This window comes from Miniopterus natalensis, chromosome 1 (genome assembly GCF_054644295.1).
Source record: "Miniopterus natalensis isolate mMinNat1 chromosome 1, mMinNat1.hap1, whole genome shotgun sequence".
Taxonomy (NCBI): domain Eukaryota; kingdom Metazoa; phylum Chordata; class Mammalia; order Chiroptera; family Miniopteridae; genus Miniopterus; species Miniopterus natalensis.
This window is the reverse complement of record NC_142081.1, coordinates 24,792,211-24,936,389: the sequence shown is the minus strand read 5'-3', so window position 1 is coordinate 24,936,389 and position 144,179 is coordinate 24,792,211. Positions and strand designations below refer to the sequence as shown.

At 42.0% G+C, this 144,179-nt stretch overlaps 1 protein-coding gene and 1 pseudogene across 2 annotated transcripts; one reads left to right on the top strand and one right to left on the bottom strand.

Annotated features, from left to right (window-relative positions):
- Positions 1-47,888: 47,888 nt before the first annotated feature.
- DCAF5 (DDB1 and CUL4 associated factor 5) lies at positions 47,889-139,438 on the bottom strand. Of its 2 annotated transcripts, none has more exons than XM_016223817.2 (9): positions 139,203-139,438; positions 115,881-116,024; positions 112,992-113,028; positions 111,998-112,137; positions 109,833-109,962; positions 91,344-91,557; positions 73,379-73,445; positions 57,131-57,258; positions 47,889-51,036 (listed from the first exon to the last, which is right to left on the bottom strand). In XM_016223817.2, exons 1-9 carry the CDS (start codon positions 139,414-139,416, stop codon positions 49,273-49,275), a joined length of 2,838 nt encoding a protein of 945 aa, XP_016079303.2. In that variant the 5' UTR covers positions 139,417-139,438; the 3' UTR covers positions 47,889-49,272. The 2 variants fall into 2 exon arrangements, with proteins under 2 accessions (XP_016079303.2, XP_016079304.2); XM_016223818.2 differs by having other exon boundaries at positions 111,998-112,134.
- LOC107545645 (splicing regulator RBM11 pseudogene) lies at positions 61,378-62,106 on the top strand (annotated as a pseudogene).
- Positions 139,439-144,179: the final 4,741 nt, after the last annotated feature.

Below are 144,179 nucleotides of genomic sequence, written 5' to 3'. Positions count from 1 at the left end.
TTTTGTGCTCAGGATTCCTGTATCACCATGTGCCAGAGATTGACTCAATTCTCCTACCACATTCTCTATTTGAACCACTTCATCAGGGCACCATTTAACGTTCATTGGGTGCGAACACACTGTAATACATTAAGTTCCCCTCTGCTATTTTCTCATTAGTGCTCAACAATTAAAATTTAAAAAAAAATTTTTTTTTTAAATAGTTTACTGATTTTTTTTCAGAGAGAGAGAGGAAGGGAGAGAAGAGAGCGAAACATCTATGTGAGAGGGCAATATTGATCAGCCACCTCCTGAATGCCACCCACCGGGGATAGAACCTGCAACTGGGGCATGTTCCCTAGTGCATGGGACAATGCCCAACCAATTGAGCCACACCGGCCAGGGCTAAAAACACATTTTTTGTTTGTTTTTAATCATTTTGCCAACAGGATCTTTCTCTCAAGTTTCCATGTCTTTATAGCAGGAGGATTGCCTTCATCCACACACTCCACAGAATGGCTGTGAACATTCATCCATTCATCCAGTCATTAGTGATTGAGTACCTGCTATGTGTCAGACACTGTTCTGGACACAAAGAGTGTAGCAGTGACAGGATGGACGAAAATCTCTGCTCTGTGGAGCTTGCATTCCAATGGGAGAGGTTTATAATAAATAAATGATGAAAACAATATGACAATGTTTAGGAAAAAACAAAGCAGGGAAAGGGAATAGAGAGTATATGGGGACTCAATATGTGGGTTTTCCAACGCTACATGCAATTCTCTGACACCAGCGGGGTGTTCAACAATTCAGTTTAATTCAAACACTATCTATCTGGAGATAGCATCAGGTTCACAGGTGAAGGGCTCAGTCTTATAGGACTTCACATGCCAATTGCAATGCAAGTCTAGGTTGTTACCAGTGCTTCTAACTGACCTACTATAGGGTTTGGTTAATTTGCTAGAGCAGCTCAGAGAACCATTTTACTTACTAGATTATGGGTTTATTATAAAAGGATACCATTCAGGAATAGATGAACAGATGGAACAAATGCATAGGGCAAAGCCACCACTGACTGCGGTGGAATCTCCACATGTTCACCAACCTGGAGGCTCTCCCAACCTTGTCCTTTTGGTTTTTTACAGAGGCTTCATTACATAGAAATGACTGATTAAATTGTTGGCCATTGGCAATAGATTTAACCTCCAGCCCCTCTCCCCTGGGGTGGGGGGGGGGCACTGTAAGTTCTGACCCTCCAGTCACACGGTTGGCTCCCCTGCCCCCATCCTCAGGTGCTTTCCAAGTCACCCCATTAGCATAAACTCAAGTGGGACTGAAAGGCATTTGATTTGTTAAGAATATCAAGGTACCTTTATTGCTCTTATCATTTAGGACATTTCAAGGGTTTTAGGAGCTCGGTGCCAGAAATGGAGACAAAGACCAAACATATTTCTTATTATGAATCATAATAGCGCAGGGAGAAGTAGAGGGCGGTTACATGTTTTTAAAATGAGGTGTTCAGGAAAGCCTTCATTGAGAAGGTAACATTTAAGACCTAAATAGCTGAAGAAGCAGAAGCATTAAAGGACCAGCTAGGAGGTCAGGTGGCTAGTGTGGAATAATTCACATGAGACACACAGAAAAATACAATACAAACATGGGTTTAATAGATATCTGCTGTTTCACTGCCCAGCAACCATTTTCCCTCCTGGCAACTGTACCTCTAGGGTTTTCCTCTGGGAGGCACCTCCCCTGCCCAGTCCCAGTGCAGAGCAGACGGAGGTGACTCCACCCCTAACCACCAGGGCTGGGCTGATGATGGGCCTGGCCAATCAGAGCACAACAATTGGTTTAGGACTAGGTATGGGACCCAGTCCGAATGAATGACACACAAGGAGACTCTTGCTGGCACTCCTGGGAGAGAGGCACACAGTCTTTTCCCCTGGAGATCCCAGCAGTTAAGGATGGTATGATATGAGCCTGGGGCTTTCAGGAGCTGCCACACGGAATCTGCTAAAAAACAAAACAACAGTGCAGAGGAAGACAGATCTAAGAGGTAAAGAGAAACCAAGTTCTGGTAACATCTGACCTTGATCCCTTGCATCAGGCTGTGCCACTTCTGGACTTCTCTGTTACGTGCACAAATTAATTTCTCCTCCCCCCCCCTTTTTGGGGCTTAAACTGGTATATTAGTTATTTATTACTACATAATAACTTTACTGCAAAACTTAGTGTTAGATGGGCCAGGTACAGAAACTTGGGTACAGAAGCTCACCAGGGCAGGAAGCCCCAGACGCCTAGCAAGGGGAGAAACTGGGAAAACAAGAACGTTGCCCCCAGGGTAACCCATCCTCCCCTAGCATATGCTGGTCTCCTGGTTTGGACCCCCTGAGCGAGTTTCCTCCCTAATAACATCTAGGTCTCAGTTGTGTTTCAGCTCCAGGCCCAGAAAAGCAGCAAGACCAGACAAGTGGCACAGTGGCTGCCTCAGGACCAGCTGCATTGACTAATGCCCTCCTGCCCTGGCACCAACTAATCAGTGGAGACCATGACCCTGAAAGAGCAAACCTGGAAAGCTGATGCATATTCTATTGAGACCCTCCCCTAAGATTCCCATGTGCAAGAAAGAGAAATATGCCTTCTCCATCCCTCTTCTTCCCTCCGAGGGGACCCCACGAGACTTGCAACCAGGGGAGCAATGGGCAGTGGCAGCTCATCCCAGGCTTACCCCTTAAACCTGTCTCCAAGGCCCCTTCTCTCTCTCTGACTCCTCAGTGAGCCAGAGCAGCCCAGCCTGGGCTCTCCTGTTGCTTCTTCTCTGCTCTTCCTTGTTCACGGTCCCAAGTATATTTTTGCTGCCATCATGGACCTAATACTCTTTGACTCAGTGCTGTGTAGTTCTTCCCTTTGGACATCCCCACCCCACCCCCTTTCCTTAAATAAATTCAATTTTTCTTTATTCACAGTCTGAGATGGCTATTTAGCCTGCCTGAGCACCACCCACCTTAACCTTTCACTTAGTGGCTGGAAAAAACCCAACTTTACTATCTCATAGTTTCTGTAGGTCAGGGATTTAGGAGTGACCTAAACTAAATGGTTTTGGCTCAGGGCTCTCATAGGATTTTAGTCTAGAGACAAGCAAGGATTCTGAAGCCCTGACTGGCCTGGAAAATGTGCTTTCATGATGGCTCACCCACGTGGGGGTAGGCAGGAGGCCTCAGTTCCTTACCACATGAGCTTTCCGAAGGCTGATTGAGTGTCCTCACAACTGTGGGTGAAAAGGGCCCACATACTAAACAAACGTGCTCAGGAGAGGCCTGTGTGGCAGCCTTACAAAACCAGAGACCTAAAGTAACCACATAAGATTATCTGAAAGTAACACTTTTTAACTGAAAGAAGTTTATGGCAGGTAGTCATGTCCTAGGCTAGAATCTTCCCTGACAAAGGTCAACTTGCACCTTAATTGAGCCTGTCTATTGTCTTTTGGCATCTATGATAATATTCCTTTGGAATGTCAGGGTAACTTCCCTTTTTCTGGGCCCCTCAGCACACAACCAGTGCACCAAGACAAAGACCTTTCATTGTTATTGTTATTAATTGTTGATTGTTAACTATCCTGTACCCGCTTATTAAAAGAAGCCTGTGTCTATCATTTTACTTTTTATGCAATCCCAGAGGTTTCCCCAATTTATTTTCTCCCACCTCCCTAATCTGTCACCAATGGATTTCATGTAACCCACTTACGTCTTCTCTTTCTATTGTAATGTATAAAATAAGATGCAAAACTGCCATTCCCTGGAGCATTTTCTCAGTTCGGTGAGATTTTGCTTCCGGGCAATTGTCGTCAGTTTGACTCAAATAAACTCATAAAAATTCTCTACAGGTTTGAATGTTTCTTATGTTGACACAACATGGCAGCTGACTTCCCCGAGAATAAGCCATCCCAGAGAACAAGTGAGGAGGGCCTGGCGTTTGACCTCGTCTCTGCGGTGCACGTTGTCACTTACACTTTATTGGTCAGAAGTGAGTCCCTAATGCCTGGCCAGCAAGGCCCAGCGGTTGAGCATTGACCTAGGGTCCAGGAGACCGAGGCTCCATCCCCAGCAGGGGGCCTGCAGGAGGCAGCTGATCAACGGCTCATCATTGATGTCTCTCTCTCTCTCTCTCTCCCCCTTCCTCTCTCTAAAATCAATAAAGATATATTTAAAAAAAAGAAGTGAGTTACTAAGTACACCCTACACTCAAAGGGAGGGAAATCAGGCTCCACTACTCAAAGGGAGGAGGGTAAAAGAATTTGTGAACGTATTTTAAAGATACCACATGTAGTTTGAGTTTGTTTTCCTGTCACTTGCAATCAATAGAATCCTGATAGATATTCAGGAATTTATCACTATTGTTTATTGCTGTTATTACATGGCTTTTGGCAAAACAAACAAAACACCAGCAGTCACAAAAGTGCTAACAAAGCGTATCTTATCAACGCCAATTTGACCCTGTCTTACCTAAGCTTAAAAGTCTCCAATGGCCCTCACTGTCCAAAAGTCTGAATTTCTTTACATCGGGCACAGGGCCCATCACAGCTATTCCCAGGGTCCTCTCTAGCACTTTCCTACAAAACGTGGCTTCAGAATCCCCAGGCTGCTTGCTGGTCTCTGAATATGCACATTTCCACATGTCCATGGTGTTCTAACCTCTCCCTGTAGAGTTCTGCGCATCTCTCAAAACCCAATTCAAACGCCATCTCCTCTGTGAAAATTTCTCTGACTTCACTCCAAAAATGATACTACTTTATTGACGCCTACTGAGCATTAGGCACTTCATATTTATTATGTCCAATCCATAAATCCATAACCCTGAATGCATGAGCTCTTTATATTGTTGCATTTTACAAATAAGAAGATTCAGGCTCCTCTAGAGAGGTTCAGGAACGTGCCTACAGTCATCCAGCTGGTAAGTGTCAGAGCAAATTTTGGCACCCCCTCCCCCCGTTAGTCAGTTATTCCCTCCTCTGCTCCTACACCACCCCGTTTATACACACTGAATGGTTATTGATGAATCTGGCTCCCCTGAGAGACCAAGAACGTCTTGGGGCCCTATCTTGTATAGCCGCCTTCCATGGAGCCCTCACTATACGTGGTAGGCACCAGGATTAATGTTGCCCATTTTCCAGACGAAATAAGGTTCAGAGGGACTGAATGACTGAGGTGTGACTCCATACTCCATGCCCTTATCCTGCATGAGATACGGTAAGTGCTCAAATGCATTTGTTGGAAGGCATGAGTAAAGTGAATGTGAACTGGGGGGGCCCACAGGCTCCCCACCCCCCACCAGCTTCAGCTGGGGACTATGAGGCTGCTGTTTACCTGACTTGGGCCTGGTAGGGCCTGCAGACCACATGGAGTAGAAATACTCCTACTGGAAGCCAAGGGCCCCAGCTTCTGGTCTTGGTTCAGCCTTAATCTAACTGGCTGATTGTGGGAGTTGTACCTCTCAGGGCCTCCTTTTCTCCTTTCTTTTTTTTTAAAATTGATATTTATGTATTTATTTATTTTTAGAGAGAAAGGGGAGGGGAGAGAGAAACATCAGTTTGCTGTTCCACTTATTCACGCATTCATTGGTTGATTCTTGTATGTGCTCTGACCAGGAACTGAACCCGCAGCCTTGGCATGTGGAGGCCGTATGCCCACCAACTGAGCTGCCCGGCCAGGGCAGGGCCTCCTTTTCTAATGTAGCATGAAGAGATAGAGGTATTAAGGTTTCACCAAGCAATGCCAGGTGGGATGTGATGCGACTCCAGACAGAAAGGAGCAGCCCAGATGCCAGGGGCTATAGCAGGCCAGGGTCCAGGGCCCCTCTACAACTGGCACACCACTGCTCTGGGGGCTAAGGTGGGCCTCTGCCCTGATCTGGGTGAGTGCCCACTCTGTGGCCTGCCACAGCCTCTTGGGCTCCACCCAGATCCTGCATCATAGAAGCCGAGATGAGCTTTCTCTCCAAGTGCATTACCTCGCATGTGTTCAAGTTCAATGTTAGCTGCCACCCTTGCCTGGGACCCAGAGAAGATGAGCTCCATCTGGAGTCTCTCGGCTTCCACCGCCTCAGCCAGCTGAGCCGTGTTTGGATCAACAACAAATTTCATCAACTCATTTCCGCCTCCAGCCCTTACTAAAAGCATTAGGCAACAGCAGCCCTGGGGTTGACCTTTGCAGCATCCATTGTCATGGCTGTTATTACAGACACAAGTAATACCCAGGATGATAATTTATGGTTAAATGGTTCTTTAACCAGAGGGTGAGAGGACTCCGGGGCCATTACCTCACGGGCCTCCTGGCACACTCCCACAGGCCTTTTCTTCAAGTCCCTCTTCCACACTCCTGCCTCTGGAAAGCCCTCCTCCACGTTCCCTCTAATTCCATGTTGGCACAGCTTAGGGCCATGTGCCCAGGTCCTGGCCTTGAGGGGAAGCCTCATGGGGGACATTGTTCAGGTTTCAAAGATCTTCTTGTCTCCCACTTTAACCCTGAGCGAGTTCCTTCATTGACCTGTTCCTCTATGTGCCCAGAAGAAGCAGGATTGCTTATTTATTTTTATTGATGAGAGAGAGAGAGAGAGCGAGAGAGAGAGACATCTCTTATTAATGTATTTGTTGGTTGATTCTTGTATGTGCCCTGACCGGGGATCGGGCCCACAACCTTGGCATATCTGGATGACTCTCTAACCAACTGAGCTACCCAGCTAGGTCAAGAAAAAGAATTATTAACAGTAACTGTGTTGAAGTGTTTTCAAATACTAAGGATGGAAAAAAAAAACTAGATAAATATAATCTTGTAGTTGGTACATGGCTTGCTGCGCTCGTTGGTGCCCCTGCGCGCGGCTGGCTGGAGGCAGAGCTATCTGCAAGTACAAGCTGTTCTTGCAGAACTATCACCATAACGCACCTATAAACCTGGTGGTTGGGTCATTGGTTTCTTTCTTGTTTTCTTTCCTCTCCTTTGTTCTTCCTTTCGTTCCTCCATCTAAAAGTCAGAATGCATTTGTTGTCATACCAAAACTACCCGGCCTAACTAAGCCAAGAAGAAGCTAGCCTATTCCATCTCCAAAACATTTTAGACTCAGCAGGTCGAAATCTGTAGGCCAAACACCTGAATTGTTTTGGAAATAAACCTACAGGCAGCAGGAGATTATCTGGAGTGAGAAAGGAATGTACGAAGAGGAGGGGAAAGAAATGGAGATCAGAGCCCTGGTTTGGGCAAGGGCTGCAGGCTCAATGCTCTGCCAGGGGTGCATGCGGGGTGCATGCGGGAGGCAACCAGTCGACGTGTCTCTCTCTGTCTCTCCCCCTCCCTTCCACTCTCTCTAGGAGATCAATGGAAAAAATATCCTCAGGATTAACAAAAGAAGAAGAAGGGAAAAAAGAAATGGAGACGAGGAAGACTGTCTCCAGGAAATATATATAGCCTTCTCTCCCAAACAATCGTGTGTCTTGACAACCAAATGGAAGATGTGGGTTCTGAAATATTTGCAACAGTTGAAACGGGAAGTGACTGCGGAACCAGGAAAGGCCAGCGCAGGTGTCTAACTCCCCCTTGAATATCGTTTGCCCAACTCCCTGCAAAAGAACCAGGGAAGAATCACAGATCCTAGATAGGCATGTGGCGGTCCCAGTGGGGAAGGGGGTGGAGATGGAGCTTCCACCTGGACAAGGTGAGCTGCAGAATGCACTAAGGCCTGGGAAGAATGGAGGGAAGGAGAGCAGAGCTAGACAGAGCAAGATCCAGACAGCTCTGACAGAGAGGGCAGGGCAGTGGACACCTAAATGGGTGGTGGTGGCTCTGACTCTGAAACATTTTATCCATCTGTAAAATGAGGATAGTAACAATATCTCTGAGGCAAGGTGTATCAGTCAGGGTCCACCAGAGAAACAGAACCAATAGGATATAAAGAGATTTATTATGAGGAATTGACTCATGTGATTATGGAGACGAGCAAGTCCCAAGATCTGCAGAGTAAGTTGGTAAACTGAAGAACCAATGGTGTGGTCTAATCTGAGTCTGAAGATCTGAGAATCAGGAGAGTTGATGGTGTAGTTCCAGCCCAAAGGCCAGCAGGCTCCAGGCCCAGGAAGAGCCAATGTTTCAGTTCAGTTCAAGCCCAAATACAGGGAAAAAGCCAGCCTCCCAGTTCGAAGGCGATTTGGCAGGAAGAATGATCTCTTACTTAGAGGAGGGTCAGCCTCTTTGTTCTACTCAGTCCTTCAACTGATTGGATGAGGCCCACCCACATTAAAGAGCACACTCTGCTTCACTCAGTCTACTGATTTAAATGTTAATCTTGTCCAAAAACACCCTCACAGAAACCCCTAGAATAATGTTTGACAAAATAGCTAGACACTTGTGGCCCAGTCAATTTGACCCATAAAATTATCCCACAAAGCTATTTTGAGGATGTACCAAATGAATTTGAATGTGTGGAACCAATTCATTTGTATTGAAGTATATAGACGGTGGTCAGCTGAGCTTTCACTGTACCTGTCCCTGGTTCTTGCCCTGAAATTCCCTCCTGTTGCTTCTAAAGTCAAGTATGTCCTTGAGCTGAGGGAAGGTGGTGGGGACAGCCACAGAAGAAAAGGTAAGGGAAGTAGCAGCTAGATGAATGTTTCTGTTAGTAAAAAAAAGCTAACAGAGAGCCAGGACCAGAGCATCTGGGGGAACTTTAGGGTTAAGAAAAAAGACAACTAGAAAGACTAAAATACAGGGCTATGGAGAGGACTCGGGCCAAGACTGGCCATTTGGGGGGCTCTCCCCTGAGGAGCCACAGTGGCAGCAAGCCCTGCCTTGGTTCCTCGAGGACTGTTATTCCTACCAGTCTCAGTGCCAGGTCAGGGGGCCAGCCCGCCCTTGTGTCCCAGCTAAAGGTTATGGGTGTGACGCTTACACACACATAATCCCTGTGAGGCTAGATGAGTGTGGGGCTTACGTCATGGTCCCAGAAGAATGTGCTCTTTAACAATAGAAGTGAGAGTCAAGAGAATGTTCACAAACATGGCCTCTCCTGGTCTGGACCCGACTCCATGTCACCAGGGCCACGTCCTTGTGTGGAGGCTAAGCAGAGCCAGCTCTCAGGAGTCCTGAGCATTTCTACAGCCAGTTTTCCAGCATTCCAGACAGTACATCCCACGCAGGTACCTTTTGTCACAAGGGATCCAACGGTGCTGGGGGAGGTGAGCAACACCTTCAGAACTGGGCGGACTGCAGAGGCCATCGAACTATATCCCCCATCCCTGCTGGGACCCACACTCAGGGAACCCCACTGGGGTCAGAAGGGTGGGTGTGTCTAGAGGAAGTGAAGGGCAGGTGGATGGGGGCTCGAAGCCCAGCTCTGGGATATGGTCCCTGTGACACCTTGGGCTAGTTACCCAGCCTCTCCAGGTTTGAATTCTCTCCTGAACTCAATGCTGGCTGGAGTTGCTTGCTGAACTTCAAAAAACATCCATGCCTGGGCCCAAAGCCAGACTTCTAAAATTAGACTCTTTAGGTGTAAAACCTGAGAATTGGTGAGTTAGAAATGTCCCAGGTGATTCTAAGGTGCATGCCCATCTTTCCTAATCTGCTGGCCACCATATAATGAAACTCATTAGGATGGGGTGGGGTGGGGAAAGGGGTAGCAATGGGGCCAATTCCATGTGGCTCCACTTTGAATTGTGGAGCCACAGGAGCAAGTTGCAAGGAGGCAGGCTTGGATTTGGGACTAGGAAGCAAATTCTAGCCATGCCTGCAATACCTCTCCTGGAATTGCCTTCATGACCAGCCTGTAAACCGCACAAGATGATCAGTCTTGTGTAAATTTATACTGAACACTCCTAATACTGCCAAGCTGGATGAATTACCTAGTTTAGAAGACTTTGCTCAAAATAGCTTTTGGCTGCTTCCAAAAATCAAATCCACTCCCAAGAGTTATTGCATTGCCTCTTACTGCACGTTCCTCGGCCTCTCTGTGCACCCTGGCTCCCTCCCTAAGCCAGATGCGAGGGTCACCCACATGCCCCACTGTGGTGAGATTTCAGTGACATAGGAAGTAAAGATTCCTGATTTTCCTGGTCGAACCTGAATGAAGGTGAACCCTCTCACACCATCAGTCAGGACCTGATAGGACAACATTCACTCCAAGTTCTGGAGTCATTCTAACCTTGGAGTAGAGAGCTTTGGGCCAGGGTCCAACTCTCAGCTTTATCTCTCAGGTGTGACAAGACTTGCTCTCTCTGAACCTCAATTTCCTAATCTATTAATAGGGCTATGAGAGTCAGATGGGAAATACCAATAAAGCTCTTAGCACAGAGCCTAACATCTGGCAAATGCTCCATAAATGTTGATACCTGGTTATTATGATCACCCTTGAGGTAAATCTATAGCCTACCCAGGGGACTGCTTGGAAGGAGACCGTCTGGTGGATGTGTACGTCTGGAATGCGTGTTATGCAAGCGGTCCCACCACCGTGTTTACAGCTCACCTATAAGTTTGTTGAGTTCCATTCAAGACCCAGGTCCTTGGCTCAGGAGCTCCACTCCCGCAGAGCATGTCTGGGCATGAGAACAGAAGCCAAGGCAAGTGTTTGCTTTGGAACGAAGAAGGGACACGGAGGGATTTCTGGAGGCGCTCGCCAAGGCAGAGAATGGAGTCATCTGTTTCTCATAAGATGGAGTGCTGGGAGTGGAATCCACTTTCCTGAACTGTCTGGGGCAGTTCGTTGCTAGCCTGGCCACAGCTTCTGTGGGTCAGGAGAGGGACTGCAGTAAGACCAGGGCCACCACAACCAGGCCTAGACTTTGAAAATAGACTTGAATATCTTTTGAATCTTCAAAGGTTAGTCTAAAAGCATTTCTAAGCCCCTCTCTGCTCCTGTACAACTGGAGGAATGTTTGAGGGTGAGGGGTGGGGGCAGGGGAGGGTGTGGCTGTCAATGGGGAAGGTGTCCAAGGTGTCCAGGTGAGCAATCCTGAGTCACTGGATCTCGAAAATTCTGATATAGCTCTGTTTAAATTTCTCTCTTTTTTAAAATCCTTACCCAAGGATATCTTTTCCATTGCTTTTCAGAGAGAGTGGAAGAGAGAGAGAGAAAAAGAAACAACAATGTGAAAGAGACACATCAGTTGGTTGCCTCCTGCACCCACCCTGACCAGGGAGGGGGACTGAGCCTGCAACCCAGGACTATAACCTTGACTGGAATCAAACCCAAGACCCTTCAGTCTGCTGGCTGACACTCTAACCACTGAGCCAAACTGGCTAGGGCCCTGATTTAAATTCCTAAGGGCTCTTTAATCTGTTCTGTCCCTCAGGCTGGGATTCAAGAAATTGCTTTCCTGATGCAGCTGAAAGTATCAGCCTGGTTGCAAAGCCCCCCACGCAGAGCTGAGCCTGGACAAACCCAGCCATCCCTACAAGGCCACGGTGCTTTTCCATGGGGGTTTGTTTCTCCCTATTGAGCTCTCGTGTTCATGTGTTGCTTCTAACACCACCACCATTTCATTAAAGTTAAAATAAAATAAAATAAAATAAAATAAAATAAAATAAAATAAAATAAAATAAAATAAAATAAAATAAAATAAAATAAAATAAAATAAAATAAAATAAAATAAAATATAAAATAAAATAATATAATAAAATTAAATTAAATTAAATTAAATTAAATTAAAAAAAGGCCCTCACAGCTGAGTTTTGTTTTTAGTTTATGTTTTTATCTTCTAAATGTTGTTGTTATTAGAGTCAAGGCATGGACTAAGCGAGGTTCAGAGGCCCTACTGAATGCTGAGATTCCCAAAAGTCTTTTTGTGCTGCTTGGCGCTAAGAGGACAGTTCATGGCAAATGAGGCAGGAAGGCTACCCCTCACCCAAACATTCAGTCCCCCACCCTCCCTTGGTGGCAGTGGTGCAGGGAAGTGGAGTTGCCACAGCTTGTTGCAGATGGAAGGTGAACACCAGATGCTGTCAGTGCCACATCTCTCAACAGCTCCAAATTACTGCCCCAGGATTTACATGGAAAGAACTGGGAAGTGTGGAGAGACAGAACCCATAATTCCTGCTGCTTAATGAGGTCTGTGTGTCTGCTTCCATGAGGAGGAACTACTGACCTCATTGCTGTGCCCCTGGGGTCCATGGGAAAGGCTGGTCAGGTGTCCTGTCCGCCTTTGCCAAGAATGACCATCTTGCCAGGGGAGGGCAAGAATCAAACATTCAGTGAGCTCATTCCATGAGCCAACACTGAGCTAAGAGCTTGACTGCGTTCTCTCATTAAGTCTTCACTGCGGCTATGTGAACAGGTACTGTCCTCCCCGGGAGGGGAAACGGAGACGCAGGTGGAGCACTGGCCAGGACAGGCTACACTGCCTCGCAGCAACAAACAGCCCAAGGAGCTCAGTGGTTTTATGGAATTAGAGTGTATTTCCGCAAAGCCTCACCAGTGTCAAAGTTCTTAAATGTACATTGGTTCACCAAATCCCTAAAACACCATCAAGAAGCAAGCAGGGCAAATTTCATAGCCCCATTTCTTGAACCCCACAGCTCAAGAAAGTGAAATCAGGAAGGTGAGCAGACTTGACATACTTAGAGCTAGTCGCTGAAATACCCACACTCAAACCTAGTGCTTCTGAATCTAATTTGAAGCTCTTCCCAACACGTCCAACTCCCTGTCATTTTAGTCTCTGGAAAGAACAGCCTTTCCCCCAAATTACCTCCTCTCCTCTACCTGCTCATTTACGCCTCAGATCCCATCCTCAGGACATCGTGGCTTCTCTTGACCCTCCTCTGGGGGAGGCCATCATTAGTGTGTACAAAACAGTTAAAGTGTCACAGTGTGAGGCCCTGGCCAGCTAGCTCAGTTGGCTAGAGCATAGTCCCTATACGCCAAGGTTGCAGGTTCAATCCCAGTCAGGGCACATACATGAAACAACCAAGGAATGTATAAATAAGTGGAACAACAAATCAATGTTTCTCTCTCTCTAAAAAAAATTAAAAAATAAAAATAAAAAATAAGTGTCGCACCCAGCTGGCGTGGCTCAGTGGTCGATCACTGACCTATGATCCAGGAGATCAAGGTTCAATTCCTGGTCAGGGCGCATGCCCTGGTTGCAGGCTCGATCCCTGGGGGGGGGGGGGGGCATGCAGGAGGCAGCCGATCAATGACTCTCTCCCTTCCTTTCTCTGAAATCAATAAAAATATATACTTAAAATAAATAAGATAAAATAAATCCTAGAGGATTTTATTTTAAAAAAAGTAAGTGTCACATTGTATAGCCTTAGGTTTAAGAACATCTGTGACAGAATTTAAAGAATAGAGAGATCAGGGTGACTGTCAGGGTCCAGGAAGGCTGCACTGAGAAGCCACTGACCTTGGTAAATGTGGGAATTCATTCCAGATGAAAATTCCTTCCTAATTCTCTTTTTCCTCTGTTCTATTCTATTGCATTTTAAAATAATGTGCAGTGCCTTCCCATTTACTATTTTATTTAATTTCCTGAACAATTCTATTAGTGAATTGAGGGGTTGGTCACATCTTTTTCTCATTTTGACCCAAAACTGAAACCTACAGAGGAAGAAGTGACTTTGCCAACATCAGAGCAAACCAGAGCCTGAACCCCAATAAAGAAGCAAAAATGTTAAAGAGTAATAATAATTATCAATCCTTGTGCATATGTGGTTAAACTGTCACATTTAGAGCTACCTGTTGGTGTATAAATACATTTTATAAAAATTAGGTTTTTAGTATGAAATATTTCATATATGCAATGGCATTTATATAACACATATATAATATTTAGAATAATAAAACGCTATATCTACCACCCTGCTTATTACCAATGTTTTAAAACATGAAGTCACTTTAAATTATAAAAATGATACATATACTCCTGGTACAAAATTCAAATCATGCAGAAGATGGAAACTTTAAAGTCCCTTTTCCCTTCCTGTCGACCTCTGAATTCCACCCCCCAGGGATAATGACTGTTAACAATTGGATACATGATGTTATATATATTCATTTTGGAAAACAATCCAGCAATATATATCAAGAGTCATAACTATGTTTCTAAGTTTTGGTCCTATCACCCCACTGTAGGAATTTATCCCAGGAAAAGACCTCCTAGGTTTCCTTCCCTTCTTAGAGAGGGTCAAGCTCATTACCACACATATCTTTCCCCTTGCTGTTTCCTCTGTCTAGAATCCTGCTCCCCTAGATTTGCTCATGGTTGAAAGCCCATTTAAGTCTCAGTTCACATTGTCACCACCTCTGAGAGGTTGCCCATGGTCACACATCTAGACTTGCTCCCTCTCCCCACAAACCATCGGCACACAGTAGGAATGCAGATCTTGGTTGAGGGGATACATGTACACTCGTGAAACTACCACCTGATCTATGAGGGAAGGATGTTATTTGACTCACCTTGGAACCCAGGCAGCTACTTCTGAAAAGAAACCGTTCTTACTGGCTTTACAGACTCTAAGAAAAGTCTGTGGGAGGTCTGGCCAGCCTGGGGCTGTCCTGCCTGTCACTTCTTCCAGCTGAATGGCTGCCTTTCAGATGTAGATGCTGCATATGGGCAGCCTGACCTCCCTCTAAACCCTTTTCATTCTTGGCTTCTAAAACAAAGAAGAGGTAAAGAAAATCCTTGTGTGAGAGTCTCTGTCAAAATAACACCTAGGCCCTAGTTAATTAGGATGAATAATTTAATACTTTCAAGTCAGACAATGGAAACATTAAGAGTTTCCACCAAAACATAAAGTTGGCCAAGTGGGCGGGGTCTCCAGAAGTCTCCAGAACATTGAGGGCTGGAGGGACTTATTATAAAGCCTAGGGTCAGAGAGAAGGTGGGAGAAAGGGAAACCCAGACCCTTTCCCAGCTCCCAAACACATGCTAGGCTGTGTAGGCTGAGTAACTCTAACTTTTTCCTTATAGAAAAATAAAACATTTCTATAGAGGAGTCAAAACAAAAATTAAAACCTCACATAATCCTATCATCCAGAAAGACAATATTTTTGTAGTGTTTCCTTGTAGTCTTTTTTTTCTTAGCATACTTAAAAAGTTAAAAGGTGATTATATTAATAAAAGTTTTAAAATGTGATTATATTATACATTGCCTTATAAACTGTTTTTTTCACTTAATAATATATTGTGAATATTTTCCCATGCCACTAAACACTACTTAACGCTGTCATTTTTAAAGGCTGTGTAGTATACCATTATATTGTAAAATCCACCCAATGCCCTGTCATTCGACATTTAGGTGGTTCTCAATTTTTTAAAATGTTTTTATTGATTTTAGAGAGAGAGGAAGGGAGAGGGAGAAAGAGAGAAATATGGATGAGAGAAACATAGATCAGCTGCCTCCGGCACACCCCCTACTGGGGACTGAACCCACAACCCAGGCATGTGCCCTGACTGGGAATCGAGCTGGCGACCTCTCTGTGCATGGGGCAACGCTCAACCAATTGAACCACACCAGCCAGGGCTGTGGCTCCCAATTTTTATAAGCAGCTTGTCAATGAGTGTTTCTGAAATGCATCTATGATTAGCATCTCAGAACTAATTCCAGGAAGTGGAATTTCTGTGTTAAAGGGTGTGTAAAATTCTAGGGGTTTTTCCATGCACTGCTGTAGGCAACACATTCATTATTTTGAAGAGCGTTAATAAATGTGGTCTGCTATCTTATTTCTTGGTCTCGTCACCTATATTTTTACTGAGTGTAGTGACACTGAGCCAGGAACAATACACAAAGTTTACATTCAGATGGGACTTTCTGCCTTCTGCGGGTAAAAAAGGGGGCCACAGATTGAACTGACAAGCTCAGGGGAGGCCTGCCTGGGGGCCCTACAAACTTAGAGGCCGAAAGCAACCACATAGGATGGTCTGAACATAAAAAGTCCTGATGAAGAGCGGGTCACGTCCTAGGCCTGTAGCTTCCTTGTCAAAGGTCAGTCTTTACCTTAAGTGAAACTGTCTATTGTCTATTCAAATCTAAGATAACATACCCTTGGAATGTCAGAGTAATAATCCCCTTTTCCAGACCCCTCAGGGCACGACCGCACCAGAGCAGGAGACCACAGAACCCCTCACAGTTATTTCGTTCCCTGCATACCATCTCCATGTGCTGTAAATGCTAATTATGAACTATCCTGCACCCACCAATGTAAAAGAAGTATGTGTCTCTGTTTTACTTTTTATCCAATCTCAGAGATTTCCCCAAAGATTGCTTCCTTTTGCCCCCTAATCTATCACCGATGGATTTTATGCACCCCACCTTATGTCTCCTCCTTTGACTCTAATGTATAAAATAAGCTGCAGAACTGCCATTCTCCAGAGCATTTTCTCAATCCATTGAGATGTTGTTTCCCGGCAATTGTCAGTTTTGCTAAAATCAACTCATAAAAATTCTCTACAGGTTTGGACATTTCTGACATTCAGAGGAGCTTGTATTTTAAAAGAAAACCTTTTGATTTTTGATCAGAACAAACATAAAATAAATTAAACAGAAAAACTCAGTTGATTAAATTAAAAACAGAAAATCAAAGGAAGAACTTACCCCCAATACATTTAATTAAATAAATAAATAAAGGAAGACCTTGATCTTTCCTGTTCTCTCTCATTAAATAATTAGTTAACTAATTATCTAATTAGTTAACTAATTATCTAATTAGTTGTGCTAGGTTTGCCACATGTGCATTTGTATTTCACGTGTGCCTTTTATGGCTGGCTACCCAGTGGCCCTTTCCAAACCCCTTCTCCATTTATTTCTTCCTATTGTGGACAATGAAAAAGACAAACATTCACCTTTCCAGACTCCCTAGCAGCTAAGAGTGACCTGTTGAGAACCAAGGGGACATTTGTTGTTGGGATCCAGGAAAGTTTTTTCCTTGCTTGACAGAAGAAGGGAAGTCTCACACACAAACGCGCACACACACGCACACCCTTTCTCTCTCACACCTTGGCCCTCTGCCCCATTCCCAGCCTTAGAATCTTGTCACGTGGGTGGATGGTTCCAGGAGCTGAGGCAGTCATCTTATAATCATGAAGCAACAAGCCTAAGGATTTAAAAACCCTCTAATAACGGTTAGTCCTCAGTTACATCATGAGGCTGCTGTGCCTACCCTGGAGCTGCACTGGAATCTAACTCCCAAAATAAATATCTTTATGGTTTACGTTAGTGATTCTCAAAGTTAGTGGTTAAGTTAGCGTATTAGAATCACCTGGGAATTTTGTTACACGAAGGCTGATTCAGTAGGTCTGAGATTCTGTACTTTTAGCAAGATCCCAGCCGGTCTTGCCTCTGCCGGTTCAGGGACCACACTTGGAGCGGCAGGCATCACTGTTACATTGGCCCGAGGCCTCCTAACTGGCGCGTCCTCTCTGGATGCAAAGGCCACCTCATTACTTCACAGTGCAGTACAGGGAGGCCTCTGGGAGCAATGACGGCAGGATCCCTCCCTGCCAGGGGTCCATTAGCGATTCTGTGCCACCGGCCCCAGCTGGTGGGTTCCTAAGTTAATGCGTCATCCAGTGATAAGTCCCGTCCTGGTCCCGAGGCCCGAGTGTTTGCGGATGTCCTGCCCTGTGCTCGCCACCCCAGCCAGGCCAGTTTCGGACCCACCCAGGCAGACTCAGCCCGAAGTAAAAGGCGCTCTAACTAGACTCGCCCTTCCTTTTGGGGCCTTCCTCCGCCAGCCTTCCCCTCAGCTATACTGTTGGCTGCTAACAGGGGAGAGGCTCTTTAGGTAGCAGCTTTCTCTTTGGTTGCCCAAAGTCAGGTTTCCAAAAACAGTGATGGTGAAATTTCAGGCCAGAGAGAAAGGACACTGGCAGGAGCCCTCTGTTGCCTTCAGACGTATCTACATAGTTATATTGCTTTTCTCTTTCCTTCCAATCTCAGAGAAGACGTGCGGCCTCCGACCCACACAAGGTGCCCCGTGTCCCTGCTCTGCAGCTCTGAAGCCTCTCAGCAAGTTCACCAGCGACCGTAGGATCTCCCTCCTCCCCGCAGGTCCCGCCGGCTCGGCTCCTGTGGCCCCGCTTCTCTGTTCCCTCAGGTCTCCACAGCCCTAGGGGCAACTAGGTCAGGTCCTTGGACTAGGAGCTGGAGCTCCAGGAGCCCTCTCAGCCTGAAAGCCACCTCCTCCCCCTCTTCCCTCCCCCACGCCCTCTCCCTCCTGGGTTGAGTTTCCCTGGAGGATGGTGTGAGTCCCTGCACCAATCCTTTCAGCCCAGGCTGAGAAGTTAGAAAAGCTTTTTTTTTTTTTAAATCCTCACCTGAGGATATGTTTCCATTGATTTGAGAGAGAGAGAGAGAGAGGGAGGGAGGGAGAGAGACAGAAACATCAATGTGAGAGAGAAACATGGATTGGTTGCCTCCCTTAACTGGGGATCGAACCTGCCACCTGGGTAAGTGCCCTGACTAGGAATCAAACCCTCCACCCTTTGGTGCATGGAGGAAGCTCCAACCAACTGAGCCACACAGGCCAGAGAAGCATTCTCAAAGGAATGTAGCTCCTCGTCTTCCAGGAAGCCTCCCAGCCCCCACCTTCCCTGGCCCCTGGAATGAGCCCTCACTCAGGGAAGGTGCCCCTCCTCTCCCTCGGGCCTCACGCCTCCACCGCCTGGGCCTGGCTAGGTGCACCCAGTTGCTGGGCCTGCTTGCATCTCACCGGTTTCCTCCAAGTAGCAGAAGTTCCTACACCTTCTTGTACAAATAAAATAATTTTTGAAAGAAAAAGAAAAAAAAGAAACCCCTCAGGAAGGGGTTAAAAGTATAGACTCCCTGGGCCCATTCCCAGGGTCTGATTCATCTGGTTTGGGGCCTATGCCTGGAATCTGATTTTAAACAAACACTCTGGGCTTCTAACACAAAAGACCCTCAAGTGGCACTGAAAGAAATGCTGGTGCCTGGGCCTCAGCCCCGGGGATGCTGATTTGGCTGGTCTGGGTATGGGGGGTCCTCTTCCCCCGCCCCTCCCATCCCCCACAGACCCTCCTGTGCAGCCTGGGCTGGAACCGCTGACTTACCGGGGCTCAGTCCCGAGAGCACTCATTGGAATGGAGCGGCTGGGTTAACCTGGGCATCGCTCTGGGAGGGGCGAGTCACTCAGCTGCCAGCCGGGAACAATTCAGCCTGGCAGGTGTTCCTGAAGGAGCCCCGTGCCAGGCCCTTGCTGGTTGCTTGGAAATACAAAGCCATGAGGTCCCTCAGAGTTTCCATTCGCCTTGGAAAGCCAGGGCTCAGGAAGCGCTCCAGCCACGTGGAGTTCTGGTGCTGAAGTGCAGGATAAGGGGAGGAAGTGGCTGTCATGAGGGGTGTCTACCTTGTGCCAGGCCAGCTCTGTTGGTTCAATCTTTCCTGCAAACCTGCCAGGAGGATGTGTTATGGGTGAGGAAGTGAGGTCCACAGAGGAGTAGGGCCTTAAACCCAGGTGTGTCTTGACTACTATCCTACCCCCCCTCCAAAGATGTGTGGAAATAGGGCCCAGGTGGTCACCCAGGCGGTTGGCCCCTGAGGGCTGGGAGACCTTGAACGCTTGCTGCCCAGGTTAAGATCCCTCCAGCCCCAACCCCTCTGCCCCTGAGTCCTCCATTTCCATGTGCCCCAGTTACAAATCTTGGACTTTGAGTCTGAGCTCTTGCCTCAGGCTTCTCCAGCCCTTTTCTTAATCCTAGGGACAGTCAAGCCAGGTGACTTTTACAGCCAATGACCTTAGTAGACTTGGGGCTTGGTATCCAGGGAGCCCTTGGTGCTTAGTCTTGGCTGCATGCTGGAATCAGCCTTTAAAAATGCCCCTTAGCCCTGGCCTGGTAGCTCGGTTGGTTAGAGTTGTCCCTATATGCCAAGGTTGCGGGTTTGATCCCAAGGTCAGGACACATACAAGGAGCAACCAAAATATATAAGTAAGTGGAACAACTATTTGATCTTTCTCTCTCTGAAATCAATTAAAAGTTATAAAAAACAAAATGAAAATAAATTAAAATGCCCCATTAACTTAAAACTCTCTCTTTCCCTTCCACTTTCCTCTCTCAGTAGGACCCAAGCATCAGTATTTTTTTTAAGGTACCCAGGAGATTCCAACAAGCGGCCAACATTGGGAACCGGTGCTCCAAGCTCATTCCTCATGCATAGGAGAGGCTGTCCTCTGAGGGCTCAAGCCTGGGCTTGGGGGTCAAACAAGTTTGACCAACTCTTAACCTACTAGCTACATGACCTTGGGCAAGTTACTTAACATCCCTCTGACCCACTTCCCTCATTTGTAAAGTGGGTGATGGTACCAATCTCACAATTAGGTTTTGAAGAATAGCATTAAGTTAAATAGGGTGCCTGATACACAATGGGCATTTAATATGTATTATGATTTACAGTCCACAGCTCAAACTTCCCCTAATTGGTTGAGTAAACCTAACATGTCAAGGAGATGTTAACATGCACATACCCACCCACTCACACATCACATGTTAAATTTTGTTTCCTGAGGCTACATAAATCCTATTGTAAGCCTTCTTAGTTTCCCTGTTGCCTCTCACCATTGCCTACTAGTTTCTGGGGATTGTAATGTTTAGGAGGTTGTCCCTGGCCGCCATATATTTTTTTTATTTTAATTTTAATTTATTTAATTAATTCATTTTTAAAATCCTCATCCAAGAATATTTTTTCCATTGTTTTTCAGAGATATTAAAAGGGAGAGATTGAGAGAGAGAGAGAGAGAGAAAGAAACATCTACGTGAGAGAGACACATTGATTGGTTCCCTCCTGCATGCACCCTGACTGAGGCCAAGGATGGGATCAAGCCTGTAACCAAGGTACATAACCCTCAGCCGGAATCAAATCCGGACCCTTCAATCCACAGGCTGACGCTCTAACCACTCAGCCAAACTGGCCAGGGCTATTTTCTTTTCATGTGTTGATTTTCGAGAGAGAGAGAGGAAGAGAGAGAGAGAGAAACATCGATTTGTTGTTCCACTTATTTATGCATTCATTGGTTGCTTCTTGTATGTGCCCTGACTGGAGGTCGAATCTGCAACCTTGGCGTATCAGGACAATGTTCTAACCAACTGAACTACTTGGTCAGGGCCTGGCTGCCATCTTAAAAGCCTCTCTGTGTCCTCCTGGAGTCCAGCTTACAAGGCACTGCTGCTGATGGTGGGTCCCATCAAGTAGGACTTTTTCATTTCAAGTCTTCAAATCCTTGGGTTAGGAATGGGGCCAGGGGCTCCAGTGCATTCACCCAAGAAAAGCTGCACAGCCTGATTAAAATATTACCTTGCTCTGGGCTAAAATGATCTCTCCTCATATTGATTGGAAGCCTTGGCAAGTGAATGCCTTGGATTAATTAAAATGCACAAATAAATCAATGACAGCTTATTGAATGCATTTTTTCTCAAGAGAACCTCTCAAGTGTGAGATTTCTAGAGAAAAATCCTGGCAATACAAGGGATCACTGGTAATGGCATGATCATGGGCCCCTAGACAGAGCAGGGTCAATCAGAGGTGAGGGGTGGGACAACTTTCAGCTGATTCATATTCAGGCCTTGGGGTTCAGGTTAAAACTAAGATGCTGCGGCTGACCTTTGTGCTCTGAGTGTCAGGAGGCCAAACTCACAGAACTTGTCTGCCATCCTAGGCCAGGACTAATCTCTGGGGTGAGGGGTGGGAGCTGAATTGCAGGGAAACCTGTATGGTTGAACCTTTGCCTTAATAGACATGATTATTATAATAGATATCGTCTTTGAGTTCCCATCATATACCAAACATTTAACATACTTTCTCTTGCTAAGTTCTTCCAATAGCCCTATGAATTAGGTACTAATGTCCTAATTATATTCATTAACTCATTCAAAAATATTTATTGAGCTCCCACCATATACTCAGTCCTTTTTGGAAGCAAAGCCAACACAGTACAGTCCCTGTCTCATAGAGTTTATTGCTAGGGGGGAGACTACTATTCCTTAGATAATACACAGACCAATGTATCAGAACATTTTTGGCAACATGACAGATTAAGCTATTTCAGACAACCCTCTCTTGCTACCATATATAAATCCTGCATAAAACATAAGAAATATATACAGCTGAGCTCAAAAGAAAGGAAAATTCCCACATTCCAGAGAAAGCACAAGAACTCAAAGCCAGAATAAGTGAATCAGTTGATTTACAGGGTTTTGACTAGATAAAGGCTCTAAAACCTGGAACCTAGAGTTTGAAGATCCTTGAAACAATACGAGGCAGCCTCAGGCTGTTTGAGGCAGGAGAGCTGGAATTTGTCCCTTTGAATTTATTCCTTTAAGGCTTTAAGCCTTAAAGAGAACTCTAATCAGGGAAAAAGGCTGCAAAAATTCTGCCAACCAGGATTGCAGAAGGAGCAAAGATGAGTTCCCAATCAAAAATTACAAACCGCACAGGGAAATAAACTACCATAAGAGATAATCAGTAAATACAAAAACAAAAACAAAAAATACAGAAGACTTGCCCTAGCTGGTTAGAGCATCGGCCTGCGGACTGAAGGGTCCCGTGTTTGATTCTGGTCAAGGGCACGTACCTCAGTTGCAGACTAGGCCCCTTAGGGGCGCATGTGGGAGGCAACCAATCTATGTGTCTCTCTCGATGTTTCTCTCTCTCTCTCTCCCTCTTCCTTCCACTCTCTCTGAAAACCAATGGAAAAAATATCCTCTGGTGAGGATTTCAAAACAAAAATAAACAAACAAAACAGAAGAATTAACCTCCTAGGAAGTGAAAATAATAGAAAAATCTAAAAACATAAAATAAACATTTTTAAGTGATTATAAAGAATCTTTTAAAAGAAAGAAAATAACCATAGAGAATAGGATAATATTAAAAGTAGATGGAAAACAAGCCAAATAGAAGTTCTATGAATAAAAAATACAGTTTTAATACATTATTTATTAAAATTGATAAGTTGAACAGCAGAATAAGACACAGCTAAAGAGACATTTAGTAAATTGGGTGATACCTCTGGAGAAAATCACTCTGCACAGTGAGAAAAAGGAGAGAAGAAACATACGGAAGCCACCATGGCTAAGAGAAGAGGAAACATTGACAAAATCTAGTACGCCTTAGCTGGCATATCCAGAAGGATAGACAGAGAATGGCGGAGAAGCAGTATTTGAAGAGTTAATGGCTGAGAATTAATCAAAATGGAAGAAAAATCTAAATCTTCAGGTTGAATAAGCACCCAGAATCCTGAGAAGAATAAATAACACAAATTCACACCTTAAGCACACGGTGGAAAATCTGGAGAACAGCAAAGCTAAGCAGACACTATTAGAAAGTGTCAGAGTTCTATGCTGAGGAGGTAAACAGCCCTAGAAAAGCAGGTAAGTAGGGAGTGGAAGAGGGAAAGGAGTGCTGATCTTCTCTAGAGGTCAGGGAAGTGTGATGGTTAATTTTATGTGTCCACTTGGCTAGGCTATGGTACCCGATTATTTGGCCAAACACTAGTCCAGGTGTTCTTGGGTGTGATTAACACTTACAATCACTAGATTTTAAGCAAAGCAGATGACCCTCCATAATGTGGGTGGATCTCGTCCAACCAGTTGGAGGCCTTAAGAACCAAGGCTGAGGTTTGAGAAGAAGGAATCCTGCCTCAAAACTGCAACATAGAGTTTCCAACATGCTGCCCTGTGGATTTTGGACTCAAGATGGGACATGAAATCTTACCCGAATTTCCAGTCTGTCAGCCTGCCCTCTGAATTTTGAACTTGCCAGTCCCCACAATGAAGTAAGCCAATTCCTTGAAAATCTCTCTCTCTCTCATAGATTATAGATCTGGATATAGATATGGATACAGTTTCTCTAGAAAACCCTGACTAATACAGAAATATTCCTCAGGCAGATAAGGCCTTAGAATGAGGTCTGACGGTTAAGAAAGCCTTGACTTATGTTAAATTACGCAGAGAGGGGGGAAGGGGGGACAGGGAGAATTTTGCAGAGAGAAGGGATGGCTCAGGTCCAGGCCAGATCACAAGACTTGAAAGGATTTGGGCTTTTTCCTAGGAGCAGCAGGAAGCCTGTGGAGGGTCTTAAGTGGGAAATATCCATAGTTACAGAGCCAGACGTGCCAGGGCTGGGGTCTTAACCCTGTCTCCTGGCCCCCGAGTCCATGCTCTTTCCACAGAACCACCTAAACCAGTTGGGAGTGTTTGCTGTTACTCATCTGTCCAGCATATATTCTGCCCTTCTTTTGAAAGCAGCACCCAGATTTCATTTCTAGGGGCACTCTCCCTCCTTGTGGCAGTCTTGGTGGGGTTGTCCTTCCAGCTCCCTCCCTCAGGACTGAGTTCAGAGGGGAGTGACCCAAAGATGGAAACCAGGCAGGAGCCCCTTGCCAAGGCCAGGGCCCAGTACTCATCCCCAGGACCTGCATTGAGAGGTTGTGAAATGCCTATTTGGATAGGCTTCTTGTTTTTCTTTATTTCATATTAAAATAGCCCTAACTCTTAACCCTCTAGAGAAAATCTGTTCATTAAAGTGAGTGAATCACTAAGTGAGAGGAAGGCAGGTCCCTATGCAGCCTCTGTGCCCTTCCAATAGCCATGGGCCCTGAGCTGGCCGTGACCCTGCATGCTGCAGGTTATAACACTCTCTTTAGCCCCAAGAGTTGATGGATGGATTTGCCACTGTGGGACCTAAAGGAGACCGTGGGGGCCTGGCTGAGTTCCAGAGCTGGCCTGAGTGCCCTGTGCGCACAATGCGGCTGCCCTGGTCTCCACACGGTGACATGTGACGTGGGTCCCAGGCCCTCAGAGCACACTGCAGTCTCAGGTTGGAGCCGGATTCCTGAGAGAATGTTGCTTAGGAAAGCAGGGTAGGAGCTGCTGGGGTGCAGGCAGGGACCAGACAGGAATATCTTCAGTCTCTAGGACTGCCTGGCACTGAAGGGCTCGGTCAAATAATGCAAGGGGGTCGGGGACAGAGAGAGGAACGTCCTCATTTTCTTCTCTGAGGAGAGAGAAAACTCAGGGATCCTTTCGCACATGCAGCCAGAATGTGCCAGAATTATTTAAATACTGAAACAATTTCAGCCTGGTTGGTAAGTAGCCACAGTCCTGAGCCCTGCCAAGGGCCATCCCTGCCCTTCCCCAGAGACCCTGGTGGGTCTCCAGGATCCTGCCCAGCCCCTGAAGCTGGAGTCGGTTCTGTGTGGTCAGTGCCTTGAGTGCCAGTGGATGTGTGGAGCACCACCCCGCTCATGGGCTTTCTGTACCCAAGATGCCAGCTGCTTCCTCGCTGAGGGGTTTGGCATGGGAATGGGCAAAAGACCCACTTAGTTAAGGCCACAGGGGCTGAGCTGTATATGATAACAGCCACAGCAAAATCAGGTGGCTCCTGGCATTCCTGTGTTCTCATGTCCAGGAAATGGCTGGCACAGGCTTTTGGGAGGAGTGCTCCCTGTGCTATAGTGGAGAAACCCTAGACCTCAGAGTTAGAAGACTGGGTCCTACTCTGGTTCTGAATATCTGGCTGTGTGACCTTGAGCAATTACCGAACCTCTCTGGGCTCCTGAAAATATCCCTTGCATAAGGTTGCCAGGGGAATGAATATATTGAAAACTTGGGAGCTTAGTCCCTTGTTTCAAGGTCTTGTGCTAAATCCAGACCTGTAAATATAGCAGCAGATGATCTGCCCCCGCCTGCTGGCTCCTGCTGTTCCCAGAAGTACTCCCAGTCCCTGGCGATGGTTACCAGGATGCTGGCTGTAACCAGGTGCTCCTGTGGCCAAGGAGAGACTCCCCGCCTCCTCAGAGGGCTGTGGACAAGTGAGCAGGGAAGTGACTGGAGGGGCTGCTGGTCCACATGCCTTTTCTCTGCCCCATCTGGTTCCTGGTGAGTGGGGCTCATTGCTGGGGGGCAGGGGGAGGCAGTCACCCCCCACTAGGACTCCTCATGTGGACAGTCTTGTCTTCCTCCAGCCTCACCCCACCCCGGCATTCATGCACACTACACACTCAGGAACATATACACTTACACTCATTCTGACACACACTCACATATTCGTTCACACGCACACCTACACTCACCTACTAGGCAGCCACACTTACACACACACCTCACATACATATTCATACACATTCACACACTCACATGCTCACACTCACACACACACGCACAACGACACACACACACCATTAGTCACACATACATATGCTCACGCACATGCTTACACATATTCCCAAGAACACGTAAAAAGTGCAGTACGTGAAATAATTTTAGGTGAGTCACCCATTTTAAAATATTTTAATAGGGATTTATTTTAATATGTAATGAAGATCAATGACAAACATGTCAAACGAGGGATCTCACAGCAGGGACTGTTTAGGACAGAGATAAAGGAGGTGGGACAGGGTTAAGTAAAAGGGGGTGAGTTGCTTAAAAGGGAATGTTGAGTGAATTGTGGCAGGAGCTGTGTGAATGGTCCCTGGAGGCCTCTCTCTGGAGAGACTTGGTGGCCATGGGAGTGGCGGGCTGGGGGCTCTGCACAGAGTGTGTGGGGAGTGTTGGCACCTTGAGGTGCAGCTGTGGAGGGAGATTCTGGGGCCCTCCTAACAGGAGAGGGAAATTTACCCTTTTTTTTTCTTTCTTTTTTCCTTTTAATCCTTACCCAAGGATATGTTTTTGGTTTTGTTTTTGTTTTAAAATTGATTTTTAGAGAGAGAGGAAGAAAGAGCAAGAGAAACGTTGACCCTGCACGTGCTCCGACACACCAAGGTATGTGCCCTGACTGGAAGTTGAACCTGCAGCCTTTTGGTGTACGGGATGGCATCCCAAGAACAGAGCCACCCTGCCAGGGTATATCCATTTTTTTTCTTTTATGATTATTGCTTTCTGTGCCCTGTCTTAAAAAAATTTTTGCCTACTCTAAGCTCATGAAGGTAGTGTTCCATGTTCTTTCAGAAGCTTTAGAGTTTTAGCTTTTTTTTTAAAAAAAAATTATCTTTATTGTTGAAAGTATTATAGATATCCCCCCATTGATCCTTCCACCCCAAATCTGCCCCCGCCCCCCCCCCACTATTGTCTGTGTCCATGGGTTACGCATATAAGTTCTTTGATTAATCTCTCCCACCCACTCCCCCACCCTCACCTTCCCTCTGAGATTCATTAGTCTGTTCCATGCCTCTTTGTCTCTGGATCTGATTTGTTCCTCAGTCTATTTTGTTCATTAGATTCCACATATGAGGGAGATCATGCAAAACCGAATCAGGAAGAATCAGAAAATCTGAATAGGCCAATAACAGCTGATGAAATCAAAGCAGTAATAAAAAAGCTCCCAGCAAACAAAAGCCCTGGTCCGGATGGCTTCACAGGGGAGCTTTCTAATTCTTTAAGTTGTAGGGTTAGATAGTTACTAAAAATTTTTCTTGCTTTTTGAGGTAGGCCTGCAGTGCTATGAACTTCCCTCTTAGGACTGCTTTCGCTGTCCCATAGATTTTGGATGGCTGTGTGTTCATTTTCATTTGTTTCCAGGAAGTTTTTGATTTCTTTCTTGATCTTATTTGTAACCTGTTCATTGTTTAATAACATGCTATTTAGCCTCCATGTGTTTGAATGAGTGTTTTTACTGTAGTTGATTTCTAATTTCATGCCCTTGTGACCTGAGATGCTTGATGGGATTTCAATCTTCTTGAACTTGTAGAGACTGGTTTTGCATCCTAACATGTGGTCTATCTTTGCGAATGACCCATGTGCACTTAGAGTTTTAGCTTTTATGTAGAGGTTTGTGATACATTTGAACTACTTTTTATGTACAGTATGAGACAGGGTCTAGGTTCTTTTTTTCTATATAAGTAACTTGTTGTTCTAGTACAATTTGTTGATATAACTTCCTTTACCCATTGAATTGCTTTGATGTGTTTGTCAAAATCAATTGACTGCATTTTGTGTGGATCTGTTTCTGGACTCTACTGTTCCACTGATGTATTTGTTAACCTTTGCCAATACCACACTGTCTTGATGATCAGTTTTATCATAAGTCTTCAAATCAGGTAGTTTAAGTTCTATATTTTTTTTCTTCCTTTTCAAAGTTATTTTGGCTATTATAGGTCTTTTGCATTTCTATATAAATTTAGAATCAGCTTGTCCTGATAGATTGCATTGAATCTACTGCACTAAATTTGAGGAACATTAACAAATCTGCAATATTCTTTCATTCCAGGACCATGTATTTCACTCTATTTAGTTCTTTAATTTCTCTCAGCAATGTGCTACTGTTTCTAGTGTATAGGTATTACACATCTTTAATTTAAATTATTCCTAGGTATTTTATGTTACATATATGTAATTAACATTATATATATATAAAATCTTTCCCTACTCTAAGCTTATGAAGATAGTTTCCCATGTTCTCTTGGGAGACTACCCATGTCTTGGTGGGAATATTAGCTATGTGACTTTTTTTTTTTTTTTAATTTTCTTTTTTTTTTTTTTGACAGCCTTGTTGAAACAAGGCCACCAAAAATTAGGTTGCCTCCCCAAAAAAAACGGGAGAGAGAGAGAAGATGCTATGTGACTTTTCTATGTTGATAATAAAATGTGTCAATTTTGGGGAGATTCAATAAAACAATACTTTCCAAATGACTAAGGCACAAAGTTACAAAATCATGCATAGGTTAAATATCCACTTAAAGTACAAGATAGCCCTGGCTGGGCAGCTCAGTTGGTTAGAGCATTATCCAGATATACCAGGGTTTCGTGTTTGATCCCTGGTCAGAGCACATACAACAAGCAACCAATGAACCCTGGCCAATGTGGCTCAGTTGGTTGGGTATCATCCTATACACCAAAAGGTTGCTGGTTTGATTCCTGGTCAGGGCACATGCCCAGGTTGCAGGCTCAGTCCCCAGTGGGGGGCACACAGAAGGCAGTGGATTGATGTTTTGTTTTCATATCGATGTTTCTCTTTCTCTCTTCCTTCCTCTCTCTCTAAAAAAAAAAAAAAAATCAACAACAACAAAAAAGAATCAACTAATGCATGCATAAATAAGTGGAACAACAAATTGATGTTTCTCTCTCTCCCACTTCCTTCCTCTGTCCTTTCCTTTCTCAAAAAAAAAAAAAAAAAGACCTGCAGATTTTAATGTTACAAAATATGAAAAGATTATTGAATGGTTTCAGATTTCACATTGCAGTTGACCTTTAAGAAACTACTGCTTGTTGCGCTAGCCGGTTTGGCTCAGTGGTTAAAGCGTTGGCCCTCGGACTGAAGGGTCCTGGTTCAATTCTGACCAAGGGCACATGTCGGACCTCAATTGCCGGCTCGATCCCCGGCCCGGGTCAAGGCTTGAGTGGTAGGCAACCAATCGATGTGTCTCTCTCACATCAATGTTTCAGTCTTTCTCTCTCCATTCCACTCTCTCTGAAAACCAATGGAAAAAATATCCTTGGGGGAAGATTAAAAAAGAAGAAGCTACTGCTTGTTGGTTTTTGGTGTAGTGTCAAAGAATATTCCCAATAATTCTAAAAGGCTGCTAAAATACTCTTCCCCTTTCCAGCTACACATCTGTGTGAGGTTGGATTGTCTTCATATCCTTCAACCAAAAGTATGTATCTCAACAGAATGAATGTAGACTACAAGAATATAGCTTTTTTCTATTAAAAATATTTGCAAAAATGTGAAAGAACATCATAGTTCTCAGAAAATATTTTTGTTTTGTAAACTGCAAATAACTTTTAAAGTTTAAAATAACTATGATAACATGTAATGGGTTTGCTATTATTTTTATTTTATTTTTTTAATTTATCTTTATTGTTGAGAGTATTACAGGTGTCCCATTTTCCCCCCCAATTGACCCCCTCCACCTCGCTCCCACCCCCTCCCCAGGCCTTCACCCTGTTATTGACTGTGTCCATGGGTTATGCATATACGCATATAACTTCTTTGGTTAATCTGTCCCCACCCTCCACCCCCTTCCCTCTTTCCTTTGAAATATGATTGTTGCATGCGTCAGTGTCTGTGGATCTATTTAGTTTGTCAGGTTTTTTTGTTCATTAGCTTCTTCTTAAACATTCAACGTTTCCTGTAGTGCTGGTCTGGTGGTGATGAACTCCTTTAGCTTTTTCTTATCTGTGAAGCTCTTTATCTGACCTTCAGTTCTAAATGATAGCTTTGCTGGGTAGAGCAATCTTGGTTGTAGTTCCATGTTTTTATCACTTTGAATATTTCTTGCCACTCCCTTCTGGCCTGCAAAGTTTCTGTTGAGAAATCAGCTGACAGTCATGTGGCTGCTCCCTTGTAGGTAACTAACTGCTTTTCTCTTGCTTCTTTTAAGATTTTCCCTTTGTCTTTAACCTTTGGCACTTAAATTATGATATGTCTTGCTGTGGGCCTCTTTGAGTTCCTCTTCTTTGGGACCCTTTGTGCTTCCTGGACTTCTAAGTCTACCTCTTTTCCCAGGTAGGGGAAGTCTTCTGTAATTATTTTTTCAAATAGGTTTTAATTTATTGCTCTCTTTCTTCTCCTTCTGGCACCCCAATAATACGAATGTTGGGCCTCTTGAAGTTGTCCCAGAGGCTCCTTATACTATCTTCATATTTCTGGATTCTTTTTTCTTTTTGCTCTTCTGGTTAGGTGTTTTTTGTTTCCTCATGTTCCAAATTGCTGATTTGATTCTCAGCATCCTCTACTCTACTGTTGATTCCCTGTAAATTATTCATTTCAGTTCATGTAGCCTTCATTTCAAATTGGTACTTCATTATGTCATCGATTTTCTCAGTTGTTTTCATAATACTCTTACTAATATGCTTGAGCATCCTTATAAACAAAATTCTGAACTCTATATCTATTAGCTTCCTTGGATCTATTTCATTTAGTTCCTCTTCTAGAGATTTCTTCTGTTCTTTCCTTTGTGACATGTTTCTTTGCCTCCACATTTTGGCTGCTTCCAGGTGTTTGTTTCTATGTATTAGGTGGAGCAGCTATGTCTCCTGGAATTGGTAGAGTGGCTTTGTGTAGTAGGTGTCCTTTAGGGTCTAGTGACTCAGCCTCCCCAGTCACTTGATCTGGGCCTTCTAGGTGCTCCCCTGTGTGGGATGTGTGCACTGTCCTGTTGTAGTTGAGCCTTGGTTGCTGTTGGCATCACTGGGAGGAACTGACCCCTAGGCCAATCAGCTGTGAGGACCATCTGCAGCTACAGCCAAAGAGCTGCTGTGCTGGAGACACCCCTATGGAGCAGAATTTACTTCAGTGGAGCTTTGGTGTTCACCAAGTGCGCCCCTTGAGTGTGTCACTCGTGGATGTGGTAGGGTTGTAATCCAGCGTGGTCAAGTCTGACCCCCAGGTGCACTGTCTCTGGGGCTCCTGGGAGGTGCAAAGTCAGCCTGTGCCAGTGCCTTGCCCAGGGCCACCCAGCATGAGCTACACAGCAAACTGTAGTTGGCTGCTACTTGTGCTGGGCTTGGCAGTGTCCAGGAGAGGCCAAGCTATGAGCCAATGCAGGCTGCCACTACTGCCAGGCCTGGGGCCACTTATCAAGCCGTATGGGGCCCGCTGCTGCTCGTTTGAGAGATTTTAGGAAAGTCCTAAGCATGAGGCTCAAGAGGCCACTTGCATAGAAAAGCCCCTGGAAATGGCCTGGATGAGCTGCAGGTGGGGAGGGGCGGGGCCTCAGGGAATCACGGGGCGGGGCCACAGGTGAGAGTCAGGCGCTGGCGATTCAAATATGGCACCTGCCTGCCGGCTGTGTGCAGGGAGAACTCATCAAAGGAGCAGTGGCCTCTGCCAGCCCTTCTGCCTGGGAGAAAGCTGCCCTCCACCTCTCGCCCAATTTCAGGCAGGTTAGTTCCTCCCCAAATGTCTCAGGTTCCTTTCAAACTGCTGCCCGGCGCTGGGCTCAGAGGGAGTGCTCCTGAGTCCATGCGCGGGCCCTTTAAGAGGAAAGCCTGGGGTTCCCGAAGCCTCCAGGACCCTCAGCGACAGTCCCCGCTGTTTTTCACAGCCCGGAGATGTGGGGACTTGTCTTCCTGGCCCTGGAACCCTGGGCTGGGGGCCTGCTGTGGGGCTGGGACCCCTTCCTTCTCTGGGAAACCTCCACCACCGAGATGCCCTCCCGGGTTTACCCTGAGGCACTGGGTGTGGGCCCGAAGTGCTTCTCCGATTCAGCCCCGATCCGACCGCGTCTCCACCCCTCCTACCGGTCTCGGTGCTTCTTCAGTTCTCTGGTTGTGGGGCTTCTGTTCAGCCAGATTTCAGGAGGCTCTGAGTGATGGTTGTTCTGTATTTTAGTTGTAATTTTGATGTGGTTGCAGGAGGCGGTGGCCACAGCTGTTACCTACGTCGCCATCTTGATTCCTCCTAAAAGCTATTATTTTTAAAGGAATAAATGTTTTAATTTCTTAGTTTTAATTTTTAACATGGTAAATATATGGAGAATAAATATATAATCTGCATAAATAAAAGTTCTTTGTGGTCTTAGTTGTTCAGACAGAGTGTAAAGGGGTCTTGAGCCCTGGCCAGTGTGGCTCAGTTGGTTGAAGCATGGTCCCGTGTACCCCAGAGGGTGGCAGGTGTGATTCCTGGTCAGGGCACATCCCCAGTTTGCAAGTTTGATCCCCGGTCGGGGCCTGAGTGGGAGGCAACCAATCAGTGTTTCTCTCTCACATGGATGTTTCTCTCTCTCTCCCTCCCTTCCTCTAAGATCAATTTTTTTAAAAAAGAAACTAAAAAAAGGGGGGATCTTGAGACCAAAAGGTTTGAGAACTGCTGCGTTAGAGGTAAAGTTATTAACCAAAGTCTGTGGATACATAATAGTATACATGAACATGTATACTATTAACTATTCAAGCAAACACATTGTGGTTTTTTATAAATGAGGTTAAATAACTTCCTCAAGGTCACAAAGTCTGTGGATGAGTAAACTGAGGTTTAGAGGCCAAATTATCTGTGCAGGCTTTACTCACTCTACCACATGGGCTGCCTTGCAACAGGCCGGCTAACAAAGCATAGGCCTCCCGCAGCACAGAGAGATCTAGGAGAGTCTGCAGGCCTCAAAGAGACAGCAAGCACATCTGAGAGATCTGCACAAGGAACCAGGGAAAGTTTCTTTTTTTTTCTTTTCTTTAAACTATAAGAGAAAGTTTATTTAGAAAGTCACAGGTAGGAGAAGTGAGTCTTAGAAGAAATGGGCTCAGGAAACAAGTTACAGAGACTAAAGAAAGGGCCCTTGGAACTCAGGGGAGAGGAGGAGAGAGGGAGAGAGGGAGAGAGGGAGAGAGGGGGAGAGAGAGAGAGAGAGAGAGAGAGGGAGGGAGGGAGGCAGGCAGGCAGGCAGGCAGGCAGGCGTGCCTTGAGAGATGAAAGAGGAAGGTGAGGGGAAGATGTACTCCAGAAGAGAGTACCCTGGGGAAAGAAGGGGGCTGAAAAAGGCGCAGGTGTGCTCCATAGATAGTCACAGGGTCCTCCCCCTGAGGGCTCCTATCTGGAAGCCTTAGGGGAGAATCCCAATAGAACAAGCACCAGCTTTCCAGGTGTGCCCCTCCTGGTCTCCACTGATTGGTTGTCGCTAGCGGTCATTAGTCAATGCAGTTGGTCCTGATGTCAGCCACGGTATCACCCCACTGTGGCTGAGTACTGGAGACACCTGGGCTGGGGTTTGAAAGACAGGTAAGATTTCCCCCCCCCAAATATATTTTTATTGATTTCAGAGAGAGCAAGGGAGAGGGAGATAGATAGAAATATCGAGTCATTGATTGGCCGCCTCCTGCACACCCCCTGCTGAGGATCGAGCCTACAGTCTGGGCATGTGCCTTGACCCAGAATTGAACCTGGATCTCTTGGATCATAGGTCGATGCTTAACCACTGAGCATCGCTGGCCAGGCGACAGGTAGGATTTTGACAATCAAAAAATTATGGGAGACATCATGAATCTTTTGTTTCATCTCAACAAAATCCAGACCTGGAATCAATGATGACAGCCTGATGGGCTTTGGTTATTTAAAGGTGTGACGTGTCCCGTCCAGTCTGAAAGTTTGAGTCATATCCCTGGCTTATATAAACTGGCTCCTTCCATTTGTGTAGGCTCCACATCTTACTAAAGAAAGTACTTCCGCACCTGTTATTTAATTTGGTCTGCATAAAAGCTTTGGGTGGGAGGCTAGGTAAGTGTCATTGTTCGCATTTTACAGATCAGGAAACTGAGGCTCCAAAAGATTAAATAAACTGATCACTGTAGTTAAGTCCAGTGTAGTCACAGATGACTTACGAGACGGGTGGGAGGATGATTATTTGAATATTATACATGAACATGTATACTATTAACCAAGCAAACACATTGTGGTTTTTTTATAAATGAGGTTAAATAACTTCCTCAAGGTCACAGAGCTAGTAAGTGGTGAATCTGGGATTCCAGCTCTAATCATTGGGTCCCAGAACCACATCTTAACAATGATGCTTTCTGACCTTCTAGAATATGCTATTTTCCTGCCTTAAAAAATGTGAAGCATGGACATAAATGGAAACTTTTTATCATTATTAAGAATAGCACTGGATATGTGCCTACCATTTGGATGAAGTAATACATGGAAAGTTACTTGTCACTTCCCTGGGTGGCAGTGACCCCGCACCCTAGCTGGCGGCCCAGTAGCTTCCTTGATGTGTCCTGGGACAGAGCATGTTTCACATGATACTTTATATATTCATTCATGTATTTGTTGTCTGTCTTTCTCCATGGGGCAGGGATCCTCAGAGAACAAGCAGGTGATCCTAGTTCTATGTGCTGAGCAATCTGGCAAGGCGCCTTACACCCCCCGAAACTCCGTGTGTACCCTAGGATTCCTGGGGAGGGAGTCCAAGGGGAGGGCCAGATGGCCAGGCACAGGTGGCTCAGGCTCTGGGAAAATTCTTGAGCAGAGAGTGAGTCAAACTTCTCATCCCACACAGTGAAATGGAGACTAGGTTGCATGTCCTTTATTTAAGTCTCACAGCTGCCAACGTAGATTATACTATCGCCATTTCCCAGATGAGGAGGCCCCAGCTCAGAGCTTAGATAACTTGTCAGAGGCCACACAGCTAATAGGTGGCAAAGCTGCTTCTCTCCAGGGCCGTGTCTTCCTTTTCACCCTGCTACACACCCTCCAGGATGCTTAGCAGGCTGAGCTTTAGAACGGGGTTCACAGCCATTGGTGGCTGTTACAGTGATGGAGTGGGTGTCCCACGTGTCTATGGGTAGGAGAGGAGACTTGGGTCAGATCCTGCTTTACACTCAGACACCATTTGCCCCAGAGACACTGCTACTCTGAGGATTACACAAGAGCTGACCAAAGGCCCCAAGCCCAAGGGCAAGTCCATTCAAATGGAGGGAGAGTCCTGTGACAAAGGGGATCATTAGCCAAAGGCTTAACTTGGAGCACCTGTGGACTCACAAGGGCTACAGCATTCCTGGTGAGTCTTCAGATATAAAGCTGGTGCTATGTCTGACACACAGTAGGTGCTCAATCTCTGGTTTCTATTATTATAATGAAGACTTAATTTCCTTCTGTAGAAATTGAATTATAAGTTGGATGTCCTTCTGGGCTGAGACCCGGAGAGCTCTCCAGGGCCAGGGCTGTGGAAACCAGATGAAATTTGTTCCTAATGGGGGTTCTGTGGAAGCTCAGCAAATAGTTCTATCAAATTAGCAGGCCCAACAGACACAAGGCAGCACATTTCTTCCTGAGCCTGGGCCCTGCCATCCCTTGTCCCTTGACAATCAGATTACCAGGAGGGCAGGGCCAGGGAGGAAACTGAACTAACACAATTACCAGCCCCAGCTTGTCCCTCTCAGCCTGGGAACAGGGTAGGGAGGAGGGGAAGCAGAGGGGAGTCCGAGCCTCTCTCAGGAAGTTAGGCATCCAAGAAAGTGGACAGGATGAGCCCATCCCTGCTGCAGGGCCCCGTCTCCACCGTCCCATCTTGGGAGTAGTTGTCTCATCTCTGTGCTGTTCCCACAGAGCACCAATAACAGAGGCCTCTGTCCTCCGTGAAGATCAGTGTGGTAATTCTTTTTATAGCCATGATGCCATCCAGCCTCAGCTTGACACTCCCTAGTGATGGGGTGTTTATTACCTATCAAGGCCTTCTATTTCAGTATCGATTCAAAACCAGCCAGCTGTAGACTTAGAGTGCTGAACACACAATACAATATACAGATGATGATTATAGAATTGTACATCTGAAACCTATATCATTTTACTAACCAATATCACCTAAATAAATTCAATTAAAAAAACAAAACAGATAACCAGCTAACTATAGCCAAGACCACTAATATCTGGTCTTAGATTTGCCACAAACTAGACGTAGAACCTTGGGAGGTCTTTGGCCCCACTTTCATCTGTAAATGAGATTTGTGGCCCTGTGATAGGCATTGTGTTCTCAGTGTCCTTCCACCCTCTCCCATTGTTGTGTTTTTCCAGGTGGACTCTGATCTATCAAAGTGCATCAGCCCGACACCATGCCTCTTGCCATTTAGCCTCAGGAGTCATTGTGGGCTTCACCCTGACCATGGTGGTCCAGGCAGAGCCACCCCTTCAGACTTTTCTTCAGTGACTGCAGGAAGCCACTCTTGGTCTATCCCCAGATGGGAACAAGGCAGTGTGTTGCTCTGATTATGATGGAGGAAGCCAGCCTGAGACAAAGCAGACACACATGGAGGCAGAGCTGAGAGAACTGCAGGGGAAGAGGCAGAACCCTGGTGAATCGTCAGGCCATTCTACCACAGGATGTTTGTTATGTCGGGAGCCAATCAACTACCATCACTGTTCATGCAGTTTGAGCTGCATTTTCTGTCGCTTACCACCACCAGTCTCCTAATGGGGAGAGGCTTCTCTCAGGCTTAAAAGTGCTGGAATTTCTAATAGGGAATTGGCTTCTCTGTCATTTCCACCCAGTGACTGTAGTCCTACCACTGCACATATCCACTCGTTTCCACAGGAAGGAAGAATAGGAATCTCCTGGAAGATTCCTGTCATCTCCCACCTCGGTCAATAAGCTAGGAGGGATAGGAGTCTTTCTAGGCCATACAGCAGAACCCACCCACAGAAAATGATGCAGAGGAGGAGGGGGAGAGGAGAGGCGGAGGAGGAAGTCCCAATAATTCAGCTCGGTGACCAAGCCACTGCAATCCCTTTTTCTGCTGCTGCCACTTTAAGTTGGGTTTCCGTCACTTGCACCTGATACCTGACTCAAGACCATTCCATTCATCTTTGTTTCCCAGCACCCAACACTGTGTCTAGCACATAACAGACTCTCAATTAAGATTATGACTTTACTTCCCATGATCTCCTACTAATTTTGCCAAATTCAAGATTGTATTAGTATATTTGGTTTTCTGTTTGGAGGAACAGCTTCAGTTTGGGGCGGGGAGGCAGATTCAGCAAACATCTACCAAGCACTGGCTATGTGTTAGGTACAGGGCTAGGCGTTTTCACATGAACCACTTCATTCACTATCCCAAATTGCTGTGGTTAACTTTATGCCCACTTCTCAGAGAGAGAGAAACTGAAGCTCAGAAAAGTTAAGCAACATTTTAAAGCCACATAGCTAACACTGGCAAAGCCAGGAAGGAAAGACGTGTCTTAAAGTCACGCTGTTGACTCGTAATAAACTTATGGTTAGTTGACAGAACACCCACGGCCCTGAATGTCCTTTCCAACTTCCACGATGAGAAAGCCCTCTGAAGCAGTGGGGCTGTGAGCTCCGCGGGCCCCGAGGAAGTGGGCTGCCTGCAGCCCATTAGTTCTGTCCTGGAGTCAGCTTTGAGTCAGGTCCAGGGAGCCTTTGTTCAGTGCTGGGTTTTCCAGCAGGAAGGGCTGAGGCAGCTGTGCACCACTCAAGGGCAGTGGCCCATGGGCAGGGTTAAGGTGGGTGAAGTTCACCCAGTTCCCACATGAAACCAGAAGTACAAAGCAGAAGGACCAGGGGGCAACCGCGTGAGCAAATGCTCCCCTTCTGTTTTTCTTTTTAAACATGTTTGAGATATAATTTGCACACCGTGAAACTCATTTAAAGTGTGAAACAATGGTTTTTAGTCTATTTTGAGTTACACAACCTACAATCTAAGTTTAGATTTTCTGATACGCTAAGGTTGTGAGTTTGATCCCTGGTAAGAGCACATAAGAGAATTAACCAATGAATGTAAATAAGTGGGACAGCAAATCTCTCTTCCTCTCTCTAAAATCAATTTTTAAAAAAGAACATTTTCACCACCAAAACAGAAACCCTATACTCATTAGTAGCTACTACTCCCTCCCCACTGCCCCACTCCAGCCCCAGGAAACCTTAATCTTTCTGTTTCTTTAGATTCGCCTACTGCAGACATTTCATATAAATGGAATCATACAATATGTGGTCCTTTGTGACTGGCTTCTTTCACTTAGCGTAGTGTTTCCAAAGGTCATCCATGGGGTAGCATGAATCAGTACTTCACTCCTGTTCATGGCCAAACAATCCTACAGATGGATCACACTTTATCCATTCATCAGCTGACGGACACTTGGACCGGTTCTACTTTCTGGATGTCACGAATGCTGCCGCCGTGAACATGTGCACACGTTTCTGTGCGGTCCCCTCCTCTCTGGCTTTCTTTCTTTGCTCATCTCCATTCCCCACTCTCATTTTCCTCCCCACGTAGGAGACGGTTCCCAGGTGTGTAATGCGTATCTTTTGTTTTATGTTTATGATAAACGTGTAGTCCTCTCCTGGGAGTGTGCTTTTAATTTACGTTCGTGGTACTGTGACCACTCCTACTGTCCTGTCCTTTCCTCGTTCAGCACTGCCTTTAGGGTGCTCCTACGTGGCCCTGAGTAGTGCCTTATTCTTTAGTGCCCTGTGGCCCTGGGGTGGGGGTGGGCTGCTACCACATTTTTGCACATCCGTTCCCACAGAAACAAATGTTTTACTGCCCCCGCTTCCCTGACACCGTCCACAAACCCAGGGCGGACATCCTGGTCTGTGCCCCCCACGACCTGGTGAGTGTTGGGAGCCAGGAGTGGACGGCTGGGACACAGAATATGCACGTACTTACTGAGAAGTGCCGGGTTGTGAGTGGCCTCCTGATGGCAGGCAACGAGGAGGGGACAGAATTGTTTTCATCCATTTTTCTTACACAGAAACAACAGTCAATACACGCACTCACCTCGGGACACCTGTACTGAGATGCACTTATTTGCCCAGGGAAGGAAAAAGGCAGACGTATCTTTTTGGTTCATGTCTTACATCACCTCGCTAAGTTTCTAGAACACTGGCTCCATTTAAACATTCTGGTCTCACAAAGTGAAATTGTTCTTAATCCCTCATGGATTAAAACTTTGAAGGAAAACTACTGTTCCCCCAAAGTTCCTTTTGTGCAAAGATCTGTGACCCTGTCATTTCTGTGTTTCGTAACTGGAGAAAAGGTGCTGGGTGGGGGAGGTAACTAGCTCCTAGAACCCTCCCCAGCACCCAGGAGCACCAAGGAACCAGAAGGAAAGGGAGGAGTCAAATGATCAGCTGGGAATTTTTACCTCTGATTTTCAGCGACTTTCTAGAGAGAGAGAGGTTAAAATCCTATGGACAGTGAAGCCTGAGAAATGTCTTCCCCTGGGGAAGGTCTATATTTTGGGCCAATTGACCATCTCAGCAAAGCTCGGGATGGTTGTATCAGTGCGGGTTGTAGAGGAGGGTTCATTTGAGAGAACTCCCTCCAGGGTTACCCTGCATCCCCACACCCAAGGGTCCCTCTTCACACAATAGACGGGCACCATCAGAACTCTTTTGCAGAGAATCGATTTGTTCATAATGTGAATCCCTTTGTCCTCATTTTGGTTTGTTCTAAGTTTGGATTTCTCATAACTGGCTTTTCTTAAAGCGAAGGCCATACTCCTGCTGGACAGTCCCAGCAAGGCCCTGGATAGGCAGCTGGGAGGGGACAAGTGGCTGTGAGTGCCCAGTGCTCCCTCTGCGCATTGCCACCACTTTCCCCTCACTACTTTCCGGTTTTCAATTCTAGCTCCATGGAGCAGCTTCTGTGTCTTGCTCTATTCGGGTAGTATTCAGGACAAAAAGAGAACCCAGCATTTCACAACACGGAGCTTCATTTCCAGTGCCGCTTTCTCACAAATGCTGAGAGGGAGCAGATCAGGAGGAAGAGATGACATCTCTGGAGAAGTCATCAGGACTCTCTGCTGCCATTTGTCCTCATCGTGGACATGGGTCATTGGCCCTAAAAGAAGACAGGACTATGACGACAATAACAGCAGCTCTCTTTATCCAATGCCTATGGCCTGCTGGACGTTGTGCTGGTGCTTTATACATGTATATATTTTACTAAATCACACGGGAGCGTCGCAAGGTAAGCCTCATCTTGACTTTGTGGGTGAAGAAATTCAGGTTCCAAAGCCAGTCCAGGGACACAACGCAGAGATTTACCTGTCTCTCTGGGCTCTTCAGGTGACATTCTTTCTACAACCCCAGGCTACCCTGGGCCCCACTTTCCAGGCCTCATCTCCCCCTGACTCACTACTTCTCCTATTCTAGGGCCACTGGGCTCTGACTCAGAGCATGAGGGGAAGGAGGTTTCTTGCCACCAGGAGGGGACACAGGGCTCAGGAGACAGTTTAGAGTTGGAATAATCTTGTTAGTTCCCTCTCTGCTGGGACAGGGGTAGCAGCAGTAGCAGAAATGCCCAGAAGTGGGCAGGAAGGGGCAAAGGGGTGTGTGGCCATGAGAGGCTGCTTCTCAGTCTCGCACTCCCATCCCACTGGCCCTCCCAGAGCAGGGCCCACAGTGTGCGCTCAGAGGTGGGTGACTGAACAGCAGCACAGCCTGGGAAACTGGGCAGCTGAACTTCTCCTAGGTGTTGAAGCCCCATTGTGGACAAAGTCCCCGTGATTGTGGGCTCAGCAGGTGTCATGAATGTTTTCCCCCCATCTCTGACTTTGCAACAACCTGGGCTCCCAAGCCTGGCTGGTTATGGGGCCAGTGGGTTGGTCGGAAGAGGGGAAAGGAGGGAAGACTGGGGAGGACAACGTGCAGCGGTCTGGGGAGAATCCCCAGTGCACTTGGCATGGGGGGCAGGGAGAGAACAGAGGAGAACCATGGGGCTCAAATGCCCCCTTTCTGTAAGGAGCACTCCACGTGATGGAGCTTACAGCTGTGCAGGCCGTGCTCCCACAGCTCTGTGAGGTGCCATTCAAGTGGACCACAGCGCCAGGCACTCCACAGGCTGCAGAAGCACAGGAGTCCTGCCCTCGGTGCCTACAGGTCATCTTAGAGAGGCTCCATTATTCTAGATTTTGAAGGTAGGAACCCTGGAGCTTGAGCACTGTCCGGGAATTGAAAAGGTCATCTACTATTGTGAGGTCAGCTATTCCTGGCAAGGGCCTGGCCAGAGGTCTCCTTCCTGGCTGTCCAGGCCTTGTCCCTGGCCCTACAGACACCCAGGGCTGAAGGGGCAGAGTCCTTAATCTACCACTGCATCAACATCACAAGAGCCAACCCCAATTAAACACAAAGTCTAAATGATTTCGTTGGACATAACAGCTAATCCTCTTGAAGACACGGCTTGGCCTCTCAGGCCTGGCTGTTCCAATAGTTCCAGTCTATCTTGTAAGTTTGACTTCTTTCTGAAGGAGACCCCAGAGGCAGGCTCACCAATGGTCCTCTACCTTTCTGGGTTCCCATCCTCCTAGATTGCTCTTATGTCCAGTGCACCAAGTTCAGGATCAGCCCCACCAACCCTCCTCTTCCCTCCCTTCTGAATGAAACTCAAGAACTCACTTTTCCCTGAATTCTTCATTTCACACGTTAACCTGAAGAATGAAGAGGTAAACACAGTAAAGATGTTTAGCAGGCAGAGGGTCCAAACCCTACCCTCAGGGATACAAGTACACCTGCCCATCTTAGGAGGAAGTGAGGTTGCCGACTGCACCCCAAATTAGGAGAGGAGAGGAGAGCAAGTCGGTGGGCCAGATTTAGCTGGTGACTGGACTCAACTGGCCTCATGAGGACAGAGCACCCTGATTCAGTAGCAGTCCAAGGCTGGGACATCCTCACCGGTCTCTCCACAGAAGGACAAGCTGGTGCAGGTGTAGGATTTGGACTCTGGCCTGAGCAGAAGGACAAATTTGCCTTTGTGCCAACCCTTGCCCCTATAGTTACCTAGGCCTGGAATGAGACAGTCTCCACCAGCTGCTCTACCTACTGGGGCTGGGCCCAAGGCTGTCATGCTGGCACTGACCAGCCTTCCCCAGCAAGGCTGAACTTGGCAGCTCTTGCCCACGAATTCCAACCCCGGCAGCTGCTCGAGGAACAAAGTGCCGGGAGTTTCCTCTGGGCAGGGAAGTTGAAAACTGAGATCATGATAAAGGGATCTGAGCTGCAAGCTGCTTCTCACAGCTGGTTTAGGAAGATCTTACTTACCAGGACCTGATAGCCAAGAAGAGCTCAGAGCGATCTGAACCAGTTTTCTGGGCCTGCAACTGGGCCAATTCCACTTAAAACTTGTTTCTTCCTCTTCTGGTCCTTGGGTGCTTACAACTTGAAAGGTCTTCCATTGTTGAGCCCCTGCCTTCCTAAAACCTAAGGAAGGAACACCAGCTCCCGCCCTCTGGTCCCTTTTATCTTTTTCTTATTTCCCAATGTGCTGATTGCTCCTCTCTGAAAGTCATCAGAGGGATTTATTGACACCTCGTGGTGCTGAAATATCAGGATAGCACTAAGCAACCCAGGAGTGGTCAGAGCTGCTGAAAGGTGCCGGGACAAGTCACATGTTAGTCTGTCTGTAGGACCCTTGCGTTGATTTTCTGAGGGTGGTCCAAGCTCAGTTGGCCCTGGGTTTCCTTTGCATAAAGCTTTTTCCTTCCCATCCAGCCTCCTTACAGGTCATTTTCAATCGTTTGCCACAGCTGCATAGTGTAAGCAGAAGCGCACTGGAGTTACACTGGGTGGGGGTGGGGAGATCAAGGTAAGCATTAAAGAACCACATCAAGGAACCGCAAGATGTGGGGAGAGCACTAGCCTCAGAAGCCAGGTCCAGCCACTATCTGGCCTTGGGCTCTCAGTCTCCAAAATGAGGGGGCTGGGCTGCATGATGTAGCTACCCCCCCCCCCTCAGGATAAGGTCAAAATGCTAATTTAGGCCTGAACATATGACCTCCCAGTCTCCCCTACCCTTGCTCTGGCTTCTCTTCTGGCCCATGAGTTTTATTTGAAAAGCTTGTTCTCCCGAGTATAATTCCATTGCCTCTTTTCCATCAGCAATTCAAAACCTTCCACTCTCATATTTCTCTGCCTGCCCTCTCCCAGTGCCACGAATGGGCTCTTGGATCTCTATTCCAGATCTGTCCTGAGGGTTTAGTGGGACGGGACTGAACTCTGACCCTTTTTCCCCTTGGCCGAGGCCGATGTTGCAAAGTATTTAATACACGTACACACACAAAACAATCCTGCATGGAAAACTCTGGTCAAAACTTTTCTTTGGCACAAACACAGAGCATTTCCATGGCTTGCAACTCTCCCGATTCTCTAGGGCTGGCCCAAGGCCAGATGGGGGAATTTCAGCTCAGAAGGCAGAGGTTTGCTGTCCCAGCTCCTGAGGTCTGGGTCATCTCCAGCACCACCATATTAAGACTTCAGTTTACTCTGCCACTCCTCCCCGACCCACTGCAGATTTGCTGCCTAAGCAAGGATCTGCGAGGCCTCTGTCAACCAGGCCTGGCTTTTTGTCTTAAATCTCCCAGCTCTCAGAGTCTTTAAATAGTTGGCTTCCCAAGTTGGAGGTGGTGTCCAAGACTCCAAACTCAGCTTTAGTCAAGTCCACTATAATGGGGATGATTTACTTTTTTCCTGTGGTTTCAGATTAAGGTCTGCTAATAAACAGTAAATTCTTTCTCTGAAGAACTTACTTTCTATATTCCTTGGCAGATCCCATCCAAAAAAGCCTTCTATGCGGTGTGCATGTTGCTATCAACAAGCAATGAGACCAGAGGAGAGGATATGCTCATGAAGCAAACACTAGTGCTTCCTATAGAGAAGGCCCTGGTCTAAGCTCACTTGGTCCTCTAACAACATGCCAAGACAGGCATTCTTTCCCCATTTTATAGATGAACTTGAGGCTCTAAGCAGTTGTACACTTGCCAGAGATCTTGGCTCACTCACTGGTTTTGGTAAGCACTATGGAAATATCTTGAGAATTCATCTAGCCCATGGAATGGAAAAGATTTCAGAATTGAGAATTTGAGTAATTTGCAAAAGGGTCACATAGCTGCCTCATTGAAGAACCAGTATAGAATCCACTTATTTTGCTAATACAATGCCATTTCTATCCCACTCGCAGGACTCTCTTAGGAGAAAGAGAAAAGAGGTTAGGCTTAATGATTTAAGGTAGGGTCTTGGACAGATTAGAAATGTTAGAAAACATTGACTCTGAGACATGGAGAAAATAAGTAAAAGAGGTGGTAGGGGTAGGCCCCAGGTAGTCACTAACCTGTCTGGGAATTCAAGTTGGGAGATGTTTCCCTATGAAAGCCTGTGCCAAGTACCAACCAGCACACACTCACCTGTTTTAGGTATATATTTGTCATTATTGTGTGGAATTTATGCATTCAAGAAAAGAGAATTTCTCCAAGCCAACCCTGCATTTTTACTGATATCCATTTTTTTTTTCTTTCAATTAAGGATTTTACTTGGGGATATTGGAGTCTTAATGACCAAGTATTTCAGATACTGGTTCATATCATGTTTTATGCTAGTTCTGTGGATCTGGAAAGCTGTTGAACCCACCTCACACTTAATTTCTTCCATTTTAGTGTCTTCCTAGTCCCCTTCTCTCCAAGCTTCCCTAGACCACAAGAACGTCTCTCTTGTCTAAGGATCCTGGGTTGGCACCCACATATCTTAGTGTCTTACTGACTTTCTCTGGTGTTGGTGGGGTTACTAACAAAGCCAGATAGAGGAAGACTTGTAAGCTAGCATCCTGTACTTCAGCTGGAATATTCCATTAGCTCATGGCTTTGGGCTCCAGAAAGAAGCCATTTCCCAACTTCAGTAACTTGAAATGATATCCCATTTCCTTAGGTGACTGTCTTACAGATAAGCACTGCAGGACCCTTACACACAGCTGGAGTAAAACTTGTTGAGTGAAGGAAATTGAGCAACTCCTCCTGCTTGTTCCTGGCCATGTGAGTGCTGGACCCAGTGCCGTTTATCTTTGTCTCTAAGCCTCCATTTCAGAAGCATCTTACCACCTTTGTACTAAGAGTAAAATGCAATCAGGGTGCAGATGGCTCAGATTTTCTTTTCATACACTTTTCTTCTGTTGCATGTGGAAAGCATTGTTCTTTAAAGAAATTCAAAATCACTTCCACGCCACTTGAATTCATGCTATTTTTTTTTTTTTTTTTAGGTAAGTGAAAGCAAAAGTTTATTGAAGGAGAGACAAAAGCTCCAGCCGCAGACAAAGGGGTCCCGAATAGGTAGCCCAAATTCATGCTATTTCATTCCCGGATGAGTACTCAAGGACAAATGAGCACTGAGACTGAAATATCCCTTCTTAGAGAAACACACACCTTGTCCAAAGCCATTATCCTGCTGCCGTGGGCAGGCTGGACTCACCAAGCCTTACTTCACCTTAGTGCTTCAACCCTGGCACAGTGTCTTGCTCAGGTCATAAGGGAAGGACAGTCTTTCTTTGAAAGGTCTATTTTCCTCACAAGTCTTGGCCAGCAAGAATTTTTCAGTTAACTGAAGGAGGCAGCTTTAGACACAAGATATGTAAGGTTTTTTGTTTTTTCTTTTAAGAAAAAAAGTTTGCAGCACATGCCTGTGACAAGGCAGGAAAAACAATCTGATATTTGGAAACATCAGAAAACAATTTCTTTGGGGGCTTTTTGTAATGTTGCTTCACTGCCTCACGCCCTCAGTCCCAACTAATAAAAGGGTCAATTCCAGGACCTCACTCTCCTGAGTCCACCTAAGCCTGGTAAAGGAGACCAAGCAAATAGACCACCTATCCTATTTTGTTGTCCAGATGTGACCTTTGTCCCAATACCTAGAAGTGACAATGACTACTGACCATTGACTAATTTTTCTTCTGGTCTTCAGTGTAGCTTTGAATCAAGTTTCCAATGAGGCAAGAATTAAAACAGGAAAGAGCCCAGCCGGGTGTGGCTCAGCGGTTGAGCATCGACCTAGGATCCACGAAATCGAGGTTCGATTCCCAGTCGGGGCACATGCCCGGGTTGAGGGCTCTATTTCCAATGACTCTCTCATCATTGGTGTTTCTCTCTCTCTCTCCCTCTCCTAAATCAATTAAGATATATAAAACAACAACAACAACAACAAAAAGGAAAGAAATGAAGGAGGAGGGGTGTCTAAGAAACCAAGTTTTTCCTGGAAGAGAAGAGGAAGCCATGAGAAGTGGATAATAGGTTTATTTGCATATACACGGAGAAGAGTTAGCCTTGCTGGGAGAGGTGGGCTTGTGAGGAGGTAAGGCTTCAGCAGAGGAAGGCACCTGACAAACAAGGGACTCTGGCTTAGGAAATCAAGCACAGTAGCAACCTTCGTTTGCCCCAAGCCAACTACTCATTTAACTCATTTACCTGCTGTCCTACAGACACAGGAATCACAAAACCAGGTGTAATATCAAGTAGAGAGATACGGTTTTACATATCTGGACCAGCCACTTAAAATTTTAGGTACAGAATGCAGAAAAACATGAGGCACTTTTGAACAGCTCTTAATCTAATCAGTGTCATGGTCCTGCTAGTAAAAAGACCTCTCATAGAAGAATCTGGGGATTAAATGTGCCTCCAAAGTCGGAGCCTCAATTCTATAAGGATTTAGGCAAAGGGACTCTGGAAGTGGTTCCTGCAGGTTTCCAGGACCGCAATCACAGAGGAAATTTCTGGAAATGGAGGGGAACGGCCACAGAGACAAGCATTTCTCAGCCTGCTCCTGTGGGTATCCTGCAGGGCCTATCTTTTGGCCAGTTGACCCTAGGATGCTGGGAAGAGTCTCTTCCAAGGATGAAAGGAGTCCTTATTAAAAAGGGATCTTTCTTGGATACTAAAGTTGAGCCAGAATAAACTGACTTCTCTTTTGAGTATTCAAATGAGATTAAGGCTTTTTAACATGAAAAAAACAAGTTCTGCATTTGGGAACAGTAACTACCAGTGGCTAGTTCGCAAGGGAACTTGAACTACTTCCTTAGTCTCCAGGAAGATACGTGGATTATCCTTAGAGAAGTCAGAAAAGGATGCCTACTGATTAAATGAAACAAAAAGATTAGTTATGCTGACTAGGAAGGGGAAGAGAAACACACACTGAATGATTGTATCTTTTTTGTATATAAAGGATTAAAAAATTCCAATTTAATAAATTTTGGAAAAGCAAATGTAAAATGACTTGGGTTTATAAAACCAGAATTTACAATTATCTGTGAATAGTCAAAGACAAATCATAAAACCACTTTGATTACAATTCCAAAGTAATTCTAATGGTTACAGAATCACTTTTATTCTCCCAGTGAGATTACAGTTGTTAAATTGTAGGCATCCCCACTGCTACTCACACTCCTTCATCTCCTTCTCCTAAGACAGTGTTTTCACACCCACGTCACGTCACACACACCAGGCACATCTTTCCTTTCAAGGTTAGCAAGATGGTATGTCCTTTTAGCTTAGACAACAACCTTCTTTTATAAATAACCCCTCTCCCCTCAGTGCCTAACTTCATCTGTCTTCATCCTCCAGAGGCTGTCTCCCCTTGGTCCCAGGCCCAGCAGCACAGGCACCCCTCTAAAAGGATCAGTGGGGCCGCACTAGGCACACCCTGGCTCCTGTCTACACCAGTGCCAGCTGGGCTCCTAGTTATCTAGCACCTTTGTGCCCAACAAAGTTAAAGTGTTTTCCTTGCACTCTTCCTCATTTCTTGCCACTATTCTCCTGCCTTTTCATAAAATCTATGACAGCAAGATACCTGGTCATTCCTAGTCCTTCTGTCTTGCATAACCCTTCACTGATAACCAAGTGACTGTAACTACCATTCAATGCTGAAAATCTCTTGGTCTTTTACCTGCTCAATCGTCATCTACCTCAATGAAAAGGAGTCTCTTCTAGGAGCCAGGAGTCTTAAAACAGTAACTCCTCTCTCCACATGCTCTGCCTCCTAACAGACCTACTCAGTAAGAATCTGTTACTTCAAGATGTCCACTGCTTTGCAAGATCTAGTCAGAACACTACAGCCTCTGTCAACTGCAAGCCTGAGGGAAGATGCCAGGCCCATCAATTCTCACCAATCGTTTTGGGTTGAATTAAATTAATATAGTACCACACTCTGCTCTTTACTACACTTCTTAACACATATATAACATCCACTTTAGTAGTCTGAGCACAAAGCTCTTGAGAGCTGTCTTTCCCCCTTCTTTCAATATGCCTAGACGCCACCCCATAGGGCCAAGGAAGCGCCTGCAGGCCTTCTGAGTGTCTTTTAGAACTAAGCATCTAACTGGTTAAAGTGTTACCCACAACTAGTTATATTTTATGGCCTCCATACAGACAGTATGTGTTGCAGCATCACTCAATTTGCAATCAGTGAAAATTTTCAGGGATCTATGTTCTCTTGAATCTGCTCTTAAGTGCTAACTTCTCATTAGCATTAAAAATGCTCCACTTTTAGTATGTCTATGTTAAATGCTCAATGTAGAAGTGCTACTGAGAGAAAACATGGAAGATTTCTTTAAGAAAGGAACCATGCTTTCCTTTCCAGCACAGCCAACCAGCTGAAGGCCTGTTTCCATTCTCCTCCCATCTTTCAGCATAAATCCACTACTCACTGCCTACACAACCTGATTTAGCAGGTACTCATCGTTAAGACCAGAACACCTATGGCATGTAAACAAGGTGAGATAGCAACAAACACAGATCCATAGATCCTTTTCTGATGGAGAACTGAAGGAAAAGTCTGAAACAATGAGCTCACGTGTGCCAGTGCACACACACAGGGACAAGTCAAATGTCTCAACAAGGGTTTACTTTAACAGAATCTGCACAGGTACACTATGCTCAAGTTTTACTAGAAAGGAGTCACTTGGATTTTCCCCCCCTTTCTTAACACAGCACAAGCCAATGGCCAACTAAACATCAGACCCATTGTTGAATAGAAGGGAGCAGCATCAGACACAAAATTCAGGCCCTGGTTTTATGTGCCTTTAATACTTTTTTTCCTTTCCTCTGTGTTCACTAAGCAGGGTTAAAATTCTTTTTGTATAGCTCCTTTTTGTAGCTTTTTGTTTTCCCTTTGCATTTATCATGTTTTTAGTTTCTTCTCTGAGGAAGAATTCTCTGAATCTGTATCTTCCAATTCGACCCGGTGCCTTTTGAGGCCACTGTGGCCATGAACCGCCCTGCTGCTGTCTATGCCTGGGGGATCAGTGGGGTCCTCTCTCGTTCCAGCACTGGGGGTCTCACAGGCCATTTCAGACCCACAACAATCTTTGTGTAGGAGTGTCCCTGTCAGGGACAAGTTATGGTCAGTGTCTGAATGTCCTGGGGAAGAGCAGGCCACTGCTTCCAGCTCTCCAATGTTCTGTCCATTGTTGTGGGGGTGAGGGAGACGGGGGTGTAAGCGTCCATTATTGTGGTTGGCACAGATGGTTTCGAGGCTCCTCTCTTCACTATCATCAGACTGGGTCCTGGGACAGTTGCCAGACTCACTGTTGAGAGTGGAGCCAGATGCCTTGGGGACAGGAGGAGAGGGCGGCTCCTCAGCCCGGCTGCTCAGGGCCTTGCTCAGAGCCTTTCCATTGAGCTTCTTGGTTTCAAAAGAGTGTTCTACAGAGCCACCATTGTTAGTGTCCTGAGAGGTATCTTCTGGTGCCTCTGCCCAAGACTGGCCACTGTGCTCATGGCCTGGGGCAATGCTGGGATTTTTAGCAGAAGTCCCTTCTTTTAAAGCATCCTTGCTGCGGCCTTCAGGGGGCAGGTCCTGGTTCCTCTGGGCCATGGCGGTGTTTAGACAGGCTTCCTTACTGGAGGAAGGGCCTGGGTTGTCCTTATGGCTGGTTCCAGCTCTCCCTTCATCTGCTTCCCCAGACACCAGGGAGCTCTCTCCATCTTTATTTGAGTAGGAGATATAGGAGTAGCGGAGCCACTTGTAAGCTTTATAAATCTTCCGCTCAACTGACTCTATGTCCGAAGTTGGTGATGCCCGGCTTGGCTGAATCTCCAGGGCGGAAGTGCTCCGCTCAGGGGAGGAGGTGGGGGAGGAGGAGAGGTCATCCACTTTGATCTGGGGATAATCATAATTGTCTTCTCCAATGTAGGTGTTGGTGGGCTTGGGCGGGGCGCTGGGCTTCTCTTCTCGGGGCGCCTTTTGTCGGCGCCGCATGGCATTCCGCTGCCGGGTGGATGTTCGGCGTTCATTCAGCTCCTCCTCATCCTCGGAGCTACTGGAGCTGCTAGAGCTGCTGGACTCATCTTCAGGGCTGGGAGACCGTGGCCGGGGGAAGAGATCCGTGTCCAGTTCAACCTCACAAGCATTTTCTTCAGAATCAGACTCGTTGGAAAGCGCCAGGAGGCGTTTGTCCTGGTAGCGCCGCAGAGCTGACAGACGCTGCTGGCGAGAAGCTGCATCCTCGCATGCAGGTGGTGGCGGAGTTGCGGCCACTGCGTTCGTGGTGGTGACCCGCAGGGGCCCCAGGTGGAAGGCGCTGTCGGCAGACTCATCCACTGTAGGCGGAGGGGAGCGGGGCAGCGAGGCCGAGGACTCGGAGTCGGTGTAGCCCGAGCGCTCGCTGACCCCTGCATGCAGCTGGAGGATGGTGCTCTCACTCAGGTCACTGTCTGAGTCAGAGCTCCAGCCCTCGATCTCGCGGCGCACCAGGGAGTCAAAGAAGGCCATCATCCGGGGGTCTTCTTGAACAGACTGGTTGGCGTAGTCATGCGACAGGCCACTCCCACTGTTCAGCACAAGGCTGATGTACTCTTCGTGGGTGTAGAGGCAGCGGGAATCATCCTCAATCCGACCGTCGAGGTCTCCGGTACATCCTGGCTGCTTGTACGGGCTCCAGATCTGCACAGAAGGTGAAAACAAGACCAACGAGGGCTGATTGGAAAGTATTCTGAAGCTGGTGGCGATAAAGAACACTAAGGCAGAGCCTTCCCAGGCCCTTCCTGTCATTTAGCCAGGACTTGCCAACCAACTTTAAAAATACATTCTTTATCAGCCTGGATTATGTTGGGCACATATGAAAACTGATGCTCTGAAAGTCAGATGTGGAACAAAGCACTGTCTAGGAGATAGCATTAGTCAGGAGACCTACGTCTTGTCTCTAGGCCCAGGAAAACCACACACCATCTCCCCCACAACCTGCCTGCCCTTTAGCCTCCTCCATTAGTATGAAAATTACAATACTTACCTTCACAGTCTCAGAGGACAGAGGATGTAAAGATTGGCCAATGTGTTCAAAACTCTCAGAAGACTGAAGCTGTGCACAGAGAGGTATACCACTTTGCGAAAGCAAAAACAGACCCAGCAGTCATTCCTCTGTGACAGCTGGTATTTCAGCCCATAACTCCACTTCTTTCCAATGGCAACATTCCTGTTTCTAACTAATGGGAACTGCTTACTGGGGCTTGAGGAGAATAGCCAACTGCCTACATGCAGGTCCCTCTTGACATGAAGTCATCAGTTACCTAGGAAACTGGGTTCTTGTAACCAGGGAACTGCTGGCTTGCTCCTCAACTCTTCTGTTACTGCAGGGATAAGACACCCCCCACCCCAAGACTGCAGCCCCATTCCTTAACATCCCTCCATTCCACGGTCAGGAACATGGACTCATAGGCAAAATGTGGCTGAATTAGGATTCAAACTCAGGTCTGTCTGAATGCAAAGGCCCAACTTTACAAGTTGAGTGAGTTATGCAAAAATCAAGTTCAAGGTAATTAACCTGTCACTGCAAATGAGGACTAGCTTCACCTGACTGCCAGACTGGTCCACAGTGCAGCACAAAGAAGTTCAATTATATCAGCCGGTAGCCATGGCAACTCAGATGAAATTCCAGGCGATTTTCTTGCCTGACAGGGTAGTGTCTATCTTTAGATGGCACCCAACCCAGAAAACGGTGGCTCCTCATTCCCTAACCTCTGTCAAGACAATGGCTTCATTTCCCCAAAGCTATCCAAGGACAAATTCGCCTCCATAAATTTACTGAAGCCTGTTCCCTCCATGCTTTACTTGAACTATTGGTTGGCAGTGCCTCTTTGAAAGGTCCTCACTTCAAGAGAGGCTGAAGAAACCTTCTAGGTTAGCTCTCTACCAATTCCCAGTTCAGATTCATTCCTCCTTCAACTCTGTTGCCTGCCTACAACTCCTCAGGTGTTCTCCCCTCTCCCACTTCATAATCTCACCCAGGAGAGTTTTAACGCAGTGGTTTTCAAACTTTGGAGTGTACAAGAGTCACCCGAAGAATAATTACCATGCTGACTCCTGAGCCTCACCCACCTTTAAAGATTCTGATTCAATAAGTCATGGGGAGGTATCAGGGTTCTGCATTTTTAACAAGTACTCAAGGAATGAGTAAGTAAGTGGAGGGGGACCAACTTTTAAGAAACACTGGAATATAGTTAGAAAATAAGTAGCAGAAAACAACAGATTTGTCTAAAGCGATTTTAAAATTCTTTGTGAGACTCAGTGTTTGAGAAACATTTAAACATGGCCTTCAGCAATAGGCTCAAACTATAAATGACTATCTCTGAGAACAGATGTCCACGGGAATAGATGTCTGGTGGCTCAGAAAGGAAAATGAGGGATCCTAAAGGCAAAGCCCTTAGGATGTTCTGTGGTCTTATTCTATATTCTGGGCCAAATCTCTCACTTCCCCAGTTCAAAAATGGTAAAATGTTACTAACCATGTGGTCTAACATGAAGCTAAATCTATATGTACTTCACATAAACTCAGAATTTGTTAACAGAAGTACAAAATATTAATAGCAAGATGCTGGTCTAACTATCTAACAAGCTGGTTTCTAGGTTCTAATCTCCTACCCAGGGCCCTGCGTCTTTGCTTCAGGAATGGAAACCAAAACACTGAAAGTCAGCTTTTATTTGGACTCTGGTAGACTTTCATTCCTGAAGCCTGGAGTAATAGAGCAAAATGCTGGATTAGGAGGCAAGAGACTTGAGTGTGGGTTCCCACTCAGTTCCTAGTTAGCTGATGACCTTGGGTGAAGCTCAGCTCCCTCATCTAAGCAGTGAATAGATGAGTGTTATCCAATCCTAAGATTCAGAGCAAAACAACCCCCCCATCATACACAGCAAGTTTTCTAGCTTCTAGAGACTTACAGCAAGAGCTGCTGGAGCAGAGAGAATAGATAGGAACCCCAGCCCCACCACTTCACATGTCCCTGAGCAAATGACTTCACCTTCAAAGTCCCTTTTCTCATCTGTAGAAATGAGAATCATTTTCATAGTCTATACCTACCAAAGAACCAATAAATGTGATGCTTTCTCTTATTTAGCAGCTGAATGCCTCAACGAGAAAGTTTCAGAGCCATCCTTAATGAGACTTTTGAATACCAGAAGTACTGATGGTCCCTATTATCTTAGTCTCCCTCACCCATAAAATAAAAATTTCATTTGTGAAACTGTTTACTTATTTACAGTGAAAGTCAATAACTCAGAAGGTAAACAATGAAAATATAACTTCCTGTGACATATTAAATGTAGCCAGACATGCCTCCTCATAGGGCAAGGTTCATGAGAAAAGGAAGAGAGAGAGATGAGTAGCTCGCTCTCTCCAAGCCCAGTGAAAAGTTTAGCTCAAGAGGCTGCTGAGGAAAAGGATACAGTTCAATTCTTAATCAAACATCATCAGAATGGAAAGCAATTAAGTAACAAGTGTTTTGTTCTACACAGCTGACCATGGCATGTTTCAGGTAGTAGCTCTAAGCCCCTCTTCTCTTTGCACTAACTAGTATACTAAATTTAGAAATCTGTCCACCTACCAAGAAAAACTACTCAGATAAGAGCCTAAATTGCTACTCAAAGGTTTGTCACATTTTGTAATCTGGCTTCTTTTTTTAGAACTTTTTTTTTAATGTCTTCATTGATTTCAGAGAGAGGAAGGGAGAGGGGGAGAGAGAGAGAGAATCATCAATGCCGAGAGAGTCACTGATTGGCTGCCTCCTGCACCCCCCCCCCCCAGCCAATGGGGCTCGAGCCCAAAACCCAGGCATGTGCCCTGACTGGGAATCGAACTGAGATCTTCTGGATCACAGGTCGATGCTCAACAGCTAAGCCACACTGGCCAGGTCCACAGCACTTTTTAAATGTGTCTTGTATACCTATTGCTTTTTCCATTATCTTTATTTCTTGTCTCTTCTACCAAGTCATCAATTCCTATGGGGACTTGCATTACCTTTCTTTACCTTTGTGTTCCCCACAGGGCCTAATACAAATGGCACACAATAGTTATATCACACATATGGGGTGAATAAATATTGGTCTTCGAGAAAAAATGTATTTGCCCCATCTTGCCCCCACTTGTGTTTAACTACAAAATGAAACCCCTCTTTTGCTAAATGTGGGCATTCAGGGGGATAAAAAACCTGTTATGGGTGAGAAAAGGTGGGCTCTGACAACAGGGACTCTTCTTCTCTGGGCTAAAAAGGCAGAAATAAAGGACAGACAGAGGGAAGGTGAGATAAAGGTGGAGAGGTAGAGAGAGAAATCCAGGCTGGACTAGAACATGGTAGGATGATGTTCTTTCAGCCATTGATCCTTTCAGAAATAGCAAGTAGGAAAGTGACATTTATGCACAGGTAATTCACAGGCTCTCCTGGATGGCAAGTCATGGGTAACATCTTCACATGACAGATAGGAGACAGACTCAAAGAGCTGCTTGAGGGTACCAACTGTACTGACTTAAAGTTTCAAATAGCTTAATGTGCCTCCTGGTGGGACAGGATTCAGACCCTACTGGAACCTGGAAGCAGTGAGTTCCATAGTTCAGTCTGGATAACCTCAAAGAGAAAACATTTTCTTCTCTTTCTCCTCTGAGAGCTTGGCCAGTTTCCAACCTATGACCGTTAGGGTAAGGACTCCAGTTGACTAAATAGCAATTGGGGAGACTCAACACAGAAGCATCTCAGAGTGCACAGTCAAGCAGGAATCTTTCTTCTAAAGGAGATGCCCAAGCAGAGCTCTCTGAGACAGAGAATGACGTCAACAGACCTGGAGAGGGCATGTTACCATGCCAACCCATTAGTCATAGGCCAAAGGAGAAGGGAAAGCAATGCAAGGGACAAGGCCAATTCAATGACTGCCCAAGTAAAGGGCTACTGAGTGGATCAAATCCAGCAGGAACATCAGGCTGCCAGCTTGCTGCCTTCCCACTAGCACAGTGAGTGTGGCAGTACCCTGGGAAGAAGAACGAACAGGGCTCTATCCTAGCTTTACCACTAATTAACCCCAGCTAGTTAATGTATAACATAAATATCATCATCTGTAAAAAGAAAAAGTCAGTAAAAATGATCTATAAATCCTGTTCTAGTCCTATGGGGAAATGCAGGCAATCATGGAAATCACTGGACCAACAAAATCTAAATACAAGCAGCAGCTGGAATAAGGACAAATAAGCTTATTGACCCATACTCCAACATTTTATTTCTGATAGCTTCCCTTGCCTCAGATACAATTTGGTTTAATTTTGGATGCCCTTTTTTAAAGAGCAAAAGAAAATGAAAACTACCAAATCATCACAAAACAATTCTTACTTTCCCCCTGAAACCTCCCTCACGTTTTCAAGGCCATTTTAGGAGGAAAAAGGAGAAATTTTAACTCTTTTGGGGGAATATCATCTATCCTTACTTAAAAATCAAGTTATCACAGGGTCCTCAAGAAATCATCATTTGCCCCAAACCCTCATTTTCAGATGTGGAAAGGGTTCGTAGCAACTGGAATGTGAGTGATGGGCAGTGAACCACCCTTCTGTGGATACAAGCCAGGCTGGGTCTCTCAGTTGCAGGCTTTGACAACAATACTCCTAGGCAGGGTTAAGTTCATTCAGTCAATGTGCAATTGATGCAAGTATTTAGCCTTAATGGCAACCACATGCATTGGTTTTTGGTATGCCCTGAGACAATTCAGCTATGATTCTGGCAGTCACTTAGTTATATCTGTGCCATATTAGGACAGCAATTAATGCAAAGGGCACAATGAGTAACTGAGGGGATAGTGGCTTCTTAACCTCTAGATGAAGTTTAGAAAGCAGAATTCATCGAACTCAAGATCAAAGGCCATTGGAATATAGCAGCATATAGGTTGTGTCTCGTTTCAAAGCCTAGTGACTATATTAAAAATGATCTTGACATGCTCTGTGACATGACAATAGAGCAGAGAGAGCTTTGAAGATACTGGTCCTGGAGTGATGGGGCCACCAGTGAAGGAATGCTGACAGCCTCTAGAAGCTGCAAGAGGGTGCTCCATAGGCCAGGCTATCTCTAGAGCTTCAAGAACAGAAAGGGAAGCCATTTCTGTTTCTTCAAGTTGCATAAAGTATTTGCCAGGATTTGTCATGTGTCCAAAAGAGAGACACTGAACATTTGGTAAGTTCACCTCTTCTGACCACCAAGAAGTTGTCTTCTACCACTCAGTAGAAACAATTGCTCTGTTTTCGACTGATGCTTTTCAAAACCCAGTTCTTTACAAAAGCCTGTGAGTGAATATCTTGTGAGTTAATACTAGTCAATATATTTGAATAAATGACAATACAGTTTTTCTTATTTAAAAAAACGGTTGTATAGAAGCACGGAACAGACTGACGAATCTCAGAGGGAAGGCGTGATGAGGGAGTAGATGGGAGCAGATGTGGGGTGGAGGGGACCAATGAGGGACAAGGGGATATCTGTAATATTTTCAACAATAAAGATAAATTAAAAAAAAAAGTAAACTCTTCTCTTTAAAAAAAGGTTCTGAAATGAGAGTTTTAAATCACTCTTTTTAAAATTACAAAAAATTTTCAATATTTTGTAATGTCAAAAAAATTGAGAATTTTGATAGACCATTAATATGTTTAAATATGAGGTCCTACAAACACTGTTTTGATTTCTTCCAACTGTGAATTGTAATAATTTATCTAAAAGGACAGAAGGGGAAGGTGCCTCACCTTGATAATCTTTTCTACACCAGAAGAGCAGATCATGTAGGTGTGGGGGTTAAATCGGACCTGGTTAACAATAGATCGATGCCCTTTCAGTACCATGAAGGCTCCGTTGACAACCCTACCAATGCCACCTGGGAAGACAGAAGGAAACAAAAATCAAATGATGAAAGTATATAGGTTCCAGTAATGGCAGGCAAACAACTCTGAACTGGAGTTGAAAATTTTTATTAACTATACCACCAGCCGAAAACTTAATCTTACAGATTAAGTTGCTATGGAAAGAGGGAAGATGAAATATCTCTCAGCATATGTGCTTTTACCAAGAGCCTTTATTTAGCCTTTAAGCATTGCCCACGCCCACCCACTGTAATTCCATTGTCAATGAACCTACAGCCACTTAAAACATGTCACGAGTTTTTGATCCCAAGATAGAATCCAAGTGTTACCTTAGAAAAGGCCAGTCATGAGCAAAATGAGACTGAACTGCCTGGGAACAGCTAGGCAGCTGAGCCAGGGACAAGCAGAACCAGAAGCATACAATTACTTAAATGCACAAAAACATCTCTGGTCCATTTGCCCTCAATTTCTATGATGCAGATAGCAAAACAAAACAAGCAAATATACAAAAACCACTGGGAAAAAAATGGAGAAAAGATATACTTCCCCCCCCCCCCACCCTGGTAGCAGGAAAGAACTAAAGATAGAGAGAGATTGGGTCACTTTCATAATAAGCAGAGCCCAAGTATTGAGAATCTGAATTAGAGAGTGTGGGCCTTAAAGACACCATGTATGGATTAAAATCAAGAGGCCACCAATAGAAAGCTGTATTTTAAAGACCATCCTGTAAGCTTTCTTCTCCAATGACTGAGAAAAGTACCAGAGGCCTGGAACTTGCACTGCAGATGAAGATGCTATCATTTATAAACTTAGGATAACCTCAAAGGTTCAACTTCACTGGTAAGGGCATCACAGTCACACAGAGCACATACACCCAAGTCCTGAGCAAGGTTGTTTCTGAGCAACCATCAACAGCTCAGTACACATAGGCCAACCTGTGACCCTGGCAAACTGGCAAATATGATGCATTCAGACACAAACAAATGTGTGTTCACTTATTTAAGCAATAAAATACCTTCTCAGTCCCTACCAGGAACATGATACCACTAGGGCAAAGTATAGTTTCGGCTCCACATGACACACCATCCACACTCCCAAGCCCACCTTGTTCAAATATTCATTCCAAACATTTGTTGTCTCAGTGTTTGGAAGGAGTATGACTAGACCAAACATCCCTTCTCCAGACATAATCTCACTCTGGGGAGGGGTCTTCTGCTTTTGGCATCCCGACACAACTCCTCTTTTGCTTCATGGAAGATATTCCTCTTTATTGCCATGTAAATATTTTTTATAACAGCAAGGTTTCAGACTGTACTGATCTGTCCTTTGGTGGTGCCAACTTAGCTAGTACTAGGTGCTTACTCTACTTGGTGGGTGACAAAAATGTCCTTTGCCTAATTTTCGCCCCCCATATTTGACATTGCTAATATATGAATTATCCAGGATGGATAATACATTTAAAGCTCTTTATATCTCAGCCCAACATCAAGTTTGTTAATAAACCATAAAGGAAAGAGAGTGACTAAGACATAAAACTAGTGTGTTTTTATGATGAAAAATGGGATCAGGAAAGGTTAAGCGCCAAGGTAGGATGCCACGATGGAATCCCCTAGGCACCCTGAGTGCCCTGCATTCCTAGGCTGGGATGAGAGGAGGGAAAGGAACCTGAGTCTACTCAAAATAAAAGGGATCCATGGGAATCTAAAACAGTTGTCTCAATAGAGGGATCACATCACCACCAAGGAATTCCTTCAGGTCTATTTTTGTTCTATATGAGGCTGATTCAACAAATAGCTTTTCTGCTCATGGTCTCTTCTGAATTCTATGTTTAACATCTACTCCTATCCATACCCTTATTAGGGTGGTCACTAGAAAAGAAACTTCGGGTTAAACCTAGTACCAATCTCTTGTTTAATCTTATTGCCTCTAAGAAAAGGAATTTAAGTGACTCAGAGAATTTAAGTGATTTCTTCCAAATCATTCAGCTAGTAAATAGCAGGGCCAGGATTTGAATCAGAGTCTGGCCTGGCAGGGGTGGCTCAGTGGTTGAGTGTCAACCCATGAACCAAGAGGTCACAGGTTCAGTTCCTGGTCAGGGCACATGCCGGGGATGTGGGCTTGATCCCCAGTAGGGGGAGTACAGGAGGTAGTTGATCGATGTTTCTCTCCCACCAATGTTTCTATCTACCCCCCTCTCTCTAAAATCAATAAAAACATATTTTTTTAAAAAAAGAGTCTGTTTGGCTATAATGCCTAATCTAATATCTTTTCCATCATATTGGTAGCCTTTAAGAAATGAAAGAATTTGAATAGAAATGAAGTCAGAAGCTCATAAATGATTTCTAAATCTTTATCATATAGGTTGGTTTTCTTTTTTTTTTTTTATTGAGTGGGCGAGGCAGAGAGAGAGAAAGGAAGAGGGGGAGAGAGAAACATTGATGTGAAAGCAAAACATTGATTGGCTGCCTCCTGCATGCCCCCAACACGGGATCAAGCCCACAACCTGGGCATGTACCCTGACCGGGAATCAAGCCAGCAACCTTTTGGTGCATGGGCAACACTCAACCAACTGAGCCACACTGGCCAAGGCTGGTTTTCTTTTTAAGTCCTGAATTTAAATGGGGGAAAGAGGAGACTCCATCCAAAGGTATCCTGAGTGCAAGCGCTATGCATCACACCACAGGACATTTCATCACATTAACAACACAGAACAGACCATGAGAGGAGAAATGGATCTCTTGCATACCTAGAACCTGGCCACAATGCCTAAACTAAGTAAGGCAGGTGCTCAGTAAGCACTTGTTGAATGAACAGTTCTAGAATAAGTACAGGAGAGGACAATTCTAGAATAAGTACCACCAAAGGAAGATACATAGAGGGTCTCACGTCTTAAAGAATCAGCTACAATAGAACTAAAGTTTATCAACCAAACCAATCTTTCTGTCAAAAGTTATTTGAAATAAATTACAGTAACTTTCAGATCTGAAGGATAACTGAAGGGTATCAATGACTGAAAATTCCAGACAATGGAAAAACTGTTTCTATTGCTCTTTCTTGCTCTGTGACCTCATCTGGTTTCTCTTCTTGGTAGCAACTTTAATATGAGGTCTTTTCTCCTCCTTCCCACCCAAACTGGAACCTAGGAAATCTGAAAAAGAGGAAGCCAATAGAGCCAAGAGACTGATAGTGTAAACAGCTACAGGAAGAATTATTGCTTCCATTTGTTTAAGGTAACCAAGACTATGTATACAGAATCATAGCAATAAAAGGGCTTCAGAGAGGTTCTCTACAGTTCCTTTCCTGGTTTCCAGGTTTCAAATGAATTAATAAACTGCTACTATACAGTTTAGATACAATGATTTTTAGAGAATAAATTTTCATCAGTTCTGGAGATTTGAGTAAAGATTTGAGTAATTCAGACAGATTTCTTTATTCTGAAATGGTTAATGTAAAAAAGGCAGTTATCAGTAAGAACTTGGGGTCTCCTCTCCTCTGTCACTTAGCCAGATCTTGCCCATCAATAGACGGATCAAGTTGGAAGGAGTGAGGCTGGGATTATTTCTTCTAAGACCTACATAACCTATATAATCCCTTGGGGGTCATCTCTAAGACTGCAGGTAAGGGGCCTGGTAAGGATCAATCTCACCCATGGTTATCAAATGAAGTCATGACCTAATCACTAATAATGAGTACCAATGAATAAAATATCACACACCCAGGAAAAAGGACCTTACCCATCCTTGAACTGTCATTTATTTATACAGTTCTGCATGGACCAATGGTCATTTCTCTGGGGCATCTGTTTCGCCAGCTTAACCAAACATGTTAGCACCACTTTGTAGTAGGTTTCTTTAATAAGTCAAGGCCAAAGTTCCCTTATTTCCATCTTTCCTTTGGTTCAGAAGGGATGCTAGGGAGGTGGGAAAGGCTATAAATCACTTCATCTACTATACCACAAAACCTCAGAAAATAAAATTATTGGGCCACCTTGTAAGACTCCAGGATCAGTGACTCACTCACTACCTTAGGGGGACCCAGGAAACACAAGGGACTCAGAGAAAACCCCTTGCTTAGAACCCTGAAAAAGACCTTTCTAAAATGCCAAGGCCGAGTCCGCCACCAAGACCGGAGGGATGTTCCCCGTTCAGGAGGAGGCCGACAGGATGGTATTTGTGGGGAATTTAGAGGCCCATGTGCGGGAAGAGATCCTCTACGAGCTGTTCCTTCAGTTTTTTATAGGCTGGGCCATTAACCAAAGTGGCTATATGCAAAGACAGAGACAGAGACGGAAAGCTGAAGTCTTTTGGATTTGTCTGCTTTAAACACCCAGAATCAGTGTCTTATGCCATAGCTTTGCTGAATGGAATTTGTTTATATGGAAGACCAATTAATGTGCAGCATCGATTTGGGAGCTCTTGGTCTTCTGAGCCAGCTAACCAAAGTTTTGAGATCTGTGTTAAGATAAATTCACATAGCTACAGAAATGAAGAAGTCCTTGGCAGATCTTTCTTTCCCATGCAGTTCTTTCCAACTAATAATGCAGCTTTACCTCAAGAATATTTTTTCTTTCAGAAGATGCAGTGGCATGCTATAATCCAGCCCTGTAGCTTCCTTACTGTGAGATGACAGTGCCTTTTCCTAATAGCACATCCGTGCCTCCTTCACTAAACCATGCTCCAGATCTGGAGGCTGGACCCAGCTCTTATGAATGGACTCACCAACAACCACGTGACTCTGACCTTTATCAGATGAATAAACAAAAGAGGCAGAAACACACCAGCGACAGTGATAGTAGTACAGGAAACACTAGAGAAAGTGAATATAGTCAAAAGTTCCAAAAGTGTAAGAGGAAGAAAAGATAATCTTACCTTCGAATGAATTTATCTACGCTGGTCTTGATGCTTTTAAAAGGAAAAAAGAAGTCTGTATTCTACTAAATGACAAATTCCATGGCTTTCTTGTCTTTTTTGAAATATATAATAATGTGGCATCTGATTTGCTATTGAAAGTTTGTTTTGAATGACAAAAACTTAAATATAATGTACTATTTTTGCTTTTGTAATGACATTGTAGACATATTGTCAACAAGAAATATACTTTGAGTGATGTATTTTAGTACTTATGATGAAATTGTCAATGAAAAGTCACTTACAAATAAGGCACCATGCTTTCCTAGGTTTTTGCCTATATGGAGTGGTAGGTTTTCGGAGTGAAACTAGTGCAGATATTTAAGAGTTACATGTTGTTCTTAACAGAAATGGAATAGCAGGCTTTAGTTTCCTTAGCTAATTATTATTATTTTTTTAATTTCTCAATATGTTATTTCTGAGTCTTATGCTCCCACAGGTTTATTTCATAAAAGGAATATGTATGCCCGACTGGGCGTGGCTCAGTGGTTGAGGATCGACCTAGGATCCAGGCAATCGGGGTTCCATTCCCGGTCAGGGCACATGCCTGGGTTGCGGGCTTGAGGCAGGCGATCAATGACTCTCTCATCATTGATGTTTCTATCTCTCCCTCTCCTTTCCTCTCTCTGAAATCAATAAAGATATATTTAAAAAAAAAAAAGGAGATATATATGACAATAATACCAAAGGAAAAATCATTATTATGGAGCTGGTTTTAGTATCATTCCCTTTTTATACAGCTTATATAAATACGAACATCTTCCTCATATTAATTGTATTGTAATTTCATGAAAATTATTTGGCTATGTCAGAAGCTATCATCAACTTATTTTACCAACTGGGTTTGAGAGGGTATGTCTGACATTAAGTAAATCTTGATAATGAAGAGTAAACAGAATAGTTCATTAATGTATGATATTTAATATTTATTATTAAATCAAGTTTCCTATTTCTGGTTCATTTCTTTTTAGAATATAAATAGAGTACATGTAAATAAATAAATAAATAAATAAATAAATAAATAAATAAATAAAATGCCAAGGCCAAATGTTCCCCTTCTTTACAACGTGCTCCTCCTTTCACAACATTCAGCCTGAGATGTATTCCCTCATGCCTCTCAAGGGTCAGGACATCACTTGCATTTCTTGCCAACTTGTTGCTTCAGTTTTTGTTATTTTAATTTGCTTCAACAAAGTCCTACAAGAATGGCTATGCTTTCAACTCAAAAGCTAAAAGCAACCTGGTCAAGATTTTTTAAAATATGTTTTTATCGATTTCAGAGGGGAAGGGGGAGGGAGAGAGAGAGAGGAATATCAGTGACGACAGAGAATCAGTGATCAGCTGCCTCCTGCACGCCCCCTACTGGGGACAGGGCCCACAACCTGAGCATGTGCACTGACTAAGAATTGAACCGTAATCTCCTGGTTCCTGAGTCAACACTCAACTACTGCACCATGCTGGCTGGGCTGGTCAAGATTTTTCAATGCCTTAGTTTAACAGCAATTTATCAATCATGCTACAAAGAGGTACTCAATGGCACTTGGGGCTTCAGGACACTGATCCCCAACTTCCCCAATCTAATCTATCAGGAAATCCTGATGGTTTTACCTTCAAAGTATAGCTAGACTCCAACCCTTATTACCTAGGTTCAAGCCACTATCACCACACAACTATATTATGTGGCATTCCTGATAGTTCTCATTTCTATGCTTGGCAACCCCATCAACTCAGTAGCTGGAGTGATACTATTAAAATAAGTCAGATCAAGCCACTCCATAGCTCAGACATGTGCCCTGACTGGGAATCAAACCAGTGACCTCTTGGTTCATGGGTAGACACTCAACCACTGAGCCACACCGGCTGGGTTCTTCGCACTGGTTTTACCTGAAATGTCCTTCCCCAGATTTCTGCATGGCCAACTCTCACCACTTTAGGAATTTGCTCAAATATGACCTTCTCAATGAGGCCTGTACTGAAATTCCTATCTGAAATCGTATTTCCCTGATCCCCTCCCCCAGTACCACTTCCTATCCCCCTTATTCTGCTCTACTTTTCCTTTTCCATAGTACTTCTAACCTTTTAAACATACCATATAATTTATTGTATCTATTGTTCACTGTCTCTTTTTCCCCTCTAGAATGTAAGCTCCATGTTGGCAAGGCTATTTTGTTCCTCTGTTGTACACCAAGCCTACAGAATAGTGCTAATCATATAGGTTTTCAATAAACATTGGATAAATGCATAAAAAGATGTGAGTGTATTAGACTGTAGAATATAAGCACACAGTAAAAAGCCCAATCTCTATTAGTGGGTCTCATCATCCAACATGAGGATTATCCGAATGTTTCTCTTTCTCCACCTTCCCGCTGTCACTTTCGAATGTTTCACTTTCTTCCCTTTTTCCTTTCAAGCATTTTTACTATGGTAACAGCAGAGAAATAAAGGGGCTAAAATCCTATACACCCTTCTCGGTCCTCTGAAATGCTAATTCCATGAAAACTTTACTGATACCCACAATCTTTTCAAGTACTCCTTAATCATCCTTTTTATGGGCCTTGGGACTCATTTTAAAATTTAGAGTACCATATGCACATACCCTTTTTTCATCCCGCTTAGAATGGAAGTTCTTTGAGGGGAAGAAAGTGTTTATCTTTCAACTGTCTAGAGGGCTTTGCATTATCTAAGGATACCCAATAAATAAACAAATTGAAGTAAATGCCCTCATCATTTTCTCTGGAACAAGGCTTGATGGAGAAGGCTAAAGCTATTACAGTGGAACCTCAGTTCTTGAACTTAATTTGTTCCGGAGGGGCTGTTTGAGAAATGATTTGTTTGAAAACTGAATCATTTTTTCCCATTAGAAATAATGTGAATTGAATTAATCTGTTCCAGGCCCCTAGATGGTTTCCTGTTTTAACCTTTCTCAATTGCCTGTGATTGTTGTTTCATGAGCACTTTCACACCCTTAGCAACACCAGCACTCTTGATGGCTCTATGTTTTAAAATTGTGTTGTTGAATTTGGCATGCCATAGTAGGTAGCCAGATCAGACACGGAACACCTCTATCATACTCTGCAATTATTTCTTTTTAAAACTCTATTGTTGTTCTCACAACTTTCCTTTTCACTTTGCTGCCATCACGAACCTTCTTAGGACCCATGGTGACTTATTGTACGTATTTAATAATAAGCAGCAACAAAAGCAAAAAAATACAAAAATATCCACAGTACAATTTCCTGAGATGTTAACAACACAAGGTTAAGTGGTAAACTGACTCATGCTTCCGCATTCTTTCCTCTGTTTGGCCTATGACTGATCATACAGGTATCAGCATGAAAGGGCTGATAGTCAAGAATCCAAGTTTTGTTCGACAACACAGACATTTTTCATGAACAACTTGGTTGAGAACTGAATTGTTCGAGATGGGAGATGTTCGAGACCAAGGTTTGACTGTATCTACCAAAATGAGGTTTGGTAAATACTTCTTGAGGCAATCTATTTCATTCCTGACTCCACTAGTAGAATTAAGAATTTACAGCTACAGCCCTGGTCGGTGTGGCTCAGTTAGTTGAGTGTCATCCTTTGCACTGAAGGATCTCCAGCTTGATTCCCAGTTAGGGCATGTGCTCAAGTTGCGGGTTAGATCCCCAGTTGGGGTGCATATAGGAGGCAGCTGATCGATGTTTCTCTCTCTCCCCCCTTCTCCCTTCCTCTCTCTCTAAGTCAATAAAAACATATTTTTCTACAAAAAAATAAGAATTTACAGCTGTAAGAGTCAAGGGACTACTTCTTTTCCTTGCTATATCTCAAAGAGTTTTCTAAACGCCCTTTTAGCTATTCCAAAAGGCCCAAGTGAACAATCCCAAGGTCTCCAAATTACAAACCATAAAGAGGAATACAATCAGGGTACTGGCAAGACAGAAAGACCAGTGGCTGTCTCCTGGGGATCATGAGCCACTTAAAAGTTAAGAAAAGCCGGATAGGGATGGCCGGTGCTATCAGTAAAGCTCAAGAGCTCCACAGACAGCAATGTTTAAGTGCACAAAAAAGTCATTTATGCTAAGTTCTTCTTTCATCATCTGTACTTCACATGTGTCTGCACCAACTACTTGTACCAATTAAAAACAGTTGTTCTTCTAATTACATGGTGAAAAAGCAGGTGCCCAGGCCTAACTTGCTGAGAGTCAACGCCTGTGTAGAAAAAGGAGGAGACACAGAGCATGCACACATAAGCAGGCCCCTGACAATGCATTTGCAGCTGTTTCCAGCCTACTGGCAGTGGGGTGCTGCAGTGACTTGATAGTGAAACTGCATGTTTACATACATTCAGGGAAAAATTTGTTATATAACTTCCCCCTCTTAAACTACAGAGTCAGGAGCAACCTTCATGCAAAAACAATGTAACCAACCATTCAGGTGGGCACCAGAGGACAATGTCTTTGTCTCTAAGGGGTTTTTCAGAAGAAAGTTAAAATGGAGAAGGATTTCTTACTGAGAAATAATAATCATGTGGGGGGAAGAAAGTGGGGGGGAGGTGGAGGAGGGTATGGGGGGATAAATGGTGATGGGGAAAAAAAAGTTATTTTTAAAAAAAGAGCCCTGGCCACTGTGGCTCAGTTGGTTGGAGCATCGTCCTGTACACCAAAAGGTGGCATGTTTGATTCCTGGTCAGAGCACATACTCAGGTTTTGGATTCAATCCCTGGTTGGGGCATGTGTGGGGAGGCAGCCAGTCGATGTTTCTCTCACACTGTTTCTCTCTCTCTCTCTCCCCCTCTCCCTCTCCCTTCCTCTCTCTCTAAAAATCAATAAAAACATATTTTAAAGAAGAAGACAGAAGTTTGACAAGATTAAATAATTTTTTCAAGGCCTCCAACTTGAAGATGAATGGATCAGGAATTTAAACCCAGGCCTACCAACTCAATTACATTATGCTTCTTTCCATAAATATGCTCATTCTCCGTACTTCAGAGATGTAAAGCATATTCTGATGTGTTCTTTGCCACAGCAAAATTCCCAGCTCTATTCTGTCCTCTAATTTTTAAAGAGATTTTTAGAAATGAATTATTTGACATCAACTAAAATATCAAGCCTAATCTTGCCAGGTAGTAAATTTTACAGTAAGTTTTAGATCTTACATCTCAAAATGATTTTCTCAGCCTACTAGGAAACCCGGTGAGAATTACTCGGCCAATTTGTTAAGTCAGTGCTGTTTACATAATAAATAATTTTCATCTCTCTGGAGTTGGTGTAGCAAAAACTCCAGTGACTGTCCATCTTTCTGAACAGAAGAGTGAAGAAGAAAAAGATGCCCTTGCTTTTGGCTCACACTCAGGACTTCTCTCCATCTAGTTCTCCCACCATTTTGCACACACTGAAGCACACAGCAGGCATTCAGTAAATGCTGATTGCTTGTCATCTGATATGCCATTAAGGCATATAACAGTAAACCAGTTTCCCTGTGGTAGACTGCCTTAGTATCTTATGTGAAACTGGCCCATTCAGCCTCATTCCATATTTGTTTAAGTCAGAGGGGCAGTAGATAAGATTAGAAATTTCCTAACAGACTTTTCCTCATCTAAGCACTCAAAGTTAAAATCCAAGAACCACATCTAGCCCTTATATGTTATGTTTGGCTTGCTGAACCTTGCCGAATATTTTTTAAACTATGAATTGCCAATATTTAAAAATAGAGATTACATATAAAAATAAGAGGTAAGTATCCCTGAAGCCAGAATGAAGGATAGGGCTATAAATAGGATTAGGTAAAAACCTACATAAAGAGCAATTTCACCATCACACCCCTCCACCAGCACACAGGGCTAGGAAACTACCCCTTCCCTGGGGGTTGCCAACTAAAAGACACTTTGGACTAAAAACAATAGACACAGATTGTGGGTGGGATTAAACAAATATCTGTGTATAGATGTGAGATCCATAGTTCTATTTCCCTATTTGGCTCTTGGTACCATAGTTCAACTGTTAGGTAAATACCCTCCTGATAGGAGATCAAAGATTCCTATTTGGGGAAACTGGCTAATTTCAATAGTAGAAAGCCAATTGACAATGGCTAAATTTAAAATTATTATGTGTATATTATAGGAAGAAAAAGAAACTTGCTTTAAAAAAAAAAGCTTTGTAATATTATTTGATTTAAAATTTATGTACCTGTTATTACTTTGGTAACAAAAGTACTCAACTCTAAAAATAGTAAAAGAAATGAAAAAGATTAAGGAAGGATAGGAAAAACAAAAGGAAAAATATATGGACAAGAAAAAATAAAAAAATGTAAGTTGTCAGAATAGTGGCAGGAAGACTGGATCCCCAAATGAGCCAAGGTTTGCTAAAAATAATCCAAAAAGGGCCTGGCCGGGGGTGACTCAGCAGTTAAGCATCGACCTAGGATCCAGGAAATCAGGGTTCGATTCCCGGTCAGGGCACATGCCCGGGTTGCGGGCTGCAGCCAATCAATGACTCTCTCATCATTGATGTTTCTATCTCTCTCTCTCTCTCTCTCCTTTCCTCTCTCTGAAATCAATAAAGATATATTTTAAAAAAAAATAAAAATAAATAAATAAATAAAAATAATCCAAAAAGGTAGTTTACTTACATGCAGAACAAGATGACGATCAAAGAGACAGCCTCACTGTGACAGGCAGATGATGTAATGTTGAAGGGTAATACAGGAAAAACAAACCCCTCAACTACCAGTTAGTGAATCTAACAAGAGAGATAATACAAGGTCTTGGCCTTGTGCACAATGAAACCTAAGCACCGAATGAAGGATGGGGATCCAGGACCAACCACAGCCCATGTGGAAACCATGGGGTTTCTAGCCAACTCTTTAAGTATGAGTGGCTCATGGGTTCTGTGGCCTCCAAGAACAGCTTATGTGATCCTGAGTGTACTTCCTGAAACACCATGTAGCTCACTTAACTAAGGAGCCAAAGATTTTCTCTGGTCTAGTCAGACTACATCTGTTGAATTTATCCAGTTACTCCTTAAACAGAAGTAGAACAAATCTAGAGGAGAGAAATCAGAACATCCAAGAAACTGATATCATTTCTTTGAGGTACTACTAAGTATATTTTGGGGTGCTATCTCTGGAGGAGACAGAGAAGGGGACATGAAAGCTACCTTCAAATAAGTCAGTCTATGAAGAGGAAGTACGATAATAAGGCTGTTCTCGGTAAGCCTCCATTCAAAAGACTACATAGGGGTACAGTAAATCTTCCAGAAGACTTTCTAATCACTGGAGTTACTTGAGGTAACAAGCACCCTACCATGGTGGGTATCTTAGCAGAGGTTTAAGTTATTCCTCAATAAAAATATACTTTGATACTCTTTATAACTCAAAAAAATGATTGTGGGGGTGGGTATGTAACAGAAAATTTTGTGAACCCTTGATCTGGGTGAAATACCCATGCGGTACTTGAACACTTGTGATGTTTTCATTTTTATTCAGTTAAGAAAATTTCATTTCTATTGTGATTTATTCTTTGACCATGACTATTTACTAATTTTTCTTTTTTCATTGAGGAATTTTTAAAAAGATGTGGAAACAAGCATAAAATGTATAGTGTAATGAAGTTTCATAAGGTGAACACACTTATAACCAACACCCAGGTCAAGAAACGGAATTTTCCTTGTCATTCAGAGGCCCCTATGGGCCTCATTCCAATCACAACACCCCCTTTTCCCTGTTCCCCCTAAAGTAACCATTATCCTGACTTCTGTATTAAACAATTCTCTGCATTTTAAAATTTTATTTATCCAGGTGTGCATTCCTAAATACTTCAGTTTTGTTTTAATATGTCTCAGGTTTCTTAAACAATAGGTTTCTGTCTATCCTTCTTTATCCATTAGAATGTATTTGTCAAAGAATATGGGTACAACAGTTTCTGACAGTTTGGATTTTGTGGATTGTATCCTCACAATACAGTACAATACGCTCCTCTGACCTCTTATACTTCCTGCAAATTGAAAGGTGGATCCTGAGGTCTGATCAGATTCAGGGTGGTTTTATTTTGCAAGACTATGGGTAGTGTTGTTTTTTCATCAGGAGGCACATGTCTAATTGCCTTTCTTTTTGTAATGTTAGCTGCTGTAGATGTTCAATATTTAGATACATTAATTCATTGAGGGCTGCTAAGTGATATTAAAATTCTATAATTTCTTTTTTTAAAATGTCTGTTCTACTTACATTTTTGAAGCATTATTTTCCCTAGATATAGAATTCTGGTCAGTTGGTTTTAATTCTTTAAGCACTTTATTTATTTAAATCCTCACCCAAGGATATTTTTTCCATTGCTTTTTATTTTATTTTTTAAAAATATACATCTTTATTGATTTCAGAGAGAGGAAGGGAGAGGGAGATAGAAACATCAATGATGAGAGTCATTGATCGGCTGCCTCCTGCACGTGCCCTACTGGGGATTGAGCCAGCAACCCAGGCATGTGCCCTAACTGGGAACTGAACCTTGATCTCCTGGATCATAGGTCAATGATAACTGCTGAGCCATGCCAGCTGGACTTTCCATTGCTTTTTAGAGAAAGTAGAAGGGAGGGAGGAAGGAGGGGAGAGAGGAAGGAGGGAAGAGAGAAAGAGGGAGAGAGAGAGAAACATTGATTTGTCTGTTGCACAAGCCCCGACCAGGGCTGGGGATTGAACCTGCAACACAGGTCGTGCCTTTGACTGGGAATCGGACGCATGACCCTTCACTAAGAAGGGCCGAGGCTCTAACCGCTGAGCACCACCAGCCAGGGCTATTTATTATTGATTGAGAGAGGAAGGGAGAGAGACAAACCTTGATTTGTTGCTCCACTTATTTATGCATTCATTGGTTGATTCTTGTATGTGCCCTGATCCGGGACTGAACCCACAACCTTCGCATATCAGGAAGATGCTCTAACTGACTGAGCTACCCGGCGACGGTTTCTTTAATCACTTTAGACATATTCTATAAAATTCTGGGTTCTATAATTTGGCCATCAATCTTATTGTTGCTTATTTATAGGAAATTCATCCATTTCCTCAGGCTGCTATTGGGCTTTCGTTATCTTTTGCTTTCAATAGTTTGACTTACGATGTGCCTAGGTGTGCTGTATTTATCCTACTTGTGGTTACTGAGTTTCTTGAATTTAAGAATTGGCATATTTTATTTATTTTGGAAAATTCTTTTAGCTATTATTTCTTCATATATTGCTTCTACTCATTTTCTAATCCTTCTGGGACCCTGATTTCAGATATGTCAGCTCATGTGTGTTCCACTTGTTTCCTACATGCTCTGTTCTGCTCTTTCCACTCTCTTTTCTCGTCCTAAGCTTTCATTCAGTTTTAGAATGTGTACATGATTTTTTTCTTAAATAGATTCCAATTCTTTTCACATTCTCCATCTTTTCATCCATTTTGTCCATCTTTTCTTCTATTTTACTTCTCATGTTTATAATATTTAAAGTCTCTGTTATAAAATTGTGAGTTCGCTTCCATTGATTTTTTTTCTCTCTTGATTACCGGCTACATTTTCATGCCTCGTAATTTTTCTTTTAAGTATGTTTTTACTGATTTTTTTTTGAGAGAGAGGGGAAGGGAGAGGGAGAGATATAAACATCGATGAGAGAGAAACATTATCAGTCACCTGCCTCCTGCACACCCCCTACTGGGGATTGAGCCCACAACCCAAGCATGCACCCTGACTGGGAATTGAACCTGTGACCTCTTGGTTCATGGGTTGGTGCTCACCCACTGAGCCATACCAGCTGGGCAATTTCTTTTTTTGTTTTGTTTTGTTATACCTCACCCAAGGATATTTTTTCCATTGATTTTTAGAGAGAGTAGAAGGGAGGGGGTAGAGAGAGAAACATTGATGTGAGAGAGACACATTGACTGGTTGCCTCCCACATGAGCCCTGACCAGGGCCAGGGATTGAACCTGCAACCTAGGTACGGGCCCTTGACTGGGAATCGAACCCACAATCCTTTGGTGCATGGGCCAATGCTCTAACACCTGAGCCATACTGGACAGGGCTATCCATTTTCTATTTTAAAGACATACTCACTTAATAATTAAAAGGTTTTCAAGATCTGGTAAAATATACAATTAAGCCCAAAGCTTATTTCTCAGCTAATCAATCTAGAGCATATGGGGGCAAGGAGGCTGAATACAGAACTACCTCTAGAGCTAGAACATCACTTTTGGCTCAGATAGATGATCCTGTCCCTTCTGGTTGTGCTTCAAAGGTAAGCTGTTTCACTCACGCTTTCCAACTTCCGGAAGGGGAAAAAGACCTTTTGCAACGTGTTTAGTAACTAGACCGCAGCAACAGGATAGTTATACAAAAAGGCCCTCAACAAGTTTTGAAAGGCAAATGTTTGGTAACAATATTGTTAATTCAGCAATAGGCAAGCCAACAACTTCCCTAAACTGAGCAGTAGACACACTGTGCAATATACACTTGGCATAGTCCTCTATAATTTTCCTATTGGCCATTTTCCAGTTTGATGCCATGTATAACCCAGAGCAGATGGCTATATTAAGCTGTCCTGAGAATAAAAAAATATACACCAGTAGGAAGCAACCAGTATAACACATAACTGAGCATGCAAGGTCACTATTATCAAGAAAGAAGAATGATCCATGCTATTTGAAACTTCAGCTGGCCTAGATCCAAATTTATGGAAAGCTGCAGGTCTTTTTTCACAATACATCTAGAGCAAATGCAGAAATATTTCCTCCCAATTTCTTTGATGTCTGGGGTCAGTCAAACCCAAGGGAATGCACCTGTCAGTCAACAAAGAAAATTTCACTTTAGTTAACATCACCAGGGAGGCCAAAAAAAAAAGAAGAGGCCCTAACAACTATTTGTAGAGTAATAAGCATGAACGTGCAGAAAGATAATAAAAGCAAAGCATGTAAAAGCCAAGATAAAAATATTCCAGGAGGGAGACAAATGGACATAAAGGAGGTCTATGAAGTCTAAAGAAAAGTTCTTACAAGGAAAAAATCTGTCATAAAATCATTATGACAGATAGGTATGAAGGTTATAGTTAAATCTGGCTTCTAATTTTTATTTTATAACTTCCTTTGGTCACTTTTCCAATAAACTTCTTATTATGCTAAAAGAGAAATATCTTTCTCTATAGCTACAGGTCTGTCCTTTCAGGGTACAGCACGCCAAAGGTCAGTAGAGCCATCATCAGCAGCAGGTTCACACTAGGGACACACTCACCTGCTTCTGGATCTGCAGGAATTCTCCACATGTACAGGTTGAAGTCATCAGAGCCTGAAAGGATATACTGTTGGAACAAAAATATTATTTATATATCAGTTGATTGACAAGATATCTTTATTTATCTACCTATACAGAGAAAGATTCTTTAAAAATAAACAAGAAAAATGGAGATATATTCATAAGGCACCACACAGCAAACACCCTCTTAAAAATATTTGCAAATCAAAAGGCCCCTTGGCTGAAACTCAGCAACAAACTAACCAACCTGATTCAAAATGGGCAAAGGACTTGACCAGACATTTCTCTAAAGAAAATATATAAATGGCCAATAAACACACGAAAAGATGCTCAACATCACTAATCATTAGGGAAATAAACATCAATACCACAATGAGATACCACTTCACACCCATTAGGATGGCTATTACCAAAAAACAAACAACAGAAAACAAGTGTTGACAAGGATGCAGAAAAATTGGAAGCCTTGTGCACTGCTGGTGGAAATATATAATGGTGAGCCCACTGTGGAACATAGTATGGCAGTTCCTAAAAAAGTTAAATATATAACTACCATATGATGCAGTAATTTCACTCCTAGGTATACATAAAAAAATTGAAAGCAGGGACTTGAGATATCTGTACTCCAATGTTCATAGGAGAATGTTCACTATAGCCAAAAAGTAGAAAGACAACTCAAATGTCCATCAATGAATGAATGGATAAACAAAATGTGGTATATACATACAATGGAATATTATTCAACCTTAAAAAGGAAGGAAATTCTGACACATTCTACAACATGGGTGAATCTTGAAGACATTATGCTAAATGAAAAAAGCCACATATGAAAGCAAATATTGTATGATTCAACTTATACGAGGTACCTAGAATAGTCAAATTCGGAGACAGAGAGAAGAACTGTAGTTGCCAAAGACTAGGGAGAGGGAGGAATGGGGAGCTACTGTTTGGGAAGATGAAAAAATTCTGGAGATGGATAGTGGTGATGGTTACACAACAACATAAATGCACTTAATGCCACAGAACTGTACACTTAAAACTGGTCATAATGGTAAGTTATATTTCACATATAGTTTATTACAATTAAAAAAAAGTTTAAATGCAGAAAAAAAAATTTAGGAGCTTTCTTGAGATCTTTTATGCAAGGCCAAGCACCCTAAACTTCCCTGCTATCAGCTGATGTCTTTGAGCAGGAAGCCATTGCCAACCCAGCCACAAGTTAGTGCCAGGGACATAAACAATCTCTTTTTATGTGGCAGCTTCAAACAGCTTAATCTCAAAAAGACAGGACACTAAGCCAGGTTCATTATAATTAGGACTCATAAAAGCATTGTCTAACAGCAACCAGTGAGCAATTCTGAGAGCTTATTTCCAAAGATTAACAAAAGCATTTTACTTTAAGTTGAGGTCAGCATTACTAACTGCCTTTTGGCCTCATCTCCTTATTTCCCTAGAAAAAAGGCCTATAGTTTTCTAAAGAAAATTTCTTAATAACACTAAATAATTTCAAAAACTCTAAGTACAACATATACACAACCTCATGCCTAATGTAAATACTTTACTAAATACTTTGCAATCATGAAAAATCCATTTACCAGTCTTCAAAATACTTGTAGGAACATGAGAAAGGAGGCAAAGAAAGGCATGTTTAAAGATGACAAAAATACTAGTCACAGGGCCCGAGGCACAGTGGGAAAAGAAGTGGGTTCAGTTTCCTGGTATGGTCACTTTCTGCTATGGTCTAAATGTATCCCACTCCAAATTCACATGTTGAAATCCTAGTGCGAAATGTAATGGTATTCGGTGAAACTTTTGGGAGGTGATTAGGTTGAGGGTGGAGCCTTCATGAATGGGATTAGCACGCTTATAAAAGAGATCCAACAGAACTCCCTAGCACCCTTCTACCACGTAAGGAAATAGGGAAAAGTCAGCAGTCTGCAACCTGGAAGAGGGCCTTCACCAAAATTCAACCAGGCTGGAACCCTGATCTTGAACTTCCAGCCTCCAGAACAGTGAGAAAGAAATTACTGTTGTTTATAAGCCACCCAGTCTGTGTGGTATTTTGTTATAGCAGCCAGAACAGACTCAGATGCTTTCTGACGCTCAATTTAATTCTAAGATTCTATGATTACTCTGTGAAGGAAAGGTAGAAGCCAAATCAGAGATGAAAGTCCCTAAGCTCCCAGCCCATGGTTACTTGACAAATACATAAATATGCTCAAGGCAAGGAAACTCAAAGACTAACCCTGTTATACAATTAAAAAGTTTCCTTAACAACAACAACAACAACAAAACACTTGATTTAAAGGACTTGAATAGACATTTTTCCAAAGAAGAAATATATAATGGCCTTTTCTAAATGGCCAATAATCACATGAAAAGATGTTCAATATCACTAATCACTAGGGAAATGCATATCAAAACCACAATGAGACACCACTTCACCTCACACTCATTAGGGTGACTACTATAAAAAACAAATAAATAGCCCAGCCGGCATGGCTCAGTGGTTGAGCACAGACCTATGGTCCAGAAGATCACAGTTCGATTCCCAGTCAGGGCACATGCTGGGGTTCTGGGCTTGATCCCCAGTAGGGGGCGTACAGGAGGAAGTCGATCAATGATTGATGTGTGTGTCTCTCTCTCTCCCTTCCTTTCTCTGAAATCAATAAAGACATATTTAAAAAAACAAACAAACAAAACCCCCCCCAGAAAATAGTTCCTCAAAGAATTAAAAATAAAATTACCATATGATCCATTAATTCTACTTCTGGGTATATATCTGAAAGAACTGAATGCAGGATCTCTAAGAGATAGTTTTACACCTATGTTCATAATAGTATTATGCACAATAGCCAAAAGGTGGAAGCAACCCAAGTGTCCATCAATAGATGAATGGATAAACAAAACATTGTCTAACATATACAATGGAACACTTTTCATCCTTAAAATGGAAAGACATTCTGCCACATGCTACAACATGGATGAATCTTAAACGTTACGCTAAGTGAAATAAAGTCATAAAAAGGCAAGTACTTTCAACAATAAATATAAATTAAAAAAAAAAAAAAAAAGACAAATACTGTACAAGTCCACTTATGAGGTTTCTAGAGTAGTCAAATTCATAGAGGCAGAAAGTAGAATGGTGGTTGCCGAGGGCTGGGGGTAAGGGAAAGAAGGGAGTTCATGTTTAATGGGTAGAGTTTCATGTTGCAAGATGAAAAACTTCTGGAGGTGGATGGTAGTGATGGTTGTGATTTACCATTTTAGAATATGAATGTACTTAATACGATGAAACAGAACACTTAAAAAATATTTCCTCATTGCTCTGACTTTAGGGTCCATCCAGTAACTCCCTGCAGTTTATGACACTACACTGGTTGAAGTTAGGAAGCTGGAATTCAGAAGCCCAAGGGCTTTCCTCTCACAGCCACTTTGGCAAAACCACCTACTAGTTGGGGGGAAAGATTCATTCTAACCAAGCACCTATGTACCAGGGACTGTGGTGCTTACAAAGATACGTAAGGTAATACCTGGGTTCCCAAGGAGATTAAGTCAAGAAGAAAATATACATGTAGGTACACAACTACCATGCCATAAAGTAGAAATCACTAGGTGCCATTATGAGAAAACAGGAACCTAGTGATTCATAAAAGAGGCAAGATAGATATGAGCACTGAGCCAGCCTCAGGTAAAGATGTGGTGAAAAGAGAAAGAAGGAGCAAAGATAAACCAATGGTGCTCAGGCAGACTACTGTTTTAATAGGAACAGAAAGTATGGCGTAGCTCACTCCCTGATGCCTGCTCACATCCCTCAGGCCTTCCTGCTCTGTATACTTCACCAGATCTCTGCTGCCAGTATCCAGTCCCCTTTTCCCAAGGTTTCTCCAAAGCCTACGAGGCTGCAGCCAGGCTGCTCTAGGGAATGAACATTTCTTGGGAGCAAGCTCAACCAATGACTGAATATCCAACCAATATCCCAGCTGCCTTATCCTCAGGTGGAATAATTCTGAGTATGCTTTCTGTACCCTTTCCCCTCAAGATCAAAAAACTCCAATTGCCCACAGTTGTAGTTGGCTCACTGAATCACCCTTCCTTTCCCTATCTCACTTCCCCATTCCTCTACTATTTCTTGCATTTCCAAGTAAACCACTTGCACCTGAATCTTGAACCCAGGAGAAAGAGGAGGGAAAACAGAATGCAAAAGAGCTGTCCACTATTAATTTATATACAGAGTGAAGCAAAAGTAGGTTTACAGTTGTTTGTATGGAAAATAATACAATAATTAATAAATAATATTACAAGAATAAACTGTTTTGCATACTCACAACTGTAAACCTACTTTTGCCAATCCCTGTATATATATGATATATAACATTATTCAACATCCTGTCATTTCATGCTCTATGTTTAAAAGAGCCTATAAAACTTCATATAGAATTCCTCGTACCCTGTTCCTCCAAACTAAACAAACAAAAATAAATATTAAACAAGAGTGAGCCAAGGGTGGACTTATCAGAAGTTTTACTATTTCATTGCGAAGGATCAGCACTTTTCTATTCAGCTATTCACCAGGGAAAGCCATGAAAAGGTAAAAGGGGACTGACTCCCAGATGGAACGCTGACTCAGAAGATTGCCTTAGAAGGAAGAAAACTCCCACAGAGTTAAGGCCCCTTGGAGTTAATATGACAGCTCCTAATATACGTGGAAAATGCATACAATGTCCAGGCTTCCTCTGAGGGATAAATAAGGGCAACTCCTGATCCTCTCTTCCTCTTGGAGCCACCAGAAGGGAACACCTCGGGATGATTTTCAAGGAGGGGGTCTTACTCACTGCCATCTAGTCAGACCATTTAAGTGTTCATACACACTGGAATCACAAAACTTCCCTGAGGAATTCATTTATGACATTTTATGGTTGTCTGCTGGGCCCCTTCCAGCATTCAAAGCTGGCTGCCTAGGATACTGCTGACTGTGGGAGACTGAAATAAAAATTAGTCCATCCCTTTATTCATTAAACAAATATTTATTCAATGTCAACTATATGTTGGGCACTGTTCCAGGAAAAGAAATACAGAATTGATAAAAAAAAAAAAAAAAAAAAAAAAAAAGACCGTCCCTACCCTCATGAAGCTTAACTGACAATTTTCTTGGCTGGGAAGAGGGAAAGAATTAGATACATAAATAATGTGAATGGAGTGGGTAGAGGAAAAAAATTAAAAAGAATATGTATATATAATGTATCCAGTAGTGGTAAGTAGTATAGAGAAAAATTAAACAGCAGGTTAGGGCATATAGGGAATGCTGGGGTGGTTAGTTTCTGTTTTATATAGGGTGGTCACAGAAGGTCTCTCTGATAAAATGGCATTTTAAGTAGAGCCCTGAAGAAAATGAGGGAGCAAGTTATGTGGATATCTGTGAGATGAGTATTCCAGGAAGGGGGACAGAGTCCTGGGTTATTTTAAAACATAAGGTGCCTCCATAGTCGGTATGCTTAGTGATTAGGGCACCAACCCTAAGATTGAAGGGTCTCAGGTTCAATTCTGGTCAAGGGCACATACCTTGGTTGCAGGCTCAATCCCTGGCCCTGGTTGGGGCTCATGCAGGAGGCAACCAATCAATGTGCCTCTCGTTAATGTTTCTGTCTCTTTGTCTCTCCCCTCCCTTCTACTCTCTCTAAGAGAAATCAATGGAAAAAATATCCTTGGGTGAGGATTAAAATGAATGAATGAATGAATGAACACATAAGGTAGCCAAAAGAGCTCTTTTGTCCTCCCTCCCTTCCTTCTTTCTTTTTAAAGCTTTGTGGAAATAAAGATTATTTCAAGTGGGCTGAGTGCAGAGATACATTTAACATCAGAGCAGTTGGAAAGATTCCTCTCTTCTAAAGCTGTGTTGGAAGGGTTCATCTCCTCCAAAGCTTGAGTTGGAGCCTCCAACTGTGGTCCTGCTAATGGTTAGTGCTCAAGAGGACAAGCGGCACAGCAAGTCTTGATCAGCAAGATTTAAGTATCTCACCAATATTTAACCTTTTGTGGTCGTATGTCTGCTCTCAGCCACCACAGCAAGGAACCGTACGAATCTTAACTCTATTCATTCATGTATCAGTTCATAATTTCTCTGAAAGCTCTTAAGTGTCTAAGCGAACCTTGTCACGAACCAAAACATTGCCCCGACGTTGCATGTTATGTATCACTGCTCTTTCAATGGAAATTAATTCCGACCAGTACGACACCCATGTCCAAATTTAATACGACAGCAAAGGGTTAAATATTTGCTGTTTGGAGCAAGAAAACAAAGACCAAATAGTGCCAACACCAGTCACTACCAAAGGAAATTCAAACTACTATATCCAAATTCATGAAACACAGTAATTATCTGAATTAACCAGAAAATTGAACTTTACCTCAAGTGGTGGAACTGGAGGTATATAGATTTCTCTCTTTTCCTTTTTATCTTGACATCTAATTTTAGACAGTACCTATGCATTCTTACCCAGGCAATCTGCTGTTGAATCAGAAGCTGACCTGGAGTAAGGGGCTTCTGGCCTAAATAAGAGAAGGGGTCAGCAGCCAACAGCCCTTTATAAATAGGTAAGCTATAAAAACCTAATAGAAGGAATGGTGTTGCCAAAAATTCCTAGGTTTAACATTTTTATTCCTTTTTGTGATGTAGGACTTCACAAACAACATTCACATTTAAAACACTACCATGAAAAAACGTGAAGATTACTGTTCAGTTTTAGAAAAGCAAAAACGAAAGATGATATTAAGTTTGAGGCCTAGTGAGGACATGAATCCAAAGAATTCATTACTTTCTTTTAGGTCTTTTTTTTGATCTCATTCTAAACAGTAAGAGGTAAATGACAAATTAAAAACTCATTTTAGCTTTTGTCCTGTGGAGTTGGGCGGGCCCAGCCACTGCTGATTTGTAGCAGGTTGGGGTTCCAGTCCCACCCTGCCTGCAGGGTTGAGAGCTGGTCCCAGACCGACCTTGGGCATGGGAAGTTTGTCTTTCAGCATCTGCAGGGTGCAGCACCCTGACTTCTGGCCTGACTTATAAGTGTAGGCCTGCACCTCCCAGGAGGTCCCACAGCCAATGCACCCAGTGCACAGCTTCAGACCACATCCAAACACCACCCAACCACCTCCACAGCGACACACTCAAGGGGCAGGCTCAGTGAGCACCGGAACCCTGCTGAAGTAAGTCCTGCTCTGTGGGGCAGGACCCTGCACAGCTGATCCTCCATGGTGGTCGGTGGTGCCAGCCAATCTTGCACCAGATCAGCCTGAGGGTAAATCCCTCCCATTGATGTGCCAACAGCAATCAAGGCTCAACTATAACAGAAGGTTGTGCACAGACCACACCAGGAGGGGAGTGTGCAGCTGGAGTGCCCAGGTTGGGTGATCAGGTATGCTGTGCCACTGGACCCTACAGAACACCTACTGCAATAGGCCACTCTACCAAGCCTGGGAGACACAACAGCTCTACCTAATACACAGAAGCAAACACAGGGAGGCTGCCAAAATGAGGAGACAAAGAAACATGTCCCAGATGAAAGAACAGAGCAAAACTCCAGACAAAGAACTAAACAAAATGGAGACAAGCAATCTACTAGATGCAGAGTTCAAAACACTGATTATAAGGATGCTCAAGGGACTTAGTGAGAACTTCCACAGCATAAAAAAGAAACAGTCAGAAATGAGAAAATACTAACAAACCAAGAATAATTTATAGGGAATCAACAGTAGAGTAGATGAAGCTGAGAATCAAATCAACGATTTGGAACCTAATCTAAGCAAAAAACACCCAATCAGAACAGCAAAAAGGAAAAAGAATCCAAAGAAATGAGGATAGTATAAGGAGCCTCTGGGACAACACATGAAGAAGCAGAACAGAAACAGGCTCATAGGTACAGAGAACATTTTGATGGTTGCCAGATGGGAGGGGAGTTGGGAGGATATGTGAAAAAGGTGAAGGAATTAAGAAGTACATATTGGTAGTTACAGAATAGTCATGAGGATGTAAAGTACAGCACAGGGAATATAGTCAGTAATACTGTAATTATGAATGGTGTCAGATGGGTACGAGATTTATTGGGGTGATCACTTACTGAGTTATGTAATGTCTGATCACTGGGGCGTACACCTGAAACTAATTTAATATTGTATGTCAACTTTAATTGAAAATTAAAAATGATTTAAATTAAAAATAAAAAAATTTTAAGTCAAAAAAAAGAAAAACAGATAAAAGAAACCTCACTTTATGAGTCTTTCACCTGTAACCTGAAACAAATAGGGCAAGCCTCTAAAGAAGGAAAAAGAATGTTTTATGTAGTCCATTATCTAGGCAATAGAAGCCGCATTTCCCAAAATGCTCTGGGTTGGGGGTGGGGGTAAGGAGACCCATAGGCTACTTCATATCAGAGAGTGGAAGATATTTAATTTTAATTTGGCTTTGTGGGTAAGATGGGTGATACCAATGCAAAAATGAGCACAAGTTGTTGTGCGGATCCACATCACTCATAATCCTTCCCAGTTGACCACAAAGGTTAACGGCTGGCCACACTCTGACTCTTCCCAGTCATTTTAAGTAGAGTTAACCTGAGGCCAGTACATTTTATCTATTCCACTGTCAGTATGGAAATACAGTAAACCCTCGATTTTTCAGACCTTGATTTAATTTTTCGGACCCTGATTTAATGGACATAATTTCAGGTCCGTATGTCATATGTGAAAATTAACACCCTCTTAATTTTAAAATGCTTTTAACCAAGATTTCCTTATAATTAAGTTAGCAGGCTATTTTTGTTGTTATTAATCCACTGTTATTTTTAACAAATTTTAGTGAATAGGCCATATGTTGGAAAAAACACTGTAGTAATTTCACTGACATAAATAATATTACATATCTACAACTATAGTCTACATATTTAAATCCAAGAGTCACTTCTAGTAAACAATGTTTGGCAAATGATTAGCACGAGATCACACCACATCTCTCAGAAACTGGTTCTGTTGTCAAGTGGCGTGACTTTCTGCAGCAGTTTTAACACCTGCTGGCTGATGCTCCAACATGTACTAAGTCATGCCCCAGCCTTGTGCTTTTGTTTAATCGAGGTGACTGGTGAATGCACACATTTACCAGACTTATTCAGTATAAATTTAAAATTATAGTAATACATACAGAAAACTTTTCTGTGAGATTAAATTTTTCATACATACTTAATTTTAATTACACAAATGTGTCTACATAAGTAAGAACAGGTAAACTAACTAATTTGTCAATTTTTTAACATACACATTTGGAAAACCTACTTTATTATGTAACGGACTTTTGGCTTTAACGGACACCCCTTTGCCTGAATTAGTCCACTATATTGACGTTTTACTGTATTAACTTGTTGAAGCATAGAGCAACAACTGCTCCTCTTAATAAATAACAAGAAGGAACCACTATCATAAAAACAAAAGACTGCCATATTAGCACTCTGTCACTGTCTCATTTGCCCATGTGTCCTCTGTCATTCCATTAACCGTTATAGAAGCGAGTCACTCATGTAATGCTCCTTACTCTCAGGTAGACTGCTGTAATGTCCAACACCCTCCAAGAACTCCTGCCCCTTCAACTCTTAGCAGTCTTGAATTATGCATGCTTTTTTTTTTTTTTTTCAATATGTCTTTATTGATTTGAGAGAGGAAGGGGGTGAGAGAGAGAGAGACAGAAACATCAATGATGAGAATCACTGATTGGCTGCCTCTTGCACATCCCCTTCTGGGGATTGAGCCTGCAACCAGGTCATATGCCCTGACCGGGAATCGAACCAAGATCTCCTGGATCATAGGTCGATGCTCAACCGCTTAGCCACACCTGCTAGGCTAGGCATGCTCTTAAGAAAAACCTTTATTAGATGAATACCCAGAGAAGTCCATGCCTCTAAATATACAGACCACTTTTGTAGAGCCACTCAAGTCATAAGAAATTTTTAACAACTTGAAGGTTCAAAGAAGGATCTAGATGTAGCCTGCCATAGCAAAACTGTTCACAAAATAGAAGCTTATTGGAAAAAAAATTTATTAGCCATCTTTAAGCAAAGCGACTATTTCTCCCTCCCTAATACCTTTATTTAAACCTTAATGATTAAACAAACCAAAAAAGGTAGAAATTTGGAATACAGATAACTACCAATTTTATTCTAGGGCCTCACTGAGTTCAGAAATATGGATACACACACACACACACACACACACACACACACACACGTATATATAAAAACCCTCCCCACCCCCACCTAAAATCCACATTAAAAAGAGGAAAAAGTGCCCTGGCAGGATGCCTCGTTGGGTTGGAGTATCATCCTGTACACCAAAAGGCTGCAGGCTCAATTCCCGGTAGGGCACATACTTAGGTTGCGGGTTCCATCCCTAGTAGGGGCGTTTACTGGAGGCAGTAGATCGATGTCTCTTTCTCACATCAATGTTTCTCTCTCTCCCTCCTTTCTCTAAACATATCCTGGGATGAGCATTAAAAATAAAAAAAGAGAAAAATTTCTAGAAGGCAGGAGGGACAGGCCATATATCTGATACACTCCGAGAATAACCCAGAATATATGTCTTAATAAGCCCTTCAATCACTCCCCCCCTTCTCTCTGTATACGTATAAGTGTAAGCTTGCGTGTGTTTGCACAGTATTTGATATTCTCCAACATCTGTTGATGGAAAAGGAAACATATCAATTAGTTACTATTCACTGAGTACTGATCAACTTAGTTCTCTCCAAGGTTCCTTCCATAGTAATTGATTAATTATTCTCCAGTAAATGGCATGCCTGTCTAATTAATGGTACTGACTAGGATAGAAAAACCAGATGGCTCTCTAGCACAGATCAGTAATAGCAGAGAAACTGCAATTTAACATTTAAATCAAGCACAGCTCTTATTTCTCCCTGACCTTTTGTCAGAAGAGGGAAAAATGTGATTGAACAATTTCATGATGTGCTCTCTAGAAGACTATTTCCAGAAAAAGGTTTACAGATGGGTATATAATATGCCTTTAATCATATCATTTATACCCAGTGCCTGGCACAAATACCATCCAAAACAGGAAAATTTTTCTTTGGAAATGGCAAAAACCACAGATTTACTTTACTTGTGGTAGAAAATAACAGAATTCCATTGGCTCCCAATAAAAGCACACAAATATGTATACCCTTAAGATTAACATTATTTTTTGCAATGTGAAGTTACATGATTCTTGCTTCTTTGGGTCATTTGCCATTTCAGTTCCATTAGGCTCCTGGTATTTTTTGATTTATTAAAATAACTAACCTTTATGGGTTCTGAGTAGGGAAAATTCTATTAATAACAAAATGCTCCATAAAGCCAGCCAATAATAGTCAAATAATCAGTAGGGGAAAAAATTCTTTTAAATGCTCTAAATCTCCAACAACTGCTTGTAACAAGGTAGCCTGCATTACTTAAAAATGAATCTTTATTTGACAAAACTCTTTTGCAAACCTGGGCAAAATGAGGGGTCTCAGCTTTTGTATGTGGGAACTGGGAAGTGGGGAGATGGCATCACTCCTTTCAGTTTTCATATGAGTATTTATATTTTTCATTCAACCATTCAGAGGAAGGAATATTACTTTCCTTTTCTGAAGACATCTGAAAAAAGGGCAAAGCTACTGAAAGTAAAATCTCTGAGGAGGATGGGAAAAGTAGAGCAGGAAAGGTTATACTCTGTTCCCTTCATTAATATCTACCAGGGATTTCTTAGTAAAGCTCAGGCTCCTAGCCAGGAACCGTAAATTAGAGAACTGTCATGTTGTACCACCAGATCTTATCAATTCCGTTTGTTCCTAAGATGAAATCAGGTGCCTAGTGTTCCTTTTCAGCTGAACAATTATAAACCAGACCATATCAAGCAGGCCTGCATACACTCCAAAATGTTTTAAGCTTTCCAAGTTTTAAAACTGCATCCACAAATGGACTAAAAGATGATATAATCCATGGGTAAAGTCTTAATACAGGATTGCTAATACCTGAAACCCTTAGGTTTCAGAAATTCCATAAACTCCTTAATGGTATATGCAAAACTATGTGTACATGTACATTTTTCTGAAATGAATGTTCATAGCTTTCAGACTTTCAAAGTGGCTTGGGATTCAAAAAGAGTTATAAATGGTTGATTTAATAAAGAAGTTATTTTCATGCTGCCTTCTCTCTATAAATAAAGTCTCCTAAAATATTCACCTAATAATGCATAAAACAAGGAATTCCTCTGCCACAACATTCTGTGTCTGACCCCCCCTCCTCAGCCCACGAAGGGGCTCTCACACGCACTCTGTGCGGCACAGGTGGCAGCATGCCTGTGAGGAAGGGGGCACGATCACAGGCAAGAGGCTGAGTCCAGTCCTGCCTCTGCTACCGACCAGATCTGCCATTTCACACCACTCTAGGCCTCCGTTTCACATGGAGATAAAACCTCTCTAACTAAACCCAAAGGTCGCTGGGAGGATTATATATTAAAAAAACACTGCTTTAGAAGCCAAAGGGCTAAAAATATATGATATAAAAGAAAGGCAAAGAGAAGAAGAAAAAATTAGTCTAAAGTCATAAAGCAAATCATAGGATGGAACCCAAGAGTTCAATCTCCCCCTATAAAAAGTGTGCCTTCATTTCAGATGAAGAACATGTGGGTTGTCAGGCCCCCAAGTGAGATTAATCAGGATTGCATGGAGTTATAAAAAAAAGTAAAGTTACAACTTTATAAGGTACTCCACTGGCCTGGAGCGCACTTACTGGTGAATTCCTGCACCTCTGCTATACCCATATAATGTCAACACAGAAAGGTTGAGTGGTGATGTAATGTCTGAGGCCAGGCCACGTATTCAAGGCCATGTTTTTGGAGTCACAGGGTACAAGTCAGCCCTTTTTTTCAGGGAATGAGATAGAATGATTTAATTCTCAAGATTTCAGAAGCCTTGACATCAAGTTCAAAAGAAAGACCTGTGCAAAGCAATTCAAGTGCTCAGACACTCTAGTGCATAACTCTTTCAAGAAAATTTTATTATGCTTTTCTATTGCCTCTTCCAGCAAAACGTAGGGACAGACATTAAGTGAGACCAAAGCCAGACATTAGCTGAAACTAAAGCAAGAGAATATTTTCAAAATCACCACACTGTCCATTTTCAGGCAACACATACCTGGTTAGCCTGAAAGACTTACTTTCCAGAAGCCTAAGCTGCTCTGCTGAACTCTCATAATCTAGGACAAGAGCCATTTAAGGAATTGTGAAAGAAAAGGAACAAAAGCCGAGTGCTGTCTTACAAGTGTGTACCAGAAAAGCTAGCAGGTGGAAAATTGACTTTTTTTTTTTAGCTCTGTTAAGAGATTGTCTCACTGAGTAATACAGAAGGGAGTGTGAAACTTGGGAAACAGATGTATACCCAGTCAGGCTTCAGGAAGAAAATGAAAGACAAACGCAAAAAAATCCAAGTATGACAGGAAAACAAGGAGAGCCTCTGGGTTCAGGCAGGCTTGAGAGAAAGGAATGCTGTTTTACTGCAAGATTCCTCACTATGCTTCAAGACTAGAAGTAGGGTGGCTAAAAAAGAAAAAAGATAAGTTCAAGCTTTTTTTTGGGGGGGAGGGGGATGTGCTAATTGTTTCTGTTGATGCCCAGCCAATCTCATGTCACTTATGTCACCTTATCTGATGATAGAAGTTATTAAACTTGAATAATTGAAAGATTATACTAAAAATAAACAAACCATGTATTTTTTAGCCAAAAGTGGGGAAGACATTCTACAGGATAGGGCAAAAGTAGGTTTACAGTTGTTTGTATGAAAAATAATACAAATAATAAATAATATAAGAATAAACTGTTTCACATACAACTGCAAACCTACTTTTGCCCCACCCCATATATAGGGCTTTGAATGAAAATCTCAAACAGGGTATACTGTCTGGTAGTCACGTGAATATGTCTACCATAGCATCTGGCACACAGCAGATGCTCAGTAAATAACTGCTTTCTTATTTTAAAAGATGGAGGAGGGGAGGGCATGTAATTGAGAAGGGTTTAGTAGGAGACAGAAAAAAGGAACACCTCCACTCACCTATGAATTAGTGACAGGCCATGAAACTAAACATGAGAGAAAAACATCTTGCTGAAGTACAGAAGGTTCAAACTGGTGGCTCTTGAGCAAAATAGGAATGATGCACGGATTTGTTTTATCCACACAATAAAGTATGAATTTGTTGCAATACTTAAAAATCAGGAGACTTTACATATAAATCTTTATTTCTGGTTTCCCTTGAAAAAAACACACACAAACAAAAAAAACAGAGGCCCTCATGGCAACAATGGGCTAAAGCTGAGTCAAAGCTTCAGATGGAAGTCACTTAGATTTAGATGGGGTGGGCTCTCTAGTTGGTGACAGTCCTCACCACTCCCTATTGTATTTCTAGACCAATTCACTTATTTTTTGCCACTTGCCTTGCTACTGCTGGCATTAAGTGTGACTGTATAGTGAAAAGGGGTCTCTACTGAGAGCTCAAAAGTCTGGGTTTTAGTCCTAGCTCAGCTACAAAGTAATACATGTCTTAACTTTTGAACCTAACCTCTCTCAGCCTCAGTTTTCTCATCTGTAAAAGGAAGGTCTATACAAAATGATCTCTAATAGCTCTATGATTAGAATTCATATACAATGGTGGTAGTGAACATGGAGGAGACACAGAGTTGGCTCAGCCTATTTCATATTTTATTCCCTGAGTATGATTTCTTGAAATGTCCATTTCATTGTAAGGCTAATGAATACCTACTGAACCTGGGATAGTCTAAGATGAAGTACATGCTCTCTGGCACAATAGCTGGGTCCCTTTATGTGAAGTGACCAGTCTCACTATAATTGAAAGCCAGAAGGCTATTTTAGATAGATGGGTCACTTAGTGCCTTTCTTGACCATGTTCACTCCTATTATGGAAATTTTCAGATTTCTCTCTGGGATAGTTACCGAGCCTATGACTAAATGAAAAGTTCCAGAGCACAGAGCCTCAGGCCACGGGTGTTCTCAAAGTATACAAGAACAAGATCAAATATAAAGACCAATATAAGGAAAAGGTAGTCTTTGGAATTTGAAAGCAGCAAAAAAGATCCTGTCTAGACTAGTCAAAGACTGTACATGTCAGTCCTGCAGATCATACCGTAACCATCGCAGCTGCTGCTTTAGCCCTGGGTGTGCCAAGTCAGAGCCTATAAATCACCTTTGAGAGACATGTTCCAGGAATAAGACAGGAAGTTTGGCTTCCTGTGCCACACTTAAAAAGTATAAGCTCAGCAGCTTAGTTTCACTGAAAATCTATTTTTTAATTCATCCTCCTAAAGCCCCTAGAAGTTGAGCAGGAAACTGGTATTGATCAATCCTGATTTACAGTTAGAGAAGCTATAGGCCCAGAAAGCTAAAGCCCACACATTGAACAAAGTACTCAAGATTCACTTCAACAAATATTTATTGTGCCCTCACTATGTGCTAGACATTGGAGACAAGACAATGATGAATAGCTATACTTCTTAGTCCCCAAGGAGTGAAAACACCAGGCAAACATAAATCTCTGTATTTCCTATTCCCTAGGTTACATGCTTTTGATAATCTATATAGGGAATATGAACAGACTTTAAAGACTTTAAAACGGATCCAAAGTTAGATTCAATGACTTCGTATCCTCCTTTACCAAAGAAAACCACCCACCCTAACCAAAAAGCGATCCAGTTTGTCAGAGAGGATATAGTACCCATAAACTCTTTCTACAGGACAAAGTCACAAATAACAAATTAGTCAAATCTAAATAGGGAAAATCAAAAGCCATTCAGTGTTTATATCACTGTATATATCTGAAAGGCAAAAACAACTACATCTTGTCAATGTACATAACCAGGGCTATCACAAAATACCTTGTGTGGCTTTGTATGTGGCAATACCCGTCCCAGGGTATCTGGGGAAAACAGGTAATTATCTAGGTCACAGGTCTCAAACAGGGGCAATCCACTCCCCATCTTCCCCAGCAGACATCTGGCAATGCCTGGAGACATTTTTGTTTGAAGAGGCCAGGAATTCTATTAACTATCCTATGATGCACTGGACAATCCAGCACAACAAAGAATTATCTGACCAAAATGTTGATAGAGCTAAGGTTAAGAAACCATAGTCTAGGTGTTCTACATATTGATTAGACGCCTTTAGTCTGAGTCTTTTAAGGAATCCATGCACACAGGTTCTCACTATTAATATAGGAATTGAAAGAAAACACAACATCCATTCTCTTTACCTCTTTCACCTTTCCCTCAACCCATGTTTCTGGTAAAAAGCCTATAAACCATTACATTTAGTGCCTACTCTTTGTTGTTCAATTAAACAGGATCACATATGTACATAAAAGGTTGACAGAAGATGATAAGCAATAAAAGCAAGGAAGACAGGAACGAAGGAAGACAGGAAGAGAGAGAGGTGCTTGGTTATTATTTCCACAGCTAAACTAAACTAGATCAATCATTCTGCAGAGCAGACAATTACAATGGTCTGTTCTATCGTGAGTCTGTTTATCTCTAGAAATTGCCTCTTCCCAACCAAGAAACAATTGCCTATATAAAAAAAAAAGTCTTTAGCATTGTGGCCTCTCCAAGGGGACAATGCTTATATAACTGAGGCCACCTAGTGGTTTCAGGTGTGGATCACAGATAAGAGGCCCCAGGAATCCAACTTGAATATAAATTCTGACTTTGGATATATATTTTCTATTTACAAAAAGGGAAACCCCTAGCCTGGACAACTTAAAAGATATTGTCAATTTCTTTTGCATTCAACTCAATTCAACAAGTATTTATTATGCTCCTACTACATATACTAATCTTTAAGTTATTACATTGGGGAGCCTCTAGCAAACTCAATCTAGGAAGAGAAGTCCTAGCTACCTGTCTTCAAAAAGCAGGGACTTCACAGGTTCTCAAAGAACTGTTTCTTTTATGCCCAAGGCCCACAAGTAACTTTAAAGAGATGGAGTACAGCATGCGAATTACATGTCAAAATTTGAAATAGTTGATGGACTCAAAGAGAACACTAAACATTAGCAGGAGAATAGGTTTCTCTTTTGCCAATCTAAATGTGAAATAGCAATAAGATTTGTTGTAGTTGAGAAAAAATCCATTTGTTTATTTGATTATCTTTATATTTGTCTTTATTCAGCTTGGTTACTCAGACCAGTCCAACAGGTCCACTCACTGACACCCACTTCAGAACTTCTATAGCTAAGACAGACAGTCAAGAATGCAAGCATGTTTTTAAACTGCCAGCTCTAAGTCAATATCAGTATCTCCATTCCCAGTGAGACTGTGAAAAGGCTGGAAACTCACAGCTTGGGTTCTCCTTCCCAGTTGTGATGCTGGCAATAAAAAGAAAAAGAGTCAGCATCTGGCTTCCTCTCAAACAAAGCTGCTCACCCCATTTCATCCAAGAAAAAGATACCATCCCAAGGGGCCATTCAGGATATATGTCCCTTGGATGGTACTTAGGGTGTTTCATTCATCACTGTATTTTTTATTGATACCAAAAAAAAGTCTCTTTTTTTGGCAGGCTAATTTTCCATGGACTTCCTCCTTTCTTTTGAAGCAAAACATTCTTAGAATCTTAAAATCTGATCACAAACTTGGCAGACCTAGATTGCTCAGAACCATATTGTGGCCAGCCTTAGTTAATGGTATATGCCTCATGTTACTCAATGGCAGCCCTGATGAAGAAACTCACTACTAAGCCAGAACATCCTCAGACACTTACTGTTTCCCCTCAGTTGTTTCTGACATGATGCTAAAGAGAAATAAAGATCAGTACAGAAACAGCAATTTGTGAGGAAAGCAAGAGTGTGGGATGCAGGAAGCAGAAAGTACTTACCTGGTCACGATCTCCTGCAAAACAGCAGCTTTTCATGGTACAAGAGTTGAAGTAACCCTGATTGTCAAACTGGAACACAGGCAGGCGGGAGTGGATGTCATAGAGCACAGGGGGCAGGCGACGCCGCAGGGCCAGGAGCTGGGTCCCATTGCTATTGAATCGCACACTCATGGCACTTTGAAGGGATAGGTTGCCACCATAGCGTAGGAGAGAACTAGAAGGCACAAAGCACAGGGATCGGGCATAAGACAGGCTGGACAAGAGTCTGCAAAACTCACTGTACTTATTTCTTCCCAACATGTGCCCAGGTTCCTGTCAAACTTGTACATTTGAATTTCAACAGAAAGGTATTTCTACGGAATAGGCATGAAGGTAATAATGAGGGTAGGAGAGGTACCTTGATTACATTAAAGCAAGTTATTTAATCTGCCAGTTCCCTTTTTCAATCTCCAAAAGATGAATTACCACTAAGTTTACAGGACAAGGATAACATAAGCATCTTGAAAGAAGAGACATATTAAAATAATTGTTATTTCATTTACCAAGCTAACTACAGAATCAGATAGTCCATCAAGGCCCTGGGAGGTATGCTGTGTCCACACTAACTGGCTAACCATAGACGGTATTTAAGGGATATATTTATCATTCGTATTAGAGACATAAGAACTATTAGAAAGAATAACAAATGCTTTATAGTTAATTCTGAATATTTGTCAATAATAATCACTTTATTACTTATCTTTGTCAATTTTTAATCTGTTCACAGAAGACTTTTATATTCTATATGGCATGACTCAATAGTAAATAATAAAGAAAAAATTTTAATTAAATGCAGAGCAAGCAGTTACAACTGGGAAAACAAGAGGACTTGTTTCCCTTTACCATATACATTAACTAGATTCTGCTTTTGGGACTTTATATTGAGAACAGGAGATACTATTTGTAAGTCACTTCAAAAGCAATTATTTGGAGCTTGAAAATATCTCCTATGAAGAGGCAAAAAGAAATACTACCAAGAGAGATTTAATATTGAAAGAAGATAACACACTTTCTTTTCCTTTATTTTTGTTTAAGAGAGTGATGGGGAAATTAAGAGATCAAGGAAGGTGATGTCCCATGGGGAAAACAGCCTCTGAAATAACAGTGCAAAGACAACTGCCAACCTGGTCTGATCATAAAAACAGTCTACACCACCACTAGCCTGTGAGTACTGTTTCCCCCAAAAGAGTCTTCTCACCTGAGGGAAGAATGCTCTGGTACTCCGGTTATGTGTGGAAACAAGTCTTGGGCAAACAGACTTAATTCTCATGATTGGAATGGCAGGAAAGAGAGAAGACTTAGAAAGATTCCTAGAACTCCAAACATCAAGAAGCCTGGTACCCCTGCAGGCCCCAACTAATAATCCCTGCAGAGAAATGTTCTTATAATGGTCCTAAACACAGGCCACAGTCACTCACATACAGAGAATGAATGACGGCTGTTAGAGCTCAGGCATTTCCTTTACAGGGTGCCCTAGCTCCTAGAGACATGTGGTGTTATCTAAACACTGAGCTTGAAAACAATGAGAGGCTTTCAATTCAAGATCAGCATAGAGTGTGCAAATAAACCAGCATCTGTAGGACTGAAGAGGAGTTGAGGGTGGAAACAAGACTCAACAAAAAGAAACTTGGCCAGCTCCACCAGCCATAGCAGCAGGGGTTTGCATCAGCTCAGGCATCCCTGACAGGAAAGCTGGGGCCTCTGGCAAACGCCTTTTCCATCTGTTAACAGGGACTTCCTCTGCAGATTCTAGTCAGGCCTGTAGGAGTCTGCCCAGGACAGGAATCTGGGCCCATCCCATCTCTAAACTCTTTGACCTACATTTGCAATCTGGCCACTCCACAGGGTTCTTAGGGAAAGTCACTAACTTTTTTCTTGCCTATGCTTTGCTTCTGAGCAGGGAAATCCTGTTTCTCACACAGAGAGGGTAGGTACATAGGAATCTTGCTCCCAGAGTGTTTAGGGTAGTGTTCAGAGCAGCAGCTACTAAAACTGAGTACTTCATGTTTGGGTACAAAATTCAATTCCTTCCAGAGGGATGAAATGACGCCAGAAATCCAGAAAGTAAACTACGTTAATGGTAATTTCTAGGCAGGGGTTCTGCAGCTGGCTCCTCTTCATGAGAATGGTAAGCACAATCTAGTTCATCAGAAAGAAAAGGCTTAGAAGCAGTTTGCTCTCACAGTCACAGTATAATGTGAAAGATCCTGTTGTTTTCGGTTCTAAGTAACGTGCATGAGAAATCAACTGGGACTTTTAAAAAACGTAGATTCTCAGGTTCCACCCCCAAATATTCTAATTCAGTGATTTTCAACCTTTTCATCTCTTGGTGCACATAAGCTAATTACTAAAATTCTATAGCATGCCAAAAAATATATTATGTTTTTTTGCCAATCTGACAAAAAAGAAGGGTATAATTTTGATTTACAAAAAATAATAACAAAAGTAATTACCTACCCTTTTTGTTTCAAAGTGACTTTTAAAAAAAAAAATCTTTATTGATTTCAGAGAGAGGAAAGGAGGAGGAGAGAGACAGAAACATCAATGATGAGAGAGTCATTGATTGAGCCCGCAACCCGGGCATGTGCCCTGACCGGGAATCGAACCCCGATAGTCTGGATCCTAGGTCGACACTCAACCGCTGAGCCACGTCCAGCCGGACAAAGTGACTTTTATTTTTAAAAAATATGTTTTATTGATGTCAGAGAGAGGAATGGAGAGGAAGAGATAGAAACATTAATGAAGAGAGAGTCATCGATTGGCTGCCTCCTGCACACTCCCTACTGGGGATCAAGCCCACCACCTGGGCATGTGCCATGACCAGGTACCAAACCTTGACCTCTTGGTTCATAGGTCAACGCTCAACCACTTAGCCACACCAGCCAAGCTCCAAAGTGACTTTTAAAAATCAGGTGCCTATACTTGTCAAGGGTTTCTGGTACCAATAATTAACCAATCAGATGCAACCTTATTATGCAACATGACCAATAAAATGCAACCCTATTATGTGGCCTAGATATTTATGGTTCAAGACAGGGCATTCACACCTGATGGCTACTGTGTTGGCTGTTGTCATTTCTTTAATTTAACAATCTAAGGGAAAAGAGGTTAGTGCCCTTGACTAAATAGTCAGGTATTGCATGTTTTAAACATTCTTATGGGGTACATTGGTTGAAAAAATTGCTTTCCTAATTCAATCTGAGAAGTGGGCCCAGGAATCTTAATTTAACAAGCAATCCAAATTATCTGTGATGAATATGACTTTTGAACCACACTTTGAGAAACATGATTCCATTTTAGAATTTTGGAGGAGAGAGAGTGGGGGACATTGGGGGAGAAGCCAGGTGAAGAGAAATATTACCAAAGGCTCAATGAAAAGCTAACCATACTATAAGGCACTTATTACAGCCCCATGTCTATTAACAGAGAGAACTCCAATTCCTTTTAAGATTGGAGTTCCACTCCACCAACAATGCCTGAAATGTTTTTTCCCTGTCCTCAACACATTCCCTGAAGGAGAAGTTTCTCATTTTCTCTTGGAGAACTGAGGCTACTTGTATATAACAAGAATGCCTCAATCCTGACTTGCTTTCTGGACTCTTGATCTTAATAACAGAGATGCCACTATCTCCACTCCTCCAGAGAAATGGCCACCATTACACACCCAAATGAGATGAGCAGTATCCTGAAAGGACTACCAACAAGTTAAAATGAGTTCAAATCAAAATATACCTATAAAAACTATAAGCAATAAATCTATTCCCAACCTATCTTCAACCAAGGATTTGCCATAAAATGCAGTAAGAATGGGGTAGGAGGTGATCAAGGGTCAGCACACAAAAGACCCAGAACATCAGGAAGATATCTCTCACTGGCGTAGTTTCCTGTTTTTACGCACATACACACACACGCACACACCCCTTTATTGCTTGAATGGAATAAAAAGAACATTCAAAAAAGTACTTGGCCGAGGCTAAAGCCTTGGAACCAAAGAGAAACAAGCTGAGGCTGTTTCGAGGGAAAGTGACTGGAGTATCCTGTCCAGCAACACAAGACAGAGCATCCATAAAGGTTCCCAGATAAGGCTCCACAGACCTAGATTTCCCTAAGTCCATGATTAAACAATTCATCTGATGGTGCCAATAAGATTTTCTAAAGCCTACTGGCATGAATTTCCTCCTCATTTCTGTGTGAAAGTTTCATAAGACCTGTGAAATGCTTGGAGACAATAGGCACTGCTATTCCAAATCACAGATATCAGAACTGGTATCGTACAACCAGGGAGGCAAAATCAAGGTCTACAGGAGGGGGACAATCTCTTCCTTCCAGCTTCTGCTTTAGGAAAAGATGACCTATAAAGAATATGGATCATTTTGTACTTCCTATAACACAACCCATAGAAAGAGAAATCTGAGATGACATTAGAATTAGGTAAAAAGTGAACAAGTTCAGGGAGTCTCAGCCCATACCAGTTCCATTCAAGTGTGTTCAGAGTCCCAATAATCCCTTAACCATTTCTTTTATATTAGTTTGTTCTAATACAATCCTCAGTTCCAAGATTGAGAAACTTCTCTAGAGGAAACCAGAACTGTTGGACAACCACCCTAAAAAAGACATTGTGATCTGTGATTAGACAAACTTACTTTCCTCAGAACATGATTCATTGCCAAGCCTCTCTGGCTTGAAATATAGATATAGGTTCCATGTATATGGTAAAATTTCCTTCCCTTTTTGAACATCCAGAAATTTAAGTTTGCCTGCTAGAGTGGCTCAGTTGGTTGAGCATTGTCCTGTACATTGAAAGGTTGCCCGTTTGATTGCCCGTCAGGGCACATACCTGGGTTTGGGGTTTGATCCCTGGTCGGGACACATATGGAAGGCAACCGATTGATGTTTCTCTGTCACATCGATGTATCTCTCCCTCGGTCGCTCTCCCTCCCCTCTCTCTAAGCATATTCTTGGGTGACGATTAAAAAAAAAAAAGAAAAAAAGACTAAACAGTGCTTTTATGCAAACTTATATTCTGTAACAAAGTCATTAAAAAAAAGAAAACAAAAATTTAAGTTTGACTGGGGTCAGTAAAGGCCTTGACTAAATTTCTGAGGAAAAGATCTTTACATTATCAAATGGCATATCCAGGTCCTCTACAAAGCAAACATGGATGATAGGCATCGTGGTGCTTCTAATCACCATCTTCCAGAACAGGGACATCCCCAAATTTGAAGAACTATAGTCCAAGTTTTTGCCTTTGTCCCAAAGATACCAAGAGCCATGCAGAAGTAACCAAGATCTCAAAATGAATTAAAAAGCAGTGCTATAACAGACTGTTCTAGAACACTCATGAATTTCCCACAGAATTAGAGACTCAACATTAAGTCATCTCAGTTAATCAGATGGCCTGGCTTATTCAAAACATCCCTTTACCCCAAGCTACAGAAAATAGAGAGCTTTCATAAACAGCCATTTAAATCTTCATCTTAAAACTATTCCTGGTTCTGCCTTCTGAAAGATGTGACATAGCATCAGCCCTGACCTCACACTGTATAAAACTGGAGAGGGAGAGTTTAATGAATAGTGGTTGGCAGGAGCAATAAAAAAGCAAGAGGAAGGAGGGAGACCGAGATGATGTCAGTTGCTACAGCAACAGTTAACAGCACAGGAGTGGGTGGGTATATAGGCAGGTAAAAAGGCAGCCCCTGATGGCAGGAAAAGAAACTGGGGTGAGTGTGCTGACTATTAGGGTACATAAGGCCACAAAGCTAGAGAAATGTTAAAGAATAAAGAGGCACACTCTGGAAAAAATTCTAAGCAGAAGAGGGTCTGAAAACAAAAACCTCAATTTGGTACTTCTATTAAGAACCCTTATACAAAAACAAGAGAAGAGGGGAATATAAAGGAAAGGAAGAGAAGGCCAAACTGCTGCTGCTGAGATGTGATTATAGGAAGACAGCCTGTTTCATACAGAGCCACTCACTGTGAATGTGTCCAAAATCCAAAGTCACCTCTAGTTGGCAGCAATATAAATGTCTTAAAATAACAGCTTTCAAACTGTTTTATAGTAATCCTTTGTAATAAGTACATTTTAATAGTGCATCCTTGTATACCCACATTTATTTAGCACAAATTCATTAAATAATACTTACTAACTACTATATGCAATGCATTGATTTTTTTTTATTCTATACTTGTTATCTAATAAATACTTGTGACATCTAAATTAATTTCATGACCCACTGGATCAATGAAAGAGCTTCTACCTTTTCTCCTTTCTTCCATTCTTGGGCCCATGCTTCAGTTTATCCTGAACAAAACAGCCAGAGCGATGCTGAACCACAGTCAGATCACATCATTACTTTGCTGAATATCTTCCAGTGGCTTCCCCATTGCAACCAGAGTAAAAACCAAGTTCCTTACAACGCGAACAAGGCCTCAGACAATCCCTTCCTATTCTTATCCCTTATGTCTCTGACTCCACCTCCTAGAGCTTACCTCATTCTACTTCAACCACATGATGCCTCCCTACTGTTCCTAGAACAAGTCAGGCACACTTCTGCTTCAGGGCCTTTGCACTTGAAGATCCTGCAGCCCAGGATGGTTTTCCCCAGATATGAACATGTATCATTCACTTACCTCTTAATTCCTTTTTTTTTTTTAAATATATCTTTATTGATTTCAGAGAGAGGAAGGGAGAGAGAGAGAGAGAGAGAAACATCAATGATGAGAGAGTCACTGATCGGCTGCCTCCTGCACACCCCCGACTGGGGATGGAGCCCGAAACCCAGGCATGTGCCCTGACCGGGAATTGAACCCCAATCTCCTGGATCCTAGGTCGATGCTCAACCGCTGACCGCTGAGCCACGCCTGGCTGGACTACCTCTTAATTCCTGATACCCTATGCAAAAATGCAACTTCCCCAATATTCCTGGTCTCCTTTCCCGCTTTGCTTTTCTGTACTACATGAATCACCACCTTACATACCCCATATTATATTTTATTTGTTTCTTCTTTGTCCTTTTCCGCTAGACAATGAGCTTTTATATCTATTCCCTGTGTACCCCAAGTGATTAAACAGTGCCAGACACACATAGGCATTCAATAAGTAGCTATTAAATGCATGATCTAACGGATCATGAGCAGCAGTTTGAAAAACCCTGACTTAGAACATTAAAAACAACAAACAAAAAAACAACGAAAAACAGGCTCCACCAAGGTTCATATGGCTCCTGATATCTGTCTGCCCACAAAACCTAATCTTGAGAGACAAGCAGCAGAGCTGCATAAAATCAGAGAAATAGCAGGAGGCTTGGAGATCATGGAGTCAATGTCCTCTTTCACAGGCAAAGAACCATGGCCCAGAAGGTAAAATGACTTGCCAATGACCACTCAGCTCTCCACCTCTTCATGTGACACTGCTATACATACTTCAAGTGAGTTAAATTCATCTGCCTACTAATAAGAAGGAAGAGTTTCGTAAACAGGATTCTTAATTATATCTTGTATATAATTTGCAGAATAAAAGTTCAAAAGAAAAATTAGTAATTAAATTTAGTAAGTCAATTACAAGTTAAAAAATAAAAACTCACCCTAGCCAGTTTTGCTCAGTGGTTAGAGCATCAGCCCGAGGACTGAAGGGTCCCGGGTTCAATTCCAGCCAAGGGTATGTAACTCGGTTTCAGGCTCTTCCCCTTCAGGGCATATGCAGGAGGCAACCAATGTGTTTCTCTCTCTCCCTCTCTCTCTCTCTCTCTGAAAAGCAATGGAGAAAAAAAAAATACCCTCGGTTAGGATTAAAAATAAATAAATAAATAAGTAAATAAATAAATAAAACTCATCTATCGGGTTTCAGAAAGCAACCAGTTAATTTTGTAGCTTTTGAATACATTACATGTCCTACCCAGTTATATTTAAAAAACAGATAATGATAAACATTTGGAGTGATGGATATACTGAGACCAACAAGAAGATATAATTTGACTGATAGGGTTTAGGTACTTTTAGGTACTTTCAATTTTTTTATATCTTCCATTTTATTTTCCAAGTTTTTCTATAATGAACATGAACTTCTATAATCAGAAGAGAATTTGTTATTTTAAAATGCCACCTCACACATACTCCCTCTTTAACGATGGACCACAGAAGACAGCTTTGGGAAGAACAAGAGGAGGGCATTTAAAGACTTCCTTAATGGAAACTTCAAATAATATTTTGCCCCACAGGATTCTGGTGCAGATGCTAAATTTGAAACTAAATCATTACTTTAAATTCATATAATGATTGTTAAATCAAAATTTTCAAAGGACTGAAAATTTCAGTGTCCCTCACCATTCTTCTCAATGAGGGCAAATAATAGCCCTCTCCTTTGATAGGTTTTTAAGTACTAAACAGGCCTTGATTAGCAATGGACACAGCCACCAGGTTAGGTCTGAAACTACCTTCAGTTTGATCTACCATCTCACTTCCAAAGCACCCATAAAAAAGCAGCAAAGTTGTATTATTAGGGGGGGAAAACAGATTCAAAACACAAAATATTTTATGCAGAATCCAGAAACATTAGCAATGTTCTTGGAAAATCTTCCATACGTGGGTATAATTCATGGATAAAAGAAGCCAAGATTATTGAGAGTTTAGTCCCAATCTAAACTATGTGGCTAACAATAGATAAAATATAAGTGGTCAAACCTGTGATTGCAAAATAAAAAGTTCAAACTATAACTTCACTGAAGGAGTTATATCACAATAGATATCCTGGAAGAAGCAACAAGTTCTTCATTAAATTTAATATCTAAAATGTGCTTCCATTGTATTATCTAATCCTTACAATAATCCTATAAGGCAGATAGTGGGGGTATCACTATTCTCATTTCACAATGGAAGAGACCATGGTCCTACGCAGTTATATGACTTGGCCCTGACTACACAATAGATAAGCAGCAGAAACAGGAAAAGCAAGTTTTTTCCTGTTCCTTGATTCAACAAGATTTGACAGAATACACTGCAGAGATGGATTATTTCATCTGGCCAACAGAAAGGTGTCAGATGACAACGCATCAGGGCCAGAAGGTTTCATCTAAGTCATTCACTTCACACTCTTCCCTGTGGTTCAGTAACTCATTTATCCATGCAGGCATTTAATGAACAAACATTTATTGACTACCTAACTATTCCAGGTACTATGCTAGGCACATGGATTCAAAGATGAAATAAGATGAAGAAGAAACCCTCAAAGACAATGAGGGACAAGAAAACCATTAGTTTCCTTCTATAACATAAACAGTGTTTTAACAAGGAAACATGCTGTGAGAGACATAGGAAGACTATCTACCCTTCACTGGGGAGAAAGGAGTGGGAGTGGTCACAAAAGTCTTCCTAGGAGAAAAATCTAAGCTGACTCTGAACAGAGAATCAGAGAGTTGACTCATATTCTTAACTGACAAAAGAAACAAGATAAATTTGGATATGTTAATATATAAATTCCTGACACATACTGATGAGTGCAAAAGTTTTATAACACTACAACATTTGTGAGAAAAACACACATGCATATAGAAAAAATACCATATATTTTCTATGGTTATATGTATAAACATATAAAAGCAAAGAGAACATTCTGGAAGCATGTACTATGAACTCTTAGCACTCATTACCCTCAGGGAGGGGGCAGGGCACAATAACTAGAAGAGGTAGAGAGAGGAACTTTAGCCTTATTGACAGTTTTAAAAAGAACATAATTATGTATTACTTGTATTTTTTAACTTCTAATTTTGAAATAATTATAGATTCAGAGGAAGTTGCAAAGAAATGCACAAGAAGATCCTCTGCACCTTTACCCAGCCTCTCCCAATGTTACCATCTTGCATGACTATAGTACAATATCAAGACTATAGTACAATATCAAAACCAGTTATAAGGCACTCATCTCTGTGTGTGTGTGTCTCTATACAATTGTATCGTGTGTACAGCTGCATGTAGGGACCACCACAATTAAGATACTTATCTGTACCATCCACCAAGCTCCCTCATGCCACCCTCTATTTTCTCATGCTACCCTTTAGAGCCACATCCACCCCCTCTACTCCTATTCCTAACACCTGGCAATCAGTAATCTGTTCTCAGCTCTATAATTATATTATTTCATGAACATTATATAAATGAAACCATGCAGTATGCATCCTTTTGAGATTGGCTTATTCACGCAGCATAATTCCCTAAGGTTCACCCAAACTGTTGCATGTACCAAAAGATCACTGCTTCATTTTTGTTTTTATGTATTGATTTTAGAGAAAGAAAGAGAAAGAGACATCAATTTGTTGTTCCGCTTATTTGTGCATTCACTAGTTGATTCTTGTATGTGCCCTGACTGGGGATCGAACCTACAACCTGGGCGTATTGGGACAATGCTCTAACCAACTAAACTACCCGGCCAGGGCCAACAGTTCACTGTTTTTTTTATTGCTAAATAATATCCTATAGTAGAAATGTGCCAGTTTTTTAAAACTATTCACCTATTGAAAGACATGTGGGTAGTTTCCAGCTTTTAGCTATTTTGAATAAAGCTGCTATAAACATTCATGTACGAGCTCCTATGTGAAAATAAGTTTTCATCTCTCTTGGATAAATGCTCAAGAGTGCAACTGCTGGGTCATATGGTAAGTTCACTTTTCATTTATAAAAAACCTACCAAACACCCTGGCCCAGTGGCTCAGTTGGTTGGAGCATTGTCCTGGGCACCAAAAGGTTGCAGGTTCATTTCCTGGTCAGGGCACACACAGGAGGCAACAGATCAATGTTTCTCTCATATCAATGTTTCTCTCTCTTCCTCTCTCTAAAAATCGACAAAAACATATCCTCGGGTGAGGATTAAAAAAAAAGAAACTACCAAACTATTTTCCAGAGTGGCTGTACTATTAACACATTCCCACCAGCAGAGTTTGAGTGATCCAGTTTCTCTGCATCTTCAACAACATTACTTACATTTTAAAAAAGCTAAATTCAGAAGTTGGTCAACATATTTTAAAACAAAAGGAGACAAAACTAGACTATTTTTTAGCTTCCTTATGGATGTACACATCCGTCTATGAAATTTTTTGTAACCCCCTTCCCCCGCCAAAGAAATCAAACCTGAATCTTTTAAAGCCCCTAGATTTAATACCAACTTATGAACAAAATTGTAGTCAGAGGGAACATGCTAAATGACAGTGTAAGGATGCAATCAATATAATCTAAAATGTGGGAAATTCCAGCCCTGGCTGGTATGTCTCAGTGTTTAGAGCATTGGCCCACACACGGAAGGGTCTCAGGTTTGATTCTGGGTCAAGGGCATATATTTGGGTTACAGGTTCAATTCCCAGCCCTGGCCAGGGCATGTGCGGGAGAGGCAACCAATCGATGTGTCTCTCTCCCCACCCCCCTCCACACTCTCTCTAAAAAGAAAAAAAATCAATGTGGGAAATTCTGTAAGATAAATAATCCAGTTTGTTTAACAAAGACATTGCAAGAAAAAAGTGAGAGACAGGAGTATCTATAGATTCAAAGAGACTTAGAAGCCACATCAACTAATTGCTTTGTATGGACCTTATTTAAATCCTGATTCATAAGAAAGTAATTCATCCAGAGGCAATTAAGGAAATTTAAATACTAATTAAATATGAAATAGCAATTACTGTTAATTTGTAGGTATGGTAATAATATTTTGGTTGTATTTTTTAAAAGAATTATCTTTTCATGGAAAGTAATTTGGCAGCTTCTCAAAAAGTTTAGCATAGGATTGATTACCATATGACCCAGCAATTCCACTCCTAGCTACAGACCCAACAGAACTGAAAACAGGGACTCAAACACTTATCCATGACCGTTAATAGTAGCACTATTCATAATAACCAAAGGTGTAAACAACTCAAATATCCATCAATGGGTGAGCAGATAAACAAAACAGACCATGATTCAGCCATAAAAAGGAATGAAGTACTGATACATGCTATAATGTACATAAGTTTAAAAAACATTATGCTAAGTAAAAGAAGCCAGACAAAAGTTCACATGATACCTGAAATATACAGAGCAGTTAAATCCATAGAAACAGATCAATGATAGCCAGGAGCTAGGGACTAAGAAGTAGTATCCTGGGGGGTAACTGCTTCATGGATCTGAGTTTTATTTTGGGATGATGAAAATGTTCTGAAACTAGATAGAGGTAGTAGTTTCACAACACTGTGAATGTAGTAAAGGCTACTTATATTTTAAATGGTTAATTTTGTTACATGAATTTTACCTCAATTAAAAAAAGAATTTCTTTCAGAGCTACATATTAAAGTATTTACAGAGGAAATGATATAGTATATGGAAATTAATTCAAAAATAATTGGGAAGGGAGGTCACAGATGAGAAATAAATGAAATAAGATTGTCCATGGGTTAATTACTGAAGCTGGGTGATAGCTATGTAGAGTTGATTTCAGTATTCTACTTTAATACATACATGAATTTTTTTTTTTTTAATATATCTTTATTGATTTCAGAGAGAGGAAAGAAGAGGAAGAGAGAGAAACATTGATGAGAGAGTCATGGATTGGTTGCCTCCTGCACACCCCCAACGGGGGATTGAGCCCGCAACTCGGGCATGTGCCCTGACCCGGAATCGAACCCTGATCACCTGGATCCTAGGTTGACGCTCAACTGTTGAGCCACGTCCGGCCAGGCTACATGAAATTTTTTTGCCATAAAGTTTTTTTTAAAAAAAGATGCATTCCCCAGATGCTCTGGTCCAAAGCTAAGTCTCCTGCTATAAAAGTATAAAAGGCACATTTTGTGCTTGATGAGAAGGAATGAAAACTGAAGCTCTGGCCAAAAGTCAAAGACCCTGGGTCTGAATGAACACAGTAGCAAATTCAACAAGGACCTTTGAATAACCAGTTTCCATCTTGCAGGATAAGCTAGGTTGCTAAATCACCTAGGTGTCTGTTAAAAAGTGGCAGATTCACAGGTCCCACCACCACAGATCAATAATTCTATCTCTGGGTCTGTGCTCCAGGAAGGAGCTTTAACATGTTCCCCAGGTGATTTCGATACCCTCAGAAGTGTGAGAATCACTGGGTTTGGATATCAGAAGCCCTGTGCATTCCAGTGGATAAAGCTGATGATAGAGCTCCACCTTGTGGCCTAAAAGCTAGAAAGCAACTTTGTGCCCCCCACATAACTCGAGTTGACAGACTTTCAAAGCCCAGCAAGAATCCTTACAACCTCCTCTAAGGGTTTATTCCTTACAGACACTTTGATCCATGCAATTACACTAAGGGAATTAGCAGGTCCAGAAAACATTATAGAATGACAGTTTTGAAAATACAGACTATTCTGGGGTGAGTAAAAACACTGTGCATACATTTCAATATTTACTGAGGGTCCATAACATTCTAAGAACTATGCTAGGCACTAGAGATTGAAGATGAATAAAACATGGCCTGTCCTTAAAAATCCACAGAAAAACATGACAAGTAATAGTACAGATTAGGACAAGTGCCTCCTTTCTAAGAAGCAATTCCTGGGCACTGGGAAGGAAATCAAGGACATAATACTGGTCTAGCTGGATATAAGACATCATCATGTTAAAGATAACCAATGATGGCAAAAGCAGTGACTGAGACATGCAACATGAATGCCGCAGACCATAAGTACTTTACAGAGCAATCGCTTTCCTCTAGAAATAAGGGAAAGCTTCCTTCATTCAACACATACTCTGTGCCCAAACTGCCAGGTGCTATGGACCTAGTGAGTAAAGTAAAGGAAGATTTAAGAGCATGTAACAGGGAGGTCTTAGTAAGGATGTTTTCCTTGATGGGAAAACATTTGATCTTGGACCTTGAGGGGTAACTAGGACATGAATAAGCAAAGAAAAATTAAGAAAAAAGGAGAAATTCTTAATGCGTTTGTATGTGGAGGTGGAAGGAATAAGAGGGAAGGGACACTGGCACCAGAGAAGGGGCAGACTGCTTGCTTAAGGAGTTTTCATTTATCCAGTAAATTAGGACATGATACAGTCATTCTAAAAGAACATTTTCTTGAAGCATCCCACATAATAGATTCTGGAGATACGGACATGAACAAAGATAACGAGAAGCCACTAAAGTTCCTAGGTAGGATAATGGCAAGTGATGTTTAAGGATATGTGCTATATGCCAGAAACAAGAGGAAAGTTAAGAAGCCAAGGCAGTAATTACCTTATAGAAAGAGTGATATGGGCCTAAAATGGGGCAGGGACTTGAAAAACTGAAAACAGTGGCCAGGCACTAACACAGGGCAAGGCTGGTTATGGCAGAAAGATAAAGGGACAGAAGAGTCAAATGGGACTCTGGGATTTCAGCCAGGATGATTATAAGACTGATGGTGACACTGAAAAGAAAAAAAAAAAGTTAAGGACTGCAGTTTTAGGAAGAAAAAACTTATTACAGGCTTCAGTGTGTGAAACACTTGCCTGCAGACTGTGTATGTACACAAAGACAGTAAAAAGGAGCAAGTGGAAAAACAGATAAAGAAAGGAGTGGCTGACCAGAAGACATGTCCTCTGATTAGAGCAACCCACAAATGCAACATGGCAGAGATTGTCTGGCTTGTTCAGAAGGCAAGGAGTTACACTTAATTTAGTCTTTAGAGAAGTAGGATTGGCACAGGCCTCACAGGACAGATATTTAACCTAGAGCCCTCCAAAGCTAGGCAAGGTCCTAAGAGCAATTTCTTTCTGATAGTGGAATTGGCAATCATAGCCCATTTTAAGATGTGTCATTCATACAACATGTAAAAGCACCATCTTATTAGTTAAGTCTTCACAGGAATTCTTGGCTTGCCCTAGTTTTATTATTGAGTGGGAAAGAACCACTCTCTTTATTGTCCTTGTCAAAGCAAGACACTGTTACCTGTCACAGAACTAACAGTTCCTGACAAAAACTGGCAGAAACTAAAGATATGAGAAGGGAGAGAGGTGGTAAGTGAGCAGACAGCTAAAACAGGTAATGAAAAGGGTGCAACAAGGAGAGTAACGGTGGGGGAAACTTCACTTTCCTGAACACTCTAGACGTTAGAAGATCTCAGTTCTGAAAACTGTTCAGAGGCCACTGTAACAGTCTAAGCAAGATATAATCGGGATGTGGGCAGTGACAAAGGATAGGACGGTTATAAAAAGACATCAGCAAAAGTAATCCAAATTAAATAAGTGAAACATTGTCCAAACATGCCATGAATACCTGTACATGTGAAGTTTTCTCTTATCCAGTCACTTACACTCAAAGTCTCCCACTTATGGCCCACTCATTACCACTGAAATTGCTAAAGCAGAAGACCTTTGCCAGGCAAGTAATGCAAATGAGGAAAGCACACTTGAATTAAGACATCAAGGAGTGGTGTGACCCACAACCCATCCTAAAGGTCTTTAAAGAGGAACTCATGACTCAGCTTCAGTTGACTGTTGCCATGTGAGGATAAAGGTCTAATGGTAACAGATCTTTTGACTTTTTCAAAAGATGTTAGAAATCGTGATTTTTATGTGTAACTTTCCAAACACTACTACATCAGGTAGGCAAACAAAATATTTCTGTGGGTTGACACTGGCCTATAGGGCAACTAGCTTATAATCTTTGTTCTAAAGTTTTGCAGCAAGATAAATAGCATGTACAGGTTTCCAGGGTTAGAAGAGTGAGAAACTTGGAAAGCCAGCATGCAGCCAGGAGACAGTAAAAAGAGTAACTTTTAGAGGCAGAAAGTCTAAAGGACTCAGAGTTGGACCAACTTCAGAGATGGACCAACTTCAGAGTTGGACGGGTCCGTACTGGAAAAACCTAAGAGAAATTCTTACAAAGTTCTATTGCAAGGAGGCACAGATGAAAAAAAAAAACTAGAATGTACAGGAACCCTAACTGATTAAAAAAGGGTGGGGCTATCACACACACACATACACATGTTACTTTACCTCTCTGTGTCTTGAATTCCTTATTAAAATAGGAAAAACAGAACCTACTTCATAAGGCTATCATAAGGATTAAATAAAGAATTATTCATATAATTGTCATTATCCCTGGCAAGTAATGCTTAACAAAAATTAGCTATTATTTGTTATTATGAAACACTGAGAGGTAAAGTAACTTGCTCAAGATCACATCTGAATTTTGTACCCAGGATGTGTGGCTTCAAATCCTACACTCTAAGCCATCAAGCTCTTCAGTCTCCCTTTACCTTGCTGGGCTAGATCTGTACCATGAGGAAGTCAGATCAGATGATAACTAAAGTCCCTTCTAGAACTGACATTTTTATTCTACCAGCCAGCCTTCTAATTAGCTTATTTCAGGGCAACAGTAAAAAAAAAACCCACATAACCCTGCTAGCACTTCTACGGGCTACCAAGCTAAAGCAGGGAAGTACAGCTTATGCTTGGGGTAGGTCAGAGAAACCATTTCAGTATGGAATAATTCATAGGTTAAGTCAGGAAAAAAGTGTTTGGTGTGAGGCCCCCTTATTAATCCTTGGTGATTATATTTGTTTCCAGGAAGCCAATAGGCCTTCTAAGTAGGCCCAGTATTTATTCACATGCCCAACATTTTACAAGCTAGAAGTCACTTATTAGCCTGCTTAGGAACCACAATAAGCTATAAATCTAGAATCTTTAGAACACCAAGCAGTTCTTATCCTCTTGAGAGTCAAGGGTCTCTATATGAGAGAACCTAGTAAATGCACTTTCCCTGTCCTTAGGGGAAAAAATGCAATGTGTGCTCATTCAGATACACAAGCACACACAATTTTACCTGCAATTATAAGGGGTTCACAAATTCCCTAAAATCTTTCCCTAGACATTTTTTTCTCTTTATAATCCTCAACCGAGAATATACTGAGAGAGAGAAAGATTTGAGAGAAATATCGATTGGTTTCCTCCTGTACATGCCTCCTGCAACCTAGGCATGTGCCCTCAACAGGAACTGAACCTGCAAGCCTTCAGTGTACGGGATGACGCTCCAACCAACCAAGCCACCGGGCCAGGGCAAAATCTTTCCCTAGACTTTAAGTATCCCTAAAATAGACCTATCTGGTTCCCAGGTTTATACTCCCAGGGGATTCAGAAATGACCCAAGATCTGGGTTGGACTTTCCAGGCAGCTGTGTTTAGAAGACAAATCATGTATTGCAACTCAACATAATGAATCCTGGATGGAAAAGACAAAGGGCCCTTTCTTCCTCCCCCACACCAAGTTGTACTGAGAGAATTCAAACAGAGAAGATCTGTAATTTGATCCCAAAATACCAGTGGATGAAGAACAGGATCCCAAGGGATTTCATGCCCCTTTTCTGCTTGATACCTATAAAATCACACAGAACCTCAGAAGAGTTTAAAGAAATAGGTAAAATCATCCAAATGCCCATGGCACTGTGCTCCTCTATTTATAAGAAAGGAATCATTCAAGATTGCCAATTATCCTTATTAGATGACTTTTCTCCCATATGGGCTTTGAAAACTATAGGTACCAAAGAAACCATAGAACCTCACCCATAAATGAAGAAGTAATCAAAACAAAATATTTTCCCCCGATAAGACTGGCAATAGTTTAAGTGTTGGTGAGAGTCTAGAGAAACACGTAGTCTCATGCACAGTTGGTGGGCTTATAAATTAGTACAGTCTGTGGCGGTGGCGCGACAATTTGACAGTTTTTATGAACAATGTAAAAACATACACCCTTTGATGCAGCTACTCCCTACAGATATTTCTGCAAAGGTAGGCCAAGATAGTGTGTAACCAGGTTCAATGCAGCATTGTCTATAACAAGTAGTCCTGACTGTTGGGTATATCATATAAATGGAATACCGTGTAGCCATTAAAATAATGTACTAGGTGTGTAAGTGCTAATATGAATTAAGTTCCAATACATATTATTAATTGGGGGGAAAAGTTGAGAACAGTAGGCATTATTACATGATTTCTTTAGTCTAAATTTTTTAAAGGACACATATACATGCTATTATATGCAATAAATTATGTTCTGGAAAGATATATAAGAAACTGTTCACTGTGGTTACCTTTGGAGAGAGTAACTACAGACCAGGGAGGAGAAGAATCATATTGATGTACAAACATTTAGAAAACATGTAAGTAACAGATAAAAAAGCAAAAGCACCCAGGGACCTGGGGAAACCTGGGCCTGAAGACAGAAGGCAGTACTGAAGGGAGGCTCTCACTGCTACTTCATATATTTGCCTAGAATTGACCTTTCTAGAGTCCAGACTCCTTAGCAAGGAGTGTGATTTCTCACACTCCTGTCCCTTGGGAACACAGCTCCTCTGGCTTCAGAGATATTAGTACACATTAGATGTCCAACTGAGAGATCAACTGCCAAACAGGTTCTTACAACCCTTGCTGGCTGATCATATTACCTGAGAATTGAGGTGGGAAAAAGTTTTAACACCTTATGAATAAAGTGGCTCACCTCTGAGGTTTTCGAATATCCCAGAGTCCCACTCCTTCCTTTGAATTGGCTGTGGCCAATAACCTGGGCTCCACAGGGTTAAACATGACACTGTGAAAGGCTGATGGATAGTTTGCCAGGCAGAAAGGCTCTGTGAAGAAAGAAACTACTATCAGTCCATATCAGACACCTTTGGGTGAGGGGCAGGCACACGAGCAGGAATATGAATGTGAGTAGGAGCACATCCTTTAATAACCACACCAGTAGGCTAGAACCCCAACTCGGTCACCCTTATTCACAAGGTTCCCACAAATGCTAGCACACACTTCCTGCACATAGAAAAAAAGCAACTTAAATACATATAAACAAACTTTAAGCTATAATGTTCAGAAATACATATAGCACCTATTCAGATCCTATGATAAAACAAAAGTGGACACTGTAAATGGGAACTAAGCTGTTTTACAGTAAGTAAAACTGAATTCCACACGAGCTGAAAAAATTCACAACCAATTACTGGTAGGATTATACCTTAATCCAAATTTATGAATTTTAGAAATTAAAAAGTTTTGCTCTGGCTGGAGTAGCTCAGTTGGTTGAGCGTCATCCTGTGCACTGAAAGGTCACCAGTAGGATTCCCAGTCAGGGCACATGCCCAGGTTGCAGGTTTGGTTCCCAGTCCCCAGGGTGCATGCAGGAGGCAACCAATCAATGTTTCTCTTTCACATTGATGTCTCTCTCTCCCCTCCTCCCTTCCTCTCTCTCTCAAAATCAATAAAAACATTTTTAAAAAATTAAAAGATTTAAAACTATACAAAAATTTTTTGAAGACATAGAAAAGCAATGAGAAAAATGAAGACAAGTAAAAACAATAGTACAGTTTTCCCTTCTGGTCATATTGTTCCCTAAATTGAAAAGAAAATGGCCTCTGTCTAGAATTTTATTATTTCATTCCCAGCACTGGAAAACTTAAAAAAAAAAGAAAAGGACACCTAACACTAACACTTGAACTTGCATCTAGCCAGTTCCTAATTTACTTCACCCTAGAAATCCTGCAGCTCTCTGCATATATTAGGTGGGTCCAAGTGAAGAAGGAATTACTTGCTACCTGAGAGGACATGCTCCTGTGGAAGTTCTTTAGAAGCAATAGAAAGCATTCCCCAGTCTATAATTTCCATATGTGACACTTCGCAGGCACCTGCGTGTGGGGGAACTCAGTCATCTCAGCCAGCAGATAGTTCAGACAAAGGAGAATTTCACCTACCAAGCATATGGTGACTCTACCACAGCTGCTGCTTGCAGCTACCTTACCTGCCTGACCCTAAGAACAAGCTTCTTTTATAGCCTGAACCTCAATAATGGACACAGCCTGGCATGTTAAATGCTCAGAATACAGAATAATAAAAATACTCAGATCCTGCCAGACAAGGCATGCAGGAAAGTAACTCTATGTACACAGGTGTAATCTTGACAAAGCTGCACCAAGGGTGGGGGTAGGGGTGGCACTGAGGGTAGTACTGAAGGAAAAAAGCCTTTGAAGACAGGCAGAGTTACAAGAAGAAATCTCTCTGCAGGAAATGAGCTGAAAAGATGCATTTCCCAAAGAACTTCAGAGAACTTCAACAAAACAATTCTTCATTTTACACTCCAGAGATTCAAAGAACACATTTGGAGGAGGAACTCACCTAGATAATCCCCTGTAAACAGTGTATGTGCCATCATTTTAAGTTCCTATACACAGATGAGATTCTGTGGTTCTTTCAGTAAAATAACAAGCCTGAAATCAGCATTCAAGAAAGTATATAACACCCCCTTCTCTGTAAATAACCAAGAATGTGTGCATGCCAGAACCACACATAGAGTTGGCCCTTGCCTGCTAAGCTCCACGATGAGGCACCACATCTTCTGTTCCTTGGGGCTACTAAACACCAAGATACTGTGGTGTTTACTACAGGTACAAGGGTTTCTGGAGGTTCACAGGTGGCAGGAAAGGACTGGCAAGGGGCCTCACTTCTGACTACTTAGGGGTAAGGTGGGACCTCCAGAAACATACATCTATTCCCCTATGTGAGTTTCCTCTCCTTTAAATCACTCCCACCCAGGTTACTCAGGTCACAAATTAGATCTGCAATGAACTTGATATTAAACTCAACACAATCCAACAGCATTTTGAACAGTGACCCTACCTCCATGGGGAGATTCCCGGATGTCCCAGATGAGAACCCGGCCATCATCTGAGGAGCTGGCAAAAATGTTGTCATTCACTGGGCTCACTGACAAGCCATATACTGCATCTTCATGAGCAAACACATCTAAGGTCTCACTGCTGAGAGACAGAGAACAGAGAGAGGCACACAGGCACACACATACACACAAACATAGTGCAGAGTCCCAGCCCTCTACTCTAGTTCCTAGGGTAGGATTCCCTTTCATTTCCAGGACAAAGGCAACTTAACGAAACCCAAAGAATATGATATTTCCTTTAAAAGTAGGTATTCAAGTTTCAGGAAAAAACAGTACATTACAGAGACTTTTTATAGATTTCATGGTAAGTTTGCTTTTTGCACTAAATGAGCATATTTAAAAGTGACTCAACAGATGAGCTCTGTGTCTTCACTTACTACAGAATGCATCTGCTTGTGTAGAGATTTGGGAGTGCTGCTTGATTTCTAAAAAACAAGGGAAAGCTTTAAAGCAGCCAGGTCTGATGCCAGCTGGGTAAAAGAGGTATCTACTGGCAGTCTGGCACAGTGAATAAGAGTTCTGAGGCCAGGTTGCCTAAGTTCAGATCCTAGCACCAAGTGACCTTAGGTTTCCTCATCTGTAATTGAGACCATAAAAGTATTGCCTCATAGAATTATTGTCAGGATTAAATTGATTAATACATACAAAGCACTCATAAATATTAGCCATATTATTTTTATTATTATTATTTCCTTCCCTTCCAACTTTCTTTTTAAGCTTTCACCGGAAAGTTATATTTCATAGCAACTTTGCAAATCTTTTTCTCTTTTTAATCAAAATTTTATTTCAAAACTATTACAGGAATCTTCTTTAAAAAGGAATAGCATGTTTTGTTATTTTTTTCAAAAAACAAAAACTACTGTGGTCTAAAGAAATATCTGCCTCTCTTCATATGAAAAACAGTTAATCACCTTCGCATATCAGCAATCTATTTACCTTTCGACATCATGAAGGATAACTTGCTCATCATTTCCTGAAAGGAAAAAATCAGACATTTGATCATTCCTGCAGAGTGATCCCTGTCCACATTACAGTTTAGTATTTTAAGGTTTTCAGGGACAATTAAATGTAAACAAAGTCTACGTTAGTACAAATTAGGAGTGTTAATTAGAAAAACAATTTATAAAAATAATTTAAGGACAGGACATTCTTTTAGAGTTTTAAAAGCATGATAACAACTAGGTATAACATGATAATAGTTTCCAAAATGTATTGTCTAGTGGATAGTGTTTAAAAAAAAAAAAAAAAAAAAAGCTCTGGCCATTAAGGAAAAAAGTAAATAATCAAGGGGAAATCAGTTCAAGCTAGCTTTTTAAAGCAAAATGCTCATTAACTGTGAGATCTGGAATAGTATCTGTAATTTTTCTATGCCTCAGCTTTTTATCTGCAAAATATGTATAATAATTGTACCTACTTCACAGGTTTATTGTGAGGATAAGAGCACATTTGTAAAAGCATTCAGAATAGGGCTGAGCACCTAATAAGCCCCAATAGCTGTTTGCTAGTGTTCACATCTCATCATTTCCTACAGCACTGAAATTATGATGACTATATGATTCTAAATAACAGGTAAGTTTTTATCCACAACTTTTGTCTCTTGCATTTTTTAATCCCATCAAGAAATCTAAAAATAGTACATTCATGATTATGTGTAGTGCTGCCTTCAAATAGTTTATATAGCTAAGAAATAATAACCTAAATATAAAAAGACAGAAAGTAAAACACTTCCCATTCTATGCTGAAAGCACAACCAATAGTCATTTAAATAAAAAGTAAAATTAATAGCGGCCCAGGTCAGCTTAAATCCCTGGCTATAAACTCTACTGTGGGTACATATCAAGTAAGTCAAATTAATCCCATACTAATTAATCCCTTCTAGGTAATAGGTACAGCCAAAGTGCTGGGGATATAAGAATAAGATTCTGCCCAGCCCTGGAGGAACTCGCAGTCCAACTGCACAAATAATTAATGGTGACAAGACAGGATATCTTGTAGCAATATGCTTAAAATGGGGACACAGATAAAGAAGCAATTATTGCCTTCATGAGCAGGATGAAAGTACATGGCAGAAGGGAAGACTGTTTTTATGGGGTAGAAGATATTTGAACAGAAACTCAAATTACTCAAAACTCTTACCAATGGGAGACTTAGGAAATTGGTGGGAACTGGACAATTAATCATGACCCATGGAGGAACAGCATGAGCAAAAGGGTATCTACACTGGCAAGTGATTTAGTGGGCTAGAACAAAAGATGAAAGGGGAAGGAGAGGAGGCCAGAGAGGTAGACTGGGACTTAGACTTTATCCTGTGGACACTATAGGGTCAAAAAGATTCACATGGTTAAACCTTTAGTTTTAAACACATAGACATACACAACAGTATGGTGATTACCAGAGGGGAAGGGGGGGGATAAATGGTGATGGAAGGAGACTTGAGTTGGGGTAGTGAACACACAATACAATATACAGATGATTATTATAGAACTGTACACCTGAAACCTATATAATTTTGTTAACCAGTGTCACCCCAATAAATTCAATAAAAATAAAAGGAAAAAACCCTTTATTTTTAAAAGAAAACTGTATAAGCAATGAATTAGAAGGAGGGTTAGAGACTGGAAGCAGAAATGACAGAAGGACACTGCAATAGTCCAGGCCAAAGGGGTACAGGAAGAGAACAGAAACTAAAGAATGAATGCGAGGCTTTCAAGTCTAGTTGGTGACTAACAAAATGTGTAAATGGAAGAAAGGCATGTTTGAGGATGACTTCAAGATTTCTATCAAGCTGAACTATGTGAAATTGTCATTTTTGTGAGTTGAAAATGCTTCAACATCAGTAGTTTCTTAAAGTTAAATCTAACGGCATAAATAACTGGGTGAATGGGGATGATAACTGAGAAAGGGAATAAGAGGAAGTATCTGTGCAGGGGAAGAGAACTAATCATCTCGGTTTTAGATCTGCTGCATTTAAATTGCTTCTGGAACACACAGGTAGATACTCAGTGGCAAAATCTGCAGTGCAGAAGAGAGGTCAGGGCTAGAAAATTGCTGGTCAGAAAGAAGTGTGGTGATGGAAGCCATCACCAAGAAGCTGGCTTGAGCAGAAGCCATCCCAGCTGTACCCTAGCACAATGTTTTGGGAGTCATTCATGGGTTTTAAGTTCAACTTGAGCCACAACCTTTAAAATCTTTAAAAATGAGATAGAACAGAATAAAAAAAATTAGCCCTGGCTGGTGTGGCTCAGTGCTTAGAGCGTCAAACTGCACACCAAAGGGTTGAGGGTTCGATTCCCAGTGAAGGGCATGTACATCGATTGCAGGTTTGCTCCCTGCCCTCTGGTCGGGAGTGTGTGGGAGGCAACCAGTCAATGTGTCTCTCTCACATTGACGTTTCTTGATGTTTCTCTCTCTCTCTCCCCCTCCCTTCCATTCTCTGAAAAACAATGAAAATAATATATATAAATTAGAGTGTTCCACATATAGTAAGGTTAAGTACTGTTTCAAATATGTGTGTGTGTCTCTGTAGCAGATTACAATGTAAAAAGTTTTCTACCCAAAAAAAAAGAGAAATATTGAAAGCAAAAAAACAGGAGGGAGGGAGGGGAAAAGGAAGAAGGGAGGGAGGGAGGAAGGGAGGGAGGGAGGGGTGGATTACTCTAATACACATACCTAAATGGCTGTAATGCAAAAATGGCAAGCTATGGAAAACTAGGAATTCCACAGAACAATGAAATAAAGAAAAATAAGGAGTTATTTTGGCACTCCTTTATGTACAATATCGGCCACAGTGAAATTTCCCAGTGTGGAAATCTCTCTTCTTCTCACCTCCAGAGAATACTTTGGTGTTCCCACTGTTGAAAGCCAGGCAAAAAATGTTAGAATGATGCTCTCCTTTCAGCTGGATGGGCTTGACTCTGGAGTGGATAGCTTGTTCCATGTGCCATAGCAGAACCCGGCGATCATCTCCTCCTTAAGAGGGGAGTAAGAATTTAGGGTTAAAACAGCTGATATTTCAAGGCTGACACTTGGTTTTGCCAGCTTTGAATCCCATCTTTTCTAAAACTGCATCTCCCCAACTCCATGAGATTCTGATAAACCCAGGATTCTACCCCTTAACCATCAAAACCATCAGCAGACACATGGCCCCTAAGCCCTAATTTCCCCAGGAATTAAATCTTGGACATACGGAAATGGAAAGGGATAAGCACTGATACTGAAACCCTCAAATCCACCCTGTTCCTGACTTTCCAGAGAACATAAATATTTCTTCACTTACTACCTAAAATCCTTCCGCTAGTATCTTTTTTTGGAAGGGTGGAGGGAACCTAACAGAACCTGAGTTGGTTTCTAGTGCTTGCGACAAAAGAACTTAAATATTTGTAGCATACCAGTTTTCAAAGCACTCTCCTTGATGTGATCTCATTGACTATGGGACACCATAAAAATAACAACTAAGGGACTGCCTTTGTCACAGAAGTAGAATCCAGACAGGACCTGGGTCTCATGAAGCGCAGTCCAGCTCCTTCCTTTGCATAACTCAATAGTCTGAATTAGGTGAGTGATACTACACTGTGTGAGCCAGCTCCTAGAGAATAAGAATATATATGTTCTATGTATTCTTTATATTTGCAGACACATTAAAAATGTCTGGAAGGATGAACTACAGACTGTTAACAGTGGTTACTGCTTCCAGGAAATAAGATTAAAAGAGAGGTAGAGGGCAGATTAGAGGACATATATTTGGCACCGTTTGACTTTTTATAACAAGCTTCTATTATATTCCCAATAAAATTTTAAGTTACAACAGGAGCAAACACAGGCAGGAAACCACAGGAAGCTCTATACCTCTGCCTCCCCTCCTTTATTCAGCACAACAGGCACAAATTCTACCACATCCACACATGCAGAGGCATATCCCACAGTCATTAAATCAGTAGATCTTTTTTTTAAAGATGAATTTTTTTTACCCTCACCCAAGGGCATGCTTTCATTAATTTTAGAGAGAGAGGAAGGGAGAAAGAGACAGAGAAACATCCATGTGAGAGAGAAACTGACTGGTTGCCTCCTGTGCACACAGAATGTGCCTGTATGAGCCGCCACCAGGGACTGAACCGCAACCCAAGCATTTGCCCTTATGGGGAATCGAACCCATGACCTCTCGATCCACAGGATGTTGCCCAACCACCTGAGCCACACTAGCCATGGCTAAAGGTGAACTTTGAAAATCTTTCTTTTTCATTCAGAGAACGGAGAGATCAGGGTGACTGTCAGGGTCGAGGAAGGCTGCACTGAGAAGCCACTGACCTTGGTAAGATGTGGGAATTCATTCCAGATGAAAATTCCTTCCTAATTCTCTTTCCTCGCTTCTATTCTATTGCATTTTAAAATAATGTGCAGCACCTTCTCATTTATGAGTTAATTTAATTTCCTGACCAATTCTGTTAGTGAATTGAGAGGTTGGTCACATCTTTTTTCCTTTTTGACCAAAAACTGAAACTACAGAGGATGAAGTGACTTTGCTAAGAACATTGGTGGACAAATACCTGTTCAAGCTCCTGCTTTTGATTCTTCTGGACTGTTGAGAAACTTTTATGTTTTAATTTATACCTTCCTGTATTACTTGACTTTTTGCCATAAGCATATTTCTTTTAATAATAATAATTTTTTAAAAATACTAGAGGATACAGTGGTCAAATCATACTCACTCTTCGTCCCCTAGAAAAAGTTGCCTTTGCTCCTTGAGTTCCTTCATTTCTTGAGTTCCTTCTTCCTTCCATTGTTGGTCAAAATCAAGTTCTGCCGCCTCCTTAAAAGTATTTGTCTACCAGACATTCCCTTAAGTGTGGTCTGCAGCATTCCGTGTTTATGATTTGCCTGTTTCAACTATGAGTTCTCTGGCCTGGGGTAAGGTTATCTAAATTCTCTATCTCTTCTCTTGAGTTAAGATCATAAAAATAAAGATTTCAGTTTTTGTTGTTTTATTTTAATGAAAAATGACATGAAGCAAGGTTTTTTTACCCTATTCACAGATTTAGACAGGCACTTTAGTTCTACATAGTTTCTTGTTGTTTTCCCCAACACTGAGGCCACAGGTAAGTTACCTATCACTGCTTTTGCTACTGTGTATCTTATACTAATTAAAAAACTATTTCTTTGTGCCCAAGTCTCTGTTAAAAGTGGAAAATTAAAAGATATGGGCCCACTGCCCGGCCAGGGATGGCTCAGCGGTTGAGCATCGGCCTAGGATCCAGGAGATAGTGGTTTGATTCCAGGTCAGGGCACATGCCGGGGTTTCGGGCTCGATCCCCCAGCAGGGGGCGTGCAGGAGGCAGCCAATCAACGACTCATCATTGATGTTTCTCTCCCTCTCCCTTCCTGTCTCTCTGAAATCAATAAAGATATATTTTAAAAAAAGAGATATGGGCCCATGTATTTCTTCTGCTTACTCAGGCTTCTAATCTAATCTCCCTGAGCCTGAGTTTCATCAAATATAAAATGGGGATCATAATAGCTCTACTCTCAAAGGTTTTATAGATTATAAAGCCAAGTACCAGAGAGTTTAAGTTGCCAAGGTCACACAGTAAGTAAAGATCTTTAAGCTAAGATTCAAAAGCAGGTAGTTAAGACTCCATAGTTTCCACTCTTAACCACTACTCTGGATTGTCTGTCTTATAGAATAAAAAAAACGAACCACAACTGACAAAGCATATTCACCTGTCAGATAATTGCCTTGGTAGCAAACTCAAATATGTATAGGTAAGAATAAAACAAGGGACCACAGCAATAAAAACAGAAGCCAACTTAACTGGAGCACTCTGAGGGACCAGGGGTAGAAAACCTTTATACTTAGAGTACTCTTTCCCAAAGAATTTGTGAATTATAAGCAAAAACTATGCAGGCGCTCACACCATACTGTAAGAAAAGTAATTATTTAACATTCTTATTTTATAGCCCAGAAAAGCTGAGGGCACCGCAGGAAAGAATTTGATTTGGGTTTCCTCCTCAGCCAAGCCCAGGGCAGAATTGAGAAAGCACACAATCAAATGCTCCAGCAGCACAACGTCATTTGAAGAGCGAAAGACTAAAACAGTTAAATGTCCCTCAACAGGAGTCTGGTTAAAATTACCACTCAGTGAAATAAGCCAAACGCAAAAGGACAAGTACTGTGTGATTCCACTTATATGAGGTACCTAGAGTCGTCAAATTCATAGTGACATAAAGTAGAATGGTGGCTTCCTGGGCCTGGGGTGAGGGGTAATGTGGAGTTGTTCTTGAAGGGTTATAGAGTTTCATTTTTACAGGATGAAAAAGTTCTGGCGATGGAGAGTGGTGATGGCTGCACAACAATGTGAATTACTTAATGCCGTTGAACAGTACACTTAAAAATGGTTAAAATGGTAAATTTTGTGTTATGTACATTTTACTACAATAAAAAATGCAAAAAGAGTTTCTTTTTCATATATGTATGAAGTATTATGCAGCTTCGCCCTCCAAAATGCATGAGGCAGCTATGACATGGAATAATCACTAAGATACAAGTGTTAGACTGTATAACTATTAGAAATGTTATTTTCTTTTAAAAAAATGACACAGTGGCTCTGGCCAGCATTGGCAAGTGGTTAGAGCATCGGCCTGCGCACCAGAGGGTCGCGGGTTCGATTCCAGTCGTGGGCACGTACCTCAGTTGCAGGCTCAATCCTCAGCCCCCGTTGGGGCTCATATGGGAGGCAACCAATCGATGTGTCTCTCTCACATTGATATTTCTCTCTTTCTCCCCCTTCCACTCTCTCTGTAAAAGCAATGGGGGGAAAAATATCAAGTGAGAATTTAAAAATTTAAATAAATAAAAAAATGACACAGTGGAATTGGATCTAGGGTTGGGGTTTCATCTTTGATAGGCAGCAAAAGGTATAGGAAATACAAGCTCTGGAATAAAAATATCCTGGTTTCACCATGCATGTGTCCCTTGGTGAGTTATTCTAATTCTCTAGCCTCAATTTTATGACTATCAAATGAAGAAAATACCAACTATCTCCCAGGGTTGTTATGTGAATTGAGATAATATACATAGCCTTAGCCTAGTATGAATATATTAGCCTAGTATGAATATATTAGGTACACACACTCCTCAAAACTTCCTAGTTTCTCTTTAAATACCATCCATGACTTTGTCCTAATCTTTCATACTCTTGTTTTAGGTAGCATAAGAGTGTGAATAACATGAAATATTTTAATAAAACAAAAATATTCACGAAATTATACATGGAAGGACAGGTGCAAAATGGTTAATAGAAGTTACCTCTTGGGAATAGCAATTTTCCTTAATACCCTTTTAAATTGCTACAGTTTTGTTTTCTTTTAACCTGCTAACACTAAAGGAAAATCATTCAGCCTTGCTTTCTTCTCAGCCTATTTATTCCTTCTCCTTCAGTGTCTATAATCGTCCCTCTGTGAAGCTAAATCTCCTTTTGTGTCGACCACACCTCTCCCGAGTATAAGAGAAGCATGGGATATAGAGGCAGAGCCAGTGTGCCACATCCCAGCTACATCAGTGAATGAGAAATAAGTCTGTTTTGTTCTTTTTTCCAAAAGTGAAAATAACATTTGTATAGAAGTTCATTCATACACATCTTCGCTTGTGAGGTAAGGATTATATAGACCCTTTTTCCAGATTAGGGTCAGAAAGATACAATAACTTGCTAATATTCCAAGGAGGTAGGCCTGAGCCTAAAACCACATTGTATCCCTTCTATCAAAGCGCAGAGACCAGGACACTACTTACAATTCCAAGTGAGGATGTCCCACAGCTTTCTACACAGAACAAAAAGGATTTTCTAGTCTGTCTCCAATTAGCCATTTTTAAGTGTAGTGTTGTGGCAGTTAAGTACATTCACATTTTCACACTGTTGTGCAAACACCACCACACTTCATCTCCAGAACTTTTTCATCTTCCCAAACTGAAATTCTGTACCCATTAAATAACTATTTCCACCTCCTCCCCTCCTTGGCAAACACCATTCTACCTCTGAAGATACCATTTCTATCTATGAAATTTTTTCTTTTAGTTCTTTGTGTCTCTATAAATTTGACTACTCTAGTTACTTCACATGAATGGATTCATAGAACATTTGTCCTTTTATGACCAGCTCATTTCATTTAGCATGATGTCTTCAAAGTTCATCCATGTTGCAGCATGTGCCAGAATTTCATTCCTTTTTAAGGCTGAATAGTATTCTATTAAATGTATATGCCACATTTTGTTTATCCATTCATCTGTTGATAGATACTATGTTGCTCCCACCTTTTGGCTATTGTGACTAATGCTATAGTGAATGCAGGGATACAAAGATCTGTTCAAGTCCCTGCTTTTAATTCCTTTGGGTATTTACCCAAAAATGAAATTTTCGAATTATAGGTAATTCTACGTCTAATTTTCTGAGGAACTGCCGTATTGTTTTCCACAGTGGTTATACCATCTTACATTCCCACCAGCAATGCACAACAGCTAACATCAGCTAAATTTACTCTTGGCCAGGGACTGTCCTAAGGGTCTAATCCTTTTAACAACCCTATGAAACAGGTATTGTTATCCTTATTATCCAAAAGAAACTACAGAAAAGCTAAATAACCTGAAGGTACACAGTGACAAAGAGTGCAAATTGGGATCTGAATCTGGAAACTGCTCCCTACCAGGATACAACCCAGCCTCTCAAATACATCAGGGGTCAGGCAGCAAAGCATGAGTGAAAGTTTCCAGATTAAATGGCATACTGGAGAATACACAACCCTCTTTAAAGGACAAGCCAGGCCCTGGTTGGTGTGGCTCAGTTGGTTAGAGTGTCGTCACGGGCACCTAAAAGTGGCAGGTTCAATCCCCAGTTGGAGTGCATGCAGGAGGCAGCCGATTCATGTTTCTCACATCAATTGTTTCTCTTTCTCTCTCTTTCTTCCTCTCTCTAAAATTAAAAATAAATAAAATTTAAAGGACAAGGCAGTACTCAGTTCCAGCCAGTTACTGCCATAGGAGAGAAAGCAGGCTTAATGTTGCCAGGTCTTCCAATTTTTCAAGAGAAGACAGCAACTTGATTTTGCAGGCTGAATGTAGGCTTCAGTAAAGGCTGCATTTGGCCCACGTATAAGTTAAGGCTCGGTGATCTGCTTGAGGTCACAAAACTGTGGTCCAATGGCACTCCCTAAAAATCAGGGAGGTGTGGGCATGTATGGAGAGATAAGGAGAGGTAGTGTCATATGGATTTTGCTCTTCACTACAGAAGTAGCCACAGGAGAGATAACATCTACAGACATTAACTTCTGCTGATACCTTGCCCTTACCTAGTACTCCTGTTCTAAAAGCCAAGCCCATTTATATACCTATTATCTCATTTTTCCACATCTCCAGGTAAGTAGGGCAGAAACATTACCCCCATTTTAAAGATGTGAAAAGTGAGGCACTGGCTTACTTCAATGATGGAAGCCTTGATTCCTAGCCTGAAGAACTTTACATTAAATGGGAAGGAGGAATCAAAGTAGCAGCAACACCCTAACTAGACAGGTAGGACCCCATGAAAAAAAATGGTTTCTCTAAATCAGGTGACTAGTAGCAGTGGAATTTAACAGAGCTAGGGTTTTAAAATCCTGCGCCAGCATACCAATCCCTAGATAATGTCTCTAATTCCTAAAAGTAGAGAAAGGAATCCAAAAATAACCTACACTAGAATCACAACAGAACAGATCTGGAAGACACCCACGAGATCATCTTTTGAACATCCCCATTTTGCCAGCGAAAAAACAGAGGCATGCCCGACTGGGCATGGCTTAGCAGTTGAGCGTTGATCTAGGATCCAGGCGATCGGGGTTCGATTCCTGGTCAGGGCACATGCCCGGGGACCGGGCTCGATCCTCAGTTGGGGGAGTGCAGGAGGCAGCCGATCAATGACTCTCTCATCATTGATGTTTCTCTCTCTCTCTCCCCCTCTCCTTTCCTCTCTGAAATCAATAAAGATATATTTTTTAAAAAACAACAGAAGCGCAATGAGGTAAACGCACTGATCCAAGAGCATACCACCAGTTAGAAGCAGAGTGGGATTCAGATCCAAGATGTCTGATTCCAAAGCCCCTGCTCTTCCTAAAGTATGGTAAGCAGAGGCCACTGGATGATTTCAGACAGTAGAGCAACAGTTTTAACAATTATGTATTTTAGTGTGTATTGGGGAGAAAACTAGCACATAAAGCCCATGATCTGGGGGGAAGGGGAATAAGAGGTACAAATTTCCAGGTATGAAATAAGCCATGGAAATGTAGTATACAGCTCAGAAAATGGAGTCAATAATATTTTTATAACTTTGTGTGGTGACAGATGGTTACTAGACTTAGTGTGGCGATTGTATCATAAGGTATATAAATGTTGAATCAACATGTTGTACACCTGAAACGAATATATTGTATGCAACTATTTAATTTAAAAAGTTTAAACCATGACTTCATAGATATTATATAATATTGTTTCCTTTAAGCATTGTTTTAAGAGAAGTCAACTAAAAGAAATTTTAAGTAACATCATAGGTGATACCCCTTAAATATGTCAAAAGTAAAAAAGGTAGGGCTCAAACTTCTGAAATTTAGAAGTTTACCAGGTGCCTTTACTACCTACAGTTCTTTAAGGGAGGGCCTCTAAATCAGAGGCTGGGATTTGATACACACTCAAATGCAAACAGGGTAACTAGGGATTAATCTCAAGAGGTATTATGATATGTGACTATATTAAGAAAGTTGCAACCTAATCGATTGTGATGTAATTAGCCTAAAGAAAGACTATAAAAATGGTCAAAACTAAGATAAAAATATTCAGACTCACTAATAATCAAGGCCAGTTATATGAGAACTGAAACAATAATAAATTTTTCTAATGATACCATTTTTCACATACTGATTGAATTTTCAGACAAAGATTAAATGATGCTCAGCAATAGCCATGATGCAATCTCACAATGAACTGGTACAAATATAAATTAGTTTGTTCAACCATAGATATATGTCAAATGTATTTCATAAATGTAAAAAGACATTCACATCCTTTGATCCAGAATCCCATTTCTAACATTTTATTCTAAGGGGAAAAAACAAATTTTCACAAAAGCTTAGCTACAAAAATTGTGATGAAAGCAAAAAATAAACAGGAGGGAACTGGCTAAATCCTGACATAGGCCCTGGACAGGATACAATGCCATAATATCATGCTTTAGAGCAGTTGTTCTCAAAGAGTGTTCCATGAACCCCAGTGATTCAACATTCAAAAAGTTGAAACTATTTTCATAACACTAAAATGTTATCTGACTTTTTCACTGTGCTGACACCGCATTGATGGTGCAAAAGCAATGGTGGTTTGTAAAACTACTGGTGTCTTAGTGCTAATGAAGGCAGTACAGCAAACTGTACTAGTCATCAGCGTATCCTTAACTGTCACATGCTGGCAGTAAAAAGCAAATGTCAGTTTCACTTAGGAATGTCCTTGATGAAACAGTAAAATAATTTCATCAAATTTCAACCAGAGTACACAACTTAATTAATACTCTGTATAACGAAGTGGGAATTATACACATAAAGCACTTCCAATGAACAGCACAGAGCAATGGTGATTTTGTGGAACAGTGTGTGTGTGTGACAGTCTACACTGTGAGCTGAAAAGGTTGTCTTTTTCAAGAAATACCATTTTTACTTGAAACAAGTGACAAACTATGGTTATTCAGACTTGAGTATTTGGCAGATATTTTCTCAAAAACAAACAAGATGAACCTGTCACTTCAAGAAAAACAACTGGTAGTATTTGTAGCCAATGATAAAATTCAGAAAAACCGTATTCACAACAGCAAGAGCAATAATTTCCCAATACTGTTCTTAAAAACGTTTCTGATGAGATTGGTGGTGATATTAACAAATATGATTTCTTAAAATATATAATGAAATGTGTCAAGATTTGAAAAACTGACATGACTCCTCAAACCAATGACCAATGCACGAGGTTATAAAACAATACATAGGGCTCTTCTAATCCTTTTACCAACCCTATAAAGCAGGTATTGCTACCCTTATTATCCAGATGAAACTACAGAAAAACTAAATAACCTGAAGGTACAAAGCAACCAAGAGTGGCCCGACTGGTGTGGCTCAGTGGTTGAGCGTCAACCCATGCACCAAGAGGTCGTCCGTTCGATTCCCAGTCAGTTCCCAGTTGCCGGTTCTCTGATACAGTTTCAGATTGTACATTGCAACTAATCTTTAAGAAATTTCCACTTGTTGAGTTTTGATAGAGTATCAAAGAAGAACATACACAGTTATTTGATAAGACATTAAAACTCTTCCCCTTTTCTAATTACATATCTGTTTAAGGCTGAATTTTCTTCATATACATCAGCTAAACCAGTATTTCACAATAGAGTAAATGTAAATGTCTTCATAATGTCTATTATGACATTAAAGAGATTTGGAAAAATGTAACAATGCTACTCTTGTCACTATTTTTTTATTTTAGAAGTTATTTTTAATTAAAATATTATCATTAATATAAAGTTTATTATTGTTTTTAAAGCCACCTTCTTTTTAAAAAAATGTTTTTACTGATTTTAGAGAGAGGAAGGGAGAGGGAGAGAAAAACATCAATCAGCTGCCTCCTGTATGCCCTCTACTGGGGATCAAGCCCACAACTTGGGCATGTGCCCTGACCAGGAGTTGAACCAGTGACCTCTCGGTGCATGGGAGAACACTCAACCAACTGAGCCACACTGGCCAGGGCTATTATTGCTCTTCTTCAATGAACTTTTAAACTTTCCCAACTTTAAATTCTAATGCAATAGAAAACAATAAATATGACCCACATAAACAAATTCTTTGAGGTCTTTGATGATTTTTAAGAATTGTAAAGAGGTCCTGAGACCAAAGAGTTTGAGAAGTTTTGCTTTAGAACAGCAGTTCTCAACCAGAGTGAGTTTGCCCCCCAGGGAGCATTTGGTAATATTCCAAGAAATTTATGGTTGTTACAACTAGGGAGATGCTACTTGGCATATACTGGTTAGGGGTCAGGGATGCTGCTAAACATCCTACAATCCACAGGACAGTCCTCATAACAAAGAATTATCCAGCCCAAAATGTAAATACTGTTGAGGTTGAGAAACCCTGCTTTTCAAGAATATTCAATGACCTATGAAAAAATGTTAATATTATATAAGAGAAAAGTTACAAAACAGCAGAGATGGACTAATTTCAATTTTATTTTTAAAAATGTACATATACATATTAAAAGGCTAAAATATATCCCATTTGTCAAAAATGGTCATCCTGAGTAGCTGAAATACTTCTTACTTTCTTTAAATATCTCTTTATTTTCTAAATTTCCTATAATTAATACATGACATTTTAAAAACTTATAAATAAATAAGTGGGAAGCCTGACTTTTAAGTGCCATATCCTGACTACTTGAATGATTCAACAGGAAATTCTCAATAGTAAAGTATGAAATTAGTGAAATGTCAATGGACAAAAAAGCTCCTCAAATAGAGCTAGAGGAGTAAGTGCACACACACACACACACAAAACAAAACTGAGTCTTGGGGACTCAAAAACAGTAAGGATTTGCAGGGAGGTTATTAAGGTAGTGGATGTTACACTGAAAGGTACTCCCAGACCACAGATTGTCTCTGTGTCCAATCCCTCTTCTTTTGCCATAGACAACTAACCTGAACAATATGCTCACCCCTAATTATATTACATATGCTATTCGTTCATTCTGAGCAAGTTCTGATTTTTCAGATTTTTTTTTCAATAAGAGCACTGCCTGCCTGACTTTTGCAAAATTCTTTGCGTAAAGAACATTAACAATGCCCTGGCTGATGTGGCTCAGGTCACCTGTTCAATTCCTGGTCAGGGCACATGCCCAGGTTGCCAGCTCAATCCCCAGTAGGGGGCATGCAAGAGGCAGCTGATGTTTCTCTCTCACATCAATGTGTTCCTCTCTCTCTAAAGTCAATACAAACATATTTTAAAATAAATAAAAACATTAACAACCCCCGGGCACCAGATAGCTCAGTTGATTAGAGTGTCATCCTGATTTGCCAAGGTTGTAGGTTCGATCTCCAGTCAGAGCTCATACAAAAAACAACAAATGAATGCAATACTAAGTAGAACAGCAAACTGATGGTTCTCTCTCTCTCTCCCCCAAATAAAAAACAAACAAAAAAAACATTAACATAATAAGGCCTTCTTTTCTCTTCTGAGGCAAATCTAAAAAGATTGAACCAATGCATGCCCCAATATTTTCTTAGTCTTTCTAGGAAGGCACACAATACCCATCCTCAAGCAGGTATAAACAGAGATGTCAACTCTGAAACTAAATCAAGGCTGCCTGAAGTCTGCTGCCAAACATGCAAATTTCAGTTGTTTCTTGCTAGTATGTCTAAGGCAAAATACATGCCTTAGACATTTATCAGATATCTGCACTAGGCCATCAAACATTGTTATAGCATCTATTTAAAAAAAACACATTATAATCTCAGAGGCTCCAATCACTCACTTGGCCTTAAGTAGTAACACAAAAAATACAACTGGAATTTAAATGTAGTACAAGATTTAAATGGAAATTCAGAATGAAGCGAAGTTGTGTAACAAGATTCTGACAGGCATCTGGATTTGCAAAAAATTCCTCCTCCTGAGTAATGTTCTTGGAAGGAAACAGACTTTCCAAAGTAAGGAAGTATAGGTAGGCTAAGAATTAAAACTGGAGACCCAGCCAAGGTGACAGTCTGCCTCCACCCTGGAAAATCTCTACTTACTCATCTATAAAATAATGGGACACCACCAACTTAATCAAAGCAACCATGTTCAGGGACAATGAAACTTCATATAAAATGTACTTGGCAGAGTAAGACACCTAAAGAGTTTAACACTTTACTGGACCTTGTAACTTTCCTTACTGAGGGATCAGGCCAGAAGACCCACATTTTAGTTTTGGTTATACTCCTTAACTAGTAGTTAACGACTGGGCAAATCACTTTACCTCTTTACTCCTTTTATGTAAAACTAAAGGCTTCATCATTAGTCCTTTACAGCAATAAAATTCTATGATTCTTCAGAGACAGAACATCGGTAGCATAAGATCACAAGTGAGGATGCTGATATCAGGACTCTAACCCAGATTTCTTGAACTTCTTTACTGATGACATTCCACAACATGAAAGACATTCTAAAGCCAACTGGCCATGTACCTGAAAAACTATTAATTCCTGAAAACCTTTCTCAGGGCCAACCTATACACAGGAGGGGGACAAATTTACTCCAAATGTACCCTAGTGCTGGGGTACAAAACTATGCCTATAGCATGGTGTTAACATCAATGGCATATCCACTTTCAGTTAAAAGCACCTCAGGGGAAAAAAAACCAAACCCAACTCAGTGGAGAACCATTCCTCAAAACACCTTTCCTCAAAATCAACTCTGTGAAAAACAATCCCCCACAAGAAGACTTAAAAAAAAAGAAAAAGAAAGAATGTACAGGTGAAAAGAACAAGAACTGTAAGAGGAGGTTATACAGGAAAAAAGTGGTAATTTAGTCTTTGGACTTAACATTTTCTTTCTTTTTTTTTTTTTTCAAATTATAAGAGAAAGTTTATTTAGAAAGTTACAGAGGTAGTAGAAGTGAGCCAGCTAGGCTGCACAGGCTTAGGAAACAAGTTACAAAAGCAAAATAAGAGCCCTTGGAGCTTAGGAGAAAGGCAAAGGCTTGGGGCCCTGGGGGAAGAAGAGGAGTGAGGGAAAGACTCTGCCCTGCTCCCCGCCCTGCTCCGGAGGTGGAGAGCTTGCTCGGACTTAACATTTTTTTTAATAGTTTTACCCCCTTTCTAATAAGACTAGGAAAAATAACCAACTTACTGTCTCTCAGGCCCAATCCAGTGGCAGCTGAAAGACCTGACAAGGGAAGAATGGAGGCTCGGTAGCATTCCGTGGTGAGTGGTTTGGTTTTACCTGAGTACCAGATAACTGAGATTTATGAGTAAGTGGCCATATACCTTATTATTAAGCCCTGGCCAGGTAGCTCAGCTGGTTAAAGCATCATCCCAATACACCAAGGTTGTGGGCTTGACCCCAGGTCAGGGCACATACAAAAATCAACCAATGAATGCATAAATAATTAGAACAACAACTGATCTCTCTCTCTCTCTCTCTCTCTCTCTCTCTCTCTCTCTCTCTCAGAGCACTTACAAGAATCAACCAATGAATACATAAATAAGTGGAACAACAATTGATCCCCCCCCTCCTTCCCTCCCTCCCTTCCTTTCTCTAAAAAATCAATTGAAAAAAACAAAACACCTTATCATCTAAAATAGTACCTTTTCAAGAATGAAAAGAACACTAATTGTACCGGGACAATTGGGACCGTTCTTCCCCAAGTGAACCAGGATATATGAACCTTGATTATAAAGGATCCCAGCAGGCAGCAAGGCAGGCAAGGGACCTACAGAGTTACCCTATCAACCACATAAAGTAATCTTATCTCAAAATCACCTTATCAACCAGCAGGAGGCCCAGTAGAGGCAAAAGGGAAGATGGGAATCTGCTTTTCCCCCACCATCATCTCTGCTATTTGGACCTATTTTAAACCTTCAACCTCCTCAAATGCCATTTTCTCATTCATTCCTACATGCCCCAGCCCTGGATTATTACTTCCATATTAAAATTGGCCCCAATAGGAAAATGGCACTCAGAGCACATGGACGTGATCTCCAATGCTTATCAACTCTGTATCCTGAGAGATATGTGATAGGATCTCAGTATTCAACACTGCAAAGTGCAAGGACTGAGGAAGATGGCAAGAAAATATGAACATGAAGTTATGGGAAGAGTAGACAACTAAAGTGACAAAATACTACTGTCATCTTTCCCTAAATCCCTGACTTATGAAAATTGTTGTGAAGAGCAAGTGGAACCTAAGAACAGAATCTAAAGAGCAACCCTCCTTGTTCACCCAATCGGTGAATAACCTTGGAAATGAAATGCCTTCTTTTTCACAGAACCAGAATGAAGTTACTGGTGATGGAAGTAAATTTTACTTGCAACAACACTATGCTTCCATTAAGGATTAAACAGGTTTATCATCTGGGTTAGGAGTTATACCTCCCTTTATGATACTATATCTGTGGAAAAGTTCTTCCAAATGACTTTACAAGTGAGTGTGCTCTATGGGCAAATAATCCCATGTTATGTTATTTAAACCTTCTGCTAAAAAGCACTTTATTGTGAACAACATTATTCATCTGTGCCTCTGGCATAGATATTTTCTCCCCGTGTATAATTATGAGGAAAGATACATATTTCGGTTGGCTGAAATTCAGCTAAATGTACTCAATCAGCATGCTTTCAGCAGATATCAAATTCAAATTACAGGCTCAGTAAATACATATATATTGTTTGTACTTTTAGTTGGGCTAATGGAGAAGAGGAACCAATTTGGTAACAAGAGTATACTTACTCTTAATTAGACTGAAGTAGGTAAGTTTAACCAAGTGTGAAGTTAGTCACATGGTTTATGTAAGCAAGTGTGGAACACACAAAGTGTAAAAAAGGAGACTTCAGATGACTGCCAAGGCTAATATCCATCCAGGTGAAGTGATTTCTAACACCAAGAGAAACCTGCTTGAGGGGTGAGTACAGTAGCTTCTTGGGAAGCACCTATTGGAACCAAATTCTCTACAAAGACCAAGGTAACAGACCAAGGTAATTTTAATGTGACCTGAACAGTGCTTACAAGCTCCAAAATGACTGATCTGTCCCCTCAGCCCCACCCCCATTTCCATTTACACATGAAGGGGGAAAAAAGCAGCTAGTAAAGTATCAGAGTGACAGCATCAGGAGGTAAGACTGTAGGGGGAAAAATCAAATCCTTTTAAAACATACATAACACTAAAAATTTCAGAGCATATAATAGCAGCACGTCCTGGAGCTCATGCAGACCCAGGCTGGAAATCCAGCTCCACCACTAACTATAGAAGCTTTCACAAGTTACTTAACTTCTCTAAGCCTCAGTTTCCTCATATGTAAAATAAGAATAATAGTACTATCCCTACCTTAGGAAAGATTCTACTGAGTATTAGATGCGATCATGTATATAAATGTGCCTGACACATATGAAACACCCCCAAATAATATTTGAAAAATAACATGATCAAATATTAGCTATTTTTATATTGTTAAACATTTATTTTATAAACTGAACATGAGGTGAGGCATCCTACGCAGTAGAAACTGGGGTGTACTGTAGATTTTTGAGGGATCAGGCGGGGATGTGAGAAAATGAGAGTTAAGTTTTAGGAAGCTTTTATGTTGGCAGTGATGACTAGTAAGTATTAAAGCTGAAAAGAACAAAAACTTGGAAGCACCTATTGGAACCAAATTTTCTACAAAGACCAAGGTAATAAAAATCATTTTTTTATCCTTAGAGTTATATTTCAGTGTAATATAATGTAATGCCCTACCAGTTCTCTGCATCATAGAACCATCAGCAGTCACTCATCAATGTCCTTTCTTGATTCTTCAGCACTTATTTATGACAATTAATACAAAACCTTCAAATCCCCTTGTCTTTCTAGACTACAGATAATACTGGCTATTTTCCAAGTGGTAAATAAGAAATATAAAGTGCTTTAGCAGAGGGCCTGATACACATTATATGCTAAATAAATGTAAAAAAATAATTCTTATAGTTATTAAGATTAAAGAGGCACATACAGTAAGTTCACATTAATGAATAAATAAACATAAGATACTTGTGTGGAACAAGTTAACTTTACAGCAAAACACAGAAATTCAATTTATCATCTAAGAGAAGCAACTAGAGTTGTACATGCACTCAGAAATTGTTAGCATTCAGCTTTTAATTCTTTAAAAAAGATCTAGAAAAACTGGCCCACCCTATCAGAAAAAAAGGTGGGGGGAGAAAGATATAAAAAGGCAACTAAGAAACAGCCCCTTCCTGGGAGCAGTGAGCCCTAATTAGAGTTCTGACTGCCAAAGACTAACTGGGCAGCTCTGGGCAAGTCGCTTTTCTATTGCTATATTCCTCTTCCATAAAATAAAGATCATTCCATCTCTCTGATTCGATGAAGAAGAAAGAAGATACAGAAAAGGTTACCTAGCCCAGCTGGCATGGCTCAGCGGTTGATACAGGAGATAACGGTTTGATTCCAGTCAAGGCACATGCCCAGTTTCAGGCCTCAATCCCCGGTAGGGGGTATGCAGGAGGCAGCCAATCAATGACTCATCATTGATGTCTCCCTTTCTCTCTCCCTCTCCCTTCCTCTCTCTGAAATCAATAAAGACATATTAAAAAAAAAAAAAAAAAAAAAAAAAGGTTACCTAATGCAGTATTTCTCAAGCTTCAATCAATCTTGGTCACCTTTTGATTTTTGCTTTATCCATATAACACATACAGCATTATTTTTCTTAAATTGATTTTCTAATAGGTATAAAAATAAATGTACTATTAAAATTTAAATATTCATTCAAAGATACCTAAAATCAGCTTACATACCCAAACTTTGGCAAATAGTAATCTAACCCTTATAGCTTGAAATAAAAAAATTTAAGGGCAGAGAATTAAGTAGATAAGAAATATAACTTCATATTCTCACAATAATCTAAGGGTTAATCCTAAAAGATTAATATTCTGTCACTTAATTATAAGAAACAATATAATGTAGGGCACTAAAAATTAAAAACAGAATTGATTCCTTCTTAATCTCCATTTGAATTAAGATTTTAGTTCCTTTAACCTTAAAAGGCTTTAATTCTACCCTTGAGTATATAAATTCAAACTAAAATAGTATGAAAAGCTACTTCTTTCTTGAAACTATGAAAAAAGAAAAAAGGATTAAAATCAAACATTTTGTTAGCAATGGAAGTGCTCTAGGAATGAAAAAATAAATGCAAATAAAAGAGAAAACTCATGGACACAGGCAACAGTGTGGTGATTGGGGGAGAGGGGCCGGTGGTTCTAGAAGAGTATAGAGGGGATAAATGGTGACGGGAAAAATATAAAGGGGAAAAAAAGAAACAGAAATGTATCCACTTTGCAACTCAGCATTTGGAAAGCAGTATCCATTTGTGTCTCAAGTTTTACTGGTCAATAAAGTTTCCCTGATCTGAATCATTCGAACTGTACCTGACAATCAAATCTATCAATTATCAGTGAATGAGCACACGCTTGCACCTGTCTGACACCTCCTCTCAATGTGGTAAATGAGGGCTGCCACTCTTAGGAAATCTTAATAATCAAAAACACACTGGTATAAGTCAAGTCAGTGATGATCCTTTGAACAAATATGAACACAAAGACAACTTTCTAATGTGCTAATAATGTCTAATAAGACTGGTGGTCATCAGTTAAAACTCACTAGGTTATTTTAAAGCAGAAGTGACAAACCAGGGCATAATTCTAAATTTGCCAATCTTTGATAGATACCACCACTAGACTGAAGAACAAGTAGGAAAAATGTGTATCTATAAATATCCATGTTACCTTATCCTTGTCACATGATCTATAATTTATTATAGCACTGTCAACCAAGACCATCTCTGTGAACCTTCTCTTTCCCACTAAAGCTCACAGGTATGAGGATTTTTGCTATGCTAAGTACCATAAACCAGAGGAAAATCAAATATCTATTAAAGTATCATGAAGCAGAAAGGAAAAATTAAAAAGGGTCATGCACTGTTACAAATGAGAAGTAAATGCTCCTAAATGCAAGCTTCTTGAAAGCATGATTTATACCTGATTCCTCATCTCTGTTCTTCTCATAGCTGTCTTATAAATAGTATGCACTCAAAAACTACTTGTTGAACTAATAAACAGACCGAAGCATAAAATTTAACACCTTCAAAACAATGAACTACCAGCAAATAGAAAAGCCCAGAAGAAAATCCAAGAATCGATTCCCTAATCATCATGTCAAAATTTAAGTACTATTAAAGCTTTTCAAAGTCAGAAATCTGCCCTACCAATGGGCATATTTCTCCTGATTAAACTCACCACTGGATTAAGAAATTCATTCTAATTAGACTCATGAGTTTTAATGAAGTCAAACTTTAACTGGCTAAAGCCAAATATTTTACCTATAGATAATATGCTCTTAGATAAATTTATTTACAAAAAAATTGATTCTATTAAATGTGATATAACTAATGATTAGGCAACAGAAAAAGATAATTAATGGGTTCAAATTAAGCATATAGTTATAGGTATTATTTGATGCTTAAAAATATGCTTTGATGACAATACTGGGGTTGAGCTTATTCATGAAGCATTTTTAGAGGTTGAGCTTATTCACCAAGCATTTTTAACAGTTCACTTAATTGAGATCTTTCTCAATTTTTCACGTTTTACTCTGTCATTAATGTTAGAGATTAATGGTGTCAATCTCCTAAAAGCTTTTTGTGAGCTTAAAGTTAAACAACAATAACAGTTGCAGTAGCAGTAGAAACCAGAGCAACATCAGGGGCTAGGTCCTTGCGCTAAGTAAGAGCTTTACAAATGTTATTTCTTTCGATCCTCATCACAACCCCGTGAGGTATTACTGTCCTTATTACATGGATGAGGAAAGAGACGAAGAGGATAAATGACTTGTCAAAGGGAACCCAGTTAGCAAGTTGTTGAGCTGATATTCACCCCCAACCCTGGTTGCCTGACTCCAGGATTCATGCTCCTAATCTCTATTTATACCTGTGGATACTTTTTTTTTCTCCTCCCTGTGGATACTTTTAATGATCAATAAAGTCAGAGGCCCATGTGAAACAGAAATGTAATAGCTGTCCCAGGTAATAACTAGAAGGCAGAGTTACAATCCAACTCAGATACACACAGAGCTACATTCTAATTAGTCTCCCAATCAGATCCGAAGATGCTCATTTTGTTCCCAAAGAAAAAAGACAATTTAGGCAAACATATAAAAGACTCCATTCTAGGGAAAAGGAGAAGCATAAAAGGAGGCAATGAAGGCAATGGAAAGTACTAGATACAACCAAAGACTTAAAAGGTAAACCCAGGATACACCCTAAATATGTGTACTAACATAACATCCTTGATGTTGTTGGGATCGCTTGTAAAGTAGGACTTCAACATACATTTTTCTTCATCCCTCAAAGGATTAACACATAAGTATTTTAAGAGACTGCAAGCATCAAGCATAAACTGTTCCTTATAAAAAGTAATCTTCACTCAAACCCATGTAGTTTACAAAGTACCTTCACATATAACATTTCACTGAATACTACTGTTAGGTAGTGAGAGCAATTTGTTATCCCCATTTTACAGATGTAGAATAAAGGGACTTACTTTCATACCATTTGTGACTGGTAGAGCCTCCAACTCCTAATCATGTGGCACCAAATCCCAGGCTCCTTCCACACATTGTGCCTCCTCATTCCACATCAGAAGGTCACAAAACTATCCTGTCTGCCCCATTTACACAAGTTCATTACCAATACTGTAAGAACAGTGTCAGCTAATAATGACACCATGACTTATAAGTACGAAGGGGAAAGAAAACAAACAGCATTTTCTCTGAGAGGCCTGGCACTCTGTTTAGCCCCCAACCTAAACTTTGCCTAATGTAGTCTTCACAACAGCCATTCAGGTAGGTGCTGGTATTCCCATTGCATAGATCAGGGAACATACTCAGAGAGGCTCAGCACCTCGACTAAAGTCACACATGAAATGACAAAGCAGTGATTTTAACCATGTGTCTGCTATACCACAGTGCCTTACATGATATCATAGTAATGCCCTTTTCTGATCAACAATAAAAAATACTTTTTAGGTTAAAATATTTTAATGTTTTAATATGTCAAAAAACAACAACATCCTACCACTTGTTGCTATCACACTCTCACTTCCCAGCAGAGTGCCTTTTCTCCTTCCTGATTTTCTCTAGGTTACTCTTAATATCTGCTGGCTTCATTGTGCCCTGGAAAGAGGGCTAGCTGTTAGAACAAAAAAGCAATGATGTATCCTTAACAAATAGCATTGTATAAAGCCACAGGAATCATGCAAATATTATTTTTGCCCTAGGTCTAATCTAATTCTATCAAATAGTATGTGTCAGTTACAAGAAACATGAGCCTGCCCAAACAGTTAGGAAATGAGAACAGTGAACAAACTATGAACAATCATTCTAATCACCACTTTCTGAGGGCTTTAACCAATCCAGAAAAGATAAAAGAACAACAGAAAGCATTAAAAGTAATCTCATTACCATCCAAGAATCTGGCCTCCCACCACCTTATGGTGAAGCATGAGGGAATGGACAGCATTAACCTCGAAAATACTATGTGCCCCTCCCCTCAGGTGTTAACTGCTAAAAGGAGGACAATGGCAGATAAAATGTAAACATGACACTATAAATAGTTTTAAACATGGAAAGATTACTGAAAGACTCCCCAGAACAAACTTTAATTAGCTTTAACAAGTTAAGCTGTATTTATAATTCCTAGAGGGGGCTTCCTTATCTGAAGCAAACAGGAGGAACATTGTTAGCATAAATTATACTCATAATGGAAGTTGAATAACTGAAAAGGCTTTTAAGCAAAATTCTATGTTCTGGGAACAAATAAGAAAGGCTAAGTCTATCTAAGCTAAACTGGAGGGGTGGGTGGTAAAGCCAGCTGGAAGGACTGAAAACAGGGCAGGAGTAGATAAAAAGGAAACAGGAAGAACTGAGCTACAGGAAGTGTGAGGGGAAGGAGGAGGAATAGGGGCAAAGAAGGCTGAAACCCAGAAAGTACTGATGGATACGGACAACTCAGACCTTCAAAAGGAAGGAAACGAATGCTCAGAACCAGGTTTATCAGAGCCTGCTCGGTGGGAAGGATCTCGGCTTCTACAGACTAAAATGAAAGGAAATGAACTGGCCAAGACTAGAGAAAATGGAGTTCATTTAAGACATAGAGGAAGGTCCTGAACAAGGATAACTATAACTGGTAGAGAATGGAGGCAACTTTTTAGTGGTTTTTGAAAAGTGTTCACTTTAAATGGGTGAATTGTGCGGCATGTGATTTACATCTTAATAGATCTGTTATTTATATTTAATTTTAATTTTTTATTTTGGGGCGGGGGGAGAGACATCAATTGTTGTTCCACTTATTTATGCACTCACTGGTTGATTCTTGCATGTGCCCTGATGTGGATGGAACCCACAACCTTGGCCTATTGGGAGGATGCTCCAAACAACAGAGATACTGAGCCAGGGCCATAAATCCGTTATTTTTAAAAAGTGTGTTAAACTGGGCAACCTGTGACTTGTACTTATGATTTAATTAAAATGATCAGTTCTGTCTATAAAAGTGCCCCCTAAATTCCCTAACCCACTGGGGTGAGTTTACTTGTGTCTGGAAACATCTCTGTTGGAACATATCAGTCTGGAAAGGAGGCAGGAGTATTAGGAACACAGAAGAAACCGTAGGGGGGAAACGGGGAGATTTTAAAGAGGACTTCCCCCATTTTGCCTTTGGAATTTTTGGCCGTGTGGGGGAAGAAAGCTTTTGTTTGGGGTATGCCTTGAAGAGGAATATCAGGTTTCTTCCGGGGATGATCTAGGGCCAAAATCTACGTAGTCAGTGAGAAAACGATCTGGGGTGGAAAAGTCAAGTCAGTTCTGGAGAAACCCCAGAAGGTTCATCGTGAAATGATCACAGGTCTTATCTCTGCTACCCCCAAATTGGACGGCACAACCCGTGTCACTTGGACTGTTAATCTCGAAGAAAGGCCGATGCTTTGCCATGATCCCAGAAGTTTCTGGCAAGCTGCCCACTGACGTAAATTAGAAAATCACTCGGGGACCGGCCCGGGGGAAGCGAAGCGCCACGTCCAGCGCTGCACTCCCTGTTCCTCTCAACGTAGGAAAAGGGACGAGGAAGGCTGGAAGCGAAGCGGAACGCCAGGGCGCTCGTCTTCGCCCTCCTCCCCTTAGCCGACTTTCGGGGAGCCGCCCCCGAAGTACCCCCATCCCCACTCGCCCGCCTTGGGCCCGCAACCCCCGGGGGGGGGGGGGGCGGCGGCGGCGGCGAGCGCCCCCTCGAGCAGCAGGCGCACCTCCCCCGGGGCAGCTGTCGCCGCGGCCCGCCCTGCCCGAGCCTCGCCGGGAGCAATAGGCTATCGATTCAGCTGCCTGTCGCTAGGAGCCCAGGGAGAGCGAGGCCTACACCGCCCGGCCGGAGCCCCGGCCTCGATTTCGCCACTTTCCCCAAACCGGCGGCGGAGCCCGGGGACAACCAAGCCCAGCTGGTCCGGAGGGAAGAGGCGCGGAGACCACCTGCAACGGCAGCCTCGGGGAGGGGGTGCGGGCGCGGGGCTCCCGCCAACAAGTCTCCGGGGTCGCCCAGTGGTCGCCCCCTGCCTCACAAGTTGCGCATTCAAGTTCAGGCCGGCGCCTTTTCGCCTGCAGAACCCTCGACACTCCCGAAACCATAATAAAAACATGACCACAGGAGATGGAGCTGGGCCCTTAAGGGCGCCAGGCGGGGGAGGGGGGGGCGGCGGCCAACAGCGACCCGGCCGCCAGTCACCTCCCCTCGGCTCACCCAGCCAGCCCCCGACCCTTCGGGCGACCAGCCCTGTCACCGCCCGGCCCCGGGCCCAAGGCCCCTGCCCCAGGACGAGGCGACGGGGTCTCGAGCTCCCCCTTGCCTCAGGCGCGCCTCGGACCCCTCCCCCTCCAATCCCCAAAATGCCCCCCACACCTTCTAAAGTACGCGGAGGAAGAGTTTCCCCTCAAACTTTATCCAGAGGTAACCTCGCCCCCCTCCCAACCCACACTTTCGGGGCAGTCAGCAGGAGAGATCACTTTACACTTGGGATAAAGAGAATTAAGGACCTGTCAACCATTTTGGGTCTTTTTTATAGAAGACATCCTCTCCTTCCCCTCCCTCCCTCCCTCCCTCCCCTTGCAATGGTTTTAATTTGACACCAAACCTTCCCACCGCAGAAGGGGGGTTGAGGAGGGAGGAGGTGGGGACGGAGGAAGGAGGGAGGAGGAGGAGGGTGGCGAGGGAGAGCAAAAGGGGGAGATTGGAAAGGGGCCGGGAGGCGCGGGGAGGGGAAGGGGGTTGATTTACCTGAGACCAGCCACTGGCCTCCATTGTTGGAGAATTCAATGGCATTGACACAGCCGAAGTGGCCGAGGAGGTCCTTCTTGTAGAGGTTTCTGCAGCCTCGCAGGCGTCTCCTCTGAAAGTCCTGAGTGAGCAGGGGGTCCCCATGCAAGCCCCGCTGGGACAAGAAGCCCACCACTGACCTCATGCTGCCCCCCAGGCCAGCTCTCCTCTTCATCCTGGAACCGCCGCCGCCGCTCGCGCCGCCGCCCCTCCCTCCGCCTCACGCGCGGCCGCCGCGCTCCCCCCACCCGACCCTCCCCCCGCGCTGGGATCCGGATGGTTCTTTAACCAGCCATGGCAGACGGAGCGAGGTGTGCAGACACTCGGTGGCGTTCGCGGCTTCCTGATGGTCCCCTCCCTCCTCTGCCCCCCCACCCCCCGGCCCAAGCTCCTCCCTCTCCTTCCCCGCCTCTTCCAGCAGCTGATCCCCAGCTGTGGCCGCGCTTCCGCGGGCCGCGGGCGCCTGGAGAGCGCGGGCGGGGGCTGCCCCTCCCCCGCCGCGGGCTGCTGGCCGGAAGAACGCGGGCGGCGGCTCGGCTTTCCCGCCGCAGCTCCACCTCGCGCGAGGACCCAGGTGGCGCTGGGCCGGGGCTCCGCGGCTCCCCGGGAGCGCCGCACTCTGTTAAGCTGAGGGCGCGTAACAATCAAAGCGGCCGCGGGGCTGCGGGCTCGCCTTCCTACCCCGGCGGCCTGCGGTCCGTCGCCTCCCGGGGGCCCAGCGCCGGGACGAGTGCGGCTCCCTGCTCTTTGGTTCGGTCGGGAAAATGCAGCCCGAGGGGGCAGAGAGGTGAGGGGGGACTGCGGGCCGAGCTCAGTGCGTTTCATCCTGGGGTCGCCCGAGCCCCGTCCAAGGGAAGGAAACCAAGACTCTTGGGGTAAGGTTGCTTGGGGATTTGGGTGGTGCATCCGTTCTTACACCCACCAAATAAAAATTTAACACTGCCCACCCACCCCCATTTCTGTGCTCTAATTCTCCCTCCAGCCTTTCAGTGAAAGGCTACATTGTACCGTCTGGTAGATAATACAGCGGTATATGGGAAATAGAGGATGGGAAGAGGGTTCTTTGAGTGGAAAGAAAATTGCCAAAACCTGGTTGAGAAAGCCTCGAGAAGCGGAAAGTACTTGTGTCCATGAGTTCCAAGTAGCTTTGCAAGACACAAGAAGCGTTACTCGAAAATAGGAATATATATATGTTGCTTCATTGGGTGCCGTGAGGTCCTCTTCAAGGCCTTAAGTGTGGGACTCTGAGGCTGTACAGCTGTTAACCAGCAGCTGGTTCCAGGCCAGAAGTTGCCGCACTTAAGTAGGCTGGGAGCCTTGGCCTCCACCCCAGTGAGGTTAAGTGCTTTGGAATTATACCAGATACAGTAAGAAGGCCCCTTTTCAGTGTATTGTAGTACTTTTTCTAGAAGCTATCCTCTGTCATTAAATGGTAATGAGCTACTAAAATAGACAGGTGGCAGTTTTGCCCTTTGAATTTCACAGGAATCACATCCTCTGGACTAGAGATGGTCTATGGGTAGTAAGTCTAGTACACCGGGGTAAAAGATGGGCTGAACGTGGAACACAAGACGTTCACCCATCAAGAAAAGTCACCTACTTCTGCTTTTTACACAATGACAACGATAAGATTACTGATATACTAATGACGTAAATGCAAATAAATGTTTAATTTAAAAGTCTACATAATCACAAATATTGCTGAAGTTAACAGCAATTCACCAAATTCCAGAAATTATGGTTTAAATGAGATATTATTTCCCCGAAATAGGAAAAAAATAAAGCATGCTTAAAAATTTTTTTTAATCCTCAGGAAGCTTTGTGTTTATTTTAATAGCCCCATAAAAATCAGTGGCAGCATACTAGCTTGAAAGATTTACAGCACCCAACATCTTCTGTTCATAGCAGTATCATAATGTGTAGATAATCATTTATTTCATGATTATATCACTGGTCCTCCACTCTGCTATAAGCTCTCTGAGAGCAGGGATCATGTCTGTTCTGCTCATGGGTATATATCCAGAGCCAACACATGCCATCACTTAGTTGCCACTAAATACATGAATGAACTTAGGGAGTGGGGAGGAATTTGGCAAGGAAGGGAATGACTCAGGTATGGGTGTGTTTGAGGTATGCGTGCTTCATTTCAATTTTAAGGCCAGTTTCCCATCGCACTGTTTGTTTGCTTAACATACTCTACACATTAAAAAATAGAGCCCTCTGGCTCCTTTCAATGAATAGGGCATCATTTATACCTGTCTTATTTGCCTGGGGTGGGGGGCATGGGCATAGTAATGTGGTTGAAGTGGCCTTCATTGTGGCAATATTTAAGACACATTCTCCTCTCCCCTCTTCAGCATTTATCTCTTCTCCACAACTTTAAATGAGACTTGATTTCCCCCAGTCTCTGGAATAACTAACTGCCCCATTTACCTCAGCCTAACAATAGACCAGGACCTGGTCACATGCCAGCCCAATTCTAGGATTTTGCTGGAAACTTCTTTGAGTTTCACTGACCAGTCAGGTTAGATATGAAGGAGCACTCAGTCTGTTTATATCCTACAGCTACTCTGGACAGATTTTTGTAAGGAGAGTACATAAAACCCCTTTCTCCTTGTTCCCATAATTAGGTTTATCTGAAATTCAAATTGAATTTGGCATCCTGTATTTGTCTTTGCTAAATCTGGCAACCCTAATATAATATAACCCAACTTTAGAAGATCAAGCCCCATGGTATCTATTTGCTTTTTATTAAGAATTTAACATACACCCTTGGGCCATTTATTACAAACTAATAATATGGTACATAACTATATAACACAAACATTTAATCAACTTCAATGACTATATGAGCACGGCATTTTTGATATAGGCATTTATGGTGAAAAGGCCAGTGTAGTTAGCTTAAAAATAGCAAATGGAGTTGGACCCCTGAGTGATCTCTCCACTGCATAGAATGTGTGGAGGAAGAGAGAGAAAAGTGAAAAAGTCCTATTTTTCTTAGGCACAGAAACTTCTGTATATTAACATTCATACTCAGGAAGCCCCGAAACACTGTTTTATAAATTCATTCTGGAAAAACCAAAATACTGAAATTACTTAACCCTTACTTAATAGGCCCACCAAGGGTCGAATACTGATCAGATGTAGAGTTCCCAGAAATTCGTTTACTCTTTGATTTCTTTTTTGCTTGGCCCTGATATCACTAGAGAAGGAGTAAAGAATCTTTAAAAACTGACTAAATGCTAAGGAAAAGCTCAAACATTAGAAACTGTTTGTTTTAAAAAAACAACTAAGAAATACTAAGCCCCTTTTCAAACATTTACTAAATTTTAGCATATTAAGAGCTACATATGGATACTAACATGCTCAGAAATTTTTCACTTAAAAATGTTTTCAACTTTAAAATAAACTGCTTATAGATGAGATTTAATTCAGACAAATAATACATATTATATACATATAATATAACTAATGCCATTTAAATTTTAAAGGATAAGTTATTTATTGGTCATTTCAAATAGCAGTCAATCTTAATTTGGGGGTGGGTGGAAGAAACTGATCTTTTTAAATACAAATTCCACCAACAAGATCTATAGGACATATATCCTTTCATTTTTTAATAATAATTTTATCAGATATAATTGACATACCATAAAATTCACCCTTTGAAAGTACAGAATTCAGTGGCTTAGTATATTCACAAAGTCGTGCAACCATTACCACTATCTAATTCTAGAATACTTTCATCAGCCCAAAGAGAAACCCCATTCACATTAGCAATCACTCCCCAGTCCTCTCTCCCTTTAGCCCCTGTCAACAATTTAGGTACTTACTATCTCAATAGATTTGCCTATTCTGGATATTTTATATAAGTGGAATCCTGCAATATGTGGCCTTTGTGTATGGCTTCCTTCATTCAGCATGTTTTCAAGGCTCATCCTTATTGTAGCTTGTATCAGTACCCCATTTTTTCTAGACCAAACGATTCCATTGTATAGGTATGGGCAGTTGAACTGTTTCCACTTTTTGGCTATTGTGAATACTGCTGCTATTAACATTTGTGTTCCAGTTTTTGTTTGGACATGTTTTCCTATCTTGGGTGTATATACATAGTATCACTATGATAACTCTGTTTAACTTCGTGAGGAACTTCCAAACTGTTTTTCCAAAGTAGCTGACCATTTAACATTCCTATCAGCAAGGTATGAGGGTTCCAGTTTTTTCATATCCTTGCCAATCTCTGTCATTGTCCATCTTATTTCTTATAACCATACAAGTGGGTGAATGGTTTCTCATTATGGTTTTGATTTGCAATTCCCTGATAGCTGTTGATGTTGAGTATCTTGTCGTGTCCTTATTGGCCATTTGTATATCTTCTTTGGAGAAATATCTATTCAGATCCATTCATCTCAGGGTGTTTTCAAATTTCCCTTGGCACATCAGGATGATGCTCTAACCAACTGAGCTGCTTGGCCAGAGCTGGACTTTGCTTTACTTTTAAAATGGTAGCTTAATACACTGTGATATTATGATTTCAAAAGTTTGTCTCTATGATGTGTCTATTTTATAACTTAGTTTTAATGGAAATAAAACTCATAAAAATATAAAGGATCCAAATGGAAAAATAGTTGGCTAGGCTTATTCAAAAGTGAAACATCTTTAGCCCCATTCAATTTTATTGAATTTCAGCTGGTTAATTTTTATTTTCCATGATATCAATCAGTTACATTAGCAGATTAATCAGATGTTGTACTTTTAACAAGTATATTTAGAATCCACTGAATCTCTTTTATTTGGGATACACTTAAACACAGTAAAAAACTATTCCCGAGGTTTTATGTGTACAAATATGAGCGTTTTTAGAAGTGACACACTTCTATATTTTTTGGCAAAAAGAACTCCACCAAATCATTTTTCAAAATATTCATTTGCAAT

Coding starts and splice junctions, on each gene's coding strand:
- DCAF5 (XM_016223817.2), bottom strand. CDS start 139,416: ATGAAGAGGAGAGCTGGCCTGGGGGGCAGCATGAGGTCAGTGGTGGGC. Junction 91,558..109,832: donor GATATTCGAAAACCTCAGAG/GTGAGCCACTTT, acceptor TGTGCCTTCTAG/TTCTCTCCTACGCTATGGTG. Junction 51,037..57,130: donor GTGTAGAAAAGATTATCAAG/GTGAGGCACCTT, acceptor CCTTCTGTGCAG/ATCTGGAGCCCGTACAAGCA.